Source organism: Tachysurus fulvidraco, chromosome 19 (assembly GCF_022655615.1).
Source record: "Tachysurus fulvidraco isolate hzauxx_2018 chromosome 19, HZAU_PFXX_2.0, whole genome shotgun sequence".
NCBI classification, from domain to species: domain Eukaryota; kingdom Metazoa; phylum Chordata; class Actinopteri; order Siluriformes; family Bagridae; genus Tachysurus; species Tachysurus fulvidraco.
This window is the reverse complement of record NC_062536.1, coordinates 14,161,642-14,300,870: the sequence shown is the minus strand read 5'-3', so window position 1 is coordinate 14,300,870 and position 139,229 is coordinate 14,161,642. Positions and strand designations below refer to the sequence as shown.

The following is a 139,229-nucleotide window of genomic DNA, read 5'->3' as shown; positions in this document are numbered from 1 at the left end:
TCATAAATTCCAGCAAGCATAATCTGTCCATCAGGCGAGTCATACATCATATCAGACCTCAGAGCTCCCTCCTGCCTGGTCTGTGTGATGTACCAGTCGCACTCCAAAAGCTTCCGCTAATACTTTTGGCTCTTGTCTCTGTATAATAACATGCTCTATTTGTCTGGCCCCACAATTCAACAAACCCAGCATGCAGTTTTGCACGTCGAATAGCTTCATATGGTCAATTTTTAATAACCGAAAGCAGAGCTTTCATTTCCTGTCTGTAAGCCTGTAGGGTTTGAGAGGCTCTGAGATGCTCTGAGTGAGTGGGGTTTGGTGTAGGGTGATGTGGAGAGTTTAGCTCTGCTCCTGTTTCACATCTGTGGAGAGAAGCTTTTATATACCACACAGAGAGTGTAGCGCCTGGAGCAGTCGACCTCGTACACACTGTACATGTGTCTGCTTGTTTCTCTCTCTAAGTCTGTATCCCCTGATTATTAGTTGTATAAAAATAAAACAAAATGTGTTGTGAAAATAGACAACATCAGGGCAGTAATGCTAACGTTACTTCACATCAGGCCACATCACTCAAGTTCACTGTTGATTATTTTCCTATAACAGTAAACCACAAGTGTTTTAATCGTAAATATGGTAATCAAACTGTACTTGTTTCTTTAAAAAACTGGCACAAATTGCTTGGAAAGAATTCATGAACATTTACATTTCCAGCATTTGGCCAAAGCCCTTATCCAGAGTATCATTTTTATACAACTGAGCAATTGAGAGTTAAGGGCCTTGCTCAGGGGCCCAACAGTGGTGGATCTGGGATCGAACTCACAACCTTCTAATCGGTAACTTAACTTCTTAACCACTCATGCCCAAATCATTGAAAACACTTTGGCACTACAATTTGTATACTGTGTTAATAATTATGCCCATAAATATATTTTAAAAACATAAAATAAACAACATTTGTAGTATTTGTCTATGAACATTTTCATGAAAAGTGCAAATATTTCAGGATTTCAGTGTATAAGAAACTATATTTTATTTATATGCCATAAATCTCGCAGGGCCTTGCTGCCCGATGACACCTGAGATAGGCACAGGCTCCCCGTGAACCGAGAAGTTCGGATAAGCGGTAGAAAATGAAAGAATGAATGAATGAAATCTCACAGGGATCCCAAATAACTAGGTGTTAAAGGTGCCAAAGTAATTTACTTGTTCTGTTCACTCCTGTAGCCGTGCTCATGATGTTTTGTTATAGAACAGCTAGTGCTTGAGGTGCTTGTGAGGATTTGGAGGCACACATGCCTTTCCCAGATGGCTTCTGATCTAAAAGACAATTGGATTAAGTAGAGACAGAGAGTGAAAGACAGAGTGTATCGGGTTTTGTTGTGCTTTCTGGGTAGGTGGGAGGGCCGGCATACAATCTTTCCTCTGTCGATCACGACAACTCTCGCCAATCTGGGCTTCTGTGAACTCATGAATGCGGAAGACTGTAGATAGAACTTTCCTCTTGTGAGCTGAGGGTTCTGCATGTCTTTGGGAAGCCCAAAATGATAGGATCTGCCTTATGATAGGAGAGAGCTTGGAGAGCTGGTCATGCCCAAATTAGGAAGAAAATAATGGAATATTCCAAAAAGAACCAATAAAATAATAGCATACTTCAGATTTTTTTGTGACAGCAAAAATAATCTTGCCTTCTTAAGCCATATTGATTGTTTTGGTGTTGATTATTGTCTTAAAACAGCATGTTCTGTTTTGTTTTAATCCTTAATCAGTGTGACTGTCAGTAAAACAGAGAGACTTGCACATGTACAGTGTGAAACGAGACAGTGTGCGACGTATCTCCATGTACGTATAAGCTTCATGGGGAACAAGATTTGAAACGGAGCAAGACAAACTAGAGACAATTTTAACACCAAACCCCAAAGCCCATTCACTTAGCGTCAATCTTTTCCTACGACAAAAATTGACGAATGATTACATACGTGTGTTAATTAAAGAATGACGCCATATTTCTGTCCTCTCATATTATAGAACAAATGAACATTTTCCCAGTTCATCATATTCCCAAGAATATCCGAAATCCTCTCCTTTACACTGAAAATGAAAAACCCCTGTTCAGTGCTGACACTGGAGACTTCTTGCAGAAATATTAAAGAAATGTGTCCATACAGAACACTTCACCATATCAACGATATATGATTTTTCTTTGTTAGAAGAACAGTAAACTGCTTTATATTTGCAGTAGTGGCTCAAGCATTAGAGTCTCTGGGTTGAGGATCAGGGTTCAAGCCACAGCACTGTAGGGTCCTTGAGGTGCTGTATCATGGTTCACCCTGTGCTCCGACTCCAACCTCCAAAGTTGGGATATACAACATAATATATATGTGACAAAAAACAAATGCCTTTATGCGGAGCATCTTCTGAACGAGTCTTTATGAATCCACAGAAAATACAGAAACAATAACATAAGAACAAGTTTCATTAGCACTATCAAACCCTTACAGATATTTAAGACTTAGGCAGTATACTGTACAGTACAGATATTGCGGTTGCATTAAATATCACTGTGATGTGAGAGAACGTGTGTTAGAGAAAGGGTCTGGTCTACATCTCTGAGTTCTGAAGTGCTGCCAATGTGTATAACACACCATGTTCCTCAGAATAAAAACTGCATGATTTAGCACTGGTATTCACTCAAGGCGGTTCTCTGTCAGTGTTCTGTGTCTTTCTTTGAAGCTTAACTGTGATTTGGCGTCAGTTTTTTGTTTGCAGGCTGATCCAGATGGAGCCGGATAGCGCTGATATGATGCGGACTCTGTGGAGTCTGTGTTATTGTGTTGAAGAGTCAAAATCAATCCGAGTGTTTAAAGTAACCTTTAGACATTGCTGTGGAGCCAGTTCTAGGATATGAGACAGACAAAATTAAACCTGAGTGTGTTTATATCTGTGTTCATGTGTTTGTGTGTTCATATTTCGAATTCCTAAATTAGACAGGATTTTATTTCAGGAGGGATGTGAGGGGAATTTCCTCAGCACCCTAAACTCCCAGCTCAGTTTAACAAAAATGTTATATTATTTATGTATATGTACTATTCCATGTTAGAAATTAAACCGCAGCATCTTTTGGTGAGATGAGCCTGTTATTTTTGCGTAACTGCAGCAATATCCTGATCGAATGTTTTATACTAATGCACCGAATCGAATACGTTATTACTTCTATAGTAACAGCTCATACATTTATACTGGATTCTGCATATTATTAGTAAGAAAAAAATGGAAAAAAAACATGTAAGCACTGGTGTGGTTAAGATTTGACAATGAGACATTTCTTTACAATGTATAGGAGTCTCAGGTATCCACACTGTTGTGACAATCATGGTGCTATGTAAAGTTTCCCAGTACAGAATAATCTTCATGACAGGGGAGTTTATACTTTTGTGATTCTCTCTAAAATGAAAAGCTATGATTTTTTTTTTTGTAAGTACTTAGAGGAACAAGGAGAACATGCAAACTTCCCAAACATGGCAGAGGTGGGAATTAAACTGAGGCAAATGCGCTAAAAAACCAGTCCTCCTCTTATTAGCACCTAATGTAATACCTAATGTAATTTTCACTTACATTTTGGCAGACACCCTTATTTAGAGACTTACATTTATCTCATTTACACAGCAAAGCAACTAAAGGTCAAGGATCTTGCTCAGGGCCCCAGGAGTGACAGGTTGGTGGCCCTGGGATTCGAAGTCACGACCTTCCTATCAATAATCCAACAAATTAACCACTGAGCTACCACTTCCTTACATATTATTCAGAGTTCCTTGTGTTAAACCACTAATCAGCAATTAATGTGTTACAGGAAAATAATCAATTCCAGGATGATAACAGTAACCGCTTCACATCAAGTCATATTACACCAACACACTGCTGATTATTTTCCAATAACACACAGTGACTGATTAACTGACTGACTGGTTTATATTGTTTTTTTCACTGCGCAGCTATATTTTGATCCTCTTAAACACTGAACCCACTGTCCCTCTTAAGTCTCCAGAAGTTGTATGTTAGTCTGTGTACTAATGTGTGTCTGACTGTATTTTAGGTAAAAGTGTCAGTTACATTGCTGTGTGTGTGTGTGTGTGCGTGTGTGTGTGTGTGTGTGTGTGTGTGTGTGTGTGTGTGTGTGTGTGTGTGTGTGTGTGTGTGTGTGTGTGTGTGTGTGTGTGTGTGTGTGTGTTTGAGGAGGAACCAGGTTTAGAACAAGGGCTAATAAACAAGACAGAGACGAGCCTCTGATGTACAGCTGCAAGCATTTATACCAAGATCTTTATATACACAGCTCTATCCTAATGCGCTTCTGGCACATACTTTACACACACCCACACACTCAAGACACACACAGAGGGTTATGTGATCTGAGACAGGCCATAAGGTCTACGTCCTAACATCTCTACAGACTCCATGACAATCCACACCGGTTAGCAGACCACCCTGTTCTATTCTTGGATATATCCTGCCTTTTGGGGATTTTTGGGCATTCTGCTGTGTAATACACTTTAATTGTCTTAGGTTTATTTCTGGAGAGAATCTGATAACCAGAAAGAGCTAGATCTAAGACTGAGCGATGGCGCACTCGTGATTGCCATTGTGTTAGAAGAAGGAAAGAGGGAAAGTCAGTGTCTGGGTGGAGTGTGACCACAGATTGGATGAGGTCCAAAACATATACTCTGCTCTGGTGGCTATTTTCCTGTAATGGAGTCTTTTCCTTCTCACAGGAAGTAAACTTTCATTTTAAGTTTACAATGTGACAAAAAAACCTGTGCCTCATTGTTCTATCCGTGACCCCAGTGTCCATCGACTCCAGCGTGTCTACTCCACAAAACATGCATCTTTGTCCAAAACCTGAGGCTGTTTTGCAAAGTATTGTGTATTACAGCCACACTTCCCCATAATGGGTCCATAAGATATAGTATATTCCAGTCTGCACTCTCTTTCCTAAATAGACCATAAGTGTATTTTTGGCTCCGGATATAATCTCATGCCTGGAAGCTTAGAAGACAAATCAAGACATTCAAGAGGACTTTTATAGGATTCCTGAGCAGCAGGCTTGAATTTTACAAAGCATTTCGGAGAGCTTTGCATGCCCCAGTGGAGACAGTGAAGAGCTCTGTTCCGTAAAGAAGAGCTGAACCTCTTCCAGCCCAGAGTCCACATGCAGCCAGCAGGAAAGCTCAAGCACTCCATCCCAACCCTCCAATTATGTGTTCCTGACCTGACTGAGCCACTGAAAGACAAGCCTGAACAGCTCCAAGTACAACTCAGCAAGTCTTAATCCTCTTTCTATGTGTCTCCTTTTGTGTCTTGTACAACCTCCAACATGTCAGACTCTACGTTCTTTGTCAAAAAAAAAAAACGCGCGTTATCAAAACAATCAAAACACTAGAGATGGGATCCAGCCTGCTCAGTCCTCTCCGCACTCCAAACCTGACAGAACTGTAAAAGCAAAAGGTCCATGGGGACACTAGACTTCTAAAAATGTTATGGGACATTTCAATTTGTCTAAGGCAAGGAGCCTAAAGTGTTAGCCAGCTCAAAATCCTACTGGTGCCTGTGAAATCAAGTTGCCAGCGAGCATAGAATGTTCTCACAACATTATTTATCACTCTGTAAGAAGGTTGGCTGTGTTGTATTAGGAACAAAAATTTTCTGCATATCTAAAATAGCATAAAAAAATTTCCAAGGAAGAAATTTCTAAAATGTTTTGATCAGTTTAGATTAAAGAAGAATGATAATTTTTTTTTAGCTCTTGTTATGTTATAATATCTATAGCAATGGTTTCCTCACCAGTCTCAATTTTTTTTTTACTATAGAAATGAATAAGACTAAAGATGTAGTTTGTCTTTTTGTCAAAGACAAACCTGAGAACATTCCTCTGTCCTGAATTCATCCTGCTATTTTGGAGACATACTGGATTTACTTTATGTAAATACTAATACATTTGTGCAAAACATTTTCTATAATAAGTCAATATTAGTTCGAGTTGATTACAATTCTATTATTATTCCAAAGGCTGTGAGTTGAAACCACAGATCTGCCGTTTAGCCCTTGAGCAAAGCCTTTAACTTCTAACAGCTCTGTATTATATTTTTTAAATTGTATTCTTTTCTCAATAAAAAAAATAGATGAATGTGAAGCTGAAAGTACTGAGAATGTTCTAGGCATAGTGAAATGGACTGATAGTGCAGACAGGCTTGCAGGCTGAGTGCTAGATAAGTCCATGACTCAAGTCATTACAAGGCTTACTCACACACACCTGAGGATTTGAGAAGCTGTGAAAGTACAGAGCATGTTTCAACAGCCTTAGGCCTTGTACACGTGTACAGAACACAGAGTGAGCCTGTGTATCATCTGAGGATAAAACCTCTGTGTGTGTGTGTGTGTGTGTGTGTGTTTACTGTATTGTAGCAAGGATAATTATAACCAGCCGATGTGTACACTCATCACTTTTGTCTGTTTACGTGTGTGTGTCTGGTCAGCATTTAAAAGTGCACTCATTCTCCTCTGTGTGTGTGTCTTTGTGTGTGTGTGTGTGTGTGTGTGTGTGTGTGTGTGTGTGTGTGTGTGTGTGTGTGTGTGTGTGTGTGTGTGTGTGTGAGAAATGTATAAACAGAAGTTATCAGAATTAGGTGTAGCCTTATCCGCTCTGCTCTGAAAGTTGTAACCTTTTATTTAAAGCCTCCACATCAGTGCTGGGAAGATGCAGAGGATTTATGACTTGGATCTCCCTGAGTTACAGGTCAGATGATGGGATGTCTTGTTTGGAAAGAAAGATAGATGGATTTAGAGACTGCAAAACGGGGCGCAAAATCTGTGTACACATTTCTACAGCTCTGAGAGGTTGTCCTTGCTTGAGCGTGCAGGTAACGCTGTATAAGTGATGAAGGGTCTGCTCATGGTTGCGTGTGAAAGGTTTAAAGAACTGGAACAGAGCCACGGCCTTTAGGCAGCTCTTGCCTTATTCAACCCTCTGAGTCACTGTTATATCAGAGCCAGGCTTCTAACACTAACATCAGCACAGTGCACCTTCAGAATGAGCTCTTCACAAGAAAGAAAGAGAGAAACAAACAAAAGAAAAAAGAAAAAAGAAAAGGAATTTAGAAAGAAATTCTCTATATTTACAATGCCCTGAAAAACACCTGAAAAATTACAACTGGCTAAGAAAGAAAGAAAGAAAGAAAGAAAGAAAGAAAGAAAGAAAGAAAGAAAGAAAGAAAAAGAGGTTAGAAAGAAATTCTTTATATTTACAATTACCTGAAAAACACCTGACACCTGAATTACAACTGGCTAAGAAAGAAAGAAAGAAAGAAAGAAAGAAAGAAAGAAAGAAAGAAAGAAATATACAGGATTAGTGAAGAGTGTGTATGATGTATAGGACTAGTGAAGAGTGTGTATGATGTACAGGACTAGTGAAGAGTGTGTATGATGTACAGGACTAGTGAAGAGTGTGTATGATGTACAGGACTAGTGAAGAGTGTGTATGATGTACAGGACTAGTGAAGAGTGTGTATGATGTACAGGATTAGTGAGGAGTGTGTATGATGTACAGGACTAGTGAAGAGTGTGTATGATGTACAGGATTAGTGAGGAGTGTGTATGATGTACAGGATTAGTGAAGAGTGTGTATGATGTACAGGACTAGTGAAGAGTGTGTATGATGTACAGGATTAGTGAGGAGTGTGTATGATGTACAGGATTAGTGAAGAGTGTGTATGATGTACAGGACTAGTGAAGAGTGTGTATGATGTACAGGACTAGTGAAGAGTGTGTATGATGTACAGGACTAGTGAAGAGTGTGTATGATGGACAGGATTAGTGAAGAGTGTGTATGATGTACAGGATTAGTGTGAAGAGTGTGTATGATGTACAGGACTAGTGCGAAGAGTGTGATGTATAGGGAAAATTAAAAGTGTGTATGAAGCATAGGGAAAATGAAGAGTGTGTATGGTGATTAGCAGTGTGTACACTTTGCCCATCTTTACCCTGGCCATGTAGAGAAGTGTTGCTTAGCTAACACTCTTCCGCTCTGCTATATATACACACTATCCTCCATCACAGAGTGTGACACAATGTAAACCCAGTTAAACCCAGCAGCATGAACAGTTGAGTGGAGAAATCCTGCTGCAGCCAACACGCAAACAAACATGGATGACATATTTCTTTCTCCACTTCGTTGTCACAGTCATTAATCAGAGAGACAGGGAGAAGAGCGTCAGATGAACCAGGGGATAAGATGGCTTACGCCTGCAAATTTGCATTAATCAAAAATGAAATGCAGTGAAGGCTTTCACATCTATTAGTCCATTTGCCAAGTCAAAACAGAGCAAAATGTATAATATACAGTATATAGTATCTCACAAAAGTGAGTACACCCCTCACATTTCAGCAAACATTTTAGTATATCTTCTCAAGAGACAATACTATAGAAATGAAATTTGGATATATTTTAGAGTAGACTATGTGCTGCTTGTATAGTGGTATAGATTTACTGTCCTCTGAAAATTACATAACGTACAGCCATTATTGTCAAAATAGCTGGTAACAAAAGTGAATACACCCTAAGTGATAACAGCTGTACATTGTTTAACCATGCAAAGCCACATGTCCTATTCATCATGTTCATGTCTTTGTCTGCCCAACAGGACCATACAATATGTGTATCGTGTATAAGGGCAGTTAGAAATTGGTGCTTTGAGCACATTTCTCTCATATTGTCAACAATGCATGTTGAACATAGCGCCTCATGGCAAAGAACACTCTCAGGATTTGAGAGTTAGAATTGTTGCTCACCACAAAGATGGCCTAGGCTGTAAGAAAATCGGTAACACCCTGAAACTCAGTAACAGTACAGTGGCCAGGGTCATACAAAGGTTTTCAAGACGGGTTCCACTCAGAACAGGCCTCGCAAGGGTCGATCGAAGAAGTTCTTGTGCTGTGCATCAGGTGCAGAATTCGGCTTCACAAAAAAGATGGATGAGTGCTTCCAGCATTGCTTTACAGGTTGCAGAAACAGAAGGTCAGCTTGTCACTGCTTAGACCATACGCAGCACATACACCACACTGCAACAAGTCAGTTTGCATGGGTGTTGTCACTGTAGCCTCTTCTGAAGCTGGCTCACAAGCAAGCCTGCAAACAGTTTGCTGAAGACAACTTGTCCAAGAGCATAAATTACTAGAAGGATGTCCTGTGGTCTGATAAGACTAAGATAAACTTGTTTGGCTCAGATGGCGTCTAGCATGTGTGGCGACGCCCTGGTGAGGAGTACCAAGGTGGAGGTAGCATCATGGTCATGAGTGCTGCTGGTACTGCAGAGCTGCGCTTTGTTGAGGGATACATGGATTCCAATATGTACTGTAACATTCTGAAGCAGAACATGATGCCCTCCCTTGATAAACAGGGCCAAACTGCAGTTTTCCAACATAATAATGACCCCAAACACACCACCAAGATGACAACTGCCTTGCTTAGGAAGCTGAATATGAAGGTGATAGAGTAGCTAAGTATGTCTCCAGACCTGAACCCTATTGGTCAACCTGTGGGGCATCCTCAAGCTGAAGGTGGAGAAGCACCATGTAGCAGCTCTGTGATGTCATTATGGAGGAGTGAAGGGGATCCCAGCAACATCCTATACGCCACTGGTGAATTCCATGCTCAGGAGGATTAAGGCAGTGGTTAACAACAATGCTGCTTACACAAAATGGTGACATTTTGGACACAGTTTTGACATGTTCACAAAGTGTACTCATTTTTGTTTCCAGTTATTTAGACAATAATGGCTTTATGTTGAATTATTTTTAGAGGACAGTAAATCTATTCTGCTATACAAGCAGCACATTGGCTAATCTAAAGTATATCCAATTTTTATTTCTATAGTTTCGTCCCTTGAGAACATATAATCAAATGGTTGTTGACATGTGAGGGGTGTACTCACTTTTGTGAAATACTGTACACACACACACACACACACACACACACACACACACACACACACACACACACACACACACACACACAAATATATATTTAATGTACAGTAATGTTTTGTGCAACAAACACACAGAAACCAAAAAACTTCAGAATCTTTGTCTGGAGAGAGAGGGAGAGGGAGAGAGAGAGAGAGAGAGAGAGAGAGAGAGAGAGAAGCTTCAAACTTTCTAAAGTGAATGTAAAGAAAAAAGAAAATACACCTATAGATATACAAATAAAAAAGAAAGAAAGAAAGAAAGAAAGAAAGAAAGAAAAGTAAACGTAAAGTGAATTAAAGGAAGTAAAAACAAGAAAAAATGACCCGTTCTCACAGCAGTATGATTTGATTATGCAAAGCATCTTAGTGATTTTAACTTTATTAGACTCAGCTCTGGTTTATGGTTTAAATGCACGTCTGTCTGTTTCCTGTTTTGACCTTGTGGAGTGAAAGAGAAGCACAGAGAACAAACAGAGAAATGGAGAAATGCACTGAATAACCCTGCAGTCTGTAGACTCTGAAACCTCAAACTCTTCAGCACAGATCATTTGATCTGCTTATATCATCCATTCATCTGCTTATAAATATGCTTATAAATATATATATATATATATATATATATATATATATATATATATATATATATATATATATATATATATATATATATATATATAAATTTTTCCTGGACTGTTCTGTAGGTCTGAGATTTCAGCCCCTTGAGACAATTCCAATCAGCACAGAAGATCTTGGTGTGTCTCGTCTCAGTGTAAAAACATTCCTCGACATGATGCCGTGTAGAGTTTACTGAAATAACCTTTTCTCCAGAGGAACAGGGAGTGTGTGGTGCCATCCAATCACAGAAAACACCCGCCAAATGAACAGCGCTGTGGGATTATTAAGATATCATCCAGTGGGGTCAGGTATGTCTATAAAGCAGCATGATTTCTGGTGAATAATTTCATTTCAGTAATTACATGAAGTCATGGTTGTTAGGTTTTATTATTGTTTCATTTGAAAGAAGGGGGTTGCATAATTTCCTCAAACCTTTCCACTGAGGAAAAACAACACAGTCTGCTGGCATTGAGCTAGCATTGTCCTAGCGCTACAAATGATTATATCACAGTGCTGCTGAATTCATGAATCTGATTGGTAGGAAGGAAAATGAGTTATTAATTGTATAGTAACTAATTCAGCTGTACTTCTATGGCAGAAGTTCCACATAATATAAAGCGAAAACAAAAATTAAAAATGTGCTGTTAGTTATCAAGGAAATTCATGGAAAGTCTGGAAATACATTTGATTTCTGTTGAGGTGACACGGAGGTGGCTTTAAACTGCTGTTATCATGCTCAGTTTTCTGCTCGGGTGTCCGTCACTGAACATTTGATGACTTTGGCAAGTAGAAATTTACGTTAAATCTATTATGAAGTCTAAAATTACACTGATGCTCATACTGATTGCTCAAAAGCAGTTGCTCAAAAGCTCCTGACTATGGTGTACAGACACTGTCCAGTGTCACCCAGATGAGGATGGGTTCCCTTCTGAGTCTGGTTCCTCTCAATGTTTCTTCCTTCTCAGGGAGTTTTTTCCTTGCTACCCTTACCTCTGGTTTGCTGATTATAAATAAGGATTTAAATTTTATACTTTATCATTTTTATTCTGAATTTTTATATTTCTGTAAAGCTCCTGTGCAACAACATCCATTGTTAAAAGCGTTCTGCGAATAAAACTGAACTGCAATCAATCGAATTGTGACTAATATGGTGTACATATATGGTGTAATATGCTTTCTGCAAGGAGTCTCCAGGGTACCATTCAGTACATTTTCCAACATGGGAAAGTCTTCAGGACAGAAAATTATGTGCTTTATGCTTTCTCTGTAACACAATAAAGGTTTTTAAAAAAAAAAAAAAAAAAAGACAGAGATGCTGGTGAGAGAATAACTTTTACAGCTGCTGCAGCATAAGTGATAACAAGAACTAACCTGTTTCCAGGCCATCGTACGACATTAAACGTAGCTAAAAATGCATTTAGATAAATAGATATTGTTTCATTATTTGTAATTGTTGTTTAAGTAATAAAAAGCTGTAATTTCTTTTTATCTTACAAGAGTACACCATCTTATTTTATTGTGTTTATTAGAAATGACTATCAGTATCTATAGCTCTGGGAGGAAAGTAGACTTGTCACTGTATTTTCTTACCCTCAACTAGAAATCTGACTCAAGCAGGTAATGTTTGTAGAAAATGAGTTTAAACACTGAAGGTTGAAGAATTACACATTAAACATATACAGCTATCAGCTTATCAGTGCAATGCTCACATACCAACACACAGCAAAAGACAAACCCATTTAATGAATACATGACGTTGGAATTTGCAGTGATAGTAAAACTCGATTAGAATTACACCCAGTTTATATGTGCTCCTGTTTTCCTGCTGTTGCTTTATGACACCCAGAAGTAATGTTAAATAAACACAATGTTTGAAGCTGGCTGTTGAAATTTAGGGCACGTTTTCAAGGTTAGAAAATGTCTACACTAAGACACATCAGTTAGCTGTCACAGAGGCATTTGTGCTAGAAACCGACACTCAATTTAAAATAAGACGATTAAACATAACGTTGTTTATTAACTTGAAAAACTGTCAGTGCTAAACAGGACCAAAAGTTCGGCAGCATTCGACTTTTCTACTATCAAAAAGCAGATATTTACTAATAAGAAGGAACTAATTGATCTAATTGTGAATATTTTGAGGTATGCAATATTTAAATTAGATATTTTAACACGATTTCTGTTCTTGCTTTTGTTTTCTTTGTCTCCTAATTTCAACTAACATTTTTTTTAACATTTAGACAAACCAATCAGGCTAATCTAACACAGCTATAATTGCCGTACCTGATGACCAAAGTCATTCATTCATTTATTCATTTTCTACCGCTTAACCGAACCTGTGCCTATCTCAGGCGTCATCGGGCATCAAGGCAGGATACACCCTGGACGGAGTGCCAACCCATCGCAGGGCACACACACACACACACTCATGACTAAAGTCAGTAAAATGTAATTATTGCTTATAAAGATGTTTTACAATGCAGTCAGCTGATACATTGTTCCAAACAACATAGTTCTGAAGATTGTTCCTCTTATTTCTGTTTTGGTAGATAATAGCAGAAAGGCTCCCTTACTGTTTGTCTGAAAAGTGCTTTATTTTTATATGTTGCTATATTGGGTATGATTTTACAATGCAATGTTTTGTCTTGCATTATGTTATTGCTGATTGTTTTGCTGTTTAAAGTTATTTGTTTAATAATTTGCTTAACCAGAACTAACTAACTAACTAACTAACTAACTAACTAACTAACTAACTAACTAACTAACTAACTAACTAACTAACTAACTAACTAACTATTCACAAATTATTTTATTTATTCACCATTGTTAAGCATGAATATAATTATTACCATGCCCTTACTTGTATAGAGCATTCATTCTTTTATCTCACCGATATACAGTATTGGTGTATACAGTATTCTGTATTATTACTCTTTGTTCGCACCAAGTCTTTATTTCTGTAATGTTTGTCACCTTCTCCCAGGATTTTTGCACTGATTTTGTTTCTATGGCAACACAGTGTTTGTCGAGTAACGCCGAGTAAACTGTCGCACCCATCAAGGCCAAGGAAAGTCACAGGACGGTATTGTTTCACCCTGAGCTTAGCTATGCTCTGATAACAGCTAACACAGACACTACTGTTCAGTGTATGTGTTCATAAGTGTTATTGACACTATCACATTGGTTTCATCTCTTTTTCAGAGACGTGTCTCCAACTCCTCCCTTTCTTTCTCTCTCTATCTGCTTTCGGAAGTGTGAGTCAGTGTTTTTAACATTAGTTAAACATCGAGAAATCTTTTTGTTAATCAGTAGTGAATACAGTTCAGAACAATCTCTACATGTGTGATCGGTTGCTAAACAAAATATTACAAAATCACTGGCCCTATTTTATTTTGTGCCAGGATTTTTTTTTCATACCCCTCCAAACATACTGGAACAGTAAGGCAACTCTTTTGAAATGTTTTTATTTTATTTTTTGTTAATCCCAAAGACATCTGGATTTGCACTTAGAATATGGCTATGAGATGACAGATCAATATTTCAACTTTTTAAAATTTCTTATTTAATTTTTTAAATATCCAGATGGGTTACATAGCTTGATTGAATCCACCCATTTCTCAAGTGATCATAAATATCGGAACACACGACTGACAGGTTTCTTTTTGTCTGGGTGTGCTCTGTTGTTTGAAGGGTTGTTTTGAGCCCTGGGTTTCACCTGTGATAACTGCATCTGTTGTTAAAAATGAGAAACCGACACGAAGGCTAGAGTGGCTAGCTGACTATGGGAGAAAAACAAACCATTTTAATACTGAGAAAAGATGGACAAAATCAATCAGAGCCATTGCACAAGCACTGGGCAATACGCTGGGCCAACACAACAATTTGGAAGATGTCCTGAAAAAGAAAAACACCTCTGATATACTAAGAACCAGACATAATGGCAAGAAAAACAACAGATCTTAAAGTGCTCATTTTAATATTTATACAGTATTTCTATAGCTTTTCTATAGTAACTTATACATGGCTTTGCATGGAATATGTAATTTATAAACATGTTATTGTTGTTATGAAGACGTTTTTTGTATGCAGACATGTAGACTTTTGGAAGGCTTTTCCAGTGCCACTGATTTCTTAAACTACTAAAACTGTAACTGTGTTTTTTGCTAAAGTCAAACATGTATTTTCTTCTGATCTACTAACTTCAAGACAGAAATGAAAAGACAGGCTGGGGAGGGATATATATATATATATATATATATATATATATAATTTTCTACAGTATCATATCGATATATATTCTCGAATAAATAAGAAAATATCTTTCAAATTGCTATGATTATAAAAAAAGAACAATAAAACACTTCAAGATGTGCTGATATAGTGATGTAGCCTCTGTTTATACCAAGCACATAGAGTACATGCTTATTTGCAAAATTTGTGTAGGATGTCTACACAATTTGATGCTTAGTGCCTAAATGACCGTTTCTAACATTTTCACTTATCTTTCATTTATTTCTGAAGAAAAAAATGTCATTCCATTTAATCATATGTTTGAATCATTAAACGTCTCGAGCATTTTTTTCTCTTAGTTATTCTTAACAAAATGAACTCCAGTGCCATAAAAGTCATTTATCACTGAGAGCATCTCGAGGGCAGACATAACAGTGGTCTGTAGGAAGCACTTGAGAGAAATATCTGCTCTAGCAATCTACTGTAAAGTTTTAGCGCACACACACATACATGCATATACACTGGGGTCCAGCTGTGGTGGCAACAGCTGGTGAGTGTGTTACTGCACTCAGACAAAACAAGCCTTTCAGACTGAGCCTGACAGGAAAGTCATGATTAAAGCACTTCCTGTCTGCCTGAACAGCACCGAGACTGGTGCTGGCCGTCTTCTGTCACTCTGTATACACTTTTTTAACCTTAGAGCTACGTGTAATTTATTACCGTACTAAACTGTTACCAGACAAAAAGTGTACGAACACAAACGATCAAATTGTTATTGTAACGTTTTGGGTCTTTGCATGATTAAAGTGCAATTACAGCCCATAATATTACATCGCATACAGTATGGAAAGTAAATGAAAGGTAAATAACGTTCTTATACACCTTCACAACCACCTTTGGGCATGTTTCAGATAAATAACATTGATTAAAGATGAATACAACATCTACAGCAATTATAGAAATATAATGACCGAAACCGGAGTGGTGGTTCCTCCTGTTTTGGCACATACAGTCATTTACAAGCCACTTCCAGTTTTGTTTTTTTGCCACACTGCTCTACTTGGTTTGTACAAAAGACTATCTGTAATATGAGGTTCTGGGGTTCGAAGATTCTGTTACACCAGGTTTTCCAGCCAGGGGTTTGTACTGGCTTTGGAGGGAGTTTTTAAGCCTTTGACAAAAACATCAACACGCTAAGTTAAATTTGAACCTTTTACAAGTATAAATGTCAATTCGATAGAACCATTAATGTTGTAGCGATTTATTATGACCTCACAAGCAAAAGGTTATAGAAGTTATCTGAGTTATTCATGGATCATTCTCAGCATGTGAGAGTGAAAAGTATAATATAGTGTTAGCCAGTTAAATCATATGAAATATTTGGACTTACAGTATTTGCACTGACACTGTCAAAGCCAAACCCTTTCCCAAGTGTGTGATACATCTGAAACAGCTTTCTAATGAAAAGATGAAACCAGCTTTCTTAAAATGAAGTTTGGATGCAAAATATGAAAATCTGGCCATAAAACCAGCAACAAGTTTCACCAAAAATAGAGTAAAAGAGTAAAACATTTCCAACAAGCAAAATACCTACTTAAACTTTTGTTAACCTGCTTTCTGTTTGTACTCAAGGCAAATAATTTAAGTCGAGCTGACATAAAGGTTTGGGAACCCCAGTGTTAGACAAAAAAAAACACAACATGGTTTTGTCTCTGCATCTGATTTTGCTAGCTGTCTGCATCTACATTTCTGCTTTGAGTCACGTTTAAATTAAGGACAGATGCTCAGAAACAGACAATGATGAAACGTCTCACGTCTGTCACCCCAGAACCTTCGCTCTGTCAACGTATTCCCAGCAGCAACAGGAAGCAAGAACAAAAGCCTGCTGTGAGCACCTTCACCTTTTCATGACCTCCTCCTTTTCAATTGCACCTATAATTAACTCTTCTTTTAGCCCCTGAAGCAAAGGAAGCATAACAGAGAGAAAAATAAGAGTGAAGAAAAGAGAAAGAGAGATGAATGATCTAAGAAAGTTGAAAGCCTTGAAAGTCGCCCTAGCTGTAGAAGATCGTGATCTTTAAGTAGAAGAGCTAAACCATTCTCTTAGAACTTGTCATTACTTCACTACGAGATGACTTTCAAAGACGACGAATATCGTCAGATATTATACGTATATATACAAATTATACAGAATAAGAAATAGGAATAGAAGTAGTAATAGTTTAAAAAAAAGAAAGAAAGAATGTAGAAAAAAGAAATAATGACTACGGTTAAATTGTCATGTATGAATTCCTACAAATGTGCAGTTTTGGTCTGTCCTGTTTTTCAGGTCACAGCCTGATATCTTGGTTTTGGGTACATGAGCGTATCAGGTACTACAGAAGCTCTTGTATGTTGGAGCACTTCCTGGTTCAAGGGCACGTCTGCTATAAACATACTCATATTGTTGTAAGTGAAAATTAGACTGCCCCATGACCATGATCAAAATTTAGAACATTAAGAAGCCATATTTAGCCTGTATCGGGACAGAAAGGTTTTTACATACTGTATGTGTAGGTTTTTTTTAAACTTGCCCGGAGAACAATGGGCCACAATGGGATTTCAGAGAAAGCACGTATCAGTGTCGCCATGACATCACAGCCTGAAAATGTGCTCTGAAGTCACCTGACATTTTATCTAAATGGACTTCCCCCACATCTCTGTGTCTGTGTCTCACCCCTGACATACGCACATTTATGTTATTATCACTTCATCTTTCCTCTGTCTGACTTTCAACAATCAGCATTTTCTGTTTGACTTTAAACACATGCCTACGTTTAGAGTTTAAAGTAATCGGTACGTTATCAAGAACAAGACCTTGTTAGAAAGAAACCGGTTTTCTAAAACAAGGAACAGGTCTGGTGTTTTTGTCAGCTCTGATCATCAGACATAACATATCGTTCCCCTATAGACCAGCCTTTATTCTGAATGCAGGTGACTCAAATCTGCCCGCATTTCTTGGTGAAGTTTTCAGTTTATTTTACAGTTTAGCTCTTTGTTCTTGAAGACTAGATAATCAAAACAGCTTGAATCATCTTTCCATAGTCGTAATCTTCACATAATCTTAAAAATATTGGGTTTCTTTTTCTTGCTGCTAAGATACTTATTTTAAAAATATTTATTCACTTATTCAGTTATTCTGTATTTACAGCAAAACTGAGAGGCAAAGGTGAGCAGTTGTGAGTGGAGTTTATAGGTATAGCCTGACAAATAAATAAATAAATAAATAAATAAATAAATAAATAAATAAATAAATAAATAAATAAATAAACAAACCTTTAGCATTGCTGAAAGAGAATGGAAAAAAATCAGCATCCCCATATAAAATTATTTAACACATTCAAAGCATTTTATATCTAATTGCTCCATTTTTTATTTGTATAATTTCTTGTTAATTCCTACTATACTGTAGTTTACAGTCTGCTGTAGTTTAAGTCTCAGTATAAACAGCAGATTTGACAATAGTATTGTCTGAATTTCAAAGCACAGTTTTATATATTATAAAGTGCCCATAATAATACATTATTATTTTTATAGTAACTGCTATTTCACAGAGACTCGTATATTTTTATAGCACCTACGATCAAAGACTAATCATAAACAAAGAAAAACTCATTGATATGTTAAAACTTTCTGTAAGAAGACATATATTTAATATATTTTAGAACAAAAACTGGAGACACCTTCTCAGGAACATGACCTTTTTTTTTCAATTTTACAAAGTGAGTGAAGTTTTTTATGGGAAACGATTATAATGTGAGTGACATAAGGAATTTATGGATGTTCCACAACATCAATAACAGCTATAACCAGTTAAAAAAGTATGACATGTTGTTTGTTAATAATTCAAACATATGCAATAATGTAAGTAAGATGTAATAGTGTGCAAAGTGCTGTGCTGAAATTGGAACAAAAAATATGGGGACTTGAGAGTAATCTGCTTCAGGTGGTGGCAGTGACTGGGCTTCATGTTCGGCTGCATCACTTCACTCTGTTGTTGATTATGTTCTTTTAGCAACACTTCTTAGCACCCTTGGTAGCAGGGCGGAGCCAGGACAGACATTATTAATCCTTTCTTAAGCATACAAAGCCTGAATGTATCTACACATGCAGCATAGCAGAAGTACAGGAGGAAGCTTAGCTATAAGATTACAAAGACCATTTCCACCTAAACAAAATACAATTCCAACACCAAACAGATTAATGAACAGACAGAAAAACTGACACAAGCAATCAGCCATTACACGACACAAACACAACCAGATTCTGCAGATTCCAACCGTATCAGTATGTACACTCTGTGAGCGACAAGTAAACTACTAGAATTATTCAAACACACTTTGTAGTTTCTATGTTACACTCATTTTGAATTGAGCATGTTGTTTTCAAGCAAGAGGCTCAAAAATAGGCCTAGAGTTGAACAAACTAAAGTGTTGGACGAGTGGACATTCACATACCCACCCAGTCTGTGGGAATTCATAAGAATGATAACAAGAAGGTGTGACTGGGTTTCAAGCACAAGCTCTGTGAAGAAATAGTTGTGACTATCAGCTCATACTGAGCAGCTTGTGTTTTACTCAGCATTCACACCTACATGGCAGACAGACAATGAGAGAAGGAAAGGAAAAAGCCTGTCATTAGCAGACAGCGTGATATTGTACGAACACATGCACACAGACAAACTGACACTTTCTCACATGCAGTGCAGACACACATTTAACAACCATTTGCATTTATTGAAGTCTCCTGTGCAGAATACATGACATTCAGCTCTCTGTGTTTTAATGAACACGTGTTTTTGTCAGGAACAAAATAAATGTACAGCACGTCTATGTTGTCTGTTTTTTTTTTTTTTTTTGTACTGTTTTTTCAAAATCGAGAACAAGCCCAAACAGGCAGCAACAAAACCTAGAGGGTTAAACCCAGCATGCATGAGGTGCTTGGATTAATGTGGTTCCTTTATCTGACTGTTTAAACAGATTACCTGCAATGCAATTACTCACGAAGAGGCTGCTTGACAAAAGGGTTTGAAAATTTCATCGACAATAACAAAACGAATTTCAACAGACTGTGTGGAAAAAACAACAACACTGAAATGAATGAAATCAACAAGCTAAAATTGTCTGAATAATCATGGTGGATTAGTGTATTTCTGTCCAGCATTTGTACAATTAAGAAAAATCAATGGGTTTGCATGTTGTATGAGACTTTAAACAATGCAAGCTAAAAAAAAATCACCTGTACAAACAAAGCGGCAGTGTTTTTTTTTAGTTTTTCTGTGGTTAGTGTTTTCATTGGTTACACAACAATATGTGCAACCAATCAGAATTGAGGAGTGCTACTACTACTACTATGTATATATATATACACATATTATTACAATATTACCTTTTCATTCAAGTGAGCAATTGAGGATTGAGGGCCTTGCTCAGAGGCCCAGCTCAGGGGTTCAGCAGTGGCAGCTTGGCGGACCTGGGATTTAACCTCAATCAGTACCTTCCAATCAGTAGTCTAACACCTTAACTATTGTAGGTTCAGTGTAAAGGTAACATACACTTGATGTGTTTAAATATAAACTTGTTTATCTGAGTGAGACATTCATGATTGATCACACACGTTACTCATTCTCATGCTTTTTGTGCACTTCTCCGAGTTTGTCTTTCAGCACAAGTAGCCATGTCAGTGTGTCCTGTTGTGCGCCATGTGTGTGACTGGAGAAATATGTGGGAAAAAGCTTGGGATAAATATGGCACTATAGCGTGATGAGGTGGAATTTTCCTTCTTCCCCAGGGAGCAACTGATACGCACTGAGGTATGGCTCCAATCAATGAGGTCACACACAAGCACACATTCACAGACAAAGCGCTTAATCCTTATTCGCCATAGTCACCCAGAGAACGATGACATCATTCACCTGTGGTTGGTGAATGTTTGCTTGAACAAAATGCCTTTGTGTTTCTGTAAACACACACTCTTCTAAACATGCTGATTAGAATCACTTTAGTTACAGTGCAGTTTCAACACAAGAGCAGATTAATACTTTATCATGAGCATGCCTTTTATTCATAATTTCAAGGCTTGTGATACATTTATTCAGGTAGCAAAATCCATATGTCTGTGTCTCTGTTTCCTTTCTTTACATTGTTTTAGATTTCCCAGCAACACCATTCATACCTTAATCCTTTCTCTTTCCTTGATTTTTCTCTCTATGAGAATATTTGATCTGCTTTGCTCCATAATCACAGAGATCTTTGACCCAGTTCACAGCCTGCTGAGCTAGACTCTGAGTATGTCGAAAATTCCTTTAGTTAATCAAACGATATCACAATTATGTATATTTGAATAGCCGCCTTATGTACATTCAATTTCTCTTGCAGTGCAATAAGTATGATGTCACCAAAACCAAGCTCTAGGATGTCATTCATTTCTTATCTATGTTTTTTTTCTATATACATTTGTACATTTGAGTTTTGATTTATATGATATTGATAGAAAGGCCAAAACCAGAAACCTGAAAAATGGAAAAGCATCGTCTGGTGTTTTTCCAGTCTTCAAAAGTCTAGTGTCGATGACTTTGTGCCAGTTTTTAGCTGACAGACATGAACCTGAGCAGAATCCATCTCAAGACTTATAGATGTTGTGCATTCTGAGATGTTTTTCTGCTCACCACAGATGTAAAGAGTGGTTATTTATGAATTCCTGTCAGCTCAAACCAGTCTGCCATAAGAACTTGCACTGGAGGCTAAACTTTCTAAACTTGGTACCAGCAGATTAGCAATTTTTGCCCATGCAGAACTAAAGTCAAAGTCTTGAAATGATTCTGCATGATTTTATGCATAGGTCCACTGCTACATGAATGACTTTGCAGGTCTACAGGTATTCCTAATAGCCGGTGTTAAATGTGCAGTATGCGGGTGTGTTAATGACGCAGTCCTATTAAAATTTTCAGTTGCTCCATTCAGCATTAACTCTATTGCATGTTTCCAACCACACCAGTGTGATTACAGCATATCAACAAGTTACTCTGTGGTGAGAAATGAACAGAAGATCTGCTTACTGTAAAATGGAAGTCCATAGGAACATTATCACAGTCTGTATCATTTATCCTGATAATTCATAATTTCCTCCACTTTTTTAGAAGTAGTCTGGACAATATTGTCGTTTAATCTGGATATCATGCTCTGGTCATAAAGTTCATATAGAGAGTATAGTAGTTTACAGAAGTGATGAGTTATCCAGTGTGTTAGTGGCTCTTTACAGTAAACCAAGTCATTTACACAATTCAAATGTGAGCAAAGTACAAAGTTCCTTTTTTTTAGCTTTTCTAGTTCAGTGACATCAAAACAAAATTCTAAATTCAGAGTTCTTTTGTGTTTAGAGTATAAAAAAAAATCCTCAGCTTTTGTGATCCTTACATTTATAGCCAAGCTTTCATCCTTTCAGCCTCAGACTGCCTATCCCTGTGTTTACAAATAGCTCATGAGGCTTGTAGTTTTTCCAGTGGATTAGCAGATTAGCAGTGTAAGCTAACCAGATGCGCTTGTTTCCAAGCGTTATTTTTCTTTGTAATGTCTCTTTACACATTTAATGACAGGATGTCAGAAGTTCTTCTTCCATTTTTGCATATCAGAATAAGATAACAGTTACTATTGCTAGTTGCTAATTCCTGTGAGCAACTTACTCTGTCTGTCATCAGATGTTTACAGAGAAATGATAAAGAAACATTTAGCTTGGTAGTGTGCATAGCTGGTAAAAATAAATAAATTAATAAATAAATAACTGGAAAAATTGAAGAAACACCAACTGAACACATGCTATATGAGTGATGTGAGAAATCATTTGAGTCAAATGTTTGGACTTGTAATTTGCTCAAATAAATAAATAAATAAATAAATAAATAAATAAATAAATAAATAAATAAATAAATAAAGACAACAACAAATAGTCACCTGTGGCTAGTCAGTGTGAGAACAGGGTAGTTGTGTCTATGCTAAATACATATCAGTGAGTCAGAAAGAAGATTCATCATGCTGTTCTGTGCCCTGTGTTTTTCACACTGTGACCGTGTGCATCTTATCTCTCAGGGTCAGAGGCTAATCATTCAGGAGCAGCGAGGCCAGTGACTGATCACTGCAGGACAACCTCTGACTCATAGCTTTATTTAGACCTCTGAGTGAAGGTCTGTCCCATTTTTCTTTGTATTTGACTTTCTCTCTGGTTAAAAGTCGGTCGTAGGAGGTTCACAGACTGCATTTCAATCTTCTTCCCATGTGATGCAATGATTCATTGTGTTAAATTAGGGGTTTTAAATTCATGCATGAGTAAATACAGTAGCTTCAGTGAAAATCCTGTACTGTGATAGCTCTCTGGATTTTATTTATGTTGATAGCAAGAATATTTAAGCAGAGATCTGATTCTTCGATCCTCATCCTCACTCGATCCTTTCTCTGACTCTCTTTGGGCACAACAATAATAATACTCCTTGGTGTTGGGCAAGATTTGAGATTCATCTAATTATAGAGAGACCTTTGTGAACTCTGACCTTAGAACACGGTTTGAAATAGACACTGTTTATCCATTGTGGATAGGTGACAAAAAGGATAATGATGACCTGTCTGCCAGTGCTCTCTTTACTGCCTGTGCGATACGCTTTGCACAAGTTGAAAGGTATGGATCAGTTTTCAGTTGCTATTTCAAGCATGGCTTCTCCTGCACTTTTTTTTGACACCTACCATTGTTGCCTGCATTTAAATCCCCCCGTCCACCTCCTCCAAAAAAAAAAAATCTCTCCTTCAGTGTTTACCCAACATGGCTAAACTGGTCACTCACAATTTGTTTACTCTAATCAGGCCAGCGTGACTCAGACTCAGTGACGCACCAAACAGACACATCATTGAAGTATTAGAAATCTGTAGAAACTGGGAATGATGCCATGTTGGGAATCATCTGTCTTTATCCCAGCTAGTCCAGGGATCTTAGCTTCAGTTTTAGAGACCAATCGTTTCCCAAACCTGCAAACACCTGACTCGCTTGGTCTACTCTACTTCACTCAGATACATTATTTATTAGTTTCTATTTTAAATTCACAAATTCACACAGATTTGTAAGACAGACAGTCCAAAATGATCTAAGTCTAAGTCAGAAAGGAGCTGGAGGTTTCAGTATTCAGTTTCAGCAGCTTGACACCAAGCTGCTACATTATAAAGACTCAAAAGATTATTAAAGCAAGTATGTGTGCTCATACAAACTGCTATACAAACTTATGTCACACATTGTAAGGTTCGTATGCTATATCAGATGTTATAAATGTATTATGATTGCTGGATTTACAGATTCAGGTGTCAGCATGTTGGCTGTAACACTGCTGTGTAAAGCTGTCTTTTACAGAGAAATAGTATTTTACAGAGCCACCCAAGACACCTGGTTAATTTAAGGGCACAGACTCAGTCTAGCGTACTCAGGTGGTGGGTTTTTATTTTGTTTTCTTTTGTTTTAATGCTGGTCCATAGACAGAAACCAGCTCATGTCAGCAGTCCTCCTTCCTTTCTATCAAACCGAAGATTGTATGAAAATAATTTTGCAGTTTTTAAAACTGTTATGTCCTCAAGTAGCTCAGACAATCTGGACTTGGCAAAGATGGGCAAGGAAAAAAGTCAAGCCAAAGTTATTTTTGAGACGAGCGCAACTCCCAACCCTCAGCATTCTGTTTCTGTGTCTCAATCTCTCTCAAACTCTCTCCTTGTATGTCCTTGTAAAACCCTGTGCACAAGCACTTATTCATGGAGGTTCATTAGCCCTGAAAGCACAAGTCTGAACCTCTGGGCTGCTGTTCAAAAGAACCTTTTGTGCTACAAAGCTGAAAGAGGGACTGTGCTCAGGAAAGCTTTGAAGGGGCTTCCCAAGGCAAAGCAGCACCTTCTGCCCCACATCTGTCAGAGGCACTATTAACACTTCATCTTTGTCCTTTAAATTTGTTTTCTCACTCCCTTGTTCCCTTCTGCCCTCATTTGAGCTGTTTCCTGAGGAAAGGAGGGGTTGGTTGGTTGGAGATTCGTTCTCTATGTGCTGGCACATGTTAATGAGGTTTTGCCGATTCGAAGCTCCTCTCAGATTACACTGTGTCAGTCCCAGTTAAGTGCAAGTACTCTTTTGCAAACACACTTAAATACAGATAGATGCAAGCTTCTTTTCTACTGCTTTTACCCTGTTCCCTATATAATGACCAATCCCATCTTATATGCGGTTTCTCCTTTCTAGTCCAACCTGTAATTTAGCAAATATTCTTTTAAGCGCTCCAAACTGACTGCAATTTCCTGACCAAGCAGCAGACCGAGGCCCTGTCCACGTGTATATGGATATTTTTCAAAATGTAGTTTTTACATCTCCATTTAAATAAAAGAAGCTCATGCCAGACTAGAGAAATAACTATATGTCATAATGTGTTATGTCAAGCACCTTAAGGATAATGTCCAAAAGACACACAACAAAAAATTTACGAATGTGAGGATTCATAAGTGAGGACTGGTTATGAGGTCAGTTTACTCTACAGCTTAAGGGTGATCTAGGTTAAAATATTAATAAAAACAGAGCTATTCAAAAGTTTTGCTCGCAAAAGCACTGAATTCAGGAACAGCACAGCATTACATTTACAGTAATCAATTGCCACTGCGCGGTTCAAGTTTCGCGGCCTCAGTGCATCGCTGATTTTTCAAAAATATTCTTCGAAAAATAAAAATTAAAAAGGGTTTCCCAGGATGCCAGACAAAGAGAGAAACTCTCTCAGAGGCTTTGTACATACCCACGGGCACTCAGACAAGGCACATGATTGGTTCCCGGCATGAGATCTGAGCTGATTGGCTGCGCATCATCGCATCCTCTCCCAGCTTCTTCCCTTGTTGTATCTCGCCACTCTCGTTCACTGTGTCTCACGTATTGTGTTCGAAATGAACTTTTTCTTAAGCCCTTACAATGCCTCCTAAGCAACGTGCCCCTGCGATAGATTCCTCTAGTGAGCCCAAAAGGAAGAGGAAGATGATGACCATCAGTGAAAAGGTAAAACTTAGGGCCAATCCTACCCTCCAGTCCCCATTAACCGCGATAAACGAGGGATCACTGTATTACGTTTTTGCATTTACACTATAATAAAACTAAAGAAAACTAACATACTAACTGACACTCTGTGATATAAACCATTTGACTATATCATTCTAGACCGTTATGTGAAAATATCAAGAGGAAGAAATCTACCAGCAATACAAATAACCAGATAAAATGGTACGCTTTTACAGTATGTTTCAAGCATACTCTGTGTTTAATAGAGAACGCGAGGGTGGCTGACCTGAGACCGCAGAGCAGTATCAGTGAGCACGGTGGTTAAAATAATTGCACAGTGCCGTTCATCGTTCAACACATACGTATCTGTACGCATGGAGAGTCTATACTCTGCTTGTGAGTCAAGCTGTAAGTCACGCCAGCTTGAGCTCATTTTAAATGTCCACATTGCAAACACGTTATCAAAAGAGAAATTACAGACCACAAAGTAACATCTTGGACAGCAGCCATGATGAACCCTGGTACACATAAATCCACAACGGGCATGCGCAGGTTGATGCTGTGATGTCAACTCTTTCAAAAGAATATACTTCTCAGAGTCCAGAGGTAAACAGGGAAAGAGTTTTTTTTTTTTTTCAGATTATACATAAACATGTCGATAGATTCTGAATCTTTATCTAAAATAGATAATAGATTTTCCCTCTTAACAGAAACAGAACAGATTTGTTTTTGTTTTGTTTCCATAGTCATACAGGTTGTGACCTTTCCTGAAATATTATGCAATACACATGTACTGACTCATCACTGATGTTGAGAAGTAATAAGAGAGTCTAATAAGAGCCGTTGGCGGTGAAAAGAGATGTAACACGCGAGGTTGTTCTACCAATCAGACCTGAACTACAGGAAAGCTGATAATAAAGGCAGAGCGTCAGTATTGCGTGACGATCAACACTAATCACCTGTTATTATACACCCAGTTTTTATTTCCCTCAGCACCTGACTGAGAAGAGGAACCTGCTGGGACCGAACACTGTCCTCTGCAACTAGACCCTGGACTTCCTGACTGCAAGACCTTAGTCAGTTTGGATCAGGAACAGCATCTCCAGCACCACCACACTGAGCACTGGAGCCCCTCAGGGCTGCATTCTCAGCCCGTTGCTGTTCACCTTGCCGACTCACGACTGTGTAGCAATGCACAGATCGAACCATATCATTAAGTTTGCCGATGACATGATAGTGGTGGTGATTTTCATCAACAAGAACAACGAGTCAGCATACAGAGAGGAGGAGAGTCTTGCACTCTTTGCACCAGGTTGCACAGATGCACTTTATGTGGCTAGGATTAACAGTTAAGTCCTTAGTGCTGTCTTTGTTTTATGTAGCACCATGGTCCTGGAGACACGTTGTTTCATTTCACTGTGTACTGCAACAGCTATATATGGTTGTTGACTTGACTTGCCTTGACTTGACTTGACTTGAATTGATTTCCAATTTCCAATCATGAATACTTGTTTTTGGAGAGGATCTTCAAAGCTGCAAGATCTTAGAACATCCTACCAACAGAATATGACATTTTTTTATGTAGCAACGTTGAACTTTAATTCATTTAGTTTTCCAGAAGGAGAGTGCTTCGTGTCTTTCATAGAGCAACACCATCCCTCCTGCTCTGCTGGTTACAAGTTTATATTTTTATTGTATGTGTATATAAAGTTTGGAAGTCCTGAATAAAGACAGTTAAAAAATAGTTTTTCTGGATCAAGCTTTCATTTCATGTATTTCCGTCATAGATTCCCCCTGTGCGTGATGATCACTGTATGACTTTTTGTTTTTTGTCCATTTTTTCTGCCTGACATTGCTTTGTTCCCATCATGAACACACATATTTAACCGTTAATGCTTTTTAATACTGTATACACTCATGCCCACTATATTACTAACAGCTGTATACTGCACATTTATGAAGTTATCTAATCAGCCAGTAATGCTGCAGCAGTGTAATGCATAACATATATTATATACTCAATATAATGAAAGGAGACTAACTTTGGAGACCATTTGGTTCTGGTAGGTGACTGAAATGTCTATTGTTTGGGCTTGTTTAGCTTTGTATATGTTAAATCATCTGTACAGACTAATGCAGATAACACAGAGCTCCATTATTCCTGTTATCACTACCTCGATGTCTATCAGTCTCTCTCTATTCAGTGTTCAGTAGGGGTAAACCGGCCTAAATCTTATCTCTATTCTCCACCTTTGTATTGTTTAAAGTGAAGCAGTGGCATCCCAGGTAAAAGGGACAGAGAGACATAAAGATGGATTATGATATATAATGTAAAGCATAGATTTCTCCTTGGTGCCTTTACAGACACATGCTCCAGCATTTAAATCTTTCCATTAGTACACGCAAAGCTCAGCTTGGGTGTCTGAGTCTCAGCCTACTGTCCTGTGTGACATGTGGAAAAATCAACATGCTGATGTTGCTCTTGTTCCATTTCTATTCCGCTCTCACTCTCTCTCTGGCTGTATGTTGGAACTCAGCACTACTGTAGCATTGTACAGTCATAAAATTAACCTCTGGAAGCTTCCTGCTGACAGTCTGCCAAAAAGAGAAAGAAATGAGGGATATAACCTCCTGCAGAGTCATGGTTAAAACTAATGACTGTGCTAATTATGACCATGCGAGTGAGGAATTTGTTCTTTGTTTGGATTAGACATCGCTCAAGTGTGTTCACATTTACTGCAAATACTGTGCAGCCCTTAATTAACTCAAACTCGGTAGTTACTGCTATATCACTATATAAAGTAAAGCGCATACATACATACACACTCCACAGACACGACTGTGGGATTGGCAGGCTGCCCGCTTGATGATCCGCTTGACGATGTGCTGATGACTGCTTTTTTTTCTTCCTTTCCTCAGTTTGCTTTACTCCTCCATCACTGGCTGTACAAACACCACATCCTTAATTAGTTCATGTTTCCCATGCAATGCCAACAGAAATGATGATTGCATGCACACACACACACACACACACACACACACACACACACACACACACACACACACACACACACACACACACACACACACACACACACTGAGGCTTGCTAACATATTCTGTTCTAAAGCGATGCAGTATTGAAGTGGTGCTGAGCTAAAATTTGCCAAAGCTTAATGTTTCTAGCAGCTGTGTTTGAACTGCATGAGCGGCTGGATATGATTAAGGCTTACGGGCAGACATGAAAAGAGGCTTTTTTTCTTTCTTCTCCAGTCGGCTGTTTGGTTTCCGTCTGCTGGAGCGCTGTGTTAAAGCAAGGACAGACTTCTAATAGGCCCCAGAGCACTGGCACTTTGAATCGAATGACCGAGTAGAGCTCCTGACACCGGTCATTACGCGCTCCCTCTGTGCCGCTCTCTCACTTCCCAGAAGTTCCCAGGACCAGCGTGCTTGGCCTCAAGTCTAGCTTTGTTTTACAGCTGCACAGATTTGGATCTGAAAGGCCTCATTTGGACACCAGCAGAAGTTTTTGTTTCTGTCCCAATGTAGAAAAAATGCAAATCTTTGTTATCTAAAGATCGTATAAATCAAGTGTACTTTGACAAGGTGATACCATGAATGGGTGCCATTAAATATGTTATCTCAAACAATGTTTCATAGCTGGCACGCTGCATTTAGGAATAGGACTAAAAGTAACAGGGCTGAGTTTTAGCATATAATTAGCGAACACACAAAAATTGGTTAATGCTTGTGGTTTGAGAATATTAAGGATATTCTATTGGTTGATTTTTTAGGTTTATTTGATCATTCGTTTGCAAATAATTACTTTCAATCTATAATTTTGTTAACATTATTGGACAAATGATCTCATTAGTCAGCATCACTGAAACAAGTAAAAAGAATGAGAAAACTAAGTGCTGTAGAAGGTTTTACCTTCACTATGGGTTTATTACAATACACAAAGCTCTTACAATGTTTATGGTTTCATTGCAAGCCAAACAATATATAATGTAAAGTAACTTATTGAAGCAAGTATTTTAATAATCCTGCAGTAAACCGGTGGCTTTTCATAATGGTCTGATTTTCCGTATATTAATCTAGAGTTACATCCTGACTCAATATTGTATTACAGGGTTTCAGGGGCAGCTGTGAGAACCTTCAGACTCTGGACACATCCCAAAAAGCATGTCGGAGCCCCCAAACGCCCTGTTGACTTCGGTTTACGGCGCAAATGATCGTCTGGTTTGCAGAGGTGGCAGAGCCGAGAGCTCACGTCACAGTGAAAGCCTTCTTTGTCTGAAAAGCTGTAAACGCAGACATACGGTTCTAATAGTTTTGCCAATGTGCTCATGCGTCGTCCGACATAACAGACGTAACAGTGTCTGGCTTAAAAAGATGAGAATAAGGGAAAACAGGGCAGACTAAACATAAATCTGACAAACAAGCGTGTGCCAGCTCGGTCTCTCTGAAGTCTGCCCTCTCACTGCGGGCACTGAGGTTCACATCAGTTGCTCTAAATTACCCTTCACATCTACAGCACTGTGCTGTAATCTGCTTGAAACAATAAGCGACTGTTTGGGAGGACGTGTGCAATGTTTTGACTGAGAGCATCATTACTGAACATGGCTGCTTGTACATGCTATAACACTTATTCACTTTCCTGTGTATTGGAAGTCCGTATGAGCATTTAATATATATTTCATCAATATTTCTGGCATTAACACATTGATCTCTGAAGACCACTCAAGTCCAGATTTACAGTCTACACCTTCTTAACCACAGGTTTTACTCTCAGTACAGAAAAAATACTGAACAGCTGAAAATGAACAGCTGCATAATTACTAAAGAGACATCCATCCATCCATCCATCCATCCGTCCGTCCATCTTCTACCGCTTATCCGGGGCCGGGTCGCGGTGGCAGCAGACTAAGCAGGGACGCCCAGAGGCATCCGGAACAGATGCCCGAGCCACCTCAGCTGACTCCTGAGGAGGAGCAGCTCATGACTCATGAGGAGGAGCAGCGGTTCTACTCTGAGCTCCTCCCAAGTGACCGAGCTCCTCACCTATCTCTAAGGGAGCGCCCAGCCACCCTACGGAGGAAACTCATTTCGGCCGCCTGTATCCGGGATCTTGTCCTTTCGGTCATGGCCCAAAGTAAAGAGAAATATTTTGACAAACAGAGTTTTTTTTTAAACAAATATCCCTCATTAAATTAAATGAAACAAGATCTTATATAACCTATTCCAGTGAATTACATGTTAATATTTACCAAATTGCTGTGAAATAAAAGGAATAAAATTCTTTGTATTATGACGTCACTGATAAATATTCGACTTCACGCCATCCCATCAATGTTTATTGTCCTTCAATAACACAGACTCCATGATGTTTTACTTCTTATCTAACTTCATTGGGCTTAATTTATGTACAATAAAGTCAGCTTTTAAAACACAAAGCCAGAATGAAGACACATGCTTGAGAACGTTCTGTGTATTCATAGAGAGGCACATGATAGTACAGATTGTGTTGATTTGGTTTATGTTAAAAAGTCAGTCCTTTCCCAGTGATTAAGGTTGAGGGACAGTTTGAGGAATAAGAACTGAATGACACTGGACAATCGGAGGTAATGTCTTGAGGAGTAGGCTGGAAAATCTGGCAACGTAGATTATAGACTCCTTTCATCTAAACTCAACATTAGTGACTTTATGAGAGAAAGGAAACTAACTGAATATATAATCCATTAAAAAAGAGGAACTGGAAAACTTTCCAAAGAAACTCTGTTATAGTCTAGCCTATAATCTCAGTGGTCTGATCATTTTACTTCTCTTAGTGTGTGGAAAGTGGAGTTATATAAGCATGGGAGTTAAAAGAAACTGATGGATTGGAGGGGAAATTATGTGCCATTTGATCAGTAGGACAATGCAATGGCTGCACTTTTAGAACCAATTAGTTCCCTTATTGAACGAAAACCACAGTACTCGATGGATAAAACACATGACGTGTTTTTATTCCTTTTGGATTTGCCATTAGGGATGGAAATGTATGTCTGTTTCATCAAAGATTTATAATTTATGTAATAAACTGAAAAGGTATAAAAGCTGTTGATAGCACCTGCAAAAATACACAAACAGTTTGTATAAAATACAGAATGATGTCAATGTACACAGATTAGTTTAGCCGATTAGTCTTATTTACAGTCTCACAGCAGTTTCATTCAACTGCAATATTTTGTGCACAAATTAATACAAAGGAAAGGTTTTGGTTGGATTTTATTTTTGGCGTATGTTGTAACTTTGGATAACAATACCACTTAGAAAGAACTTATGAATAGGTTTTAATTTATGCAGAATATCCAGAAATAAAACTAAAAACAAATTTTTACCACAAAAAAAAAAAACCTAGCTTATATCAGATGCTTTTTAACCAGATGTGCAGCAATAGTAAAAAAAAAATGGTAGGACAAAAGTCCAGTGTGACCACCAGATTAAAATCCATCCTGCTTTCGTGGATTTCGTCGGCTCATGAATTCACAGGCTAAAGTTCATCTAGATAAAATGGTTCCATTGATTAAATATAAGGATGGACAAGATGGCACCGTGTGTTGTTTTGAAGCCCATCTTTACAGAGTGTGCACAGATGTATATGAGTCCAACTTGATAAGACCCAAGATCTCCCTCAATTTCTCCACAATCACACCTCGTCTAAACTTGTCACGGTCATGCCTTTTCTGAAGCAAATGAGTATCTTTCACACCCCACATCATTTCCCCTTTAGTGAATTGTCTCATTTTATCCAAGGGAATTTTATACTGTGGAGTTTATCTGTATTGCCAGTGCAAGATTCTAAAGAAATTCTATGGACAAATTGTAAAATGTTGGCACCTCTGCATATGTACTGTATGGAACATGTCAGTTTACCTTTCTGGAAGTTTATCTGAACATGTTACAGCTATCTAGAACAATTAACTCATCCAGTTTCCTTCCCCTGTTTTGCATGTGATAAGCTGCATTGTGATAACTTTTGCTAACTCTGTCAATCAGGGCCTCAGTGCTGAATTCACAATAAGGCTAAAACTCTCAATGTCAAGGGCCTCCTTGGCTTGCAGCTTGGTGGTCCTGGGACTTGAACTCATAACCTTCCAATCCCCACCACCACCCTTTAGTTTTCCAGCTAGGAGAACTTTTAAATATTCTCTACTGGTTTAAATAACAAATAAAAAACAAACAAACAAACAAACAAAATAAATAAACAAACTCTACAGTACCTACAGAATGAAATTCCTACAGGCATGTTATAAGTTAGATGTGAACTTTTGCAGATATTAGTGCTAACTTGTCTGTCACGGATCCTGACATTAAAAACACAACCTTTGACCTGTCATTCATTATGTTGCTAAATACGTGAAGGTCCACCTGGCTCTCCATTTCAAAATCACCCCTTGACACCAATCCTGTCTGAACCATCAGTGTCATCATTGTCATTGTGTGTGAGACACATTCATACCTAGACACAAAGAAAGAGTAAACAATACAGCCGTCCCCATACAAAAGAACTGTTGATGATCAGCGATGGCCTGTCACAAGCGTTTCAACAGCCATTTTAAATATTCACACTGGGCCTCCATCCAAAAAAAAAATAAATCTACTCACAAAAACTCACTTTCGGCATTTAAGGCTGCCAGCTGGCTGTACTAATGCGCTACACTGGCAGAAATAATTTGTCTAGTTTAAATGGTTTATAGACATCCTCAGTAGAAAATGTAGATCTCATTCGGACATCATGTGTCTCATCGCATTCATACATCGACGGTTTCTCTCGCCATCATGACACATGAATTACCTGTGAATAAATATGTTTATAGACTTACTTTCTTAACCACAAAGCAAAGAACCCAGACGTTATGTAATCCTCTGCAAAGTGTCCAAAACAAGTCAGTAAATCAGACCTAGCCTCACATCTGCACACAGAGGTTCACACACCAGCATGAAGCGTGCATGTGTCTAGTTATTAAGGGTAGTTTAAAGTTTAGTGATTTTGCTGTAGATGACTAAAGTAGAGAGGAATCTGTCAATACCTTACTGTGACCTATACTTTTTTGTTTTCCAACTTTCCAGTACCATGTGCTAGATGATTCTTTTAAATAGATCGACCTAACTACATCCATTTCCTTTCCAGTCTAGTTTCAGATAGCAGTAAGTGAATAATATATTCTTTAAGATGAATAAATGAACAACAAACTGAAGTAAAATAGTAATTAAAAGAGTTTATATAGCTCAGGAAAGAGCAGGTACTCTTTTTCATTTGTTCTTCAGCTCTGACAAAGTTCTTATTCTTTTAGTATTTATAGACTACATTAATGTGCAATAATGTAGTGAAATGTAAACTGGAAATTGATCCAGAACTGGTGTTAGCATAGGTAAAAGTTGTTAGCACAGGGTGTATGTAAGTAGGTAAGTAAGTAAGTAAGTAAGTAAGTAAGTAAGTAAGTAAGTAAGTAAATAAATAAATAAATAAATAAATAAATAGATTAAACTTCTAATAATAATAATAATAATAATAATAATAATAATAATAATTGTTGTTGTAAAGCACGGTCTGACTTCCAGTTGCCTGAAATTGATTATTTTGGCAACTTTAGCATTATTTTTTATTTATCACAGAAGATCATGCTTTCTATCAATTTATAACTACAAGAAACCAAATAGACCTCTCTCTCCTGAAGAAAGGAAAACTTTAAAATCATTATTTATGTAGCACTGACACTGGTGTCTTTTCATGCCACCATCTCACCACTTACCCAGCACTGTGGTATAAATGAGAATGTGGTCAACATGCATTATTAGATCTCTTTGTGTCTAAAGTTAGCTTGCAGTGGTTTAACTGGTCTGTGTGTGGTATCTCTAAGCACTTCCCAGCTGCCTGGTCCATCATCAGCAATGACCTGGTGTGCAATGGGGCATCTGCCCACATTACTGTCATTCCAATTGCCTCTCACACTTGTGCACACTTGTGCACAGACGTCCATGAGATCACCATGCCAATAAACCGAGATCTCTGCATAGTCACATTTCTAGCACTGTAAATAATTATATAATGAAGTTAGAGCTTGGAAGAGGACTGCAAAAGGAGAAAAGAATTGATTTGCTGATCAAATCAAACCCACTCCCTTTGCTCCTTTTAATTCAATTCAATTTTATTTCTACAGTGCTTTTAACAATGGACTCTGCAGGTTTACAGAAATATAGAAATTCAGAATAAAAATGATAAAGAATAAAGAACAATAACGGAAAAACTTTCCTTTTAGCTTGCCTGATTGTATATTTAACTTCACTTCCTGCATGTAGAAAGAAGCAAAATGATCCTAACACTGAGATTATAGACTAAATTATAACAGTGTTACTTTGGGAAGTTTCTCTGTTCTCTCTCTGTCACAGACTCAGAACTGCCGAGTTTAGAGACCTAAATTTATAGGCATGTCAGCTCAAAGACAGTAAACAAGTTAAAAGTGTGTTGTTTTTAATCTGTCATAAATACTACACCTCTAAAAACACTATAGGTTTGAAGGATGAAAGTTTCTGGAGACCTGACCATCAGACTCATATGTGGTTCTTCACCACATTAAGATGTTCCTCCACTGGAGGAAGGTTCCCAAACATGTTCTTGCTTGACAAAGCAAGGTCCGTGAAGACATGGTCTGGGATGGAAGAACTCGAGTGTCTTGTACAGAACCCTGACCTCAACCCCACTGGAACACTGACTGCACCCCAACATCGATGCCTTACTTCACTAATACTCTTGTGGACAAAACAAAGAATAAATCCAAAAACCTAGTGTAAAGTCTACACTGAAGAGTGGCGGTTATAATAACAGCAAATGGGGAAATAAATCTGGAATGGGATATTCATCAAGCACATGTGGGTGTTTAAGTCTTGGGAGCACAAACCTTTTTGGCCATACAGTATACCTGTTAGAGCTGCTATTAGAAAAGCATTCAAACGTCCTCTGACCAATCAGAATGGAGCGTTTAACAGTGATGGGTTTTAAACTCTGTGTGTTCAAAACCGTTTGACTGGGAGTCTATATTTTAAAATCAAAAGAAATCATAATATTAACCTTAAATTACAGCTGAAAATCTAAAGCACACTTACATAATACATAAACCATTTTAGTGACTGAGTTTGAAGGGAATACAGTTTGCTCCATTACATTAAACCTATTTGTTATGAAGTTAAAGGCAAGTTTAAATCACAGGACAGCCACGAGCCACTGCTAAACAAAACATTTAACCTTTATAACGACTGACCCTGTGCTTTAATCCCAGCCTTCTTCTATAATACATTACAATATACCATTTGCACTTTGGGAATACATTAGAATATAAAACCATTCAGTATCAGGACAATTAGAGCCTTTAAGAAGTCATGACTAATGGAAAAATGTCAATTTCATTATTATGTGTGTCAAAGTGTTACAACCCTAAACTTGCAGAAAATTGCAGTCGGTTACTATTATGAATTATTCAGTAACTACACTGAAAGAGTATGAAATTGCTGAACTCAGTGACTGGTCTAGGAGTTTGAAAGGTTTCAAATCACTAAAGAGTGCATCTTCTAGTACCACGCACAGGAAGGTTAGAGAATAATAGATCCCATAGACGGAACCTTGAGTTTATAAATGTCAGTAAATGTCTATTTAATTAAACCAATGATGTGACTGTTTTGAATAGTGTCTATAGAATCTATCCCAGCAGGAGATCAACCATGTTTAAGCTCATTTTACTAACACGGCTTTCATTCTTCCACTAAACATTCACCACTAAACCTTTCTTAAAAAACTCAAAGACAGGACAGGAGCTAGCAACAAATGCAAATTCATGCAAAAAATAAATAAATAAAATAAAAATAAAAAATGACCGATTATTGTCCCGTAGAAACATTTCCTAAATTTGAATCACTTTCACTACAGTGATTTGCCACAGCTGAGAATTTTCCTTCGATAAATAACAACACGGAATTATTATATAATTATTATAATTTCCATATAAAATTATATTTATTGTTGTCGAACAACCACAAAACAGGTTAATTCCTGGTATCGGTTATGTTGCAGTAGCTATAAAATGGTTTTCATTCAAGTAAGATAAGCTTATCATTGTGCCACAAAATTCTCCTTACTAAATATTTTCCTATGTCTTAAAACTGGACTCTCCTTTAGAAATTGTTAAATCAACGTCTTCTCACAGAAAACCTGTGCAAGTATATAAGCATAATAAAAATATAAAAATAAAAAAAACACCAACTGACCAATCAGAATTCAACGGTATTTAGGAGAGAAAAAAGCCCTTATCTCTGTCTTTTAAGTAAATCACACACACATGCAAAAAACATGAGTACATATTATACACGTGAGTGCAGAGACAGGTCCTTCATGCACATAATTAAATCGTGTCTCCTGTTATGAAATGAGGCCTGAGTGAGTGATACAGCCAAAGAAACATGAGCTGAGAAGAGAGGAATGCGTTCAATAAGAGCTGGAATTTCCATTGCGGGATGCTTTGGCAAAAACTCAGCTGAACAAAATCAGTTCAAAGTAAACACACATACGTACACACAATATGAACAACACACACAGGCCAGTTATCTGCAAACAAAGAGCTCAAACTGTATGATCAATAACACATGGACATCAAGATGTCATGTTCTTACACAATCGGGACTTTTATGTCGTGAATTCGGAAAACCAAAGCATGACGAATAGAATCACTTAAAATGACTTAACTAGGAAAATGCCTGGAGGAAATTCCAGATACATTTTTAATTGATTTCTAAATGACGTTTTGTGAAATTCCACTTTAGTCAAACTATAGTTATATTTACAAATGTTTACTGCATCTATGGAGTTTAAGGTGGCTTTGAAATTTCTGATCTAAAACTCTGAACACAAGAAGAAGCTGTTCAACCACACATTTACTAATTCATTAACTTAACCAGAGTCTTACAGTCTGTTTTTCTCTCAGCAGCCATTTTGACATACATGTAAGCCCCATGCAGTTATCATCAAACCTATAAGACAAAAAGTCAAATTCTTTTCTTCGCATATCCCTACTGAGGAGGTCTGGGTCAGAGCACAGGGGCAGCTATGCTACAGTGCCCCTGGACCAGGGAGGGCAGCTAGGCAGTACTGGGGCTTGAACCTTAAACTCTTAACCTTCACCATTGTCCCTGTCTGTGTGAATGGGTAGATACCAGTAAACTGAAACTGATAGCCAGGCTGCCATTCCAAACTAATTTAATTTGGATTTAAATTGCAATTACAAATATGCTTGTAAATGCTTTCAGAATGTTAGAACATGAGCATCTTTTCTTGAACAAAAGTTTAACTCCACAGTTGCTCTTTACATCTCTTGCTAACATGATATTAACCATCAGACTAATGTCTGGGCCAAAGACCAATTTCCTTTCTTCTTGATGCACATGTGCACTACAAAGCACTTAAAGAAATGTCTTCTAGACTCATTGTAGTGTATTACATAGCAAATAAAGAAAAACTGGTGACCAACAGCCTATTAAGCAAAAATGTCCACGGTGCAACCATGAGATTAAAAAAAACACACCAAGCCAGACACGTATTCATCTTATCCTGTGGACCTATGCTACGGATTTCTCCATCTTTGCAAATACAGTTCAAACTCCTTCAAGTTTTGCCTTTTTTCAATTGCAATTAATGAATATTCTCTTACACAGGGGTTAAAGACTAAGTATTAGATAATATATGAGGAAACGCCTTTAAGCAAACTATATCCACCTAAACTGGCAAGCGGTGCAAGGAGAGCATTATTCAGAAAGCAGCCAACAGGCCCATGGTAACTCTGGAAAAGCTGCAGAGATCCACTCAGGATTAAGAATCTGTCCACAGTACAACTATTAGTCGTGCACTCCTCAAATCTGGTCTTTATGGAAGAGTGGCAAGAAGAAAGCATTTGTTGAAAGAAAGCCATAAGAAATCCCGTTTGCAGTTTGCAAACATCATGTGGATCACTTTTTGGCAAAAATTCAAAACGGTATGTGTGGCAGAAACCTAATACTGCACATCACCCTGAACACACCATCCCCACCGTGAAACATGGTGGTGGCAGCATCATGTTGCGGGGATGCTTTTCTTCAGCAGGAAAAGGGAAGCTGATCAGAGTTGATGTGAAGATGGATGGAGCCAAATACAGGGCAATCTTAGATGAAAACCTGTTAGAGACTTGTGCGGAGTGGTTTAGATCAAAGCATATTCATGCGAGACGTGAAAATTGCTGTTCACAGACGCTCGCCATCCAATCTGACTGAGCTTGAGCTATTTTGCAAAGAAGTATGGGCAGAAATTTCCCTCTCTAGATGTGCAAAGCTGGTAGAGACATTCTCCAAAAGACTTGCATCTGTAATTGCAGCGAAAGGAGGTTCTACAAAGTATTGACCCAGTGGGGCTAAATACAAATGCATGCCACACTTTTCAGATATTTATTTGTAAAAAGAATAAAATTTTTGTTTGTGGTTGTAACGTGTCAAAATGTGGTTGTAACGTGTCAAAAAATCTATCTATCTCCATCTATCTATCTATCTATCTATCTATCTATCTATCTATCTATCTATCTATCTATCTATCTATCTATCTATCTATCTATCTATCTATCTATCTATCTATCTATCTATCTATCTAATTAAACGTATGCCTAGTAGTTTGAACTTACACACACTAAATCATCATCATCCTCCAATATTCACTTTGCTGAGAGGCTTTTTTTTAAACAGAACCAAAAATGAACTGTTCACATGTTCACAGCAAATTCTATATTTTATAATATATAGTCAATATTTGTAATAACTTATAATGCCTTAACTGCTAATATTCAGCACGCACACACAGAGAACCATGCACCAAGCACACATCACCTCAACAATACAGCTTCCTCCTGCATAATTAAATAAGACTTTTAAATACAAAATGAGGCCCAAGAGAGCGATAGAGCCCAAAGAAGTGTGTGCTCAGGATAGAAGAATGTATTTAATAAAAGCTGCTTATTCTGAAGGAAAATAGGATTTTTTTTAGATGCCTATTTGGAAAACAGAGACAGAGCAGAAATGTGTACTGTAGAGACAAAATGCCCAAAGATGCCAATGGATGGAAGAACATTTTTTATTTTCTGAATTGTGTTCATGCTCATCAAGGAGATTAGATTAGAAGATTGGAAGATGCAGCGGAAAACGTTTATGCATTTGTTCTCTATAGGTTGGACTACTGAAACGTGTTGCTGAGGGAAAAAAGGAGAAAAACATCTGTCAATATTTAGAATAAAGTAAAGATAAAAATCTCTAAAATAAATCTCAAACCTTTACTTTAAGATGTGCTCAGTGGGACAAAAAGTACTTCGATTGTGCCTACATTTTGACAAAGAAACGCAAATGTTTCACATTTACAGTCTAGATTTCACAACATGCAGATTTTATTTACAAATTCGACAGTTCTTCATTTTCATGATCGTTGACTTGCTGCAGCTTCTCACACAACCTTTTATACAACCTACATCTAAAGCCATACAACAAACAGCTATTATTCCCTCTGTTTCGTAACAGACCTTGAAACATGGCTACGAAACAGCGCTTCCAAAACATGCTTACATAAGACCAGGTTGATGTAGCATTGTTTAAAAAGCTGCGTGCAGAGTACAAACTTCAAACGGTACGGACAGATAACTCACTGCGGGAAAATAAGTAGCACAAACACGTCAAGAGCAAAGCCATTAAATCTGCCACCTTTTACATGCAGCATGTCATTATCCCCGATAAAAGTTTAATTAATGACTGGGGACGACCTGAAGTACATTCTGTTCTTGTTTTCACTACGCTGGAATTAAAGACAAAGGTTCATGCTGACAGAGCACAAAGTAATATGTGGCATTACAGGAAAACCAAATCCTGCCTGGGACACACAGTTTGAGCTGCAACGTGGTTACATATGCACTAAAAGAATTCCTCGTTCCCCGTTCGACACTGCGCCTCCAGCAGCGAGGACGGGACGTGAAAATGAACTGCACCAGACAGCTGAGTGCAAAACAGTGAACGTATGTTTACATGTTCACATGCATACTACAGACCAAGAACTTACAATACGTACAGGATGAGGTGTGTTTTAAATGAAGAATAATAGCATGTTCAATTCATCATGCTAGGCAAGGAAACCTTCTGAATGTTCAGAGCTATTTTTAACCGATGGCTAAACTGAGCTTTAAATCATAAACGCAAAAAGAGTTGCGTGTATTTGGGCAGGCTTTTATATCTTGGCCAGGACTAAATGTTCCCACAAGAAGCTTGTAGTTACAAATGACTTGTCCATATGCTTTTATTGTCCACATGCATGCTATTAATTAAAAAGCCGATTCTAAATGTTTCCTTTGTTGCTGAATTTAAGGTTTAGGGCTGAGGGCTGGTTTTAGATGTAGGCTGCGTATTAATAAGCTGCATTAATATTCATGTCGTCAGAGTTACACAGGATAGTAAGACAAATGTGCATGCAGGTGTGTACATCCAAATTGTCCACGTTCCAGTACTTTTCAGACATTTCTCAAACCTCTTCATTCATCTAACGACACAAATACATTCATCCAGAGTACATAATGTTGTGTATTTGGTTATCCTTGATCTAATTTTAACCTAAGTAAACAGGCAAAAAACAATGTACAAGTGTGTGTCGTGGTTAAACATGACACACAAAAACACATACAAATAGATGTAAAAAATCTTTTCAAAGACTTAAGAATAAGACTAACAAACTGGAAACTGGAGCAAATATTAAGTTAGAAAATCTAAAACTTAAGAGAATATGAATGCATTTGGTAGATGCCTTTATACATAGTGACTTAGCTTTATTTCATTCATACAGCAGAGAAATTAAGGGTTAAGGGCCTTACTCAGGGGCCCAGCAGTGTCAGCTTGGTGGCCCTGGGATTTGAACTCATAACCTTCCGATTAGTAGGCCAACACCTTAACCACTGAGCTACTACATATCACACACTTGAAGGCAAAAGATTATCAGAGAACATTTCTATCAAATTAAGAGAAAGAGACACAAATGCATTAAATAGCATTCTGAGAATCTGTGAAGTATAAATACAGCTGATAAAAACCAGCTATCAAATAGTTCTCCTAGGGTTCACAAGGGTCTGTGGGCCCCCTTGAATAGTTTGATGATAAAAGGATAAAAATAATTTCAATCATATGGTCGTGAGCACCTAAACATGTTTTATACATTGCCATCATCTTCAAAGCTCTTCACCATCATCGCAACAAAATTATATATTCAGAGTGAATATATTTTAAAAAGCATCTCTCTGGTACACCTCCAGAAATCTGTACCAAGCTACACTGAAGCATACATTGTCCAGCATTTCCATGAATTTTTTCATCTGTCAGTGTATTCACAGAACAGTGTGCTTTTTTTTTTATATTAACCTCATATATACTCTGTATATTACGCTCTAAAATTATTCCGAAACCATAGATGAACCCGAATCAACTACTGGAAATGGCAGTAACTCAAACAGATTGCAGAAAAAATATGGCTTTAGGGATCTTTGATGTCTTCACAAAAACACACGTGAGCCTGCTTAGACTTGTGTATATATAAAACACTGCTCCAACAGGTGAACTCATGAACTTTGTAAAACTCTGCATAAAATGTTAACGTGGATACTGCTGACATCAGGGAGACTGTGATAGTGAGGATCCTCCACTGGGGATGGGGGAGTAGCCAGAGCTCTACAGACGCTAGGATCATTTGTTTTACTTACTCTGACTGTGTGTGTGTGTGTGTTTCTGTGTGTGTGTAGCATTGGCTAGAAATCAGCAGTAGGATTCTCCATTGTCTGGGAAGGAGACAGTTTGGCTGACTACATTTAAACAGACAAAATTTGACTACCGCTCAAAACAGATGTGTTAATAAACACTTATATCACATATTATATCACTTATAACACTTATATTGAATTCTGTTTGGTCCGAAGATGTGACAGGAGCTCTGACATTAGGTCTGGCTGAAAGGGTTATATTACTGCTCATGCATTAATGTTTCTATAGTCAGTGCCTCCAGGATTTTGCAATTTCACAATGTTGTGAATTTTAAAATGCAAAATCAAGCAAAATCAACTTTTCCAAAGTACCACAGGCTTGGGCGAAGACATGTCATGTGACATCATCACCATGCACATTTAAAACAAGCCATCATCAGTTCACATAGGAATGTGAATTAAACTCATTCGTTCATTTTCTATCGATTTATCCGAACTCCTCGGGTCACGGGGAGCCTGTGCCTATCTCAGGACAATTCTACGGACAATTTTTCCAGAGATGCCGATCAACATACCATGCATGTCTTTGGACCGGGGAGGAAACCGGAGTACCCGGAGGAAACCCCTGAGACACGAGGAGAACATGCAAACTCCGGAGGCGGATGCGGGAATCGAACCCCCAACCCTGGAGGTGTGAGGCAAACATGCTAACCACTCAAAAATGAGTTTAAAAAAAGGAAGACAGCAACCATCCCAAGAAGTAAATAAATAAATCAGCGAAATCCCGGAGAGACGTCACAGTAACAGTTTACACAGGGACTTGTATGGTGGATGTGACTCATAAACAACTATTAAAGAGTGTGGAATTGCTGAAGCTATGAGTTTCTTTAGTTTTTGGAAGAAGTCTCCAGTATCGGCACTTCATAACAGCCTTATAACAGATTTAAAATGGGAACGTTTCCAAGAATGGGAGTTTTCTTCACTCATCTTGTCCATTAAATGAGAAAATTTGAAATTGTTATGCTTTGGGTGTTTTGAAAAAAGTGTCTAGTGGTTACGAATTGAGGTAACAGAAAGGTGTATATCCTATCAGTACAAGATCAAGAGTCTGAATCCAGACAATGCCACAAGCATCCATGGCTGGTAGCCAAAGTAGCAAAATTGGCAGTGTTCTCTGGGTGGAAGGACTGGCTTAACGGCTCTTCCCTGTCAATCACAGTGACACGAGCCAATAGTGGGTGCTCATGTATGTAGAAGTAGTATCCATTTGTGGCCAAATGGTTAGAGAGTTTGACTCCCAACCTTAAGGTTGTGGGTTCGAGTCTCGGGCCGGCAATACCACGACTGAGGTGCCCTTGAGCAAGGCACCGAATCCCCCCAACTGCTCCTCGGGTGCCGCAGCATAAATGGCTGCCCACTGCTCCGGGTGTGTGTTCACGGTGTGTGTGTGTGTTCACTGCTGTGTGTGTGTTCACTGCTATGTGTGCACTATGGATGGGTTAAACGCAGAGAACGAATTCTGAGTATGGGTCACTCGAAAGATTCACACACAATTACACGTTCTTAATTCCATTTATGAGGACCATCCACCATACAAGCATACGATACAATAGAACACACACATATATATGATTAAACACCTCCTACTCAATCGTTTTTGTGAATTCATCAGGATCTAAACCTAGACCATTTCTTTTAGCTTTGCAGCAAAATAAACTTCTAAACGTCTTTCCATGTGTAGTGTTGAGTCGAAACATCTGTTTCTCATTGGATGGATAGGGGAGTCACTCAGCACTAAAGCCGGAAAGCAGAACATCGCAGAACTGAAATCCACTTTATCTTCGCTTTCAGAAAGATCCCATCTTCTCTTCCCTAATGGCTTCTCAAATCTCTGCTGGTGCCTTCAGGAACCTTGACTCTAAAATACCTGGAAAACGTCCTTCCTTCCTCCATTCGTTAGAGAGATTTAAAGAGGTCTGGAGATTATAGAGATGTTATTTTAACCGGAGGCAAGATACAAGTTAAGAAATGTTGCTTCCCATAAAATATGAATTTCAAATAACTGAACAGAAAGCCTGAATGTTTCTGTGGGACAGAATTTGAAACCTTTAAATACTTTTAAGGGATTTCTTCAAAATCTCATTTTTCAAACCACTTCATTCATCTAACTATACAAACACATGGAAGTGTCCAGGATACATAAAACTTATCAAAATTAAACACATTCTATCAAAATGCCTAAAAGAAATAACCACAAGCTATGAATCTGTTGACATTATCATGGCTGCGTTTCCTTATTTGAGAGTTTAAGTCTTCATAAGCCATTCATAATCACGGCATACATCGTTTTGAGAGCTGACAAGCAACATTCATTCATTTTCTACCGCTTATGCGACCTCTCGGGTCACGGGGAGCCTGTGCCTATCTCAGGTGTCATCGGGCATCAAAGCAGAATACACCCTGGACGGAGTACCAACCCATCGCAGGGCACACACACACTCTCATTCACTCACATACACACACACACACACTACGGACAATTTTCCAGAGATGTCAATCAACCTACCATGCATGTCTTTGGACCGGGGGAGGAAACCGGAGTACCCGGAGGAAACCCCCGAGGCACGGGGAGAACATGCAAACTCCACACACACAAGGCGGAGGCAGGAATCAAACCCGTGCCTATTGTTACTTTATGTTTAATTTACGTCTTAATTTATTTAAACATTATAGTACCTAAATTAATAAAACAATCCATCAGTATATTTTCTCTGTCTCTTTTTATTAACTAGAGTTCACAGTCCAACCTTCTTGTTTTTAATTGACTCCCAATGAGTTAATGAATTCACAGGTCAAAATTCACCTAGATAACCTTAACACAAAAGTGGAACCAACAACCCTGTGTCTTTTTACCTTTAGTGAACTGTCATTTCTGCCAAGTCATATTTTTCATGTTTGGTCAGACTGCTGTTTAGCTTAGAAAGCAGTATGTCTGATATTGCCTTAGCTTGGGGTCAGAAATCCCCAAACGGCTAATCCATAAAAATGGCATCGCTTCTTTAAGAACAAAGCTTTATTACTGTGCTATTTGCTACAACATATAACTTGTTAAACAACTTGCAAGATAAGGATAGGAAATACTGCATAATTCTTTCAGGGTCTCATCACTCTGGATCCAGTTTTAGTATATCATTTCTGCTGAGTTTGAATGTCTATATAAGGGAAGTCAGTACTGATATTGATGAGTAAAAGTGGCACTTGTAAGTTACAGTGATGACACTGTGGTAGAACAGAACACATGTGAGTGTTCCTCAAGAGAAAGCACCCCATGGGGATGTGGTTAAGGTAAGGTATTGGACTTCTGATCGGAAGGTCATGAATTCAAATCCCAGGTGCCACTGCTGGGCCCCCGAGCAAGGCGCTTAACCCGCAATTGCACAATTGTAAGTCACTCTGGATAAGGGTTCTTAAATGCCAGACTTTAATAGAAACCGGGTTGAGAACCTGCACACTGACTAGTTACTTTCTTCAAGTTTCTCATGGTTAAGATAAAAGAAGATAAATAAGTGTTTTTTTGTTTTGTTTTTTCTTGGGAAAATAGGTCCAATTGTGCAATACATTTTCAACAAAAGTATCAGCTTATATAAAAACAAAGTAACAACTCTGCTGCCCCCTAGTGGTGATATCAAAATTGGTTGAAGCAGGTGACCAGTACAACCAAACACGTGGCCAATAGCCAAAAATGTTACGTTTAGTTTAAGTTTTCTTCAGCTTGGCATGCTGGCAGGGGTTCTAAGTAGAACCTACAGCTTGGCAGGGGTTCTAAGTAGAACCTACATGGGAAGCTTATAAATCTGGAATGGCTTGCAAAAGTATTCACCCCTTGAACTCTACATTTCAGTTACAACCTAGAAGTGAAATGACTTAACTGGAGGTATACATCATGAATCTACACAAAAAAGGAACACACACAGATCAACCATAAGATTAAAAGCACTGAGGGGTGAATAACCTAAATTATGTCCTTACAATGGCACCTGTCAAAGGCTGAGATAGTAGACAGCAAGTGAAGTCAGTTGTTATAGTTGATTTATTGATAGCAGGAAAAAAGTGCAAGAATCGCAATAATTTTGAGTGTGATTGATAGATGACTGGGCCATGTCCAAATCAGAAGGTCTTGCTGGATGTTCCCAGTGGTTGGAGGGGTTAGTACCAACCATCAGTGCTCCAAAGAAAGGACAACCAGTGAACCTGCTAAAGTGTAGCAGCACCTGGTGAGCGAAGGCTTCACCATCAGGTCCGATCACAGAGAAGAACTACTGTAGCATAAACTGCTGAAAACTTTAAAGCTGGCTATGATAGAAAGGTGCCACCTTTATACACACACACACACACACACACACACACACACACACACACACACACACACACACACACACACACACACACACACACACACACACACACTCAGAATATCATATGATTCCTAATGGCACACAGTGGCGTCTTTCAGCATGACAATTCTCCCTGTAACACTGAAAAACCCTTTATGCATGGCATTGTATCCCTTGTAGATAAATTCAGTTACTACAGTCATTAAATTACATTTTTAAGCATCGGTCTGTAATGGTTTATTTTCTTAACAACAACAAACATTATACAATCTAATAATCATTTACAAAGTGTGCTTAATGTACAGTGAACATTTTATTTCAGCATTACACGTCAGCACCCTGCAATACAGCTGTTCATTTACCAGCAATGTTTTTTTTTTGTTTTTTTTTACATACGTGCGTCCAATAAACTAACGTATTAAAATACTGAGTTCTCCCTGATAGCTGTTCAGCACCAAAACCAGATTTGCCTCATCTGAAAGAATCCTGTGCTATTTTCATTACTTAATAAAAACTGGTTCAGGAAAACCAACATGCCATACCAACATGCCATGTCCTTTAAAGGTTTATCGAGAAAGATGAAAAAACAGCATTCCACCCATCGCAGCAAATTAGTATTAGTAGGAGTCATTCCAGGGGAGGGTTAGCTGTGTTCATCCCTGTTTTGTACTGGAAGTACTCTGCCCTTCTGAACCCTAGTGTCAGCTCAAGAGGAAAAACATCATTTTGCCCAAATGTTCAGTCAAAGCAAAGAGTCAGGGAGTGGAGTTATTTCTGCTCTGTGGGCTATTTATAGTCTGTTTTATAAGAGAGAAATTCAGAAGTGCCGTGTGGACGTGCAGGCATGAAAAGGATGGAGAGAAGTATGTACGTGATCCAGAAAATATATTCAGATCCAATCAATCTACATTACAGTTACATCTTGACTGTGTTTACTCAACATGATTTTGGTTAATATAGTCAGACAAGAGTTTTAGAAAATTCACACAAGGACCTCATTAATAAATGTTCAGAGGCTAATCAAGTGTTCGTCTGTTGATAAATGCAATCACGTGTAAATTACACGCATATTCATGACATAGCTTCACGAAACTCTATAAAAGGTAATCCTTACAGAACGCAACTGAGGAATGAATGGTGAAAGAGCACCTAAGTGCAACATTCACTGAATCCTAGACATGCAGCTCAGCTCAACTGAAGTGTCGCACACACCAATTCCCTCTTGTATAGGTGCCAATACTTTTCTCCTTATTCCGGCCTATTTTACATATTGCTTTATTTCAAGTCAGCAATGTGTTGCAAACTTTACTTTAACGCGTCCCAAATATTAAGACTTGATGTCAGTAGATAAAGGTTTACATTAATGAGCCTCCTTGGAACAGGCTTTTCATGAACACGCTTCTTGTGCAAATGCACCTGTGAACAATAAATCCAGAATAAAAAAACACTCTAACATCAAACAATCGCTCCAAATAGCTTTTAATAGTCTTGTTTCTTAAAAATGTGCTAAAATAATTGCCACTCTTATTCCTTAAGGAATAAACATGCATGCAAAATATAACATGCAAAATAGAAGAAAAATAAATAAATGGGCGTTAATATACACTGAAAGCCTGAAATTGTTTAAACTTAAAACATATGCGTCTCAAGAGGATGCATAAAAAACAAGGCATGGTGGAGAGGCCAAAACCCTCCAAAAATATCAGAACAGTTCAGAAAATAGCTATTTATTTTCTCCACCTGGTTTCATCAAATGAAATTTCATCAGGCAGCAAAAACATGCACTAGTTAAGAAATCACCCTTATATAAATATATAAACTTTAAATATCACCCAGCGCATGTGTTTACAGTTTTTTTTTGTAAAGGGTGCCAATAATTGTGCACCACTGTATAGAACATTTATTTTCCAATTGCTCTCTTACACCTGGATCAACTCATGAGGGATTTTTAAAGCCTCTACTGAAGCCACTTGAAGCTTAATGAGGAGAAATGGAGATATTTCTGTCCTACTAGTTATTTATAGTGTTTTCTAGTCTTTTTATATCCCACAACATGCATTTTTATCTGTTTACAGTTGCATGTAATGATGTGGAACATCCACAAAATACATTTCTTGTAATCACTTAAGTTAACAGCTATAAACAGCCATTTCCTCACCAGACTCTCATTTTAGTCTTAAAGTTAATAAGAAAAAACTTTTTTTTATAACAAGCCAGTCATCTGTTTGGAAACCTGCCAGTGTGCCATGTTCTCTCTTGGGCCTGCAGATCAAACCAGAAAAGGAAAAAAACAAATAATTTTCTCTGCTCAAAACTAACCAGGGAGGTTTTTGGAGCTATTTCTGTACGGTCTGTTATTTCTGGATGCTTTTCATGTTGTTTATGAGAAAACCAGTTTTGTGGATGTGCAGTGATTACAAAACCTTCTAATGAAAAAAAAAAACTTTTTAATGAAAAAGAATTTCATTAACCTTAAACAAAAAAACAGTCTGATTCAAATAATCAATCATTAATATCACAAAAGCAATTACATTTACGGCATTTAGTAGGCGCCCTTGTCCAAAGCGACTTGCATCTTATATACAATACATTGCTTGGTTGCATTTTATACAACTGAGCAATTATGGGTTAAGGGCCTTGTTCAAGGGCCCAGCAGTGGCAGCTTGGTGGATTTGGAGTTTGAACTCACAACCTTCCAATCTGTAGTCCGACACTTTATACACTAGGCTGACACATTCCAACACCAAATACTGTAAATTATATAAATTATATATACACACATACTTAGAACTCTGCATTATATATATATACGAGAAAAACGAGAGAGATACAGAATTCCAAGTGGGTAAAATTGAGTGTGTCATTTGTAGATAGAAGATGCTTTAAGCAGACCAGACAGATTCAAAAATTAATACAATCACCAATGTTACACAAACATGACAAAAAGCACTTATTTATCCTTTGTACAAGAACTTCCATTTTAATTAATACTATTTTATCAAACTAATAAACAGAAACTGAAAATACTATTGTATGTATACTTAGGATGTAAATACAAATGCACTACAAATACAAATACTGTCCTAAAAAGAATAAATAAATAAATACATTATATATATATATATATATATATATATATATATATATATATATATATATATATATATATATATATACACACACACACATACATACATATATATATACATACATATATATGTATATACATACACAGATTTAAAGATTAACAGATTAAAAATAAAGGAAACATTAGAAATGTCTGCTGCTCAGCATAGAGCAAATTCAAGCATGGAGTAGTAGTAATAGTTAACGCTTCATGTTTATAACTGCGGAAAGGAAAAACAAACAATTTAGAGAGCTAGCGTTAAATCGTGACGCGGTAGCTCTCTACGCTATAATTACCTTATTTTTGCTCCACCCTGGCGGATACTCCTTTAATCATGGTCTGTAATGATACGTAATGGTTTGTAATGGCACATCAACACATGTTTTCAAAAAAATAATAATTTTCTAATCTGTTTTTCATTCACTGTCCCTTGGGTCACAGGCAACAGTTTGGATGGCAATAGATTAGAGCAGATGATTCAGTTTCAGTTATGAGCTTGTAAAATTGTATGAACACAGATTCCACTCCAAGACATATGTCAGAAAGAGCCCCATTAAATTAAATTATTAAGATTAAATTGGGCGAAACCCAATTTAATCTACAAAGAGGAAAAACTGTATAAAATGTTTGAGAAGGATTTGTACTGTGCTTCTTGACAACGATGAACCAGAAGTACTTCATGTAATTTGTCACTGCTACGCTGGAATAAAAAAAACTCCTTCATTAAGAATTTCGCCTTCATCGTTTAATTTTCTTGCAAGCTAATGTTGTAAAATGCAGTAAAAATCCAGGAAATACAATGAATGAATGAATATAGTACAGCAATAAACCGAGCGCTAGTTAGTTCGAGGGTTTTTGCCTAATGATATTTTGTGCAGCATAGTTACCATGCCGACGTTGATTATTTTCCACTAACACCATATCCTGAAGTGTTTTATTCCCTGTAAACTATAACGAATTACTGATTAACATACATGCTATTTAATCCAATGATAGCTAAATGTTAGTTCCTCTTTATTGTTTATGTTACAGCAGCTTTAAACTAGATGCTAAAATAGGTGCAGGTTTATTTAGTCTGTAGAGTATCTCAAATATAAAATATTAAACAGGGTGACAAAACCTTACAGATTTATATATATATATATATATATATATATATATATATATATATATATATATATATATATATATATATATAAAATGAAACCTAAAAACTTCCTGATCCAAAGTTCCTGTTTTTTCTCAGGATTTTTCTCAGCAGGTTAGTTGCTATTTTGTGACCCCAGTGTTATTGTAGTAATGCTAAGAGAAAGACTACAATATACCAGAATGCTAAATTGTGATATGGAAAGAATGTGGAAATTGCTAAAATAGGGCTGCGGCACTGAGTGGGCCTGCAATCTCTCACTCTGAGCGCATCATGGACGTGCTGAACACAGCAAGTTGTCAGGAGTGTGGACTCCCGTTTGGAAACTGTTTCACACAAAGCCACCAGAATCCGCTTCAGACTGGTCGAGTGTTGTTCGAGGTACTCGGCTGTAGTCAAGGGAACTAATGTACTGCCACTTCTGAGTGTCACGGATCACATTCAGAGAAAGTTCCTGAGTGCAGGCAGCTGGAACAATAACATATTTCTCAGTCCTCTGGCTTTCATTACTAAACATCTTTGAGGATGTCTTAAGTGCTGTGCTTTAATGTGTTAATTGTGCCGTTGGACTGTTCATTCCAAGACTAAGATGTGCTATAAGCCTTGAGTGTTCAAGTGCTTCAAGAACCTTTTTACAAATAAGATTCAGATAATAAGTATAAGGAAAGGTGCTCAGGTAAGAAATAGAACCTTGTTGAGTCGCATCAGCCCTGAGTGTGTGTATGTGTAGATCTCACAGGTATGAAAGGTAGCAGATGATGAAATTAGGAAGGTTTAGTTTGGTGACAGCCTGAAGCGCTCTAGTGCCCAGGACACGCCTCAGTGTGATACGACTCAGCTGCTGTAGAGTCAGAGGACAACCTGCAGGAAAACACACAGCAGCTGCACATCACAACAGTCGTATTACTGGTATTGAAACGATATGGCTCATTGTGTCTAAAGATACCAGCTCCCGGACAAATTATATGGCAATAGCAATATATTATAATTTTAGGACAAATTATAGAGTTGTTATGAGCAGAGAAAAACAATCAAAATGTTCCTATAGTGTAATGTTTTAATGTGTAAGTGTATGTGTAATGTCAAACGCACTGTGAAGCACTTTGGTCAGCCGTGTGGCTGTTTGTAAATGTGCTATATAAATAAAGCTGAACTTGAACTTGAACTATAGCTCATAAGACACATCTGATGGACTCTAATTTGACCTTGAAATGAAATTCTAATCCTGGAGGTTCACATACCTTTGCCTCTCACAGATATATAATACTGGAACATTTTCCTGAATTAAAAAAAAAAGTATAATATATTTCAAGTGTATATTATGTATAATATATTTGTCTGATTTGTTTGATTGGCTTCTGTATTTGGGGCTTGTGTGAAAATCGAATGATGTTTTGGGTGAAATTTATTCAGAAATCTAGGCATTTCTAAAGGGTTCACCACCTTTCAAGCAATACTGTATATCATATCACTTGTTTGTCTTAAGCCAATATTTCCATTGCTATGACACACATAAGACAATAAGGGTTTCAATGCTCTGTGTTGAACCCTTAAATACAGTTGTAGGAAAATCCTAGTAGGAAAAAAAAACCCTCAGCCAGGTTGCTTTGCCACAGGGGGAAAAAACCCTCATCAAATCTGGGTGGTCAACATCACAGTCCTGAGACTCATCCATCACACACTATTATCTCCAACTCCATTAGCAGTCAATAAATTAAAATGTCACAAATGTTTAGACACATTCACAACAGCATTAGCAGAACACAGCACCTGCCCGAGACAGTTTACATTCTTTAATGATGTTTTAGGGCTTGCGCTGCTAAGATATGGATGCCACAGGACTTCTGAGAGATGTTCCACGAGCTCTTCTTCCATACTCAAAACGGCTTTGTGACCTGATCCCCGTCCTCGTTCTATTTATTCCTGCTCTATTCCAAAACATCCCATTAAGCACCAAGGCTACACACTGGATTCTGTGCTGCCACAAACAACAAGCAGAGCCTTTAACCCAGAACTGCTGTGCAAACACACTTCACATGTTTCTAGGAGTCCTGAGATGCTTTTCTGTAGGCTCTCTAGACTCCCTGCCTTTATTATCTTTTACCATTAAATGGTTTGAACTATCAAAGCAAGAAAGTATTGAACATTAAGCTGTGAGCGTCACCTGGTGGAATTGTCCGGAATTGCTGATTCTGATTGATGAGTTGGCTTAAATAATATCTGTGTATACAAATAGGTGACAAATTAAAGGTTATTAAAAATGATCGCTCCACACACTGCACCACGCTCCCTCAGATGCTCTAGCACTCACTAATCTCTCAGAGCACAAGGAAGGTACATTATATATATATATATAAAGGCAATTTCCAACATGATCCTATAAATGTAAAGTCATATTTGATTTTGTCTCCATTAAAATGTTTATTTTTGCTCCTCTGATTCAAAGCCCTTGACCCAGTGTATTTCAACATAGAAGAAACTATAAAACACAGCCTTTAAAACGGCTTTACTTCCTTTATGTTAAGACAGTGTGTTACTCACTCTCGTAAAGCAGTAGACAGAGAGCAGCTGGTGTATCATGCCTGGTGTAGTCCACAGGTTTCCTCTCATATTTGTCTTTGGCGTAGATGTTTGCCCCGAACTCCACTAGAAGCTTGATTATTTCTGCGTTGTTGGCCTTGGCTGCATGGTGAAGCGCCGTCTCATGAAGGCGTACTGCGTTTACATTTGCTCCTTAAAAAATACACAACATGCAAAACATTAATATATGTCAAAAACATCAATTTCTCAAATTCACATCCCAAAATACAGCTTCTATTTCAGAAATCATGCCACGTTTACTACACAGTGCCCTGAAGGACCTGAGCATTTTCTAATCACATATAAACACAATAGAGAATATTCATATTCACAGCACACGAAAGCCCACAATGCACTGAAAATAAAGAAGAAAAAAGCTCTAGGCTTCTTGTAGGGAGTAGGGAATAGGTACTGGATTGTGGAAACAGCTTTTTGTTTCTACCTGCATTAAGTAGCACCTTGACACACTCCAGGTGCTGGTTAGCGCAGGCTACATGAAGAGGAGTGCCGTTGTACAGATCATAGGTTTCCAGACTCGCACCGTTTGCTATTACGAGCTTTACGCATTCTGCGTTTCCTAGAGGTGTGTGAAGACAACACAAAGATGTCAGGTAATCACTCTATTAGAAGTATGGAGTATGATGACTCTAATCCTCACCTCCTATGCATGCCTCGTGTAGTGGGGAGGTGGTGCGAGAGGTAAGGGCGGTGTTAACATCTGCCCCGTACTCGAGGAGAAGCTGCACGCATTCAGAGCTCCCAGCAGAACAGGCCTCACACAGAGGAGTGCTGCCGTCCACGTTCCTCGCATCTACCTACAGGGCAGTGCCAAAGAAATAAACATTCAAATAGAATATAGTGTGTACTGACTCTCCGTTCATTTATTCATAAGACAGATTATTCTCTAATTTACTCCTGTGTATTCTAGTGTATATCCCACAAACTCATTAAAGGACATTAGGACACACGGGAGAAAGCTCTCTTTGTGGCCTTGTTCTCACTTCACGCTTTGATGATGTCAAGAGTGAATAGCATTTGTGCTCATTTGTGCGAAGACTGTGACATGTGACAGAGTTACTGTTACGAAAATAAATTTTTTTTTCAATAACAGCACAACTTGAAGTTTACCAACAATTACAATTTCTCTCTCTCTACGTCTGAAGAATACATCACTTGAGACTAAAATGGACTTATATTATCTTATAGGTGGATTTTTTTGAAGAGTTTTGTTTCTGAAAAAGTCTTAAATATGTCAATTCGCTCTCAACCATATCTCCTCTCTTAAAATCTGAGAATGATCTAGAAGTTATTAAGAAACCAAGAGTTATCTAGGAAACGTAGGCAGTGTGTGGGGAATGTAACCTGTGCGCCAGCGTCCAGCAGCAGCCTCACACACTGCACCTGTCCACGAATAGCTGCCTCATGGAGAGGAGTGATGGAGTCGACAGCCACGATATTCACTGAAGCCCCACTCTGGATCAGACTCTGCAGATGGGACACCTGGCCTTGATACGCAGCCTTGTGGACCTCTGTCCTTTCTGACCAGAAGCCTAGCAAACACACAGATAGAGAACTAGTTATTTAGTTAGTTATTACTATTAGAGTGCAGGTATCATTTGCACTTAAGACTCCAAGATTTCTGGCTCAACCCTTAGCTTGCATTACCGACAGCGTGGGTTTCCTCAGGGTTCACTGGTACCCTTCAAAAACGTACCAGCAGGTGGACTGGCTACATGAAATTTCTAATGTGTGTGTTTAATGCTCTTTGAATTCCCACATTGTGTTCAGCGTTCCCAGGATGCATCATCATCCTCACCAGGATCTATTACTGAAGATGAATGAATGAATGAATGAATGAATGAATTGTTTTGATATGAATGCATTTAAGACTGTATAGTAAAAAGTAAGAGACTCGGTCAAGATGAGATTATTGACAACAATTCGGATTGTTGTCAAGAGTATTAATAGCTATAAAGATTAATATCATATATTACATTTTATATGATTATATTATATCATGGCTTCATTTCTGGAAGCAATTCGTTTTTAAAAACTCCTTTAGTAAACAAGTCTCACTCTAAATAAAGCAATAACGCAGGAATATCATCATATCTGTCGTCTGTACACATTTAATCTGTAATTTGAGCTTCTGCACATACCGATATCACCAAAAAAATATGGTCTTGCTGCTTCCACCTCCATCACTAGCGTTAAACACATGTACAAGTCATTAGTATAGTGTTATTCGTGTCTGTTCAGAGTGAGTCACAAACAGCTGGAACCAAATTCCTTGTGTGTGTTAGGAGCCGCATAAACACAAGAGCCGTGTTTACAAACGCGGTGTGAGTCACGTGGTAGTGGTTTACTTCCGGGAAATATGGGAGATGTAGTTCAATGTACAGCCGGATGTGTTACTGAGACTACATTTTCAAACAGGCAGCATATAAAAGTAAAAGTTAAATAAAGGTCTCATTCATTATAGCAATATAACCAAACTGTACCTTGAACTATATAATTATAATATATATTTATATATTTCTTTTCTCTTTTTTTTTGCATTAATGTGTGAGTCCATTTTCCATTTTATGTTTATATGTTAAAAATGTACATTTTAATCCCAAAATATTCACTCAAGCCTGAACAAAATCGTCATGTGTGCTTTATTTTCAGTGATATTGTGATCATTTTAAACATACGATTCTGTTAACCAAATTATTATTATTAAATTAAAAATATATTATTATTATTACATTTATAAGTATATTTTTAAATTGACTTTTTACAATTTTAAATTTAATAAAAAATATATATATATAATTTTTTTATTCAATTTTAAAATGTTATAATGCTTTATAGTGCATGTGCACTACTAAAAAACAGTTTGTTCTTGCTAAGTCTCTGCTTAAAACAAACAAAATATCCCAACCCCGTTCCTATCAACCAGTAAAAAAACAGCCACTGTCATTATAGATACCTTTAAATAAGCTTAATATCTTAGCTTTAAATCTTTAAATATCTTAGCTTAGCTTTTATCTCTTTTTTTTTTTTTTTGATAATCAATTTTGAAAATGATGGGGAAAAAAGAAAGACATCTGTATTGTCTTGTTTTCCTTATTTTCTATGATCTTGACTTATGTAATCGCTTTGAAAACACAAGCATTTCATCTAAACCATACATTGAAATTATAATTTACATAAAATTTTTTAGGAAAAATGATAAGCAAAATGGCACCACATTGTTTTTTAGTTGAATGATGAACAACAAATCATTATTTTACAGTTTATCTATCAACAATATTGTTATACATAATAGTTGTTCTGTTGAATATTTTAAATTTTGCAGCTCAAATTGGCTTCAATCTCTGGTTCATTTATTTCAACGTGCCTCATTAATGTATTAAGTTACTTGAAAGACACCAAAAAAGGCAAGATAAATAACCTGCAAGCTGAATAAAAGTCCACAGTTCTACAACAATCTTAGTATTCTAACAAACCGTCTTAAAAAATACAGAAAGCAGTAATGACAAGTTTTCTCATCTTAGGGGACAAAGTCTTTCTGAATCCAGCACTGTTATATCATGTCACAATGCATTTATTAACCACAGAGTTTATATATTACTTATTTATTTGTTATAAAATACAAGACTCTTATTTCCAAAGGATTGAATGTTCTGCACATTATATGAAACAGTTTAATGAATGCACAGTAAGTCAATGATAGCATATTTAAGGACAAGCAGCGGCTGGTCACAGCATGACTATGTTCAGTCGAGCATTTTTTCCCCCTTAAACCTAAAGTAAATTTATCCTCATTATTGCATTAACACAAACTCTCAATGTTTAGCTGTATTTTTCGTAACAAAGGTAACTGATGATGCGTCGTGAGATGTCTAGCTTGGTGATGACCTGGAGCGCTCTGGTGCCCAGGACACGCCTCAGTGTGATACGACACAGCTGTTGTAGAGACAGAGGACAACCTGCAGGAACAAAACTCACACTCATCGCTTAAAAGGACAGTGCGATGTCTTTAAAACTAATCTCTATCCATTACATCTCATTGATAGCCTGTGTGATTAATTTTGACATGCTTCCCTGTCCCTCGTTTGGATGATTAACGGCAGTTCTTGAATTTCAGGAGTTTCATGTGCACTAAATTTGCACTAAAAACTATAAAGTCCTTAGGATTTAAAGCTCAATTTATAACCATTCGTATATATATTTTGCACAAACATTTATTTGCCACCCCAACAACTGCCCCTGGATTTCTATTATATGAGAGACTTGGTGAGTAGGATTTCTCTCTCTCTCTCTCTCTTTTTTTTTTTTTTTTGTGGTCAGTATAAGAAAACATGACATATTCATTAAAATCTTACCTTTGCTACACATGCAGTTAACCAAATGTAAGTTTCCCAATATATTTGATTTGTCACAGGATTTCAATGTATACTTACTCTCATAGTGCTGTAGACAGATGTGAGAAGTGGATCCAGGGCTTGTGTAATCTATCGGTTTGCGTCCCAGGTTGTCCCTGACATTAACGTCTCCACCAAACTCCACCAGTAGCTCGATCAGGTCCTCCCGGCCCACTCTTCCTGCATGGTGCAGAGCCGTCTCATGGAACTTTGTGGCGTTCACGCGGGCGCCTTTAAAAAATATTCCATTTTAAATGTTCTATTAAAAAGGATTACAAAGCAGTTTTATGCATGCATTTATTCCATGCATATTTTATTAATATGACCATTAATCTCTCTAAAGAGAAATAATATATTGCTGTATGTAATTACTGTGGAATAGAAACTTGAAGTTATATATGGGTGCTAATGTTAATGGGGACATTGACTGAAGCTGATGGGAAATGTAGTACAGGCCATTTGAGCCTTACCATGACAATAGTACAAGAGGTTGGTCATGTTATAAATGTTACACCTCTACACTGAATAAAACATGACAAGGAAAAAAATATTAACACTGAGGTGGTGTTATCTTTACTATTCTGATTATGAGCTTAAAAAAGCATAGCTTAAAGTCTTATTATAAAGGAACATCGATGAACCAAGTTAGTTCCTTTATATAACATCTACAGGAAACATCTTACATCTACAAAATTTGTCATGTGGTTGAAAACTGTCCGCACTTGACTGACAGCGCTGACAGCGGAGACTCCTTCCATGAACTGAATTAAAACATCTCCTAAAACATCGCCAGAAAAACTTTCAGAGCTGCTGAATTTATCAAAAATAAATCGACGCACAATTATGACTAACGAGAATATACAGTAGAAATCAATATGTGTAGTGTAACATAACATTCTATAAATAGCCAGTAACTGTACTCATATTTTTCCTTCTCACCTGCATTGAGCAGCTGTAAAGCGCACTCCAGATGTGCTTTAGCGCAGGCGGTGTGCAGCGGTGTCCCAAAGTGGATATCGAAAGCCTCCAGCAGGGCTCCTTTTGATATAATCAGCTTCACACATTCTTGATTACCTGCACCCAATTATCTGAATGAATCAAACACCTCTACCTGCTGCAGACAGTCACCAATACACTCATACTGCACACTTGTACACTAGTATTTCCTGTTACTTTATCCACAAGGTTCCACCAGTGCCTGAATATACATATCTGTAGGTTACACAAGTGGTTATGGCTGCAAATTTATTCAAATTTATTGATCCACCCAACCATTTTATCTGCTCGCTGCACATTTTACCACGTATACAGGCCTCATGCAGAGGGGAAGCAGTAAGGGCCGTGAGAGAGGGATTCACTGAAGCTCCGTGGTCCAGGAGCAGTCTCACACTCTCCACACTGCCAGCTGCACACGCATGGCACAGAGGTGTGCTACCATGAATAGTCCGTACATCCACCTTAAACACAACACACCACAACATACGGAGGTACAGTGTTTTTAGGGCAAATAAATTGTCAAATTGTTATTCATCAACAAGTCAAGTTTATCAGTTGAATCATGAAATGTTGACAAGTTATTCAACTTCATTCATTCATTTTCTTCCGCTTATCCGAACTTCTCGGGTCACGGGGAGCCTGTGCCTATCTCAGGCGTCATCGGGGCATCGAGGCAGGATACACCCTGGACGGAGTGCCAACCCATTGCAGGGCACACACACACACTCTCATTCACTCACACACTACGGACAATTTTCCAGAGATGACGATCAACATACCATGCATGTCTTTGGACCGGGGAGGAAACCGAAGTACCCGGAGGAAACCCCTGAGGCACGGGGAGAACATGCAAACTCCACACACACAAGGCGGAGGCGGGAATCGAACCCCCAACCCTGGAGGTGTGAGGCGAATGTGCTAACCACTAAGCCACTGTGCCCCCGTTATTCATTTTTATTCTGAAATATTTATTTATTTATTTATTATTATTATTATTATTTTTAGATTATTAGATTATAATACAAAGTTTTGCCCCAAAGAATAGAGACAACACTTCACCTGTGCACCTGCATTCAGAAGAACCTGAACACACTCTGGGTGATCCTGTATGCAGGCGTCATGAAGCGGAGTTATGTTGTCGGCTGTCGCAGCATTCACTGAAGCACCTCCATCAACCAGAAGCTGGAGCTTCTCAGCCTGTCCTATAGACGCAGCCTTGTGCACCGGCGTCTGCTCAGACCAGAAGCCTATAGAAAATGTGTAGACCTCATGCTATATTATGTTCTTGCATAATTCATAAATTGGGGTATTGACAAACACGATAGTTAGACAGCAAATGATGGCATCAGAGGTAAAAATGGTTCACATAAGGTGAAGTTAAAAATGTGAGCCAATACTTTTCCAGAACATCACAGTTAAGATTTTTGTGTCATTTGGTATCTGGAATTTTTAGTCTTATTAAAGAAAAAAAAAAAGTGTAGAAATAGGCCAGTAATAGGGCAGTTACCTCGTTTATCAATCGATATTAATGATGTGTTTAAATGTTGAAATAAGATAAACAAACAAATCTTTCAACTGGACTTACTTAAATGTCAGAAATGCTGATTTTTTTTTCATGATCGTGTGCGCATGTTAATTCCCAACACAGCTCATTTAAATGTTTAGCCCCGCCCACAAAACTCCATAAAAGTACAAAAGCACAGAGAGCTGGGAACAAGAAATGAACAATGAAAGTAAAGACTGAAAAGCAGAATTATAAATTATGAACTTCTATTCAATTATATAATAATAATAATAATAATAATAATAATAACAATAATTATTATTATAGTTATTATTATTGTTGTTGTTGTTGTTGTTGTTTACTGCAGTAATCTGTAATTATTATTTTAAAATAAATTATTTAAAAAGAAAATAAATATTTGGACAAAATCTAAATAAATACAACATATAGTCTTCATTAATCATTTAGAGGCAACAGTTATAGAGTTAAATATATTGTTTTATTTCTTTTCCTTCATCCATTAAATATTGTGTTTTTTGTGCCAAAAAGATTAACACCGTTCTTTCTTAAAAAAAAAAAAAAAAAAAAGACTGAACAATCTCACTAAAAACCCCGGAAATTAATAATTTCTTAAAGTCTGACTCACCGAATTCTGCTAAACTCGTCCTCACTGCAGACGAATCCATATTTAATTCGGTGTGTTATTACTGCCAATATTATTATTCACAATGGTACCGTCCGTCACCCCCGCTGAATGGTTTAGTCCCATCAGGTCGCAGCTTCAAACAGCACAAATAATTGACATGTATAAAAGTTATGTATATATTCCTACATACACGCAGCTGTTTATGACTAGGCTTTTAATTTAGATAATGAAAAAACGTATAACTGGAGATCCGACTTGATCGGAATTATGGGTTCTTAAAGTGAAGTCTCAGTGTTTATTTATACCTATAGAAGCATTAGTAAAAACATCAGAATAAAAGTCTTGCTTTTATGCTTGGAGTTGAATGCTTCAACTCCATGCGTATAAATATTAGTTTCCTTAATTTGTTTTAGAATTAAGATACAATCAGGTGTGTGTGTGTGTGTGTGTGTATTATTATTATTATTATTTTTTAATTGCAACTTTGTTATTGATTGTCCTAATTTTAAGGGATATACAAAACAACTTTGTTATTGATTGTCCTAATTTTAAGGGATATACAAAAAGGTTATAACAATCTTCACAAACTAACTTTAAACCTTAACCTACAAAAGCATTAATACATGGATCGATTTTATGTCCAAATACTAGAGACATGCATCACCAGGAACCAACCGTTATAGGCCGAAAGTACGTTTTAGGGGAAGTCGTTTTAGGGGAAGTCGTGGCCTAATGGTTAGAGAGTCTGACTCTTAACGCTACGGTTGTGGGTTCGAATCTCGGGCCATGCCTTGAGCAAGGTACCGACCCCCCCCCAGCTGCTCCCCGGGCGCCGCAGCATAAATGGCTGCTCCGGGTGTGTGTTCATGGTGTGTGTGCACTTTGGATGGGTTAAAAGCAGAGAACAAATTCTGAGTATGGGTCACTGTACTTAGCCGTATGTCACTTCACTTCACTCTACCATTACCTGAACCAAACAAATCGAGGTCCACAAAGACTTGTTTAGCCATGTCTGAAGTGTAAGAACTTGGGTGTCCTCGGCAGAGACCTGACTCACACCACATGGACACTTTGCAGTCACACTATGACTGCACCCCAGGCCTCCTCACCAAGTGCACTTGTTAGTTTATGTTCTTTAAACTCATCCAACTTTAATGAGCAAAAAAAAAAAAAAAAAAAAAGGCATGTGAAAGTGACCTGTTACCTGAAGTGGGTTCATTCACATTTAAATGGTAAAGTGCAATTTATTTTAGATCAAATGTTGAAAAAATACAATGTTTAATCTCAAATACTTTTAGCATTTGCAGTCATTTTTAGTGCATTAAATCTTCCATTCTGAAAAAAACAAACCAACCATGTTTTCACATTTTTCACTTAATGTTTTTAATTTAGCAGTACAGAAATTATTTGAGCCCCATCTGCTCAGCACAGTTCTTCCATTCATTAAAACACTGATGACAATTTGCACAGGGCCCCTTCCACTTCAATACTGCAGTAGACATTTGGTCCTTTCTAAAGCAAGAGATATATAAAGGAGAACCAGGCCACTTTTCTCATGTTTTCAAGAGCTTTTTCTCTCGGCTGCCAAAATAAGAGCACAGTGTTCAAGCAGCTTCATAGACTAAAGAAGAAAAGTCTGATGATTTCACCAATAAACATTTTGTGTACACTTTAGCGTTTTAAAATTACCTCCAAAAAGTCTTTGGGACAAAGAATGACTGAAAAACTGCTTTTAACAGGAACAATACAGCACAAATGTTACCTCGACTAAAACCACCTTGGCACTACTTTATTGCTCATTTGCAACCCGGAAACAGTTACAGACCCTAGAGGCTTTTTGAAGGTAATAATTACCACACAAACTAAAATGTGCAAAAAATGTGTACTTTTCACAAAGACTGGTGCTAATAGTGGAGTATTCTTTCCAGTAACAAGATGTATGCATGACGGGTGGCCCAAGAATCACACACTGCCTCTTAACAGAGATGTAAAGGCAAAAGCTGCGAAACGCCCAGAACTCCGGTCCTTGTTAACAGTTACGCCAAAGTCTTCATTTGTATTGTGTGCATGTACACATACTCTTCATTTGTGTAAATGTTTATATGATCAGTGATTGGATAAGTATTATTAAAGGAAGAGGTTACATGAATTTGGTTCTTGACACGTCCCTTACGTTTGCAAAGCAAGGTTTGGAGATACTGCTAGCTACAATGCAGTAACTAGTAAGAGCACCGATCTGTAAGAAAACGCACTGTACTGAAATTGTATAAGGTTGGCATTAAAAGCTGGTAACTACAGCTGAAACTTAAGCAAACTTGTGACACCTCTGTTTACGAGGCCATCTGTAAGTTTTTGTACATCATTATAAAAAATACTTCTGCTTCATCGTTTTTAATTCATTCGGTTACTTGTGCCTTTATATCACTTGAGTACATCGGATGATTTGGCATCATTGGACTGAATGCCTTCCCTGTGTGAACAGGGTGAAAACACAATGGTGGCAACTGAATACAGGACATCAACCAACAATCAGTGCAATATGTCTCAAAACCTGATTATACAAAGCAGACCAAATGACCCATGTCCCCTTTTAAATGCTAAATCTGTAACTGTATACATGAAATAATTCCTTTATGGAAAGAAGAAAAAAAAAACTCATTTGAGATAATCAGCTAGACCATTTTGGTTACCATTTCCACCCACTCCAATTTTTTCTTTTTTTTTTTCTTTCTTTTTTTTCCTTTAAGATTACCATCCTCTTAATATTTGATATGCAACAGCGTTAATATCTCGGTTACTGGTCGGCCCCGTCGCCGAAGATGTCGTTCTGCTTACGCTCCATCTCGGCAAAGTCAAAGTCTGTGCCAGTCATGCGCTTGTAGATGTCCTTGATGTCATCGCAGGTGGTCTCGAAGTGAGTTGTAGCGTCGTAGGAGCGAGAGATGAAGATCTAGAAGTGAAACAAATGTAATAGAGAGCTCATTAAACTGGACCCAGTTAAGTATTTTAATCAGGAGCACTTTCTACAGGAGTGTCACCCACTCGGTTCAATAACTAACCACAAACCAGCTCGATGTCTATCAGATTCTGTGATGTGGGATTCAGGCAGCTGACCAGACCAGAGACTACAGTAGCTGGTCGGCATTTTAACCAATAAGGGGAGTTTTTACAGTTGAAAACTGACACTTTAAAGAATGTACAAGGATTTATTTGTTTATCTTATGTCTAGAACATAGCCACAATATAATCCTTAAAAGAGTAAAACATTAAAAGGAAACTGCTGCAATTCACTAATGTTAGTTGCTCATCTGGAATTTTGTAAGCAAGAAATTGAAAGAAAATGGAGGTTTATCAATTTTAGTTGAACACCCCTGCTTTAATAGTGTTTGCATTTCCGTTCAACTATCTGAGAGTACATTAGCATATAAAAGTCAATCAAAAGGCCAAATTAACTCCCACAGACTAACCTGACTATCAGTTCCCAAGTCGGTTGGAGCATAGAGATCACTGATGCTCACGAATCTGTGGAGGATCAAACAGGAGAAATATAAACATGGAGCATTTGATGTTTGCCCACTACATCATATATAATTGGTTCAGGATATTAAATCACATGTAACACACATACTTCTGCTCAATGGGCTCCAGCAGGTCCAAAGCTGGTTTAATTTCCTTCTCGGGGTCATTAGTCTCCACAGTGGTGCTGGCGATGGCGATGTATTTACCCTGCGCTGCCACGTTGTGTGCATAAGAGATCATGCACACGTAGATATCTATGACAAAAAAAAAACCAAAAGGTTATACATCTTCAGAATCAAACCTACAAAACCCCATACCCCTGACTACATGATCTTCACTTCCTGTGTGCCTCACCATGCTTCCTGTTGACCTGATTCTGAGGGATGATGATCTGGCAAGAGTTGGAGTCTGAGGTGTTCTTAATGGGGTGGCTTAAGATGCAGATGACTCGAATCACCTTCCCGACGACTTTGGCCCGGTCCGTGATGTAGCTGGGGTCGCAAATTAGCTGTTTACAGCGCGCTATCTGAGAATACACAAAACATACAGATTTTAAATGGTACTGTTTCCATGGCAATTATTCATTAGTGAGGTAGTGTGTTTTCTTATTGTTTTCTAAAGGTAGTAATTTTTTACTCCATATTAACACCATTGTATAGACAAAGAGTTTTCTTGTACATTTCATATATGGCAAATAAGAGGTTCTGATCATGACAAGCTGCTACACTGCAGAACAGAGATAAATAAATAAAAATAAATAAATAAAATGTTGCATGCTGGTATCAGGTCATGCAGATCAGATCATGTGGATATGCAAGCCTAGGCATCCATTAATTGCAGATGGCACCACAGCGGTGAGTCAGTGAGGTGAAAGCCTAGAGCGAGGAGGTCCAGGGAGGAGGTTTGATGTGTGCTGACAACCACATCAACCCCTTGGACTATCATCAGCGGTCAAAAAAAAAGGTCATACGCACACCCATATATACAGTACAGACCAAGTACAGTACAGACAGTTTGGACACACCTTCCAAAAGTTTGGACACACCACCTTTTCAACAGGACAATGACCCCAAACACACCTCCAGGCTGTGTAAGGGCTATTTGACCATGAAGGAGAGTGATGGGGTGCTGCGCCACATGACCTGGCCTCCACAGTCACCGGACCTGAACCCAATCGAGATGGTTTGGGGTGAGCTGGACCGCAGAGTGAAGGCAAAAGGGCCAACAAGTGCTAAGCATCTCTGGGAACTTGTTCAAGACTGTTGGAAGACCATTTCAGGTGACGACCTCTTGAAGCTCATCGAGAGAATGCCAAGAGTGTGCAAAGCAGTAAACAAAGCAAAAGGTGGCGACTTTGAAGAACCTAAAATATGACATTTTCTGTTGTTTCACACTTTTTGTTATGTACGTATATAATTCCACATGTGTTAATTCATAGTCTTGATGCCTTCAGTGTGAATCTACAATTTTCGTAGTCATGACAATAAAGAAAGCTCTTTGAATGAGAAGGTGTGTCCAAACTTTTGGTCTGTACTGTACATCAATGGAACAAATCACTGGTGGTAAAAAGCATTCGCAGTTACACCAGCAGACGAGATAACAGTCAAGCCTCAGAACCCGTTACAGCAGCATTAATCCCTCTTCCCATTTGCATGTTACTTTTGGACATTACTCCTTCCTTACCTCACCGTCACTTCCTGCACGTGTGCTCGGATTCGATTTGAAACATTTTTTGGCAGTGAAATCGGTGCATTGTTGCTTACTAGTGTGACATGAACACATTCAACATTTATTTAACTGGTAACACTTTCATATTACATTCTACAAAGTGTAGAGGAATGCGGGTATAGGATTATTTTTTAATCCCACACCCTCTCGCTTCATGGATGGAAGAGACATGCAGTTATTTTTGTTGTACCACATTGAGTTCGATCATAACCGCCTTCAGTGCAGGGGTTTACGCTTCACTGTTCATGGCAGCTGACAGATTCTTGTCCAATCTCATTTTCAGGGGAAACACTGAAGAAATGTGCCAGCAGCTGCAATAATTACTAAGTTATTAAATGAATAGAAGAGTTTCCTGCTCCTCCACCCAAGGAAGGACATTCAAAGCTGTAAGGATAATAGCTGTTGATGGACGTGAGCGTCAATGCTGCAGGATCTATTATTTTAGCTGAGCTACAATTTTACACATTGGTAGTTTGGTCAAAAGTATATTATACACAGAATTATAATTTCCCACATTTATTGCACTGATTTATTCATTTTTCACTCTTCAAAGTACCATTTGCTGTGTTCTTTGAGGTTACACCATTTAACTTCACTGATAAAGTAGTTTTAAAAGAGCGATTTCATGAAATCGGTTGTTTAGCATTAGTTCCTCACCTCTCCCTCAGATTTGACACCCACTATTTTGCCATTCTCAACAATAATATCTTCAATTGGCTTGTTGAGCATGTAGGTTCCTCCATAGATGGCACTTAATCTGTAAAGCAAGGTGAAAAATATTTGTTACAGCTTGCGATAGCGCTAAAATAATATCCCTGTGTATATAATAGAAGAGAGGCTGACCGACCTGGCAAAGCCCTGAGGCAGTTCTCCCAGACCATACAGTGGGTAAAGATAGGGGCTCTTTCCATATCTCGCCAAGGACTCGCTGTACAACTTAATCCTGTTTATTGAGTCTAGGCATGGCTGATCCAGATAACTGTAGAGACAGAGAGGAAGAGAGAATCATCACACACCTAACATGAAGAAAAAACATCCAGTCCGTTATCCATTATCTCATTAATTCATTCACTGTGTAGCAGCGCGATCTCTGAGCGCGAAGACGACTCACTCGTCTGTGCGGTAGAGTGCGATGGCATGTCCTGTGAAGTCGATGACATCCTGGCCCAAATCGAACTTCTTGTAAACCTCACGCATGGTGGTCTTTTTGGGATCCACACCCTCTGTAGTTTTGGGATCGTTCTCATCAAAGTTGGCTATGAAAACCAGGAACTTACGAAACCGTCTCTTCTCAAACAGCCCCATGAGGCCTAGAAAAGTCGATTGTACAGAAATGAGCGAGACTCAATAGAGGGGAAACACCTGCTGATTATTAGTGTATGCGGAACTGAAGTGCACCTAACGTATAAACAGTGTGATTATAACCACGGTGCAGTCTCCCTTGTAGAGAAAAAGGGAAGCAGTACTGATATTTAAATCAGTTAGAAACTAACCAAGAAATCTTTCTGCATTTATCAAAATCCAAGCAATAACTTTCTTTTGCTTCCATAACAAAATGAACCAAGATGATAAATCAGATCTAAATACTGTTAGGGATCCCATAAATAAAAATAATAGTATGCATAAATATCATGAATGTAAATATCACTCCACAGGAATCTGTAAACATGAAAGGTTTACAGTAATGTACTCGCTAGATGAGGAAAAACTCAGTATTGGCATGGCAGACATACCCAAGTGATATGTCCCAGAACACACTAAACATTCTCTCTGCTTTGACCAAGATTTAAGAACTGGTTTTTCCTCATATTATAAATGTAACCGTAGCTATAGAGCTGTATACACGGTGGAGAGTCCAAAACATTGTGAAATTCAAATGGAAGCGAACGATTAGATGGTTATATAATGACCCGTTAAGCCTAGTTGTGACCTCAGGTTATTTTTTTAGTATTGTGAGGTTATGATCGGCACCAGATTCCACCACAGATATCAGCATTTTGGAGTCCACTTACTTGAGGCCAGAGCCTCGGTCTCGGTGGAGGGCACTTTGTAGATGCTCCCCTTCTTGTAGACGAAGCTGCCCTCGATCACTTTGAAGTCCAGGTAACGTGTCACCTGTGTGATCAGCAGCATGCGCACAAGCTGACCTAAAAAACACAGACACACACACAACAAAAATAAACAAAACCTTTCCAAGAAACTCTGACAGGATGAACAAGCACAAAACATTCCCGGATCACACAGAAATGACTACGGTCCTGTCTCTGATGCGTGAAAGATTAGTGAGCTGGCAGAAGTGTTACATTACAACTGATTGCTAGGCAACAGGACCGGCAGTGTTACTGAAGCTTGCAGCAACTGCACAGATTTCCAGATCATGACGTTTTATTCTGTTTGCTTTTAACTGTAGTTCCTTTGAAATTGATGTGTTCTTACCGTTTGCCATGAGGAATTTGGGAATGAGGTCCACGTTCCAGTCGCGACCTTTCCCCATCGACTCAGGTGGGTTACCGGGCAAGTTGAAGCGCTTGAACAACTGAGAGAGGAAGAAAAGCATTTTGAAAAAACTATGCTAACGTTAACAATTAAACATCAAATAAACACATTCTGAAGCAAATAACGAATATGATGTGATGCGCTGCCTAGCATTTCACTAAGAAAATTCAAATACCATTTGACAGCAGGCAAAAACTTAAATTATTTTGACAACATTGACACAATATTGCCGGGGACGTGATAAGAAACTAAAACTAGTAGGTTTTTCCGACTTGTAACAGTTAACAGGGCTGAACAGTTAAATAAACTTACGTCCTCCAGAGGGGTGATGGATGCGCTCTCTCCTCCATAGTAAGTGTTCCTGTCCATGTGCAGGACCTTCTTGCCCTTCACAGACATGATCCCTGACAGGATGCATTCCTGTGAGAAACACAAATCTCAGGCAAATCCTCTTTACACAGACAAAACAGCATATTCTGTAAACACATGCCTACTCTACTCCAAACAGGTGAGAACAGAGAAGCTTAAACATGTAACTATGACACTCCGCTACGTCAGGGCCACGATTTACAAATGCATAATGTGCAAAAATGGTGTTTTGCATGGAGTTCTAAGACTCGTCTTGTGCGGCCTTGTGATTGGTAATAAACCAAGCATCGCAGATGGCATCAAATCTTTTGCATTGGTAGTCAAGCGTGCACACACACATTCACACACACATTTCATCATCCTGCCTGCGCCATGAATCCGAAAACAAATCTCAGAATCTCAAATTTCAGCTGAGCGAAAGAGTCAAAGCGGTATAATAGCTCAGAAATGACTTCCTCGACTCCAGAAGCAACTGATTCCTCAAGTGTTTTATCTGGCTGTTTAAATAGATGTGTCCAAAAATTGACTTAAAAAAGGGTGATAAAACTCTGAATGTTTCCAGTACATTAGTACGGATTGAATCGGGTAAATAAGAACCAATGTAAAAAAGTAGACAGAAATGTTGGCATGTATGAGGTAGATATGGTGGAACAAAGTACCACAGCATCATCCTTTTCAGAGCAGTGTTGCTACAACAATACTCAATTCCTGCCCTTATTGAACAAGTCTACAACATGTCAAAGACACGCTCATTAAAAAAAAAAAAAAGTGTTTGCCCACCTCCTGAGTCCATAATGCGATTAACGCTAGTTATAGAGATCATGTGATGAAGTGGACTTTATACAGAACGTGCAGTCTGTCCCATCCACAGCACCACAGACGAGCTACACTGTGACATACTGTACCTGTTTCTACCGTTCAGTTTAAGTGGTTTTACGATACGCTGCTGACCTACAAACAAGAGCCAGATGATTCCTTTAAAAAAAAAAAAAAAACAAAGTGAGCCACGTCACTGATCTGAAAGGTTTCAGTTGTAAAGTGGAAAAATGCAGGCTTTTAGATAAATGCACTGTTGTGGCCAGTTAGAGAAGAAGCAGACTGGGGAATAGTAATGCATGTTGTTTTTGGTTTCATTCCCTAACAGAAAATGCCAAGCCGCGTCCCATGACTACAGGCCAGCGTGTCATCTAAAAAACATCCCCACCCTTAAACACACCACCAGGCTCGACTGCCACAAGTCCACTTTTTGAACTGCTCAATGCCTCCAAATGCAATGCAGCTGAAAAGAAAACGATTCAAACAGAACACACTTAATACTTACACACGATTCATTTCAGAGAAAACGTAAATAAACCCTGATAATGAGGTGTTGTTCCAGCAGAGTTATAAGAAAGAGTACGTTTATCAGTCCCAGATTTGCCTCGGATGTGATTAAAAAAAAATTTTTTTACTATTATTCTGTTAACGGTTATTTCCTCTCCTCAATTAGTTACCAGCTATAAACCATCCTAATTTTTCCTCTCATGAAGTTAAAAACTAAACTGGTGATAATATCCAAAACCAAATGTACGACAAATCAGGAGAAATATTGCTTTATAACAGTCAGAGGTGAAACTTTAACTAACTGGAAACGCCTTCCAAAAACCCTGCACAGTTCCTCACAAGCGTTAGCAACATAAAGACACTTAGAAGAATCGGTTCATGTGAAACATCCGCCATGCAAGTCTCTGTGTAAGACTGGAATAAAGCCTAATAACCTACAGTATAAATCCGAGCTACATTAGAAAAAATAATAAATCCAAGGCCAAGTAAAAAGCTCATGTCTAACTCCAGATCCACTAGTAAATCATGATCTACCACTAACACCACTCTAGACCTGGATATGTCAAGCTTACAAGAAAAGAAAGTGCAAGAGGAACCTTTTACAGTGGGGCATTTGGTGTTGTACTAAAAATCTGGAAGAGTTAAATGTTAACAGAAGAAAAAAATATAAAAAAAAATCAGCTGACTGCATGCAATATGCACCTGGCTTTGCAGTCAAAGGAGTCGGTCACTTGAAATTGTGATGCCGTCTCAGGTAAACTGACATTTTGACAGGTTTTTGATGGTGCTGACTGCCTGCTGAGACTCAGATATTTGCCTGTCTGCCTGTCCGCCATTCCCAAATGTCAGCATGCTGTCATGGTGTCACAATTCTGCCAACTCTTGCTGCTTTGAAAAAAACTGTCGTTATTTTCCTCTGATTTCTTCTTGAACGGCACAACGCTCGCTCAGACCCATCTTTTCAGTGATGACTCAGTTCATCCCACTCACTGAAGTTACAGACAAATGGCATTCTGTATTGGACTGACATGAAAAACAAGCGTATACACATCATTCATTTATATGACAATCAGCGATCATTGTTGTTTGCGCTCTGTTAAAGAGAAGAAAAAGAATACGAGAGAGAGAGAATAAACTACAATAAGCTGAAAATGATGGAAGTACAATATGCTCCTTTAGTTAAGAAAACATAATTAGGCCACAAACTTGTATTGAACTCTACTATAATATATAATACATCTGGGTTGTGTACCACAATATTACAAATTCTCTTTTGCAGAACTAACTACACATCACATTTTCATTTCCTTGCCATGGCTATTTCTGAGTACTGAGATACTGCACAAAGCACCTACAGCGAATGCTTCGCTCCTGATTCCCAACTTCCTCTTTCCTGTTCATTTGTGTGATACTCTGCATAGGCAAGCTGGTATTAAAATGTTTCCTGAACATCACTCATGGTTTTGTCATTTACCCATCCAGCTCCACAGTGGCACCACTTGTACATGCAAATCAACTAAACAATGCTACGTCTGCTTTATCATCCTAAAAGTTCTCCTGTAGTTATTAAAACTATAAAAATGAATTAGTGTAGGTTGCAGGTTCTCCATCGACCATGATGTTCCGTGTTCATATATGTCACACAAATCAGTTACTGAACATGGTGCAGAGGCAATATTGATCTAAAGTACCAGATCCATGTGAGATCAGATTATACACTGTTCCTTACCGAACTTAACCATGTTAAGTTGATTAGTACAACATGGGCTATCTTGTACACAACATTTGGAGGAAACGTGGCATCTGTCTTACTATAATGACTAGCATTCAGTGCATCGGAAACATATAAAATGGGGAAAACATCTTAACAACTATATATAATTAAGTTAACATGGTGGTGTAGCAGTGTTAAATTAACACCTAGAGTATTTCTATATGTCAACCTGGACACTGAAATAGTTCCTTCGACTCTAGGTGTTATTTCATTGGAAAATATGCTGTGTAGCATCGTTTGTACGTATGGACTTGTGGAAGTGTAGTTTTCTTCATATTTGTGTAGGATTCCTTCTCAGAATTCTCTGGTTTCTTCCCAACTCCCTAAAAACATACTGGTAGGTGAACTGGTTATCCAAGTGCATGTGCGATTCCCCATTCACTGTGTATTACCACCTCACCCCAAGTCTTCCCCGGATAAACTCCAAATCCTCCACCACCATGACCCAGTCACTAAAGATGAATGAGGATAATACTCTCTCTCTCTCTCAATCACCCAATGTTGCTGTCTGTCTCTCTCCCCTCTCTCTCCATCTCCCTGCCTGTCTTTCTCTCTCCCCATCTCCCTGTCTGTCTCTCTCTCCCCCAATCTCTGTCTGTCTCTCCTTATCTCCATCTGTCTCTCTCCCCCTTGTCTTTTTCTCTCTCCATTTCTCTGTCTGTCTCTCTCTTCCCATCTGTCTGTCTCTCTCTCTCCCCCCGTCTCCTTTTCTCTCCCCATCTACCTGTCTGTCTCGCTCTCTTCCTTTCTCTTTCTCTCTCCGTCTGTCTCTCTCTCCGTCTCTCTCTGTCTGTCTGTCTCTCTCTCATTCAGATTTTGACGTACTCGTTAAACAAGGCTGGATGAACCGTATGAAGAGTTAATACTCGATAAATAAGGGCGCGGTTGTATAATAATGTTCATCAAACCATTCATTATCTCTCGCCATAAGCACTGCTTTACCACAGTTGAACAATTAAAGGAAGAAAAACCACGTCCTCCCAAAAGAAATGATCTATTATTAAATAAGGTTTAAAAAGGCGGAGGTGAAAAGCTAACACACATTGCCTTTTCTCTTTGAATGCTCATAAATATCAAACGAGAACAGAACGATTTTTTCCTCTACGTTTCCTCTCACAATTAAATGTAGCACTGCTCACTGCCCAGGGAACCCGGGGACAGATTATAAGCCACCTAGCGACAGCTACTAACTAGCATGAGCGCTATATCTATATATCTTAACAATTAAACCAACATAATTTTAGTATATTTATCAGTTAAATACCTTAACGCTTGTGTGGGGAAACTCTTACGACACAAAAAGACAAAACAACTGATTATATTGTTGATTACAATCCGGTCAAGTGAATAAAAATAAGTTAGCAAACCGAAAAAAAAGGCTTTAGCGCTAGTTAGCAGAGAAAGTCGGAGAAACGATCAAGTTAACATCAACAAAGGCGGAATCCTGAAGCACCAACAATAAGATATACGTCACACAATAAATCAGATACAGTCAAATCCTTTATATTTGACATGGAACTACTCTGAATTATAATAAAGCAAGCTAGCTAGCAAACTAGCAAGCTAAGTAGCTAGCTGATTAGCTTCGCCTGTCTGTACAGATGCAAACCAAATACAGAAAAGCAACTAGAAATATTTCAGCTTTGATCAAAATGAGTCTATACCGTAAGTCCGGTTCCCAAAACGATAACGTCGTATTCTTCATTCATTTTGCTTCACGGGTTTAATCTCCTTTTCCTGTTTGTCGGGCCTGAAGTAGAAAATGGAGATCAGCGGCAAAGCTGGAAATGAAAAAGAAGCGGTGTAACGTCAAACAGGCTGGATGAACGGGATGGGCGGGGGGGAGTGGGCGTGGCTTGTGTGTGTAAGGCGGAACTAAATGTATATGGGAGGGGCCATATTAATTAATATTTATGCTCGTCATGGATCAAAAAGTGCTTAATATATTAATTAATAGTCAAAAGAGTAAAGTAGTAAGATAAACATGACCGTTTTGTGCCAAAACAGACAGAAAATACAATCCTCAATATCAGTCATTGTTATTAAACAGCACTGTTGTATCCTCAAGTCTGATTGGTCGGAAGCGGTTGTTTATATTATATAAGTTTATATTAATGCACCTTATTAATGCTTTATCATTTACATTTATATAGCAACAAATTACAACAGGGACTTTTCATTTGTGTATTAATAAGAAAAAAAATATATAATGTTAGGGATAATAAGAAATACCTTGCTTCGTGGGCATTCCACAGCATTAAGCGCAATTAGAAATGTATAATATAAAGTATATATTTTTTTTATAATAGTTATAAAATATTTTTAAAAAAAGTTAATGTTGGCAAATTGTTGTGTAATTGAACAATCTATAATGTGCCTCAATAACTGTACCGAGCACAACACACACACACACACACACACACACACACACACACACACACACACACACACACACACACACACACACACACACAATCACTGTATGGACTGCAATGACCCACACCAAGTACACGCTTTTTTGGTTTGCACTATACATTACAATACCTTATGTAACTGCTGCTATAATACTAATGTGTTCATCCCAGTGGGGGAGGGGGGGGGGGTGGGGGTGGGTTTATGGGTACTCCTCCGGGTACTCAGGTTTCCTCCTCCGGTCCAAAGACATGCATGGTAGGTTGATTGGCATCTCTGGAAAATTGTCCGTAGTGTGATTGCGTGAGTGTGTGTGTGTGTGTGTGTGTGTGTGCCCTGTGATGGGTTGCCACTCCATCCATGCTGTATCCTGCCTTGATGCCCGATGACGCCTGAGTTAGGCGCAGGCTCCCCGTGACCCGGAGTTCGGATAAGCGGTAGAAAATGAATGAATGAATGAATGAATATTCATAAACATTCTTGAGGTGCTTGTTGAAGCCTTAACACCCTATTTTTTCGTCTCATAGATGAATTTTACAATAATATTAAATATAAAGACAACATATTATTAAGAACAAAAATCACATAATTACACATATGTACTTTATTCATTACATTCTATAGTCATACCTCCACATTTCATTAGTAACTGTACCATTTCATATGCTGCATTTATTTTCCACTGTACAGCAAATGCACATTTCATTAGCTTCTAGTTTGCATAGCTATTTCCATGTTATTTTATCTTATTCTATTTCATTTTATTTCGTTGTTTTCTTTTTATCAATTTTTTTATTATTTATTATTTTTTTATTATTCTATTTTATTTAAATCCCCCTTCTTGACCAATTATCTTTGATAACATTTGTATAACATAGACAACCCTAAAAATCATTCGACTGCATGGGGTACTGTGTATGATTGTATATGTAACCCGTAGAACATGGATTTAAAAATATATATTGTACTGAAACATGTATTGGAGTGTTGAGTGTTTTCTTTTTTTTCTTCTTTTTTTTACTGTTAAAGCAAAAATAGAATATGCCACTCGCTGCTATACTATGATAACTTCTTAGGATCCCTCTTTTATAATTTAGGATCGAATATAATTTGCACAGGTTTTAGCTTATATATGCTGCATTCTGTGTTTTCATTCATTTTGTTTTAAAGATTTGGTGCTTGGATCAAGTGTGTAGGTATAAAGAAATTAAGTATGGGTTAGGGTTTACAGTTTTTTACCCACAACCTTAAACATACTGAACTGAACTCTACACTACACAGCTAGGACTCTAATGTCTCACTAATACTTCACTACCGGTAATCACATAACAGTTCTGCTCCACAACGTACATACTGTTACATCTTTTCTACCAATTCTAAATGTATATAACTGCACATTCATTGCTTACCCGGGTTTACCTCCATTTATGTATATTATCTTGATTACTGTTGTACATACAATGTATATAATGCATGAATATTTATGTAATAATTACCATTTTTTTTAATCATAAATAATTACCATTGCAGCATCGTCCAGCTTTCTGGTCAGGTCTTCATCTGTGATGATTTGAAGACTGGCAGGAAGGAATTAGTGTTGGGTCTGTGATGAACTTGGAAATTACCCTGAGCTATTAGTTCTTAAAAGCTCTCATTTGCTTAAATCCACTCGACTATAAACTGTTGTAGAAAGGACAATATTTACATTTACATTATTTACTGTACAGTGTCACACAAATGAGGATGAGGTTCCCTTCTGAGTCTGGTTCCTCTCAAGGTTTCTTCCTCATATCATCTCAGGGAGTTTTTCCTTTCCACAGACTTGCTCACATTTTTACTGTTGCGTTTCTAACAGCATTTTTTTTTGCCATGTACCTGTACTTTGCAATGACAATAAAGTTCCATCCATCCATGTATCCATCCATCCATGTATCCATCTATCCAATTCTGTGTCATTTCCAATAACAATTTCTTGTAAGGTTTCATCTGACAAAATTAGAACTTCTTAGACTCAGGAAAACATCACTGCCTTTTACTTCAACCTAAAATATAACAAGGAAGTAATTTTTAATGGAAGTTAAATTTGTGTACATATCCACACAGAAGCACTTGATTTCTTTCAAATTCATCTACACAGATCTGATTTAGTATTCTAACAGAATAACATTTATCTGGATAGCTGTTTGTTAAGTCTCTGGCTCCTTGGGTGTCTCGAACACTCTGGTTATGTCTGGTTTCTTGGCATGCTGTCTAGCTTTACTGCCCGTGCTGTCCTCAGAGTCTGTGAGTCCCAGCTGCAACAGGGTCCTCGCTGTGACCGCATGCTGGCCGATGCATGCCATGTGTAAAGCTGGGAATTATAGAAGAAAGTTAAAGAAGAGGGAAAAAAAAGAGAGAAAAAAACCTTTGGTGTAGGGATGGAACGATTCCTCAATTTTAATTAAGCAAAAATATATTTTATCCGTTTACTCGATGAAATTTTCGGTAGAATACTGTACTCGATCACTAAAATTTTCGATAGCTACAGCCCTACTTTGGTGCAATTGAAAATCAATGCAATGTAAAATCAACCAAACAGAATGAAAAAGATTCAGACTCCTGTGCGTACTTAGGCAAACAATCTAGTATCTCACCTGACCGTCCTTTTTTATCCCTGGCATGAAGATCAGCCCCTAACTGCAACAGGGTTTTAATGGTGTTCGTGTGTCCTTCCTGAAAATACACCACACCCGACGGGGACGTTTTCAAAAGCATTGTACCATAACGGTTACCATTAGACACAGAGAGAATTAAAATTTGAACGGATTTATCCATGATATTAAAAGTTGATCAAATTGACCTTAGCAGCATAATGAAGAGCTGTAAGCTCCAATGCTGTGGCTCTCACGTTCACATCAATGCTAAGCTCGTGTACAAGGAAATGCAGTGCCTCTTCTTGTGCTGTTACAGACGCCTGGTGTAATGGCTGCGCTCCCAGAATATCCACAGCAGTTGGACAGGCCTATTTTGAAACACACACACACACACACACACACACACACACACACACACACACACACACACACACACACTTAATTAACAATATTTTTATTATTTACTACATGAGGCTCAGATAATTGACCAGTCATATTGTCTTTTACTTTGTGTTTCTCCAGCAGCAGCTTGGCTACACTCAGATGTCCATTTCTCAAAGCATCCATAAACGGTGTGACTCCGCAGCTGTCCTTCTCATCAGGCTTATAATCACATCTGGATGACAGAAAAATCTTGTTTCTAGTACTGTTTTATTACACAGTAAAAGTAGCTACAAACTGAATAAAGCCACATTTCAGTTTTCTTTGGATAATTTTGGATAAAGCACCAAAATTTCCATCATTCAGCACAAGCAGATGTAGCGCCATGTTCATTTTCTCGGAAACATAACAAGCCACGACTGTCAGTGTCATATTAACTTTAAAAGAACAAAACAAAACACTGATTATTTATAGCTGCTATAACGTAAGTGAAAACAGTATCTATGGTTTGTGGAGGCTTAACACCATTAAATGTTATTGTAAATAAAAACGTTCACCTTGTCAAAATTTAATTACAATTTAACAATTACAACAAATTTCTGTGGAATAAGACAAATAAAAATGTTTACAATACCAGCTACTGACCGCTCTAGAAGAATCTTGACAACAGCCAGACAGCCATGAAGAGCTAGAACACAAGTAAGGTATTAAAATTAGGCAAAAAAAACAACAACAACTAACTTTTAACTAAAAACTTAAAATTACTAACAGTACTAATGGTAGTTACGTGAATTCAATCTCTTGTTTTATCTAAGAATAAAGGAGAACCCAAAATTATGATCGTACAAGTTTATCTCAGTTGCCATAGTGCCACATGATCTTGTAACCACTTACTTACCTATATTATAAATGTAAGCACATTATTGTACTAATACAGTGATTATTTCTGCCAAATTCATGCTTTAGTTGTCAGTTAAAATGGATTATTTGTGGTTTTGTGGTTCAGCAATACCAGCAGTATGTAAAGGAGTACGGCGTGTCTTGCTCCGTGTCCTCCACGTTTCTGGCCTGACGTTCAGAAGGTGCTCGATCACATCCGGATCGCCTTCTCGGCACGCAATGTGGAACGAGTTCCAGCCGTCTTTATTCTGCAGAGTCGTGTCAGCACCGTGGTCCAGAAGTAGTCTGATAACTACAAGGTTACGGCGTGTGCACGCCATCATAAGTGGAGTCCTGAAAGGATTTATTTTGGTAAATCGGATGTGGAAATGGATTAATTGATAAAATCAGAATCAGTTTTATTGGCCGAGTGTGACACACTTGAGACACACAAGGAATTGGGTTCCAGCTGTTTGTGCCACATTCACATCCCAGTGATTTAGCTGTGAATGACAGAAATGTAAACTTAAACAAGTGCATTAATATAAACCTGTCAATTGCAGTGATATAATTAGGATATTCTTGTGATTGGTGTTAATGTAATTGTATAGAAAGACTAAATTTGTACTATAAGAACGTTTGATTATGTTATTAGCGATGAAATGTAGAAAAAAGAAAAGAAAATGAATTACATTGTTGAAAAACAACGCTTCCTTCGAGCCGGATTCGAACCAGCGACCTAAGGATATCAGCTGTAACCACTACAGTCCTCCGCTCTACCAACTGAGCTATCGAAGGTCATGGTGGATATCCGAGGACTACTATATTTCACACAAAATACGCGTTGCCAAGTCATTAAGTTTTGGTATATCTTGGAGTATAAATTAAATCACAATGCTTTTATGGAAAACTCTTTCCAAAATCATATCCAAGAAGAACAATGACGCTCGTATTATCACAACCTTTGTCCGGGTTTAACTGGCGGTTTGAGAGTCGATACTATTTAACTGAGCCGAATGATCTGACTCACTTAAAGGGGCTACACTTCCCATCACTAGTACATAAAACCAATGAGTAATAAACTCCAGACTTTACAAACTTACCAGTCTGCCTTCTTTAAGCAGTCAATTTTTGCTCCTTTGTCGATAAGATAGCGAACACACTGCTCGTGACTCATGGAAGCAGCTTCGTGTAAAGCTCGTTTATAATCATTATTGTGCATCTCGACGTCCATGTTCAGTTCCTCAACAAAATACCTCACGGTGTCTAAATGTCCGTGTCTGGCAGCATAGTGCAACAGAGTGTCTCCAGATTTCCCACAATGTGCATTAATAGACTGTTTAATATGTCTCGTTCCCTCTATTTGCTTTTTAATCTCACACAGCTGCCCATTCTGAGCCAGCTTAGTTAAGAGTTTAAATATGTTGTCGTCTGCCATGTTAAAACAAAAAGGAGTAATATTCACATGAACACAAGCTTTCTTCTTGAATTCTAATATTGTTGTCGTATGTGAAGCAAGTGATAAACCGCCTCATGAGCCACTGAAAATGGCCGAAAATGTATTTTCAAAATAAAGCAATATGGCTGAATGATGAACAGAATTGACCTCTTTGCTAAAAATGAAAATAGAGAGAAACGCAAAGAGGAATTTTCATGACTCTATCTATCTATCTATCTATCTATCTATCTATCTATCTATCTATCTATCTATCTATCTATCTATCTATCTATCTATCTACAGGGCTCTCAAGTTTTGAAGACAGGCAAGCGTGAGACCCCCCCCCCTGAAAATAAATAAATAAAATAAAATAAATATATAATTGGCGAGTTATTGTGTTTTTTAAGGATAACTGACCACAATTTAAAGGAAAATACAAAGTATTTGCTTAATTTCCATGTATTAATTTGTGTGTGTGTGTGTGTGTGTGTGTGTGTGTGAGAGAGAGAGAGAGAGAGAGAGAGAGAGAGAGAGAGAGAGATTGATTATGACTGGTGTTGTTTATTGTAATTGTTTGTTGCCTTTTTGGACTCCTTTATCATTTTTTGTAATGTTGCTCCCATTTAAAACAGTTCGGCTCAAGGTTTTGATCAAACCGACCATCAAAAAATACCCTCTCTAATGAATATGTTATTTTTTTCATTGTTTGTTACGTTAAATCTTACCCAGATACAATAGTGCTATTTTCTGATTGGCTATTGTGTAGCCTCTTTTTTTGATTGGCTGGTTAGTGTCAGGCTCGACTAAGAGCTCCAGGGAAGACGCGCTTGATTCCTGCCCGGTTCCATAGAGACAGCGGTGCGGAGTGATACATTTTGTGTGCTGCGGCTTATTAAATACATGATAAATAGTCAAAAAGTTTTTCCGCGTTACGATATGTGGCGGGAGAGCGTGATAAAAGACCAAAATGTTTGACTGTCACTCTCAATGCGTGACACTTGACAGCCCTCTATCTATCTATCTATCTATCTATCTATCTATCTATCTATCTATCTATCTATCTGTCTGTCTGTCTGTCTGTCTGTCTGTCTGTCTGTCTGTCTGTCTGTCTGTCTGTCTGTCTGTCTGTTGAGTATAACAGAGTGTGTGTAACTTTTGTCCTTTTTTTTTTCTATTTTCCTTTCCCTCTTTGTTTCTATTTTTGGTTCAAAATCAAGTGTCAAAAAAGTGCTTTAAACAAGACTCATTCTCTGTGAGAATTATACATATATTATTTAATATTTAGACTATTTAGGGCAACAGCCTTTTGTACAGCACAATTTGCATAATTTATCAATACCGTTTGTGTACAACCACAAAAAACCATGACATTAGTTCATTTTTTTGTTTGTTTTTCAGTTTACATTGAGTGGAAAACCAGACAGATTATACAAGCATATTTTTGTACAGTCAGCATACATCCTTAGATAATAATTTCAGTTATTACCCACATCACACCCCACTGCCCCACCTCCCCACCCCTACCCCATAGGCGCATTGTCTTTCCTTTCCTAGAGCAGAATCTGGACACAAAAATAGTATGAACAAATCACCAACAAAACATGCAACATCCAAAGTGAGTACATCACAGGTGTCCTGATACTACCAGCGTGAACAGGGTCAAGTTTCTCATCACAGTTTAATTCTGTGTCTGTTGTGCAGGTTGGGTCGGGTTGGTCATAGGCAAAGTGTGGAGATTTTCCTTCCACGTAGCGCATGTGTTTAAGAGTGTCTTTCTCACTCTCTGCTGTTCGCTTTCACACATGCTTTTTGTACTGAACTGGAAAGTTAACAAAAGAAATCCTATGTGTATAAAAGAAAGCTTTGTTTTATTTACAGGATAAGAAATACTTTTATTTTTTTTACTATGTCAGTGGTGAAATGGGGAAAACATGCATTGAATCTTGAAATCAGGAGTGTGACTGAATAGATATGAATATTAATATTTGGATAAAGAAAACATATGCATGGACTACGTTTCAGTTGGTGCATATGTTTGTACATGAACGTTCTAACAAAAATTTCATACATGACATGGGCGATAAACGTTGCTAACTGATGATGCTATGTTTAAATGTTAAAGGTGCTTACGAGACCTTTGTAAACACACAATGTACATCACCCACCACAAGACACGTCGATATTTATGTTAATGTATATACATCCGAACTTTCTTGGAATCTAGCTCTTGGATGAAGGTTAAGGTAGTGTAAAGGTTCGATGTGTTATCTTCATATTTAGTGCAGCATGACATAACAGAAATTTCATAGCCATAACTTTTTCAGTAATCAGGCCTTTAAATAAAAAAATTAAACAAACAAACAAACAAACAAAAAAGCATACATAAAAGCATAGAAAAATATAAAAAAGAGTTCTTATTCATAATGTTTTCTCTGACACATAAATTGTTGATATACCAGATGCATGTAGGTTGCATAGAATTGCTTACATCCTGTGGATATGGCCAAAGTATGACACAGATTAAAAGTTCCCCATAACCAAGCCTTCGTATTTGTATTTCTGTACCAAATGAACTGATGAGTCTGGTTTTGATATATCCAGGTTAAATGACTATAATGACTATGGCATCCACTAATCGAGACAGTTGAAGCGATTTAAATAAAAACAACAAAACACCTTACACATGGCACATTATGTGAGTGCGCACGTCTGCGTACAGAGTATGGCAACAGAGTTTCTGAAAATAATAAAGACACTGAGTTTGATATCCAGTAAAAAAATATCAAAAATAAAAAACAGACCCAGTCCTTGTCTTCACTCGACTTATGTGAGCATTTGCCAAGCTGATCCTTTCAGTACAGATTCATTTTATGAATTATATAATATTAGGCTCCTAATAAGCTTACAATATTATACCAATAATATATTTGATCATTAGAAGCCAGTCAACTTGTTAATCCTGAACTTTCCACTTAAAAACATTGTTATAAGAGTCAGTCAATTCATTCAAATAATTGTTGTATTCAAATTAGTATTATTTATGGACTTACTTATGGAGTTACTGATATTTGGATTCAACCCAAAAGACCATTTAAACAGGCTAATAACTAAAATAATCCAATTATATATACTTATATAATGCAGACCCCTTGCTGTGCTTCACAGGACCCAGTGGACCTGGCAGGGTTTTTTTTCTTAGACCTAATACAACTAATTCAACTAATCATTGTGTCTAAGCTTTACGATAGCTCACCACATTCAGTCTGGGAATTTTGATTAAGTGACTATTTAAGGAATTGAGGTAATAGGAACGAGCATGGCAACACTCGACTGGGATTTTAGGGAAATTGCTTATCTGCCCATCTCTAAATTATCTTACACTATGGAACATTACATTCAAGACATGCTAGAGACAAAGTGCAAAACATCTATAAGAATGTTTTTTTAGTTAATTTTTAATTTTTTTTACCTGAATGTTTTTAACATCTTATGGCAACATTCAACTATGGAAATAAAGAGAGGAGCCAATCAGAAAGATGATCTGAGAAGATCTGTATGATTCTCCATGGGATTTTATGACCTTAGTGAAGCCAAAGAATTTTCTCTGGTAGATAATCATTCAGACTTAAATCCCGAAGAGCCCCATTTCTACAGAACGGTTCATTTCTTAAAAAAAGAGAGATCTAACTCAACCAAATTCAGATTGAATGTCACAAGGGCATCAGTGCTCTTTCTGTGCAAGGAAATATGAGTAGACACCAGCCAAACATATTTCTACAACACCACATAAATCAGTTTTCAGCTATTGATATCTATAAAATATTTCAAAATATAGATTAAATCCACTATTATGATCTCTTCTTTCAACACATTATAACATCTGAGAGAGATAGAGAGTGAGTGAGTGAGAGAGTGAGAGAGAGAGAGAAGGAAGTGATAAATGCGACTCTAATAATGGATCTATCATACAAAAATAATACAATATCTTTCATCTACCGTCTGCAAACTATCATAAATAAATCCTTCTAAGAGTGATAATTAAAGTTTATATGCTATAATTCTATACTTCTATGATAGATCATTTCTCTGTGTGAGGTGTTCTAAAACCTGAACTTGGCAGTGAGATGTCCCAAAAAAAAGAAGAAGAAGAAGAAGAAGAAAAGTAAGAAGTGTGCAATGTAAGAAGAATGAACATAACATTCATTCCTGTCCTGTTTTTGTAGACCGGTGACTATTTATGTTGATACAAATATGTGTACTCTCTCACACATACACTCGGGTAAGTGTGTGTGCGTGTACAGATGTATGGAAATCAGCTCAACATTTACACAACCCTTCCATCTTGGTTTGCTCTACTTCCTACTTAAGGCTGACCTTTAACCCCATGCACGTCAGTGTAAATGCAGGAAACACTTACGTAAGCAGCACACTTCCTGCTCCCTGTTCCCCACCTCACCCCATTGCAGATTAGCATAATCCCTGACATGGGACTAAGATTCTCAGTGTAACTTCTCTACAGCCTGTAGAGTGTGTGTTTGTGTGTATGTGAGAGTGTGTGTGTGTGTGTGTGAATGTTAAACTATTGTGCTCAGTTCTGCTTCCTCTAGGACTGGATCTGAGCTGTGGTGGCCAACAGCTTGTGCCAGCTGACCACTCTCTTCCTCAGGTCCACCTTGTCCAGCCACACGTAGGCCTCACCGATCAGAGTCTTCTTCACAAACTTGCCCCCATTTGATACCAGGAAGAGCTGCATATAAAAAAATTAATTAATAAGTGGAACTGATAAGGACCTTGTGTTCTGTTCATATGTCAAATGTACACTATAGTGCTATATACTACTATATACTACTATAGTGATCAATAGCCAAGAAGCTACATTTCAACTAACCAAACACTTTGATCCAGTGTCATCAATGTGTGCCTCCTACTCCTTTAATATTATAGCTTTGCCCAGAAACACCAGTCAGGAAATATTTGCAATCAGTACAACTGCATTAAACAACTAATTATTTTCCATCCATCCATTCGCTACAACGCTTATCCTACTGGGAAATCTGATGACTCGTGGCACAAGGCTGCCTGGACAGGATAACTAATTATTTTAAAATAGCCAAAGTATCTGAATTTGAATAATTAGCAATAATTTGGAATAACATTTTTAACATAATAATAATAATAATAATAATAATAATAATAATCATAATAATAATAATAATAATAATAATAATAACATAATAACATAATTTTTATGGAAAGCCTTGTGTATTGACACACAATGAGTCTTTCACATGCTTGAGAATCGTGTGTGTGTGTGTTTGTGTGTGTGTGTGTGTGTGTGTGTGTGTGTGTGTGTGTGTGTGTGTGTGTGTGTGTGTGTGTGTGTGTGTGTGCAATTAGAGATGGATGAATTCTCTGAACCGACATTATTGAACACATTAGCTAATGTGAACAAACCGCTGTACCGTGTTTATGACACCATACAGAAAGTGTAAGCTACAGTCTGTATTTATTGTGATGCAAGGCACAGTAAGTACTTCTGTGTAAGTAATTCACTGCTGGAATTCATGAACATATTTCTGGTAAAAATTCAAAACCGAGGCTAAAAACTCAGTTCTAATATTCCCAGGGATAGAATATACATACATATATATATATATATATATATATATATATATATATATATATATATATATATATATATATATATATATATAAATTGAAGTAAAGTGAAAGCCTGGCCGCTTCTCCTTAGACCATAAATATAAATGTACTAAATTTTAGAGCTAGTAAGAAATATGAAGAGGTTTTAGAAATTTTAGAATGAGTTTCATGTAGTAACAGTAAAAATGCATTGTGCAGAATTTCGCTGGAGTAAATGTCATGTAGTTATAGATTGTAGAAATGGTAGTCAGGTGCATTTCACTCACTCACTCACTCATTTTCTACCGCTTATCAAAACTACCTTGCCTGTGCTCCCCGTGAGCCTATCTCATCTGGCAACAAGGAAGGATACACCCTGGATGGAGTGCCAACCCATCACAGGGCACACACACACTCTCACACACTATGGACAATTTTCCAGAGATGCCAATCATGCCTGTCTTTGGACCAGGGGAGGAATCCGGAGTACCTGGAGGAAATCCCCAAGGCACGGGGAGAACATGCAAACTCCGCACACACAAGGCGGAGGCGGGAATCGAACACCGACCCTGGAGGTGTGAGGCGAACGTGCTGACCGCTAACCATTAAACCACTGTGCCCCCCCAGGTGCATTTCATTCACATTTAAACAAAGGTTAACCTTTTAGCTTTTAAACATTTTCTGTTTAATTAAAGCTAAAGTTTCTGGTTTGTTAATATCAGTTAACAGGAACCTTTACTGTAAAGTTTAAAAAAAAAAAAAAAAACACCGATTCATATGAATGAACACAATCTCTATAATAGAAATTAGCGTCTGTATTTAGGTCTTTTGACCCGAACATAAATTCCCATATTGTACATTGCTCAGTAATCATTTTTAATAGGTCATTTTGACCTGAACAGAATGAGGTTGGGAGCAGCTGGTCATAACAAAATCCCTGTGGTGGCCTAAAGTGCTTTAAATTAGCAATGTACCTAGAATGGAAACTTAATTTGCTGACTCAGAGCCAGTCAAGCCACTCGGACTGTGCTTGTCTCCGTAGCATAGAATGAATGTGAGGATTCTGTTGACTAAATGTGAAACTTCACCTGAATGGAATGTCCAGTGGGGTTCATGCAGAAACGGAAGGTCTCGTTGAAGGACGGCTCACGGTCATGACGGCACACCCGAGTTTTCTTTTTAATGATCCTCTTCTGTGTGGCTATGTTCACCACATAGAGCTTGACATACATGTCTGTTTAAAAACACAACAGCAATGAGGAGCAGCACCAGTAAGTGTTACTAAGATAGAAGGAAGGGAGGCAGAAAGAAAGGAGGAAAAATAACAGAGAGAGATTGAAAGAGCAAGAAAGTAAGAACACGGGAAAATAAAGAAATTAAATGATGCTGGAAAAAAATGACAAAAACAAAAGGGATGAGGGAAATAACGTGAAGTACGCTGACATAAAGAAAAAAGATACAAGAAATGAGAGAATAGAGAAAGTAAGTAATAATGTGAGGTAATGGACGAAGATAATAATCAGAGTGTCAACCTGATGGGAAATGGGAAAGTCTCAGGGTTTCAGGAATTTCAATTTAGGAATTTTAATCTCAGTGTTTCAGGAATTTCAATTTAGGAATTTTAATCTCGGGGTTTCAGGAATTTCAATTTAGGAATTTTAATCTCGGGGTTTCAGGAATTTCAATTTAAATATATATTTTTGAATTTGTGCAAATGTAAGATTCCGTATCTCTTGCTGAAATGATTGCTGTCCAATTTCTGTAATAATGTGAGGTTAACAATTTGTTAATCATGATAATCAAGATACCTGGCAGGTGGTCAGGAGACTTAAATTTGTATGTGATGTTTCTACACTGAAGGATCTCCAGTACCAGATGCTCTCCCTCAGTCTTCATCTCCTTCTTCAGAGCGATCTTTATCTCCCCCATGACCTGGGTTTTACCTAAACACACATGATACATTTAGCATGTAATGAATATTTAATCATTTGCAGAATGTAATATGTGTGGAAAGACTTCCACACAAGTTATTATGTTATGTGAGCATCAAGCACACTTAGTATGCAGAATGACTGAGAAACTGTTATGAGAAGAAATTTGAAGAAATCTGGAATCCACTAAATAAAACATCTAAATTCAAATTCAAATTTATTTGTATATCACTTTTAACAATGGAGATTGTCTCCAAACAGCTTTACAGAACAAAAGAAACAAAATACAGAAAGTTTAATATTATACAAAGATTAATGTTATACAAAGGGCTGTGATTAATATTAAACTCATATTTTATTTTATTTTTTGCATTTTAATTTTATTTTTAAACTTATATAGGCGACTGTGGTGAGAAAAAACTCCCATAGATGGAAAAAGAAAAAACCTTGAGAGGAACCAGACTCAAAAGAGAACCTCATCCTCATTTAGGTGTCTCTGGAGGGTGTGATTATAAATATACATTCCATCAATTAACATCTAAGTGAAAGCAGTTTTGTTGTCATGAATCCACCCTCTCTATATGCAGTATATATCCTGCTACTACGTTTGATTTTTTATTATATTTTGATTCTAGTCACCTGTCCTATCATTGGTCTGTTACCTAATGTGTGCACCTGGTATGAGTTTTTTCCCTGGTTTCCTTATTTCCTTTCTTTTCTGATTTCAAACAGGCTAACAATTTGGCCGATGTATAGAGGATTGCTTCTCAATATTGCGTACACATTGTTTTATAACCCTAGCAACATAATCCACACGGTAATATTCTTATCAGCACAACACACACTACCATATCAGTGTAACTGAGAATGAATCCTGTGAAAGAAATAAATTAATATCATAACAGCGGTGGCTAATGGAACGAACAAATGGTCAGCAATAATTGTACACCTAATGTTGGCATCAAAAGAAGGCTTAACTACACTACCCATAATCCCCATCACTTTCACTTGTTTTAGCAGATGCCGTTATCCAGAGAAACACAATTGTCAAGCTTTTGTTGTTCTTCTCATTTGTTGTTATGTGGGTCCACAGTATTGCTCATAGTTTTTTTTTTTATAACTTCAGGCTTTTAGTTTTTGTTTTCACAATGTAATAACCTGCACTCACATCCACCATCTCTACAAATCCCTAACACACACAATATACACGCTACAATATATACTACTCACTAATCTGCTAGAATTAGCACCGCACTTTTGTTGTGTCGTGTTGTCTTGTGTGAAAATTCTTGAACAATTCAGCACCTGAAATGTCATCAGTGCTCAGATGAAAATAGACAGTGTGTCTGCATGATCCACCCACACACACCATCTACCTTTTCACACTCACGACTATATTAAAAATGTGATTTTATTAAATGTATAAATTATGGGTGTAGATAGAAGATCCAAGAAAGCATCGGTGACCTAAACTGTTTAGAATTAGTAGTCGATGACCGTCTATAAACGGTTTGGTAGCAGTTTATAGACTTTTCTAATGAAAAAGGGTTACCTGACTTTATTTACTAACGCCTGTACATTTAAATAGTTAAATAATTCAATGCCAGTTTTATCTATAATATATTCCTGTAATTATAAGTTATATCTACTTACTCTTTATTTAACCATCAAAAGATGGCAAAATGTGCAAAATGATGTCAATAAATTCAATTCACTGCAATTCCAATGCTTTACTGCTTTAACAATGGATGCTGTCACAAAGTAGCTTTACAGAAATCTGGATACAGATTGAAATTTAAATCAGTTCACCAATTCACATCTTTTTGTGACACAATACGGTGTATCCTTTACATGACACAGTTCTGACACACACAAACCTCCAAATACACACTCGCTTACCCTCGGTTTCTCCATGTATCGACATTACGACATCAGTCCCGTTTGGAATCTTTCCGCTAGTTAAAGATACAAACATGATAATCATTTTGATACAACACTTATATTGAAGGTATCTGATTAAAATGATAACCTCCTAAATATTAGCGACATTACAGTTTAAATTCATTGCATTTTGTCTAAAACTAAAGAATATTTATCCATGCTCTTTTTGTGTAGGTTTGTTCAAAGCACGACGGTTTAAGTGAAATGAGAATAACATTAAAATAAATTGCAAACGTACAATCGTGGAACCTGGAAGATGGCGCTGTCCACTCCGTTCGTCTCTCCTTCTTCTTCCAATAGACTGAAGGCGCTGCCACTCAGACCGCTGTCCAGTGAGGCTGCAGTAACAGGAGCATCAGCAGATCTATGGCTGCGGGACACTGTTTCAAAAGTGTACTGTATAAGTTAGACTATTATCCTATCTTATACAGCAGCGCACTACCACCGGCCTAAAGTCTTCATTATCCAGCAGCAAATGAATCAGAACATGTTTAGAAAAAGAAACAAGCTTGGCCTGCTACACATTCTTGCTTCTGACAACTACAGTACTGTGCAAAGGTCTGAATGAAATGAGATGTGGCTAAATAAAGAGCAATAAATAGTAAAAAAAAAGCCTAAATTTTACATTTTATTATATATTTATTAATATTATGTATATTTAAATGTGTCCTTAATGAAATAAGTTTTGCTGTTCCCTTAAACTTTCCAATTAGTGTTTGGAATTTAAAATGTCTTTTTCTTTTTTTATTGACATAGTAAGGAGGAGGAATTAAGATAAAAATTAAAAGTTTACAGTACTTGAGACTTTTGCCCAGTACTGTGTGCTGCATGCAGTATGAATGAGCGACCTTACAGCCACAGACATGTGCAGACACAAACACATATACACTACTGCTAAAATTTGGCATTAATCTTTTGCATGAGGTATATTCATTCATTCATTCATTCATTCATTCATTCATTTTCTACCACTTATCCGAACTACTCGGGTCACTGGAAGCATGTGCGTCATCGGGCATCAAGGCAGGATACACCCTGGACTGAGTGCCAACCCATCGCAGGGCACACACACACTCTCATTCACTCACACACTATGGACAATTTTTCCGGAGATGCCAATTAACCTACCATGCATGTCTTTGTACCGGGGGAGGAAACCGGAGTACCCGGAGGAAACCCCCGAGGCACGGGGAGAACAACAAGAGATATATATTTAATTCAATTCAAAATAAGAAAAAAAGGCTAATAATTATTATTTAAACAAATATTTATCCCTAATGTGAAAGCCAGAAGCGACAGTGGAAAGAAAATGTCAAGTGTAATTGTGTAACCACAAGCATCAGCGAATATATACTGTAAATATACTGTATCGCCACCCCATCTTTGTACTTGCATCCAATAATTTTGCCACCCTTTCTGACCACACGTTTCCAAAAGTATGGGCACCCTGTCTGTCCGTTAGGGGACCAGTTTTGGCACGGCAAGCACTACTCAGATTTTCTTCAGTCTAGATAAGATTATGATGCAAGTAACTTGTACAAAGAACATTCTAAATAATTGTTATTTGTGTATAGAAGGATAAATAGAACTGCAGGTGTGTCTGAATGACTGTGACAGCTATAGACTGCACTGTGACTGAAAAAGCGATATTAATATCCAGAGGCTACGTCAAGATCCTGCAGTCAGAAGAGAATAATCACTGTCTGACTCTGAGTGTCAGAGTGTTATTTCTGGTTATACCATGGCAACCTACTGATAATTCCTCTTCTTCTTCTTCTTCTTCTTCTACTTTATATTCACTTATAGTTACATATAATGTAGAGGAATGTTTGTAAAACTATTTGGATCTTGTTATGACTTGTGTTGCAGCAGCTATTAACGTTTGTTCCCTCACCTGCCTTTCTTTTCTTTTCTTTTCTTTTCTCACATGAAGGCAACAAATGCTAATGAAGTGTCATAAAAATGTCATGTCAAAGTGTGCTCATTTTTCAAAATCTTAGAACGCAAACCTGTGATTCGAATTTCAGCTAGACGTATATAGAACGAATCGATGCCTATCGCGTATTATTCATCAGTATCACAAAGGATTCCAGACTTTTAGCAGTGGTGTACATACACACATTTATAATGCACTACGGACTACATGGAAACAGCTTATAAGACAGCACCTACTGACAAAAATCTCTGAAGAACACAGATATGCAAAGCAGACAACACAGAACAGCAGCAGAAGCATTTACACACAGAACTCATTCATTAGTAAGTGTATTAGCTACGTGTGTGTGTGATGTGATTCATTCTATTTAAATTGTGGTTAATGGATGTTCATTTTGTTTGGAAAAATGTGCATTTTAATTTCCTTATTAAGTCTTACAGACCTGTTGTACCTTGCTTTTGAGTGATGAGTGATGGTGTGGCGTGAAATGCATGTTTTTATTTTTTGTCTGACACATAATTCATGCACACAGCCTTCTTTAAACACACTCTTCAACCTTGGCTCCATGTGCTTCACTAACACCAGGGACCAACATAAAGGACGTGTACAGTTAGCCGTGGCATTGGGTCATATGATGATAATATTTTTTTTAATCATCTGGTTTTAGTGAAGCAGGTTGATGGGAGTGTTGTACAAGACTGAATCTTGCTGCATGAATTATCTGCATGTCTAGCCCTCTTCATCTCTCTGTAGATGTGCGTTAGTAATCCAGCATCCTCTCTCTTTTTCTTTCTCTCTCTCACCTCTATCCCGCTGAGGCCTTTCTTCCGACATGGCTTTTCGGAGGGTCAGGTGACGGACGTCAGTGATCTCATTGCCAGGTGTGTTGGACAAGGCTGTCTCTAGGGTGAGTACACCTGCTACGCTGTGCCTCTGTTGTCTCAGGGAGAGGCAGCCAGTTTGGGCTGGGTAAGGTTGGGGGTTGAGGTCATGTAAAAAACCCAAAACATTGGAGGAAAAGGGACGAGGGAAGGTTTGAGGGAAGTTAGGGAAAGGGCAAGGAGATGGAGACTCAGAGTATGAACTCTGTACAACATGGAAACCACCAGCTTTTTACTGTATTTTAAAGTCACATGCAGCCACAGTGTGTGCCCTCCCTGGCTGAGGGGGCATATAGGGGGCATAGCGCGTCCACTGAGGTGCATTGTGGGCCGGCAGTAGCCACAGGGAGAATAAGAGGCATATAATGAGGGTAGGCAGGTTGGTTGTAGGGCGGAGGCCACATGCACAGCCGGCTCATTGGTGCAAAGGACAGCAGAAAAAGCTGGGTCATTTGGGACATGACCCGGTGGGACAATGAAAAGGAAAGGACTGGAAAATGGTGGAGTCAGCAGAAGTCTGGGATCAGTTGGCGGTAGAAAACTCCCTTATTGCTGGTGAGGAGGGTCCTGGTGCTGCTGTGGCTGAACCTAATTGGACAATAACAGGGCTGGACCCAGCTATTTTTCTGAATTAATTACTGCAGCAAACGGCTCTACCCCAGGAAACAGGGGACTCGACAAATTGGATCAAATTCTCCAGCAGTAATTGACAGTCTGACCCCCAGTAGTATAGTAAGCAGCTTGTTCACCTGCTAGCTAGTGAGCGTTGACCTGCTTAAATTAATTTGTTATGTTTCCATTTATTTCATTAATGATGTCTTCTTCCAAGTAACCAAGTCTGTTTATTGCTCTAGTTAAAATACACATAAAAACATAGATTATAAGACTATTTAATTTTTAATTACATTATTTTGTTTAGTGTCACTATTCTAAAATGGATCATTAGAGGTACGCCGTAGCTTTAAATATTTTATTTTGTAAATTTATTGGCTCTATTGCTAGCGAGCGTGCAAGTGTGTTGCGTGTAGAGTAGTGAAGTGTCTCCAACACACAGGGCAGAACATACAGGAGAGGAAGCGATGAGGTGAACAGACTGTGATCACATTGGGACCAGAACAAGGGAGAGAGAATCCAAAAAAAATAATATATATGTATATATATATGTATAGATACATATATATATCTAAAGAAAAACAAACAAACAAAAAAAAACGGCAGCAAAGAAAGAGCAGATGAGTGTGAAGGCAGCCGTGCTGTGGGGGCTTTATTTGCGTCGTTTACTTGGTTGGAGGCGATGCTGTTCACTGGCAGCTTCAGCTGTTGCCTTGGAGTCGTCAGGGTGTGCCCGGGATGCACCACTTTTGCCGTGAGCGCGTGGGGTTCCATGGGAGCGGTTTTGGCCCTCGGAGGGAGATGGCTTCGACGTGCTGGGGCTACTGTGAGATTTCTCAATAGTGGGAACCTGTGTGTCTAAAACAACCAAAATACGATGCTGAGCTTCTTGTTTTTTGCTTTTCTAAACTTTTCTGATGCTTGAATGTCTGATTTTGAGCTACCATTTAGAATGTTTTATTTATATCACTGTTTATTGATGTTTCATATCTTATATTAACTATATTTATAGAGATAATAGTTAGTGTGATTCTTAAAGTGACATCAGTTTAATGAGTGATATTTGTTTGGCCAAACCGGTCTCAGCCTGTATGGGAAGGCTATGATGGAGAGCTGGACAGCGTTGTGGTCTGGACAGCGTACACGGTAAAAGTGTTAAATTTACCCCACAGTGTTCATGTGCACCTGGACTGTAAACATTGCAAGGAAGGATTTAAATGTGGTTTCAGTAATTTGTCAATACAATAAAATTATTTTTATGTTTTCCTTTAAAATCTTAAAATGAGTTTAATATTAGCCTTAGATTGTCGTTAAAAGTCCACCAGATAAATCCCTGTGCAAACTGGTACAAAGAAGTATTATCATTCTATTTAATACGCGGATTAATATATACTCGTGATATGACTTGTCACCAGCACTATTGCCAGAGTTTCTGTCATAGAAATGTAATCACCATTTTCTGACATAAATGAAAAAAATCAGCAGTGCTGCTAAATATATCTAAAACAAATGATGTGGACCTTCGCTATCCAACCAATCAGGACAATGATGTCCAGGCAGTTTGTTTTCAACAGGTCCACCTCTTGCCTTAGCAGTCTGAGATATTTTTCAGGAGTATGGATTTAAGAGTCCCTGACTACATCTTTAATTCAGCACAGGGGGTTTGATGTAGGATTTAATGTAGGGATAGAGTATGGAGCCAAAGCTATGAAGAGTGAGTCATATAGGCTGGGCACAGGTTGAAACAGGGAATGAAGGGACAGAGGACAGGGACAGAAGAGCGAGAAAAGCAAGGACAGCAAAATTGAGAGATCAAATCTAAGTGGTAAAGATGAAGAGGAACACAAAAGGAAAACGGCCAAGGAAGGAGCAGGAATCCAGCTTTGAAGATGAATACTGAGCAGAACATACCCTTGGCAGGATCGGGGAAGATGCCATGGCTGCGACTCTTGATGACAGAGGATTTAGGTGAGTCCTGACTGCTGTGCCCAGATGTTTTCGGGGAGTGCCCGCTGGCTGTTTTGGATGAATGTTGGCGTCCCTGGCCTGAGTGTGAGCGCCGGTGGTGCTCTCCTTCACACTGCTCTTTCAGAGGCAGCCATCGAGGCACGTTATCCAGCTGAGCAGTGTTAGACAGGTCTATCAGCACCTACAGCATGTAACAGAACCTGGGTTGAGCTTTTATGGGTTTGTGTGTGTGTGTGTGTGTGTGTGTGTGTGTGTGTGTGTGTGTGTGTGTGTGTGTGTGTGTGTGGGTGTAAAATAGCCGATTTCCCACCTCTCCCAGGAAGTCATTGGAGGAGCACTTGTCATAGTCCCATACACTGACCTCTAATGTCTTCTTCCTCAGCTAAATACATGCATACACACAAAACAGAGAACATCAGCTTTATTTAGCTAATACATTTATCCGCTTCCAAAAGCTGAGGAAATTGAAGGAGCTGCCTAAAATTAACATGCCCCAGGAAGCACTAGAACATTCTGAATTCATCATCTACATAACACAAGTTCATAATTAGCCGCAATTAGACATGTGTGGAACTGTTTATTAATAAAATATAATATGTAAATTCTAGCCTAATTTTAAAGTAATATGATCCTGACCAGGCAGGTACTCTTCAGTATCAACTATATACCCTGTAAATATTTCTGGCAAGTAATAAACAACAGCTAAAAGTATCAATCACTATCAGCACAACTAGCAAAACAGCAAAGAAGTCCAGATGGTGTGTTTGCAAATGTCAACTCTGCACACTTCACTACCTTCTGTTGTCTCTCAATTAATACCTCTTTGCCTCGCCTCAGCAGTCCAGCAACACTACGTCAGTTGGGGGATGTCATTATTCGCCTCTAAAAGCTGAGGAAACTGAAGAAGCTTTGGTCTTAATTAAACTAAAGTACTTCTGGGAGGCTGGAGACTGATCCCTGTTCACACCAAAGCCTCCGATTTTCTCTGAAGAGATTTTATTTCCTAATTGAGACCTCTATTGTTGTGGACTGCAGAGCTTTAAAAGCTCACTAAAAAGTGATGGGTTTTTTGAGTCGGCTTTAAGTGACTTGTGACCTTTTTTATTTTTGAAAGCTATCCAACACTTTGAATCCTCTCTACTACTTCTTGACATTTTTGAACCCTGACATTTTTGAACCCCTGTTCAACGTTATATACGCACGATGTACACTTTAAATGAAGCTCCAGAGAGTTCCCTTAACAATCATTACTGCATGTTATAATACGGAGCTTGCACTTTGTAAGGAATAACACCCAACGTATCATGCTGTTATAGGTACGTAATAAATACTGTCCTTCAATCCTACAATATACTAGATAGTTCACCTGCTCCAAATGAATGTTCTTGTAGATAACAGTTTGATTCCACTCTGGGTTCAAGCTCTTCTGGGCATGTTTGGATCTTCTTTTGTTCTCAGCGCTGCAACCAGATCACACACCACAAGGGGTCACTCCAGGGTACAAATCAAGTACCAAACAACTATGTGTTACATTTACATTTGGAGTGTAACACCTCACATCACTGAACAATGAGTTACACACAGCCCAAGGCACAGTATAGGCCTACAGCGACCTATACTTCTTTTACAGTGACAGTTATGAAAGTATGAAAAAGAGCAGAAGTCTAGTGATCTTAAAAAGCAAAGAAAACAACTAAAAAAAAAAAGAAAAAAAGAAAAGCAACTAAGGCTGAACAAATCAAAGGTACTTTATTGAGCCATTCAGATGTGCTGTATCTATAGTGATATGAGCATGAGTAAAGATCTGATGGTACTTTAGGACAGAAAAACATACCTGGCATTCTGCACAACCATGACCTGACTGTGGGGATCCAGCATGCAGCAGAAACAGACAACAATCCATAAGGCGTGTGTTGTTGTGTGACAATTTGTGTGTGTGTGTGTGTATATGTGTTTGTGTGTTTGTGTGTGTAAGCCAGAGAAAGAAGCAGAGAAAATGAATGAGCAAAACAGTGCGGCATGTGGCTGGCGTAGTCCATGCAAAGGCTGAGTTTAAATATTTCTGAAATTCATTGTGACTGTACTGTATGTGTGTATAAGTGTGAATATGTATGTGTGTGTGTGCTTGTGTGTGCACTGATGCTTATGCAGGAGCCCATGCGTTCATGCCCTAGTGGAGCATAGCAATAGCGTTGCTTTAATCTCAGCAGGCTCGATATGGCTAGTGCCGTGACAGCTGGTCATAGACCTAACACACGCATACATTAGAGCAACAAACACACAACTACACAATAACTCAGGACAGAGGAATTCTCAAGTTACATATAAACCAAAAAGACATATTGATTTTTCTATAATGTTATCCCCATCTCTCTCACGAAACAAGAAGTACTCCATTGGTTACATTATCACATAATATAATACATTATTAATATATAATATAAAATGTTTTGATGATTGAGTGCTAATTGTAATTATACACAAGAATCCCATTAGCTGTTAAAAGCAATTTCACATTTTTAATAAAGGTTTAGCAATGGTAAAGCTAAAAGCTAATGCATTTACTTATGGCAAAATATATTAATATATACATTTATATAAATAAGATTTTTAGTATTTTAGGTTTAGGTAAGGAATAAAACACAACACCTACTGACCAATCAGATTCAAACACAATACAATGGTATAAGTTATATTATTACAAGTATGTGACTATATAAGTATTTTATTTTAAACATTTTGTAATGAGTTTGATTTAAAGCTAAACTGTAAAATAAAGGACAGATAGATTATTTCATTCAAAACCATGGGGATGAGGGATGCAAATCTTTTTTGCGCTAAAATGAAGATCAAATCTTTAGACGCATTTAAACCTTTCCACACTAAATATTTTCCATAGATAATCCTTAGATTCAAGCTATGATGTGTAACAAAATGTCTCTGGATTTCACTTACCCTCTTCCAGGCAGAAGGTAGACTTTTACAAAGGGGTCAGAGTAGCCGTTGTTGTCCCGTGGTGCCAGGTTGCGTGCTTGGAGAACATGAACAATGAGGTTGCCCAGCTGCTTGTCATAATTGATTTGAAGCTACAAAAAAGCAGGTGAGATGTGAGACAAAGCACAGTCGGATATACTACAATCTCATCAGTGTTTAAAATCAAGCTACCAAACAAACAGGCTTAAATAACAGTGTCAGCTTTACCTGGATCTCTCCTGTGATTGGGTGAGACTGGGTTTTTGCAGCTTCTGAGGTCTAGACAAAGATATAAAATGTGGATTAGAGTCCATGAAAGTGTAATGTTGTGCTTTGCTTTTGTATTATATAAAAGCAAGCTGTACATGCGGAACTGTGTGTGTGTGTGTGTGTATGTGTGTGTGTGTGTGTGTGTGTGTGTGTGTGTGTGTGTGTTTGGTTTAATGCTTGTGTGTATATGTATGTGTGTCTGTATGATTGTATGTTTTTTGTGTGTGTGTGTGTGTGTGTGTGTGTGTGTGTGTGGGCACCTTGTTGTGGTGTCTCTTGCTATTGGAAGGTAAAGCAGGGTGTACATGCAGGACTATGTGTGTGTTTGTGTGTGTGTGTGTGTTTGTGTGTTTGGGCACCTTGCTGTGGTGTCTCTTGCTATTGGAAGGTATAGCAGGGTGTACATGCAGGACTATGTGTGTGTTTGTGTGTGTTTGTGTGTGTTTGTGTGTGTGTGTGTGTGTGTGTGTGTGTGTGTGTGTGTGTGTGTGTGTGTGTGTGTGTGTGTGTGTGTGTGTGTTTGGGCACCTTGCTGTGGTGTCTCTTGCTATTGGAAGGTATAGCAGGGTGTACATGCAGGACTATGTGTGTGTGTGTGTGTGTGTGTGTGTGTGTGTGTGTGTGTGTGTTTGGGCACCTTGCTGTGGTGTCTCTTGCTATTGGAAGGTATAGCAGGGTGTACATGCAGGACTGTGTGTGTGTGTGTGTGTGTGTGTGTGTGTGTGTGTGTGTGTGTGTGTGTGTGTTTGGGCACCTTGCTGTGGTGTCTCTTGTGTGAGTGTATGTGTTTGTGTTTGTTTGTATGTTGTTTGTGTGTATGCATGTTTCTATGTGTTCGTATTCATGTGTCTGTGTGTTTGTATGTGTGTGTGTTTGGGCACCTTGCTGTGGTGTTTCTTGCTAACGGAAGCGTGTGTGTTTGTGTGTGTGTGTGTGTGTGTGTCTGTGCATGTGTGCATGCATGTGTGTGCGCGTGCATGTGTGTATGGGCACCTTGCTGTGACGTTTCTTGCTAACGGAAGGTGAAGCAGGCTGCCTGGGGCTTGGCACAGAGCTGGAAGCTCCTGAAGCCGAAGATTTGTCCAGCGCCGTCAGTGAGGAGGCTGTGGAGCTGGGCGCCTGCTGCTGAGACACCTTTTGAAGCTCTGCAGCCAATTGCTTGGGGTCAACACCTGGAGACCTTGGTGGCCGTTCTACGCACAGCATGGAGGGAGCTCAGAGGAAATCTATTTGTACATGTTCTTTGTTTTCCGAAGAACGGTTTCAGAAGAATGCTGACATTTTACAGTAATGTCAGCATTACAAAACCTATACTCTAAATTTGCACCTAAGAACTGCTGTTGTAATCATAAATAATCAAATCCTGTGCAGGATACTTACTCACCATCTGCCCCTGCATAACATATTTTTAACACAGTTAATTCTATTTGTCTTTACCTTTCTACACATGTATACTGTAATGATTTATAATCCCACTATCCAGTGTCAACCAGAAGAGGGTGGGTTTCTTTTGAGTCCCCTCAAGCTTTCTTCCTCATATCACCTTAAGAGTTATACCTTGATTCGGTCATCACTAGCTTTGTCAGGGTTATGCTTGGACAGTCATAGATGGGGTACTAGCCGAGTATTCCCTGTCTAAACCCCAGGAAGACGTTCTGGTAGGATTTGTTTATATCCTGTGCATGTGTCTTATGTTTGTTCACGTGTTTGCCCTGCGCTATCTTTTACCCATTCCCTCCTCTGCACACCTGTTCCTCACATCTCCCCAATTACCTTCCCTATTTATTCCTGTGGTCTTGTGTCTGTTTTTTTTTTTTTTTGTACTGGCAGTGTGTTTTTCATGTATCATGCTATGGATTGTTTGTTCATATGTCCTTGCCCACCCTTATCTTTATTCCTTCCCATCTCTGCACACATGCAATTACCCTTTCTATCTATTCCCACCATGTTGTGTTTTGCATCATGGAGTTCTTTTCTTCGAGTTGTGTGTAAGTTAGTGTCTATAGTTTTATGTACTTAGATGTATACTTATAAATAATACAAACTAAAATGAAATTAAATTTATTGTTGCATTTAAACAAGAATTGTGTGACATTTTTTTCCTTCATAAACCTACAAACAAACACATTTAGTAATACATTCACATGTCCATGTCTGTCTATCTTGATTTTAAATGTGTTATATAGTCACATAAGTTTAAAACTTTATTTGAGGAATTCGGCAAACGCCCTTAGGCTTTTAATCTTAAGTAACTTTAGAGAAAAATGCTTTTCACACTTTTCTGATTACAAAGATATGTGTTGAAACGACTGATGTGTATTGTGTGAAATGTTGTCGATTGAGAATAGGCTGAAAATCACTTGGGTATTCCTGTAATAAGTTTGTCATTCCTTTAATAAATATGTGGCATGTTTTTCCCCGTTTGGTTCACAGTTACCAGTGACAATATTCATTATATGATGCCGTGTGTTTTGATTTTTGTCCTAGTCCTGACTCCACTGCTGTCCTGTTATTGGTCTGTTGCTCGATTGTGCTCACCTGTTCTGTAGTAATTCTTGATAAGTTTGCCTTTTTATATCCTCTGTGTGTCATTGTTCATTGTCTTTCCGTGCATCGTTTTCATTAAGTCCAAGCCTTTGTTTTCTTTGAGTATCTAGATATAGTTCCTTTTTTTGTGTTATGGTTTGTTGCACTTTCTGGTTTTGACCCTGGATTCATTTCCTTGTTTATGATTATAGGTTAATCTTGATCAGCTTCTCCTGCCTATTTTGTTATCTTGTTTGTAATTTGCCCCACGTTTACCTTGTATCCTGCCTTGCACCACATGTTACAATACATAACATTATACATTATATTGTACTGACATTAAAAGTCTTCTCAATTGAGCAAATTCTAATTTTCTTGTTTTGTTTTTATTGTACCTGCTTTGGTCTGCTCATGAAGGTCCAAGTGGGAGCCCTCGGAGTCTGACAGCATGTTCAGATCCCTAAAATAAAATAGAATAGATGAGAAATAGGATTAAAACCTGACTAATCAGACATTGATAAAAAAATCATAGTTAACTCTATATTAAAAACATACTCTGACACTTACAGTCTGACACAGAGCTCTGCTTCTGCACATAGTTGACTGACCAATCCCTGAACCTCCTCGTAGGTTTTGCCAGACAAAGAGATGCCATTCCATTCCAGGACCTGCATTCCTACACATAGAATTGCATGCAATCAGTAATACACACACTGTTATTAAGCATAATTTGCTAAAAAGATCAACACCGCATCACTCCATCTCAGAACATCTATAACGCTTAACACCCAAACACACTCAGCAAGGTATAGCAAAAGTGTAGTGCACCCCACAGCAACCACAAACTCAAACACAAGCTCCTACTCGGAGCACTTACACAGGTGAAAACGAGTCTTGAGGTAGGCTAGGTAAGCCCTCTTTCTACGTCGCAGCGCTCCCACCCTGCGATAGAGCGTTGGCATGCCTGCAGGGTCAGTGTATGGCGTGGTTACTGCTCACAGACTTAACACATGCATCCACTCAAAGGTGCGGAATAGGAAATGAATGTCCTGTTGACACTTCTTTAACAACCTCGTTTTCTGCCTTAGCCTTACTGTATAACAGAAAATCTGTGAGCTGTTGTATCCATGCCGACCACACACACCTCCAACGCTCGAACACAGTGCTGAAACATTTGACATTTGCTACATGGGTGGAATGTGATATACTGGGAAGGATCTCACTCAGAGAGGAAGCAAATGTTAATGCACAAGGTTAGATTTAATCTTTGTTTTAGGCATGATACTATAAGCGAATATTGCAATTGTTCATGAGCTAAAAACAACAGATACCAGAAAAGGAGTTTATTGCTAATGTGATGTGAAAAAAGTTTTTTTTTTCCATTAAAAAAAATTGCATTGATTTATGTGAAAGAGGATTTCTCTAATTATAGTTGCATGAATTTACATGCTTAATACAACCGTAAACCTGGATGTTTTTAGAATTAAAATATTTGTTTTAATTTATTGTTTAATCAAAAAAACACCCCAGGCTGTTTACATTTTTTTTATTACAAAATCTAACATAAATACAACAATAATCAACATTTCTGGTAAAATCCTCTGGAATATATTTCAAAATATGAATGAACATGAACAATTTCATGAACACGGGTCATTTAGAAAAATCTTAATTTGTGTTTCATGGAAAAAAATAGATTTGGAGGAAATTGGACATAAAAGTACAAAATGAGATTTCATGTGATTCAAATCTAGAATGTGGGGTTTATAAGTCTGACACACACACACACACACACACACACACACACACACACACACACACACACACACACACACACAAGCCTTTTTAGATTGAAATTTGATATAATTATAAAATAAAATAATTTATCTGTTTAAATATCTGAAACAAGATTGCTGATCTTTTTATAACATTAGGAAATATAAGTGGAAATAAAAAAATAAAAAAATTTGTCACTAAAGCAGAATTTGTCACTAAAGCAGAAAATAGACAAATATCAAGAGAGATGAGTGGCATCAGAAGAGGCTTTAGAAGACTAGAAAAATACCAGCTGTTTGCTCAGGCCTCTTAAAAAAGCTTAAGCACAGACAGGGACAGTGCTGTGTGGTTTCCACCTATCTCTCCTTTGACAGGATCTTCTGGATGCAACATAACAGACAAAGCCAAAGCAGTCATAATTTACTGTTCCCTCATGCACAATCTTGTGCCAGGAGAAAGGCATGTCATTAGTATTTCCTGTCAGCTACAACTGTGATCAATACAGGTTTCAAGATTTACTACGTATAAAACAACCCGCAAAAGCCCTATAAAGTTCTAAAATAACGATTCTGTCATAAATCTGGACATCTTAAAAAGTCCTTGATGGCCAGGCAGCTCCAGTACATTTGACTTATGTCAATGGCAACAGAGCTGAGCTATGTTGCAAAAATTTAATGACTATAATTTACCACAACTTTCATAAAATCTATTACCTATTCTTCAATCTGATAAATCATACAAACAGACATTTATTATTATTATTATTATTATTATTATTATTATTATTATTATTATTATTATTATTATTATTATTATTTTATTTATTTTTTTTAATTATTATTATTTTTTTTTTTACAATATATGAATTCTTGGTTATTATCTCACCCTAATTACATTGTGTACCAAATTACAAGCTCTTTAGTCTAATGCCTTTCTTCCATAATGCATTTCTGTATCCGTGTTATGACGAGATAGTAATAGGATAAGTAACAGCATTTGGTAGAAGGCCATTATTTGTGGTTGCAGTGGTCCATAATATAGCAAGAAATCTTTATTTAACCAGTATGGCTAAAACAACAACACGCCGTGCCATCTGATTTGTTCTTAATTAAGTCTTCTATTGTTTTTCCAACAAGAAAATGATCCAAAGCACACCTCCAGGTTGTGTAAGAGATTTCTATGAATGAAGGAGATTGAGGGTGTGTTACAGCAGATGACCTGGCTTCCACAGTCACCAGAATTAAGCCCAACTGAAAAGAGTGGGGAAAAATGTACCATGAAGCTTAAAATGTACATTTAACTCGACTCATTCATTTGTAACATTACTGGACTGCAGAATGAAGGAAAATGAGCCTAAAAGTGCTTAGAATATGTAGAAAATCCTTCAAAAGTGTTTAAAAAGCATTTCAGGTGATTGCATTATGAAGCTGGTCGAAAGAATGGCAAGGATTGTCAAGCAAAGCAGCTGTCAAGGCAAAGAAATGCAATGTAAAGAATCAAAAATAAAAGATTGACTCTTGACTCTTCTTATTTCACGTGCGTTACTTTATAGCTTTCATGACTTCACGAATATTAGAAACGTAATCAAAAAAAAATTTGGCATGTCCATCTTTACTGAACATTCAAAATGACATGTCAAGCGGAATGAACCATGAACTACAACATTTGCCAAAGATAAGTTCACTTTTACAGGTAAATAAAGGGTTTTAATGAAAAAGGTAAAAACTAAGGGTTTAGTTTGTGTAAACTAAAGTATTTTCATGCATAAACATCCGTCCGTCTCTAAAATCCACAGTAAAGTTTAGCTGCAGCACACATGCCATAACATAAAAACCCAGTTTGACTAGAACCTCAACTGCTGCTTATTCCTGGCCTCATCTATCTTTATACTTCTTCACTTTATGAATGAGTCATCCCTGCTGCCTGAAGGTGACGAATCACCATGCAGATACAGATCTATTTATTTCTTTTTCCAGTCTTCTTCATTCAACATTACGTCAAACCATGTTTAATGTCAGAAGGACGATCTTCCCTGTGAAGATCTGAGAATCTGGTGAGGTTCATGATCTAGTTTTTAAACTTCATGATTAAGGAAACAAATTATTGCATGGAAATGTACGTGGCAAATTCAATTAAACAAATTCAAAAGATTTTAAAAAATGCACCCTTAAAGTCTTACCTTCTACAATCTTTCCAGACTGTTCTGCTGCTCCACCAGGTAAGACTTTGGCCACATATGCTCCAATCTCCCCGTCACTGCCTGGAACCTCTTTACCCCCGATTATGCGAATGCCCAGTCCGTTGCCTGCAGGCCCATTGCAAAGACCTTAAATTAAAAGGAATCTGATTTTGACTTTCAAGCAAACTAATTAGAATCACAAAAAAACATACTGCTAATATATAGTAGGGTTTTTATACTTCACTTGAGATACATTTTACTCTTAATTGAATTTCCAAGGAAAAAACCTTACTCCTTTTATTCCTATTTAGATATTCAAATGGCTGGATATATAAAAACTTTAATAGCTCCAACTTATTTCATTTGCATTTTTAGTTTAAAGCATCCATTCAAATTCCTTAATGAAGAAAAAAAAACTATCACAATATAGCTCAATGTGTCATTTGCTGTGAGCTTCTTAATTGAATCCAAATTTTGACCATTTTATTATAAAAGGAAAATAACTTTCACTAAAGTACATTTTTGGCTGGATTCTTAATACATGTAGAATTATAATAAGACTATAATTTCTCACGATTTTTACACCACAATTGATATTTTGAGATTGCCAAATGAAGACCTTGTTTGTAATTAGGGGAATAATCTGATAGTAATGTGCATTTCATGCCACTTTGGGCTATGATGACTAACGAGGAAAGAGGAAATGTGCCACCTTCCTGGCATGCCATGAAATATCTGCCCAGATCCAATATCTAGGCATGTATACTGTGCATTTACATTGTTACAAACTGCATGTTGGACTAATTACAAGCGAATGAAGATGCTAACTGGGAAGTATTGTACATGAAAGGGTTCCTTGTTATATGAGTTTCAGCACAAAACTTCTTAACTTAACTTTTCATGTTATTTGCATCATAAAAAAATGGCCAGAAAGTATTTAATACTTAATACTTTTTGTCTTTCATGATATCTGCATGTAAGCCTCAGCTAGCCTCAGTATGCATCAGCTCCATGTCCTTACCATGAAAGGAAAGCATATTATCATTGTCTAAATTGTCTATATTTTCAGCATATCATGTTCCTCCCATGTATCGGAATAGCCTATGTGTTTATGAGTACAACTTGAAACATTTTTATTAACTGGGCTTATTTATTTGTAATAGATTTATAGCCAGGTAATTAGGTATTGGAGTTTGTTTCATTGTTTCATGTGCATATTAATCTAATACGTTTTATATGTTTGACGTTCCTTTTTCTTAATATGTACATTTATGCATAAATACATTGTTAAATAATATGCGCTCATTTTCATTAGTGTTTGTCATTTCTGCATGAATTATTCAAATACAGCGAGAGCTATCCAGTGAGTACTGATATTAGTAATTTACCTGACACACTGCGGTCTTTAGGATCCCTTTGAAGCTTTATTCTTGAATGGGAAAATGGGTACTGCTGGGACTTCATCTGCGCCATATTAAATAAGCACAAGCAGTTTCACACAGAGACACTTTAGAGTTTCTACTACAGAAATACTGTGATTAGTACTAGGTCAAAATTAATAAATGCATTCGTATTTTCGGCTCATTGCTGCACTAGAGGAACAAAGAGTGCATGTTCTCTAAAATGTTCTTTTCTCATAATGTGACTGACACTTTAAGTGTATAGGAAATGCCTTGAATTTTTTTTCTTCGATACAAGAATATGTACTGGACTTATGTGTTGTATGTGTGTATGTGTTTGTATGTTGAGTTATTCTTGACCTGTCTCCAGTCCAGGCCCTGTCCATCCTCTCGTGGTTTATCAAACCAGTCAGTCTCCTCCCGACGGAGATGGTATGCTTTAGAAAAATCAGATTAGAATCAACCCAATTAAAAACTGCTTGCCGGTTTATAAATCAGAACCCTAGCCTAAGGCATAAGGGTCAACATAAACACTGGTGACATGTTTTTTTAGTCAAGGTACTATTAATCTTTCCAAACATGCAAACGCAGGATATCGTGCAGTGGGGAATATCCATGGTTTTTATGCCAGCAAAAATTGGGGACATAATAAATAAACCAAAAATGAAGATGGCAAATTTCCAAATTTGGACAAGTCTTTGTCTAATTCTGCCCAGAATTAATGACAGAAAAATTAGAGCTATATTAATGTCTCAAAAGAATATGGAAAAATATTTTCTTCAGAAGTGGCACATATATTTCTGTACCATCTACGATGTTGTCCAGAAACAAAGTATTTAGAATTTTGACACCCTTGAGCAAAAAAGAAGAATGAAATCAACATTACAAACAACTGCTGCATCTCAATTCACATTCTAACCATTCTAAATAGAAGCCAAGGTCAGACTTGGTGTGTCAAAATTGTAGAATGTTGAAATGAGTACCACAAAAGTGATATGGCCCAAGTCTCCTTGTATGAGAGAGAAGGAGAGAAGGAATGTAGGTAGGTAGGATGCATTTTAGATAGGTGTAAATAAAACATGGACAAATAAATAAAGAAAATGGTCATTTAAATTATATTGTATTAATTATGCAGTATAAAGTATAATAAATGAAGCTGAAAGGCCACAATGAGTTTTGCAACAGCTTCCTTCTCTTCTCTTACATGCTATGTTTGTATATCCCAGTACATGTGTACTCTTTTGATACACACTCACATACCTCTTCATAAAAAGAGTACATAGTTTTAGTACAGAGTATATAGTATAAGTATCTGGATGCATTGTATAAGAATAGGGATGCAAAAAAATGATTGCTAGAAGGTAGTGGTCCATGAAATTTTGTGATAAATGATGGCAGCAAGAATTCTGCTTAGTATGTTCAGCTCTGATATATAACTGTCAACTAAATTTACATTACATTTAATATAAGTCTAATATTAATCTTGAATTCTTGTATTATATTAATCTAAATAATATGTATTGTTGTATCAAAATGAATATAAATGTATATTACATTTTATGTATTATGTCTCTTATGTACTGTATATATATATATATATATATATATATATATATATATATATATATATATATATATATATATATATATATACATATATGCTGAAACATGCAGAAAATGCTGAAAATGTTCTGCATGGAGTAATGTTCAAGAATCTCTCCAGGTGTGTGAAACATGCAGCTTAACCAAATATAAATTATGTGAGTATTAATAATTTGAAAGCCGTAATTAGCCTAAAAAACAAACAGACAACAAAAAACATTTTATATATAGCAACAAAATTATTTCTGCTTTTTACACGGCATGCCATAATTATAAAAGTGTTTCTCTCATGAAGTAACAAAAACAGATATAACTATATAACTACAGATATAACCTGATCCTTTGGAACTTTCACAGTCAGACGTACCATGATATGAAAATTAATATTTGTAAACTATTTAACAAAACAATGTTTATAAAATATAGAGCTAGTTGTGTAGCCTGTTGTGTAGCCTAGAAAATTGGGATATGTTTAATAGAGATGAACATGCAACACAAACTTAAACTATACTCGCTGATACACTACTGCACATACAGTATTAATGTGTGCTTATCATACTCCCTGTATTTTGTTATGGAGATGAATTTTCAGTCAATACAGTGGACTATGGGCTTATGGGTGATTAGGAGTTGGGTGGTCATGGTACAGTGCGTAGGGCTTTGGCATTGGTTGTTAGAGGGCGGGTAAATGGTGGGTGTTAGAAGGGAGGGATAGGGGAGCTGAAAGCTAAGGTGGTCATACTCTACCGTCTGTGACATTTTCATGTGTGTTTCCTGGATCGTCTCTGTTCAGACCCACCAGGGATTCACTTAGTGCTGTAACCAAGGCAAATGCATTTACTTCCATATGAAACATATGATGCATTCATCATATGGTATTAAGTGAGAGGAGAAATGTCCATTATCACTGCGTTTGACAACATTAACATACAAATAATGTAATCATTGGTGTAGTATATTGTGTAAATGGTATCATTTATCAAGTATTTAGCATGGCATGCAGAGGTGTGTAGATCCTCAAGCAAGCAAGCAAGCAGAAAAGTTTATTCAAACAAAAGGAAAACACATGCAATCCATTTATTTATTATTGTAAGAGCACAACACATGCATGCAATCAAAAAACGTAGGTCATTTAAACAAAAGTTCAACAGAAAATTCCCATGCTGTCAAATTAAGCACATTTAAGCTCAAAATATCTATATTTTCAGATATGAACAGGCTATAAAATGAAAGGAAATAAATAAAACTCAAATCTAGTAATTCAATATAACAGGCACAACAATACACCTAACACTAGCAACCAAGGCCATCAAAAAAAAAAAGAGAATGAAAAGTTTGTTCTATAGAAGCCTTTATTATCGCCACATATACTTTACAGCACAGTGGAATACTTTTCTTCACATACAACAACTGAGGAGATTGGGGTCAGAGTGCAGGGGCAGCTATGATACAGCGCCCCTGGAGCAGGGATTGTTGAGGGCCTTGCTCAAGGGGCCAGCAATGGCAGCTTGGCTGTGCTGGGCCTTGAACCCCGATCCTCCGATCAACAACCCAGAGCCTTAACCAGTTGAGCCACCACTGCCCTATCTATGATACATCTTTTGTTTTACGATTTTATTAACCAGAAAAATGAAATCTATCAATATGCTGTTAATTATTAGCTTCTATTAAGAATTGCTATTATTATTATTATTATTATTATTGTTGTTGTTGTTATTTCGGATTACTTTCATTATACCTAAGATATATATTATTTATTTGTTTCAAAATAATTTGCTTGACACAAAATGCCCTACAACCTATGCCCCACTATTGCCCCACTGTCAATGGTGACAGAACAGCTGAACATGACAGACAGACTTTAAATCTAATCTAATATTATTCATTCACTCTAAATATTATAGTGCATCTTATTTTTTATTTTTAAGATTACAAATACAGTGCAGCATTAGTTCCTCTGAAAGTATTATATATTTTATTATTCTCTTTGTGAAAATTACTTTATACGGTGTATGCTAGAGTAAAGCTAGAGTATTATAGATGATTGTAAGGCTAGACAACAATTCCTTATATTATATCCTCAAATTGTATAATATATAGATATAATGTCTTTTATTCATGCATTTTTATAGAGTACAAAATAATTATATATGGTATAATCATTCTGTATATACTATGGAACAAAATAGGTGGGCAGCAGACAGATGAAATATAAAGCTTTCATATTTATATCCAAAAAAATAAAATAAGAAAATTAAATGAATAAAAGCAGAAAGAAAAGATCTTTAATAGGCTTTAACATAGATACTTGAATAATATTCAGGAAAACAAAGTGCAGATGGTAGCCAAAGTAAATTGAAGCAAATGGGAAGGATCTGGTATAAAAATTACCTTCACTATCAGACATTGTGCCCTGCAGGTCATCTATGAGCATATAGCTGCGTCCTCTAGTAGGGTCCTCCCTGAGGTGCTGCTGCTGAGGATCCTGAAGAGAGAGACATGACCCAAACTGGTCACGGGAGTCGGCGGATATAGGCGGGAGCGGACCTGCAGATGCCCGTGCCATACCCATCGGCTGACCCACCGGACTCAGTGGGCTCTCTTCCTCAGAGTTTTGTGCCACAATTGGGATTCGCCCGCGCCCACCCTGACCAATAGGCAAGCTGGTAGGCTTTGTCCTACCTGATGGTGCCTGATAGGCAGCAGTCTCTGAGGAAGTGTCACCCTCTGATTTGAGCCTCAAGGAGGAGCTAGAGATGTCCCGTTTGATAGACAGATCCAGGCCATACATAGACGTAGGCCTAGAAGAAGGCCGGGAGCGGCTCCCACTTGGATAAGCAGAGTCCTCTCCCAGAGTTGACCTTACACCAGAACTCAAGTTAAGACTCTGGCCTAAGTTAAGTGAACCAGCCAAATTGACCCCTAGAGTTGAGCCCAGGTACTTTTGCTGCTCTGCAATATTCTTACGAAGCCCAAAAGTGATTTCATCCTGTAATAATCTGCTTGATCTTGGTGAAGCACCACTAGATCCCAAGTAGCTACTATAATCTGTGTCTAACCCCCTACTATCCTGGATAGAGTATTTTCCAACGTTGCTTGTACTTTTCTGTTTCTGGTAGAGCAAGGACGTTGGAAGCTGTTTAGCTGCCTGCTTTTCCAAAGTTAATCTACTTATGCTGTACTTCTCTGTCTTGGGGAAAGCCCTATAGCCTCCACTAGTTACACCTGTGTTAGAAGTATAATGATGTGAGAGGCTAGCTAATTGCTCTAAGCTCTCAGTCCCTCCTGTGCTCCTTCTAAACTCCTGCTTCAATTGCTGCTTTAGAAGCTTCAACTCATATGGTTCTTCCATTGGGTCCTCATCATCTTGAGACTTTCCATAGGAATGAAGTCTTGAGGAACTGGCAAGGTAATCAGTGCCAACATCTGCTGCTGTGCGTCTCAGCAGGCACTCTGCTTTGGCGAGTTCCCTCTCAGCAATTCCATAACTGGTAGATGAGAGACCAGCTGTGCTCTTGCTAAGCTCAGTTGCATCTTCTAGGAGCAGGTAACTTCTGGGTGTTTGGTGATGTTGATCTAAGTCAGCATAGAAAGAGTCTGCAGACACATTGGACATGGGACTTCCTGCCATGCTGCCTCCACGGTCTTCCAGGCCATGCAGATCAAGGTGATTGCCATACTTTCCTCCCAAATAGGATGAGTTTTCATAGTTGGTGGACACTTTGGTGGCATCAAGTTCAGACAAAAGTGCAGCTTGTTGTCTTGCTTTTTGCTGTAGTAGTAGCATCTGGTGGTAGCTTTGCTGCTGTGAAGCAGTGAGAGAGGGTACAGAAGAATAAATGGATTGGGACTGGAAGGGCTGTTGAGCCTGGTACAGGGACTGCTGATATTGTGGGTAATGATACTGGGAGTATTTGCCATACTCATATTTAGTCTGTGGAGGAACAAACTCATCTAGTTCTGATTGCGGAGCAGTGTGAGGTCTTTCAAGTTCAAGTCCGCTTACTTCCTCTCTGCCATCACTTCTTCTTGTCTCTCGTATATTGCTCACTTCACTGTCAGACATGTAGTCACGGTCCTCTGCAACACTTTGCAGATATGCCCTTTCCCTTTTTTCTCTTTCCTTGAGCAAAGCATCTTTCCTTCTGTTGATCCCCATCTCCAGATAACGCAGTTTAGCATCAATCTCTTTCTCTTCTTCGTCCAATTCAGCCTGTTTTTTACGGAGTTTAGAGGATTCCCGTTCTACTAAATCCAGTTCACGGTCAATATCCTGCAAGATTTTTGCCCTTGCCATGTTGGAGCTTCGACAAAGGCGGCGACGGGCAGAGGCAGTGCTGTATGCCGTCTGGCCAGCATTGCCAGTCTCCTCTTCTGAAGGTGGGTTAGGAAGGGTTCGCTTCACTTTCTTTTGAGTACCAGTGGGAGTGCTATTTGGAGATCCTTTACCCTGCCATAGAAAAAAGCAATACAAATTTTATTATATAACATACATGTACCAAACATCTTCAAAGTAAGCAGGGAGAAAGCAAGCTAATGGTATTTGGTCCTTGTTGTTTCATTAGTGTTTCATCAGGAGGGAAATTAAAAAAATTTTAGAATAGAAAAATAGATTTCTATTTTTCTGTATTTCTAAAGAGAAGTAAACTCACAGCATTAGCAACAATTAGGCATTAACTAAACAGATATATTACACAAGATTAGCTGATAATGGACACTATTCTATTATAATATGTCCTACAGAACTTCATTAAGATTAGTATGTCTAACCTTAAATGTTAAATGTAAAAAGTATACTCACAGAGTAACCCTCAGAATATTGGAAGTTGGTTGCTCTCTCTTCTGAAGTAGGACTCATAGGTTTTGGGTCAGACAGTGACCGCTGCATGACTTTTCCCCTTGGACTTCCAGGGACCACTTTGGATGGATCTGCACAACATATTTTCTGTGGGCTGGTGTCTCCGCTTGATTTTTCATAGGAAACAAATTCAAGGGATTTACTAGGGGACATACAAGGAGATACTGGTGAATAAAGGACTTTGGGGGATTTGGGGGGAACAGGAGAAACCTGTAGACAGGAGTTGTCTGTTTTGAGATGTGGAGACTGGCTAATTTCTAAAGGAGTGGGGCGTCTCTTAGGAGAGGAAGTTCTATCAGCGTTAGGAAAATCAATTCTAGTGTCCGTCTGCACAGTGTGTCCTTTAAGTGTTCCTGAGGAATCTGTCTGTACAGAAATTTCGGTAAGTGCCTGCACTGAAACTCCACAACTATCACCAGAACTGTATTTACCACCTCGAGGTCTGCTACGTCTGCCACGTGTGGGAAACTCCCACTCATCTTGGTCTTCATCATCTGTTTGTACACAACTATCTACACTCTTCTTGACATTCTTCTTTTTTCTTCCTGTAGAGTAAGCTTTCTCTGTATTGTCTTCTTCATCAGTCTGACATCCACTGTCCATCTTTTTGTCTGTCCCTACAATTTGACCAAGTGTCTGCTCTTGGATCTCACCTGGATACATTTGTCTATACTTTTGCTCCTCTAGTTGCAGCCTCAGCTGCTCTTGGAGTCTCTGAATCTGTTCCAGTTGTTCCTGTTGCTGAGCATATGTCTCTTTTTGCATCATGAGGTGAGCTTGCCTCTCTTCCTCTTGTTGATACAGGATTTGCTGCTTCATGACCTGGAGTTCCTCTAGCTCCTTCTGAACTTGAAGTTGCTCCTGCTCCCGAAAGCGCTGAATTTCTTGCCTTTCCCATTCTAGTTCCTCAGCAAGACGTTGCTGTTTTATCTTCTCCAGCTCAAGAAGCTCACGTTCCATCTGATACTTTTCATCACCTGGAATCATGGGTGAAGAGAGAGCTTCTAGTGATGCCGCAATTGCCTCTAGCGAGGCATCTGTGTAGTCCATTGATGCTGCTGTGGTTATCATTGGAGCTTTCTCTGTTTGACCACTAGAGAAAATATCCTTAGAAACACTAATCTCCAGATTCAAAGGCATGTCTTCTTCCTCTGCTGTAGTCACAGCAATAGTGGAAAAGAAACTTTGTGATCTAGTGAGTGGTTGATTTTGCAGATTTGATAATGATGGCATTGTGTCACTAGTATGCATGCCTGAAAGGGAGTTGTACGTTGTACTAAAAATTGATCCAGGCTGTGTAGTTATAGCATATGTAGAAGGAACTGGTGCTGCTACGGAAGAATAAACCACACCATTTGAAGATCTCAGAACACTAGAACTTCCAAAGTGAGTTCCAACAGCAACAGTTATTCTGGCTTGGGAGTATTGTGGGAGTGTAACTCCAGTAAATACACCTGTAGCTTTGCTTGAGTAATCCACAGCTTCACCTGTTAAAAGTTCATATTGTAAATAATAAGCTTACACAATGTTTACACCATGTTTTGGTAAATACAGTAATCCCAAACCATGCCCAAATTAGTTAAATGCAAAATTTGTTTTTGCAAGATTTCAGGAAATGCAAAGCACATAGAGTGGCATGCAGACATAAACACTGCAAAATAAATAAATAAATAAAACAAACAAAAAAAAAAATGAAAAAAGAAAATACAACCATGCAAGTCCAAAAATAAAAACAGAAATGGAGCACAGTTTAAACTGCAAAAATAGGTCTCAGATGGGAATGAGTAAAGCTAACTCAAAATGGCATCGCTGAGAAAGATCTGCAACATCGCACTGACCTGCTATAGACATTTTTCCAGATGTAAGGTCTACAGCACCCTCCATTTCCCTGTTGTAGTCAAACCTATTCTTACTTTTGTACAGGAAGAGGCCAGCTTCTGCCAAATTTGTGTCAGACATGGAAGGCTTGATTCCACCAAGTCCTCTCATGCCATAGGGAGAGCGATCATATTGGTAGTGGTCATCTCTGTAGCCAAAACGATCCTCTGGCAGTGGAGCTGAGGGTTGCTGAGTGGCACAGCTACCAGCAAATGGAAACTTGTACACTACATCACAACACACTGCCCGTCTTCCTGCTGTTAGGTCTACTGGCTTGCCATCATCCTCTGTGATCACTGTTGTAACCACTTCTGATGACCGATCTACAGACACCATAGTCTGTACTGGTTTAACTGTTGTGAGGTCAACTACACAAGATTCACAAGTTTCAAGTTGAGGTGGAATACTTGTGTAAACAATATTGTTTGCAATTGTAGGGGCTGTTGTAACAGGAACACAATGTGATTTGCCTAGAGCTGTGGAAAGATTTATTGGTTTTTCTGGCTGAGAATCAACAGGACGATAAATAATTTGGGAAACAGGTTCAAAGGATTTAGCTGTTGTTAGTTGTAGAGGCAATGAAGTGGCATGAGAAAGATTATTGTTGGCATATGCTATAGTAGCTGTACAAGTAACGATGGACATGCTGTCCACTGATGAAGTATCAGTGCTCAAGTTTATTACAGATGACTGGACTGCACTTTTCTGTCGCCCATCAGCCAGGAAGGACTGCCGTTGTGACTCTGATGATGACAGATCTATACCTTTCATGCAAATCTCTGCATTTGATTTTGGAGTGCACAGATCAACAATCACTCCAGAATGATAAGCATGTCCATTCTGTACTGCTACTGGCACTGCTGGGACTGCTGGTATACCAAAAGCTCTTGGAGTTGTAAGTGGAGGAGGTGTTTTTCCATGCATAACAGACACTGTTGTTCTTTGGACTTCAGTAGTTACTACCTGGACATCAACATTTTGAGTTACAGATGAGGGCTGTGCAGCTGAAATTGCCTCAAAGACATGACTCATGCTTGAAATGACCGTTTGTGGATCACATATTTCTTGCCTTTCTATGGATTCTGTTACTTTTGTGAAAGCTAATGGTACTCTGGTTATTTGTGGCTGTGGTGGCAATTGTGTTTGTGGCTGTGATTGAAAATCAAACTGTAAATGTTTGCTAGGTGATGAGGGACCAGAACTTGGGGCTTGGGTTGTCACACCCTCTATGGGTGAACCAGGTTGGGATGGCAGAGTTATAACCACATAAGTATCATATAATGACTTCCCAAACCTAGGAGATGTAGGGGTTTTTATTGGTGATGTAGGCCCTGTTTTTATCTCAGATGCAGGACTCAGATTCAACACACCATCTTCACTGCTTGTTGGAAGTATGCTTGGTCTGACAGGAGAATAAATGAAAGAAAGTGGTTGGGCATTTGACATGGGTTTTGGAGCTATTGGTGGCTTGACTGTCTCCACTGGTCTATGGGTGAATGCCAGGCCTGCAGGGATTGTGGATGGCTTTGGGGGGACAGGAGGAGGAGCATGTGGCTTGTTATTTGGTGCCATAGAGTGTCTCATTTGTGCATTTGGACCTGTACTTGGAATACCAGCTACAACAGTTTTTTGTGGAACCTGAGGTGGAATCTTTTTAGGATAAAGAGCAGGCTTAGGTAGAGTTGGTGGTGGCAGAGGAGGGGGAGCAGGAATATCTGGTTTTTCCTGAGACACTGTTCTACGTAGAGCTACTGGCTTGGGAGGGACAGGTGGGGCAGTTGATATTACACTGGGTACTGTTGGAGCATATTGTGGTACAGTGGGTAAAGGTGATGTCACTGGAACAGAAGGTCTAGAAACTATACTAGGAGTCTGAGTAGGTGAAGAAGTCTCTTGAGCCAATGTTGAAGTCTTTGACAAATCGACAATGCCAGGCTGGTCTGTAGGTTCCGTCATGGGGGCCTGTGATGACACTGGCTGTGATGTTGATTCTGCCCTTGATGAAATGGAATCCATGACAGGCTCTGAAGCTGGCATTGAAACCGAAGGTTTAGTTCTTTCCTGAGGTAACTTGACAGCAAATGATGTTGACTCAGTCACTGCAACAGGGGCAGAAGCTGCTGTAAAAACTGGAACTGTTTTATCGTCCTGATTTTGATCTGCAGTGCTCTCTTCACCAGATTCCTCTTCCCCTGAGGAGCACTGAGTCACTGTAAGATCCGGAATAGAGAGAATTCTTCTTTGAGGAAAAGTCCCTGTTTCAGCAGAGGTAGTAACGTCTATTTCCTGTGCTTTGTCACTCAAATCAGAAATTGTTTGTGTTGGGCTGGTGCCTGGTGTCAGGACTGCTCTCTGTTTTTTCATAAGTTCCTCATAGGCTTCTTCTGCATTTAACAGTGGCTTCCCATCCTTCCCAAACTGGCCAGAAATGCTTGTGGAGATGGTCTCTTGCCTTGTAACAGGTGTGTCTTTGGTACAAGAAAAGACATCATCTTCAGTTGTATCTATTGTGTGGAATTCTTTCACTGTGTTATTTTCTTTTAGCTGTTGCTCTTTAAGCATCATCTCTTTCTTCATCTGCATCATATCCTCATATACTTCATCTGGTGATCTAAGTTTTCTTGCTTTCTCAGGTAAAGAATTTTTTTGATCTTGTTCTTTCTCTACATGTGTTTCGTCAACCAGTGACTCATAGGCATAATCTTCAATTAGCATTCCACCATATAGAGACTCTTTTCCAGGTGGAATATCCTCTATAGTTGGAGACTTTGTTCTGAGCATTACCTCCTCATAAGTGCCATGTGAAGTGTGCAAAGGCTGATTTTCCATGATTTCCCTGGATTGGTTATTAGCATGTTGATCATCTGTTGGAGAATACAAAGAGACAGATGTTGGCAGATGATATACTTTTTGAACAGCAGCAATCTTCTCTGGAAGAATCTCAAACCCTTCTGGCTCAGATTCCATGCTTGGGGAGAAATCCGAACAGGAGGATCTACGGAATTCCTCCATCTCTGCTTCTTGCCGCTGCTCCTCTGTTGGAGAAGCATCTTCAATTGGTGAAAGGTTGCTTGGTGGAGTCTTTGGTCGCTCTCGCCTTCTCTGTGCTCGTATTTCCTCTTTATCTTTCTTTGATTTCTTACTGGAATTCTTTTGCTTCTCCTGTTCTTTTAAGAGCTCTTCTTCCTCACGCAATTCATCTTCTTCTGATGAATCTTCAATGGTAGGTAGCATTTGGCCTGGCTGCCGGTGCTTGGCTTTCCTGTGCTGTTTACCTTCACCATTGCTTTTAATATGGCTTGGACTGCTGCTATCACTGTCTTCATCAAGAGAAGATAGTGAGGTTGGAGAAGTGCCTGGAGTAAAACTAGATGCATGTAAGCTTGAGGAACCCTCCCCTCTAGACCGGTCATCAGGGGAATCTGTAAGGCTTTCAGGTTCACCATCATCTGAAGCCTGACGAACAGTGGCCACAGTGTTGAGCTCAATTGTTTTGAAATGGCGAATCCCAGCACCATTGTCTTCGGATGTCTGCTCCCTTTTACTTAGTTCCTCAATTTTAGCCACAGAAATTATACTTTTGTAGTCTACTTCTTCTTCAGGGTTAATACTACTGTTTTTGACAAGACCCCTTGCCTTGCCTGACTCTTTCTTCTTGATGTCCTTCTTTACATCTTCTTCTAGTATATTATTTTCCTGATCAAGTGTTTTTTGTTTAGTAAGGTTCTCAACAGATGGTGATACATCCTCATGAGTATTTATTGCCATAATCTCTTTATCTGCTGACCCTGCACTATCCCTTCCAATATCTTTTACTTCACCTGGTTTATTTTCATTCTCAATGAGAGGTGAAGATTCTCCCTCACTACTGTCCTCCAGAAAATTCTGTTTAAGCTCTGTTGGCACAAGTAGCTTTTTCCTCACTTTTTTAGGGCCTACATCATCATTCACTTCTTCTTGAGCATTTCTGTAAATGTCTTCCTCTGAGGTGAGTTTTGGAGACTCCTCTGGGGACACCTCCAGTTGGCATGCGGTGATGGCTGACTCACATTGTGATTGATCTTTAGTGGATGTTGCTTGTGCTTCAAGTATCGGAAGAACAGAACTCTCTAACTTGGCCAAATCTGAAGGACTTGTTAGGCTATTCTCTTGACTGACACTTTCTTTGTTTTTAGGTTTTATTAGAATCTCTTTGTCTTCCCCAGGCTTAGCAGCATCTTCTTTTTTCTGCAAGCAAAAAAAAGTTAACAATGAAACCAGAATACAAAATAATGTTACAAAAGTAGGTTTCTGCAAATCAAATTGAGATTTACATTAATCTAACATTTTTCTCTACCGGTTATTATTCCACATACAGATACCTGTCCGAACTTCTCAATATCTTTAGGTTTTATAAATGACTTTGTCCAATCTTGATTTCTCTCTTGAGAGCATGGAGATTGTACTTCCTCAGATGAACTTTCTTTGCTTTGTTTACTAGCTACAAGAGATGGGAGACTGGGTTTTTCTACAGGTTGTAAGGTACAATATGCCTTGTAACTATTAGATTGAATGTTTAGGATTTCCTTATTAGGTACTGAGCCAGCCTTTACTCTCTGTTGACCATTAGCTATTTCATTTTCTTCATCCGGCATTGCAAAAAAGAAATCTTGGGCTAGTGTTACAGGCTGTTCATTTGATTTGATTATTTTTTTTAATTGCATCTCATAATTTATATCAACTTCAGGAAATTGAGGTACTTGTGTTCTCTGGTTTGATAAAACAGCTTCTGAAGCATTTATTGAGGTTGTATTCAAGGTATGTTTTATTTTTTCGTCTTCAGGAACGTCTCTACTTTCAGGAAATTCCTGATCTATTACTGCATCGGGTGTATCATTCTTTTTAACCACACATTCATTGACAGTCTGAAGACTGTCAATGTTGGATGTTACTGTTTTTTCCATTGAAACACTTTTGCCATTTTGCACTTTCTTAGCTTCAGTAAGAGAAGATGTCACTTCTAATTGAATGTCATGCTCCACCGGTTCACTTTTTTCTACTTTCTCAGAGTGTTGCTTGTCATGTACACTTTCTATTAGGGCAGTTTCTTCTGAAGGCTCGACCATTGGCTGTGTATTCACTGACAACATATCATCTCTTTCTGTCATTTTTGAGGCTGCACAAATCTCATCTATTTGGGATCTATTATCATAATTTTTGTTGAAAGTCTTCAGTTCAACTATACCTTCCACTTCATTATGTTGTTGAACGTTTTCCTTTTTAGTATTATCAATAATGCTTATGTTGTTACCTGCTGAAAATGTGTCAGATTCTTCTACTTCAGTAGGATTTGCCTGATTCTGATGTGTAAGTTTTTCTATCCTAAAATGTTCTGTTTCTAGTTTATTTTGCAGTGTCTTCTTGTTATCTTTACCAGCAGAAAATTCAACAGCTACATTAGGTATAAGGGATTCAATTGTTTGATTTTTTGGTAAGTCCTCTGCTCCCTTTACATTATTCTCAGTAGCACCCTCTGTCATTTCATGAATATTTCTATCGGTATCATGTGCAAGTTCATCTACTATATCTGGTTTTGTTTTTAGTTCTGATTTTATCAGATCATTGGTAGATAGGAAAGTAGGGTTGCCATATCCTCGAGAAGCTTGAGTTTCAATTTTTGATTTTTGCTCAAATTTAGATTCTTCTCCTGACTGTTTCAATTTGCTGTGATCAAGATCTTTTGCCTCTATTTTATTATTCTGTGCTTCAGACCTTCCTGAATATACAAATCCAATTTCAGGGGGAGAAATCTTCGTTGTTTTTATTTCTAATGCATACTCATTCTCTAAAAATTCCCCTTTTGTGATACCATTCTTGGCTTCATTATTGTCTTTTAAATTTGCTTTGGTCACTTGTAATCTGTCTTCCCTAATCTCAGCCTTGTTATCAAGTATTCTGGCCTCGCTGGGGTATTTATCTTGATTTATCCTGATCACATTAGCATAATTTGAAGGTGAATCATTATCTTCTAGTTCATGCTGCTCAGGCTTACAACCTCTTTCCTTTTTATTCTGGGTTTTAGGCTCAGTTTGCTGTGCGATTGAACACTGCATGGAATCTGTCTCCTTAGCATTTGCTATATCCCTCAGGATAATGTCAGTAGGCAGGACATCAGCTCTGATAGTTTGCTCATGTGTAGTGAATTTCAGTATTGTGCTTTCGCATGCACTGTCAGGTGTTTGTTCTTTGTTTGGCTCAGGTAGTACCTGTGTGCTGTCCTTGTCCTGTTTCACTGCAGCTGACTCTACTACAAGCTTAGCATCAGATGTGACTGAATCATGCTCAGACTTGTCAGCTGGAGGCTGAGTTACACTAGGGGTACGGACAAGCGCTTTGGATGGGGAAGAAGTGACAGGAGAAGGAGATGGGGGTAAAGGAGTTGACGAAACAGTTCTGGCTGTGGAAGAAGGAGGGGTAGGTTGGGATTTAGCTGGTATCTTTGAAGGAGAAGGTGGAGGTGGCATATCCCCAAGTTGTCCAGAGAGAGCCCTTTGGGTCTGGCAGTTTAGACAAAGCCACTCATTCTGTAAGACAAGTAAGCAAATTAACAAATGTAAGTATCATGTATGATAAGATTATCATGAGGCATGCCACAAAATAAACTTTTACAGCTAAAATGTCAAATAAGTGCACTATAAAAATTTTTTTTTTTTTTTTTTACAAATCTGTATGACAATGTCACGATATCTTAATGACACTGCTGAAATGAGAAAAAATGACAAAAATATCATATTACGATCATCAGGAAATTCTAAGATAGACACTATATATCATGTAAAATGGTAACAAAATGACTGAATGGCATTTGAAAATACAAAAAAGTTTAACAGGAAACAATCTACAAACTTTTTCAAACACATTTTGTAAGTATTCAAAAAATATTAATGATATCCCGAATATATTCTGAAATTAAATATTTTTTCAATACCAATATTTATTGTAATTTATTGGTAATTTATTGCAATACCAATAGTATATAATCAAATATTTCTTTCCTTCCTTTAGAAAAACGCTCCAAATGCTTCAAAATGTATCTACTACATATTGTACTTATAAATTACCACAGTGGACAGCTGATTGTTCTGGGGAGATCTTACAGCCTAATGACTTAATGACTGTATTTAGAGACAATTAGACCTGTCAGCAAACAGACTGCAGACTCAATAAAAGAGCTGCTGTCTGCAGTTGTCTATACAGTGCGACATCTTTTCTGCTTGATTGAATCTTTATTTCACATTGGTTTTAACTGATGCATTTCAGCAGAGCATAATTGAGACAAACCAATAACACAAAATCAGGTCATGATAAGAAATTACTTCTCATGACACTATCATGAATAATGTGACTGCCAAAAACAGCAACAAAAATATATTAAATTCAGAGTCCAAGCAGAGCCGTTTTCCCATGAAGCACCTTACTTAAATCATGAGTTTTCTATGTCTCACATTTGATTAAAAAAAAGATGAGCCATGCTATGTTCAGTGTCGCTGTTATTCTCCAATGGTTTAGCTGTAGAGCTTAATCTAGATTGAGGCAGCCTGGGGTCACAGCAGGGGTACATGCATAAACCAGTGCTGAGAAACAGCTCAAGTAAATATTAGAACTAATACAAACTAATCTGAATTGAAACATAATAATAATAATAATAATAATAATAATAATAATAATAATAATAATAACAACAGCAATAATAATATCATCATCAACAACAACAATAATTATAACAACAACAACAACAACAACAAAAAACAACAACAACAAAAACAAAAACAACAAAAAACAACAACAACAACAATAATAATAATAATAATAATAATAATTATTATTATTATTATATAAGCTCAATTAAAATACAAATATTTAAGACATGCAAAGAACAGGAATTAGGTAATTGTGAAGATATTATTTCTTTTTGCTAGTGATGTTGTTGTAGGCTTGTCATTCAGCACTACAGTCTTTTCCATAAACCATGATTGTTTTTTCGAAGCTAATTAGCACTGAATCATAATATCAAGAGTTTCCCTGGTGACAAATCCTTTTTTGAGAGTCATACTGAAGTTAGTGGTGACACAACAGAGGAAATATCACAAACATAACGCATAAGTGATGCATGCAATAGTAATATTAATAATAATTGTACCTTTTTTCAGAATTATTCTATGATACCACAATTTTCCTAAATTGTTCACCAAAGGACAACATTTAAAATACCAAAGGATATTTATATGCACTTTTCATGATACTCAATGATAATGTACAGTTATAAGAACAATTATAAGTAGGAAGGCACATTAGAACAAAATTTGAATATATTCGTCTATTAAAAAAAGGTATACAAAGAGGGATACAAATGTGAATTACAAAAAAAAAACATGGGAAAATGCAAATGGGTATATAAAATACCCATTTATTATATAAAAATAAAAATTGAGCGCCAGCATATGCAAGGAGAAATAGTCGGATTTTTAGAGGCACAGAGAAGAGTAGTAAGAGAATTCAACACTGAACCATCTCTTACAGTGAAGATGTGTGTGACCGGGACATCCAGCACATAAGGGTCAGAGGATCTATGTGTGCATGCAGGTACAGTATATATGAGAGAAGAAGGCTAGATAAATACTGTAAGTGGTGTTGAGACCATGCCTAGTCTTTAAGACCAGAAAAAGCTACTTTTACTATATATACAAGGGAACATGTAGGCTTCCCAAAGTTTTTCATCCACATCTCACCCAAGTTCCAGTAGTCTGGAAGTTTCTCTTTCGTTCCTGTGTTCATTCATTCCACAATCTGATCCTACTGAACCTCCTTTCAACACACTTCAACAGTACTGTCTGTACGTCTCTTCACTATGTAATTATTTATACATCCACTATCAGAAAAAGGTCAACCAGAAAAGGTGATAAAAAAATGATTTTCTTTTATAAAGTATGAAGAAATTTAATGTGAGTAAATATACTTTCACATGCTTTTGAGTAAATGCAATTGCTCCAGAATCTACGTGCTGCAGACATCCAGACACAAAGAACATTTATAAATAAGTGTAAAGATGCTGACAAATGATTTAATTATCACAAAAAAAAACAGGTGGCTTTAAAAATGATGCAGATTATTAACTAATTATTCAGTAATTCCCATACATTAACCAATGACACTAAAACAAACACTGAAAAACTCAACATTAATGAGATAATTTGCAATGCAGTTCATAACAGTCCTTCTGTCTTTCCCTCATTTCCTCTCCTTTAACAGACTAAGGTCAATAGTGTCCTATATTACAGGGGGAATACTGTAGATGTTTTATTTCCAACATTTTTGCACTTGCTTGACACGAGAGATGAGAATTCTAAGCAAATGTAAGCAAGAAATAAAAAAGCACTTTAAACATAATTGTTCAGGAAGTCAGCCATTCGGAGCAAAACCTCTCAGGGGCTTTTTCATTTTCATTTAGTGGATTTTGCTCTGTGAGCTGGAATCAGCAGTCAATCTGGTATTAAATAGCTAGAAAATGACATCCTGAACTATTGAACACAAATATTAGAAGGACTGAATTCAGGGGGTCTTGTGTATCATCTCAAAAGGAGCACCAGGTGCAAAATGTTCATAGCATGAAACAAAAGAAAAGCTTGAACACAACATTAGTGCAAGAAATGTGGCTATGCAGTTTCTTAGGTGGTATTCTTAGGTGTTTCACAGTAGTGTAGATGGTGGATGTGTTCATTCCCAAGGAGAGCTTCCTGTCAAAAGAAGAAATGGGAACGTACGTGTGTGTGTGTGTGTGTGTGTGTGTGTGTGTGTGTGTGTGTGTGTGAAGTCTGGCAGTAAATGTGGGAATAGAAGCTAAATTTACCCTCTGCTCTGGCAATGTGGCTGGCTTCTGCTCACTAATACATTCACTATGGATCCCAAGCTTTGATTTCTGTTATGGTGAACTAAATATTTTGGAATGCTTTGTTATTCATTCATATTTTTATAATAAAGCGCTTTAGAAATATTGAATCTGATTGGTCAGAAGGTGATGGTTAAGTGTTGTGTTCTCTATAACTGCAGCTTGGACAACAGTTTCAGGAGCAAGGTTGATATCAACGCACTTGGTCAAATATGTTTTTGTTTCCCAAATTACAACATACACAAGATCCTGTATGTAGGATGCTCCACATCCACATAAACATTGATATGGTTAGTGTGAGTCAGTTCTAGTGTCTGCTCTTTGTATCAGAGATAATGCTGTAACATGTTCCAATGTTTTGCTTGTGCTCTAGACAAGCTTCCTTTTTGTACTTTTTTTTTTTGCATTACAAAAGAGAAAGAAACGAGACTGGTAATGCCATAACACTAGTGATGACATGCTGACTAACTTCACAGATGTTCCACAATACTAAATATAACTAATAAACAGATAAGCAAACAAAAAGCATGATGCCTTGTTCTTTAATGTACTAAACATTATTAGTTTTGACAAATGACTGTGGTATAAGATAAAAAAAAATGCGATATGTTATTTTAGGACAAAAATCAACTTTGGGGCGTTAACCTTAACTTCATTTCACGTCAGGCAGCTGTCAGAGAGGTTGTTGATTATTTTCTGATAAGGACACGCCCCCAAGTGTTTTATGCCAAAAATGCAAAACTCTTTTTCTTGCATGCTTGTATACACACACACACACAAACACACACACACACACACACACACACACACACACACACACACACACACACACACACACACACACACACACAGAAAGAGAGAGAGAGAGAGAGAGAAAGAGAAAGATAGAGAAAGATTATAAACCATGTGTCAGGTTTCTTCCCCCAGGTGGTGGAGGCGGGTGAACAGGTGAAATGGTAAACAGGTGTGGCTATGGCCAGTTTGGCTATGTTGTTGTTTTCATGAAAGGGGCTTTGTTCTCATTTCATATCCTGCATTAGAGTTTTAAGTCACATCATTCCATGGTTTAGTTTTCAGTTTTTTCACTTTTTCGTTGAATCCAGATTACGAGTAATAAATGGAAGAATGTAACCATTCACACTGCATATACTGTACATGCAAATATTACATTCCAGTTCCTTTTTGGGTGAAAACCTGAATGTTTTCACATTTTGTCTATTTATTTTTTCATTAAACCGTTTTAAAGATTACAGAAAGATCACAGATGTTAACATGAATAGCAAGAGCAAAAGAATTGGCACACATGGCATAGTTTTGTACTATTTACATGACTGTAACTTAATAGTTTAAATTAGTTTTACACATTTACCATTAAGAAATAAATCTGGTTATAGGACTGTTGTAGTGTGCTGTTACAGGAAAATATCATTTTATTCTGTGATTCTGGTAGTTTGGTGATGCTCCTTATATATTTTGAATATATTTATAGTAACAGTTCATTGTTTTGAACTACTTAGAAAATAAGAAATAAAAATAATTTTATTATTATTATTATTATTATTATTATTATTATTATTATTATTATTATTATTATTAAACAAGAATTCTACAAAGAAAATAATCTGCAAAGCTTTTTGTCTGGAAAACGTCCGTATGTTAAAAAAAGAAAAAATATAACTTTACTTTTAATTACACACACTTAATAAACAGCCCTTCACAGAACATTTCACCATTTCAACAATTGCACCTGCTTATTAAATCCATGCAGTGTCTGACAAGCCCATGTCTAACTTGTTACCATAGACACAATACTGTATCAGAACGAGGATATTAATATAAATCAGTTATTTGCCTTGAAACCAGAACCACTGTCAGAGCTGCCATTATAGAAATTTCAAAAATTATCACCTTCTGAATAAACTGATTTAAGAATTTTTTTTGTTAGTTGCCATGGTATAAAATTTTATTTAAAGCATGACTTCTCATAGAGATCAATTAAAAAAATATCACAGGGAAACAAGACATGATGACAGAGAAAGGAGAAAAAAAACGGAGACAGAGACACAAAATGCCAAATTAAACTGATTTTTAAGTAATGGTGTGGAAAATTTTGTTCCCAAATTAAAAAAAAAGTAGCTTTAGTCCATGAGTTCTTTTCTCTTTTGTCCTGCACTGTCTTCTTTTTGTCTTGTCCTGCACTGTTTGCACCAGATTGCACAGTTGCACTTCATGTGGCTAGGACTACAGTACTTACTAAGTCCTTAGCTCTGGCTTATGTAACACCATGCTCCTGGAGAAATGTTGTGTCATTTCACTGTGTACTGCAACAGCTATATATGGTTAAAATGACAATAAAAGCTTCTTGACTTGACGACCTCACTGTCATGTCCTTATTTTTTGCCATCCTCTTGATCTTAAAGTTTTTTTTTTTTTTTTTTTTTCACTTTTCTCCAGTCCCCCACACACTCTACCTCCTCCCTTCCTCTCCTTATTACCAAACCGCAGTAGGTCTCAGCGAGGCAGCGACTTCCTGTTAGAATATGTTTGGCACCACAGTGATTTCCTGGTGGGAGTGTGTGTGGTGAGGGGGCACTTGATGCATGACTGGATATATCACTGACAACTCTTTACAAGCAGAGAGCTGAGCCAACACTGGTTTGGATTTTCAAGTTGCTTGAATTCATATAATAAAATCATACAATCAAACCAGTGAAATAATAATAATAAAAAACACCTTACAAAGACAATTTATAATAATTGTAAAGTTAAGATTTTGAAAAAGTCTTTCTTTTTTTCTCTTTCTCTTTCTTTTACACACATAAACGTACATAATACACACCACACACACCTGCATGCACGTCTACCTCAAAAATATGGCTGCTTTCAAAAAACCAGACAAAGGATGACATGGTGGGCAGGAGTGTGTCAGGCCTTAAAGTGGCGTTTGAGCATAAATAAAACGCACACAGGCTCACTGACTATATTTACACATAATAAAAACCCTGCAACATAAAGATGTCCAAACTCCCAGAATACCCTGCGATATAATACCCACAGACACATGTACACACTCGAAGAATGGCAGGATAAAATAAAATAGTGTTAATAGTGCCATTAAGGATCGATATAAAGATCATTTGTAAATGGCTTATTTATATGGTTTTAGAATATTTATATATTATATAAATATTATAGCACTGATCGGTCATAAGATGTTGATTCATTTTCTATAACAGCAGCTCTGTTGACAAAAGTAGTCCAATAGTCAATAAAACCAGCAGAACACCAAACCTTGAATTCTTTCCACATATGATGCCAATATAGTACAATATGATGACAAGCTCTACCAAACATACTGTAATATTTCAGAGTACCTTCAAACAATAAAGCACTACTAAATACAAAGTTTAGCCTCTGTTTTGCTTTAAATAAAGAATAGTTCTGAAATTGTGTAGACCAAATCAATTACATACAAAATAACACTTTAAGAAAGAAACACTCATAGCTAATATTAAGAATGGGGTCAAGAGATCAGGCAAAATCTGTATTTGTGAAGATCTTGGGGTCAGATTGGAATATGATTTAATTTGAAACAGCAAAATATGAAATCAGATTTGGTCATTTCTCTGGGAAAACCATGATCCTGTCAACACTGTTGACATCTTTTTCCTAACGCGCTGGCCGTTTTAACAAATTTTGACCACAGTAGCACAACAGTGCACAAAGTACACCAATGGAAATGCAGCTCTAGTCTGCATTAGGCTAGAGAGAGAGTCTGTAATAGGCTAAACCAGGAGACAGACCGACTGAACAAACACAATCTGTTTACCAGACAGATGGGCAGATAGCCATGGCAATATATATGGTGATTGGGCAGTTACAGAAAGAGATGTCCACAAATGTGTGTACACATTACATAAAGTCTCCCAACAGACAGAAGGAGAAACTTGACTGTAGCTATGGGAACGGAGCTCACGCATTCAAACAGACAGAACAGCTCCTTAGCAGCTCGCAAAAGAAAAAAAAATAGTCTGAGCACACTAGCACATTATCAAGAAGACAGACAAATGTCAAAAATATCCACTATATTCACATACATTCTTATGTCCTGTGTTGTGTTGAATTTCAGTACAATTGTCTATAATGAGTGTTTGCACAACAATTGTCCAGGACAGATGTGCTTCTCTTTCAGTCTGCGTTTGCTACTGTATATACTTTATGAATGTGAGTTTAGCCAGCTTGTGAGTAAATAAAAATGCTTGCTCACAACCCACAGGATGTTTGACTCACTTCCTTTAGTCAGGCTGAATCAGGGACTTACTCCCTTCTCATACTGGTTGCTTTAATCCACACCAGAGTGAGCTTACACCTGCTCCTCACAAACCATACTGAGTGGGTAAATGCACCAGGGTTTGATTCAGACTGACTAAACATTCCGTATGCGAGGGTGCCCATACAGAACAGGCAGCCCTGAGCCGGAGGCGGATGGGTCACAGTGGATGGGAATGTGGGTGGCACCATAGAGGATGGAGGCAACACAACAGAGAAAGCCACAGACATAGAAAAAAGACACAATGGCTGAAGTAAATTGCTTTGGATGTAGCAAAAAAGCTTACTGTACCTAATATTTATAGTTTTCATACTGCAGTGCACTCTATTTTAAAATTGAGGGCAAAACCATTTTTGTTGTTTTACATGACAGACTACTACAGTGTTAACAATACTGTATATCAGCATAAAAATCACCCCGACTGAAGTTTCATAGCTTCATATAATAGAATGTTACCTGTATTTGCTAAGTAAATTGTCTTTGTCAACAAGGGCCACCTGTTAGCTAGCGATGTAAACCCTAACTTTTAGCTGTTGTCCTTAATTGGAGCCTATAGGTAAAGGCTGTAATAATAGACCAGCTCATTATTAGTCTTAACATAGAGTGTTTGATAGAAATTTGGTTTTGTATTTGAATTAGTATTTCAGTAGGTACATCTGCCTTTATATATTGCTTATTTAATGTAATTAAATAGCTAGGTATCAAATGTTAGCTAATATTTGACTGAATAAATTCTTTAGTGTGAGTGAAGGTAAAGTAAATAGGAGGGGTGCAACTCATCAGGTGGCCTGATACTGATTCAAAGCCAGGAGCAGATGGCTAACACACCCTGGGAGATGGATCTAAATCTTGGTCCAACCCTATGTGGAACTGCTGTGAAGTCATCAACACTCTAAAAAATGAATGCAATGACACATGATTTGCTCACTGATCACTAGAGAGTGAGGCTTCACTGGTGTTGTGGTTGTTTAGTTGTTAAATTACAGATCATAAGGTCATTTATTCAATTTCCAGCATCACCAAACTACCATCTTTGGGTCCTTTAGCAAACTGCTAAATCTTCAGCCCAGTTTAGTCAAATAAGCAAATGTACTGGATTACATGTTATTTTATCCTATTTAAGATATTACAGTATCGTTTTGCAGTTGTTGACTGTGAACCAAGGTTGCCAGATAATTACTGTAAAACTTCTACCAATTTTTTACTGTATAGTGTGAATGTAGGATATGTATAGAAATAGCTCAAATAGAACTAAACGTAAATTGAAAAAGTTGAAAAAGCAATCACTGTTTATTTGAAAGAGAGTTCTAACATGCTCTCCTGTTACGCAACGGCTGTCTGAACAGTGTTTCATAACTGACTACTATGGGGGACATGGCAGTGTTGCTATGCACTGTCGCCATGGAGGAGCAACAGCAGTGAAGGCATGCGTTTGGCACACGCTCCCTCCATCAAGGGGGCGGTGTACTAAAATGCATCTGAATGGGCCATTAGGCTGCTCAGCTTTCCACAAGTGCACAGCCTGTTCAGCTGAGGGAGCATCTCAAAACACTTAGCTCAAAGCTAACCGTAGATAAGCAATTAAAATGGTGAGTTGTGAGTATAAATACGGTTGTTATCTCTGCATAAAGGCAATTCTTTGACTGTCCTTATTCTGTAATCAGATATATAAACAGAGATGACGAAAAGGAGAAAAGGCTTTGTGAGGCATCACAGTTCTATTAAGGAAAAACCCCAAAGGAGAGGATGAGTGGTGCCTCTGGGCAGATAGAGTGAGGAGAAAGAGACAAAAGGGGAAAGCAAATGGGACTAAAGGTAAATCTTGTCATCGCAGTATAAAATAAATCTGGACAGATTAAGAAATGCCTGTAGGTATTCTGCTACATTTTAAATCCTGTTAGCAAGAAAGGATTACACACAAACACACACAGAAACATATGCACATGTAGGCACTTCATAACACACAAACATACCAAAAAGGGAAAACGTATATTTATGGCTTGTGCATGCACACATTATTGCACAAATTTTCAGCAAGATGATAATACAATATTGAGCAACTGTAGAATAATATTCTGAGTGCCCAGTCCACAAAATTGCTAATTATCCAATTTATCAAGCTCCTTTGCCTCAGGCAAAGCACATCACAATGAAATCCACATACACAATCAGTACAGACAAGCACTCAGCTATGGGAGGAGGGGATATGTCTAAAATTATGATCAGTCTGTTCCTATAATTAGCAATTCTATATCAACAGTATGTTCCACACTGAAAGCCAGTGATCTTGTAAGGGAAGGTACCATTCTTTTTATTTGAATGGAAGCATATTGGAGCTGACAATTTGCTTCATCCACAAGAAAGTCACTACTTTACATCAGTTGATGACATTAAGATATTAAAATTAAAGAAATTAAAATTTCCAAAATTTGGAACCACCGGAACCACACATCCTACACAACAGTGGTAGCAGTCACAAGGAATCACACAGTATTGGCCATTTAATTGCAGGATGCAGGATGGCCATGCTTAGGGCTAATCTGATTAGCATACCTGAAATAGTTTAGCCAGATTACAATAAGGAAGACTGAACCGGATGCTCAAAATCCAAGTACATGCTAGAACAATAAACGCCACCCACTGTTCATTGTAACTTCTTGTTCTTGCATGTTGGAGCTTTCTATTTGAATTAAATCTAAAAAATAAAACTGAAGTGTGTCAAGGTTATGCAGATTATAGACCTTAGGAAAAGTAAATCTGTGTGATTCTGACAATAAGTTTCCATTCAACCTCCTTAAGGTATCTTTGGTTTGTCCCTCTGGACAAGCTATTGAAGACTCTTCAAAACTGTGTTTTTCTAGTGTTTCCAAATAAAACTTCTTTAGAAACCAAACACTTATGACCTTTGCATGGTTTCTCTGAACCCCAGAGAAACCATTTTCTAGTTTATTTTTTCCTATTTCTTTATGCACTGTCAGTCATTTGTGAAATGAACAACCTAAAAGATGATGGGTAGTTGATCTCATGATTTCTTGATGAATTTGAGCAAATTTGACCAGCTGTTTTTGTAATGTTGTTAAAAAACATACCAATGATAATAACGCTAATTACTCTAACTCTGATTTTTCATACAGCTTGATTTGTGCAGACTGTAAGACATTTGCAAGTGGAATACCATTTTAAAGAAAGGACATACCACGTACCTCTGAGAGATGTGGCATGGGGTTGAAACCACAAAGGTTGCACACCATTTTCTGGCATTCTGTACAGGTGCTGTAATTGGGCACATCTGTTGAGCCCACGTTCAGTTCAACTTTACAGAGTGGACAGTTGGATGTTGTCTGAGGCTCTTTTGTTTTTGCAGCCTCTGAGATGGGTTTATCTGTTAGAAGCTTTCCATCAGTGCACTCAGGTTTGGGTGAAGCAGGCTCTTTGGAATAGACTGGTGGGGTTTCTGGGGGGGATGCAGAATCTAGAGGAGAGCCTGGAGTAGATTTTGAACCAGATCCAATGGGGGAGTCAGGCAATGACCCTGGAGGAGACTTGGGTTCTTCTCCACTGATGAGGTTGGTAGCTGAGCTAAGGATTGATGAACCAAACCCAAACATCTTTCCAGACACACCCTCAGGAGCCTGAGAAGTGGCCACGGGGGGCTTTTGTGTTTCAGTCAGTCCACTTAAACCGCTAAAAAGCTTTCCAGTAACCGAGTCACTCGCCTGTGCTGCAGCGCCAGCCTGTGATTTGGATGAGCCAAAACCACTAAACAATTTCCCTTTAACCGACTCTGCAGGAGGTTTTGTCATGTCTGTTAACCCTCCGAGACCGAAGCCCCCAAAAAAGCCACCCCCATCCTGCTTCTGGGTGGTTTTTGCAGGAGAGGGTTGGGGACTGCCCATTGGACTTTGTTCAGCTTTCTGAAGTGGAGGTGGCTGCTGTCCACCTTTTGGTCCAGGTTGAGCTTCCTCCAGGCCTTTAGTAGGCTTCTGTTGTGCCCCTGGACCAGTAGTCTTCTGTATGGGAGTTGGTGGTGGAGTGGCTCCTTTTCCTGTGTCTGACATGCTTTGCTGCTTGGTCAGCATTGGAGGCTTCTTACCTGGTTCATCTTTTGAGGGTAACCCAGTTGGTGGCTCCTTCCGCTGTGGAGACGGAGGGGCCGAGGCCTGCTTGGGAGGCTGTTTCATCATTGGAGGGCCAGGAGGTTCCATGCCCCCCATTGCTCTTTGCATTTGGCAGTTTAAACATAGCCATTCTTTACCCTAATAAAAAAAACAGAAACAGTAACAGATAAGGGCAACCGAAAACATTTAATTAACAAAACACATACGTTACAATCACAAGCAATTTTATGAATTTTCCCCTCATTAAAATATAATGCAAAGAAGATTGCATTTCCAATTGGTAGACTAGAGCTCAGGGGTCAGGTATTCATAGAGCTAACAAAGTGTCGTTCTAGATGAGGTGCAAAATAACAGTGTTAACCTATTAATATGATCCGTGATCATGCTTGTATGGAGTCAAAATGTCAGATTATATAATGCGTTATAATATCTGTTTATAAGAACATTGTGCATTCCAAGGTTCTAAAGCACAGAGTCTGGTGCAGTATCTGTACTACATGTTATATAAGACATCCTGACAGACATGTTTGGTTTCTCAAATAAAATTTTGTTCACATTTGAAAGAAGCTTAAATCAATCAAACATGAAATACTGATGAACAATTTGAGAAACCACATTTATGATGCATTATAATATGCAGTACAGACAGAGCCGCTAAACATTGGTGTTTACATTCTTGACTATGTTGCTTTGAATATATATTTTGGAACCTGATGTGATGATGTTCTATAGTAGTGCTTTATAAAGAGTTTATGCATGTGACTATACTACAACTACTACTGATTACTGGTCAGGGTTGTCAGGTTTAAAATCTGTATTTTATTCTGTGAACACTGGGTGCAAAGTATATAGCCTAAATTAGATACCAGTCAATTGTTTGGTTACAGTGTTGTAACAACAGTTTAGCCTATTGTTGAGTCCTTGAGTATGATCGTGATTTCATGTGAGGATGATGGGAATCACCTCAATAATCATTTCGCCACAGCCCATATTGCCTTATTCACATAATTGAAAAAGATACAGGCAGCAACTTTACCATGCCTGGTGAGCATCCTTCATAATCAAACCCAGCCATGCTTTAAATACAATTAACAGCCAGATATTTGGGCACTTGATTTTTTTTTTTTTTTTAGAAGTAAACCTTTTTGTTTTCTTTAAGCTTTAATTTAAACAGTAATTCTGTAAAAATCTCTATAGACAGACATTTCTATTGTACCAACCGTAAGTTATATAATACTATTAATTATCTCCACCTCGGTGTCTTGGTGTATTTGTTAAAGGTTATGTGAAGGGTATTGTGAAATCTTACCTCTGAGTCAGGAGGACTAAATCCGCACAGACTGCACACCTGTTGTTTGCATTGTGTGCAAGTGCTGTAGTTGGGTGGCTGGTCTTTGGCCTGCAAGTTTAGTTCAGTGGTTTTACATAAAGGACAACGCAGTCCACCAGGCTTTGCAGTTCCACCAGTCTGAGGTGCATCTTTGGGTAGGCCTTTAGCAGGACCTTGCTGTTGAGTCCCAGGTCCTGGACAAGGCCCAGTAGGCTTTCCCCCAGTTCCTTGTGGTGCAGCTCCCTGTTTCTGCCCTGGGGGTCCTTGTCCTTTGGATGCACCTTGCTGTGGGCCAGGGGATTTTGGTCCCGGTTTGCCTGCATCTTCTTCATCATCACCAAAAAGGCTGAATTTGGGGATGCTGGCAGAAGAAACGGCTGAAGAAACCCCACTTAGAAAAGATGAGGAAAACATGCCAGTGCGAGGCTGCTCGGGGTCTTTGGGCTCTTGCCGAAAGCGGGACTCAAGAAGGCTGAGAGAAGAAGGGCTGCGTCCTGGCTTTGGCTTGGGAGGTGGACCCTCTCCGAATGCATCTACTGTTCGACTCTTACTGAGGCCCCCTGAACCTCGTCCTCCAGATGGCTGATACTCTGTAGACCTGCAAAGTAAACAAATAATGGGTGAATTGATCCTCTCTGTTAAAAATTGAGATTGGTGGTCTATGCCACAGATTACATAACGTAACTGAAATCGTTAAAACAACTTTAGGGCTAATGTGGATAAATGATCCAGACTTATTGATTACTGACGGCAGACAATATAAGCCAACATCTAAATTCAGACACTGCATAACAAAGTAAAGTGACATCCCCTGAATATATAAGCATTGCTTGGTGAAAATATTCAACATTAATAAACAAAACAAACAGACCTATATCATCATCTAGCAATTACTTTCATTCAACCTACTTCAGACTTGCATTAACACATCCAGGCTCTTTCATACTGTTAAGGGGTTGATAGAGTGTACAGTACATGTATGGTGAAGCAGAACTGCCATAAAAAACAGGAATTAACGTTTTTGCAGACATTTCACAACATTACCTGTAACATAAATGGATAGATAGTCATGTGATTGATTAATAAAAACAACCTTTTTACAAATTTCTGTGGTATAAGAGTAGAAAACATTCCTTCACTGATTATTTTCCTATAACAGCACACCCCTTTGTGGATTTATCTTCCATCCCAATGTACAGCACTGGTCTTAAAACAGAGGTTGTATAAAATTACTTTTACTTTTTTTTTTTACTTTTTACTTTAATTTACTTTTGCCTGGTGATTAGGTGCAGTTGGATGGTTTTAAATGTCACTTTACATCAATACATACGTCATTCTGATCAATACTTTATTCAGGCACAGTGAAATGCACTCTTAATGCAGTTATATGCAACATTTCACCCACCAGGAATTATAGTGTGATCTGAATCGACATTGATCTTTGAAAAATATGATGAACAGCACTGTCTATTGTATAATACTGATGCTTTCACACTTCGCCAGAAAACCACTCATAGGATTATTTTGTACCAAATATATCTGCATACAAAATATCACATTACGTCAATCTAGAATTAGTTGCTGCAAGGATACTAAGTCAAACTTGAATACACCTTAAATGTCTAGGTTACCAATAAAAATCTAAGTACAGATGCTGAAAGTGGCTTGAAATGATGTGTTTACACTGTTCAGTGAGACTTTTAAATTTAATCCACTGACAGTTCCTGTAAACATGCAGTGATTGAGAAACTTGAATGAAATTTTGCATGTGAACATGACAGCAAATTTCTTAAAATGTGGCACAATCAGAAGCTTGAGGATGTTAGTATCAGTTATGTGTCAGTACTCAGAGCTTTGGGGTTAATGTTTGTGTATTTTTTGGGGGAAAGTATATGTATTGTACTTTTAAGTGGCTTTTAGAGCAAAGCTGTACAGGTGATTCTTGCGATCCATTTATATACCTTAAATTAAAATTATTATTAAATGTACACTGTATGACTGAGGGTATGCATACACAATATGTGGGTATTTCCCAACTTCCTCAAATATTTGAAAAATATTGTGTCAGGAATGTCTTTTAAAGTGCTAGCTTCTACTAATTTTCCTTGTGACCCAAGTGTGACCCAAGTGACCCAAACCTGTTACAGCATGACAATGCTGCTGTGCATACATTTATCTTCATAAAAAACATAATTTGCAGTTGAAGAAATCCAGTGGCCTGCACAGAGCCCTTACTTCACACCCCCTGAACACTTCTAGATATATTGTAATTCTGATTATGTGACAGGCCTCCTTACCAAACATCAGTGCATGGCCTCATTAATGCTCTTGTGTCTAAACAATTTTCCACAGTCATGCTTCAAGATCTACTGAAAAGCCTTGCCAGGAGATTGGTGACATTGAAAAAAACAGTTTGGTCCATTTCCTTCTGAAAGTGTGGCATTATATCAAAAAGTGGATATTCTAAATTTAAATGGCAGTAACTGGTGTGGAAAATATAGACTATACAATATGATTCAACACAGTATTTGTATTTTGTAACATCTCTCTCTCTCTCTCTCTCTCTCTCTCTCTCTCTCTCTCTCTCTCTCTCTCTCTCTCTGTCTGTCTCTCTCTACATTTTGAGAGTTAACGTTGGCACACATGAAATTCCATGCGCGTTGTTGATTTCTCTATACACCAATCTTGGGGGAAAATTTCAGCACCATGGAGAGCGAGCCTACAGCAATCACAGACTCCTCGCGGTCATAATAGCTTCCTTATAACCTTCGATCCTCTCGGCCCTCAGCTGTAACATTATACTATGCATCCTCCTTAAAGAAAAGAGAGAGAGAGAGAGAGAGAGAGAGAGAGAGAGAGAGAGAGAGAGAGAGAGAGAGAGAGAGAGAGAGAGAGAGAGAGAGAGAGAGAGATCCAAGGCGCGTCACGGCATTCCTGCTCGCCGTGCTATATATAGTGTTTTTAACGTTTATATCCCCCTCCCCTTTTTACCAGTCAGATTAAAAACAATTCTTTAGAACATGATCGTTTTGCTTCCTATTAACCACTGGCTTTTGGTATTATTACAGTTTTAAATTTATAAATATGTATATATGTTTGCATTAGGTCTGATTTTGGTGTGTTCTCGTTTCGCGTCTTATTCCGACCCAGTGGTTTCCACAGTAGCGTATGACATCACCCACCCAGCCCGTAAAGAAGGGGGTGTGTGTAACACGGAGAAAGCGAAGGCCAATCACTTATAGATCGACAAATAATACGAGGGGAAATAACAAGGACCTCGTAAGAAAATATAAAACTGATGGGAGCCAGATATTTTAGAAGAAAATGCATATATTCTCTACATGAATTATTTTCTAACTGCTATTTGATGAAATCTAGAAGGAAAATTAAGCATTTGATCCAAACAGTCATAGAAATTTATCAGTCTCTGAACGGTGTATATTTCTAAGGAAGCAGGAAGCAGTGATAAACCTTTACTTGCTCTGGTTTCTGTTTGTAGGCAAGATGATTGGGATCTACTGGTGTGAGTTGGGCATCAGCAGATAATCAAATACAACCGTGGCGTCTAAACCGGTCTGACTCTTGGTGCAGTACCCTATTAGCTACTGGGTTTGTGCATCTTAAGTGGGTGTGTTTAGGTCTGTCGTGAGGTGCAAGCTGCAGAAAAGCCCGTTTAAAACACAACGCTGAAAACACACACACACACAAACACACACACACACACACACACACACACACACACACACACACACACACACACACACACACACACAACGCTCGCGCGTAGTAGATCTGCGCATCCCTCCAACACCTAAAATGCGTTCCGGCCCGGAAAACACAACTCGCCTGGCCTGCGCCTCTGCCATGGTGCTGATGAGCTTCCTGCGCTCCTCCTCGCTCAGGCGGCTGAGCTCCGCCTCTGGTCCTGTGAGCTCCCCGGCAAGCGCGCCGTCGCCACCCTCCATACTCGCCTCGTTCCCCATGATCGAACCCTCTTCCCCTTCCTGTAGCTACCTTCCCCTTCAGAGATACGGATTTACAGGTCGGGAGAAGACGGTAAGGTCGCTGTCCGCGGCTCTACACGGCATGTTACACCTTCTTCACATCCATATCTGCGCGACTCGCTGTCCGAAAGCTTTGGTCAACAACGCGCATCTCTGTTTTACCGAGAACAGCCCGCGGTTCCGCTAGTCCTCGCCTCTCTTCGACTGCACTGCGCATGCGCAGATCACGACAGGCGATCGTGAGCCATCGCAAAGGAGAAACAAAATTAAAGGAGACTAGCTGCGTTAAAATCAGAGCCCCCAAACACCCATCCCATACACACAAAACACGTCGCATACTGTAATCTTCCAAAAATACTGTGTCCAGAGTGAATAACTTATGTCTTAATTAGCTACTTCCCACCTAGTGCTTTTGTTCATTATAGGGTATCATTAGTTTGTATCTAGCAGGGTGCCTCATTAATTTGCCACTGCCACACCTTATTAAAATGAGAAAACAAACCTGCATAGGATGGGATGTTCTGTCTTTAATGCATTTCCTAACATTGTATGCATAACTTGATTTTGTTATGGTTATAAAATTTCCAAAATGGTAAAAAAAAAATTCTTATTTAGAATGC

The 139,229-nt window shown here is 38.1% G+C and overlaps 5 protein-coding genes and 1 non-coding gene across 18 annotated transcripts; all 6 read right to left on the bottom strand.

Annotated features, from left to right (window-relative positions):
• Positions 1–51,490: 51,490 nt before the first annotated feature.
• On the bottom strand, positions 51,491–56,367 carry asb13a.2 (ankyrin repeat and SOCS box containing 13a, tandem duplicate 2). Its single transcript, XM_027151111.2, has 6 exons — positions 56,181–56,367; positions 55,384–55,571; positions 54,680–54,836; positions 54,464–54,598; positions 53,983–54,174; positions 51,491–52,302 (listed from the first exon to the last, which is right to left on the bottom strand). Exons 1-6 carry the CDS (start codon positions 56,239–56,241, stop codon positions 52,175–52,177), a joined length of 861 nt encoding a protein of 286 aa, XP_027006912.1. The 5' UTR covers positions 56,242–56,367; the 3' UTR covers positions 51,491–52,174.
• A 959-nt stretch (positions 56,368–57,326) lies between these two features.
• On the bottom strand, positions 57,327–61,865 carry asb13a.1 (ankyrin repeat and SOCS box containing 13a, tandem duplicate 1). 3 transcript variants are annotated; one of them, XM_027151229.2, is made up of 6 exons: positions 61,580–61,865; positions 60,489–60,676; positions 59,734–59,890; positions 59,373–59,507; positions 58,473–58,664; positions 57,327–57,975 (listed from the first exon to the last, which is right to left on the bottom strand). In XM_027151229.2, the coding sequence occupies exons 1-6, from the start codon at positions 61,617–61,619 to the stop codon at positions 57,842–57,844; spliced, it is 846 nt and encodes a 281-aa protein (XP_027007030.2). In that variant the 5' UTR covers positions 61,620–61,865; the 3' UTR covers positions 57,327–57,841. The 3 variants fall into 3 exon arrangements, with proteins under 3 accessions (XP_027007030.2, XP_027007029.2, XP_027007028.2); XM_027151228.2 differs by having other exon boundaries at positions 57,332–57,978; XM_027151227.2 differs by having other exon boundaries at positions 57,351–57,998.
• A 1,072-nt stretch (positions 61,866–62,937) lies between these two features.
• Positions 62,938–74,614, bottom strand: gdi2 (GDP dissociation inhibitor 2). The gene is made up of 11 exons (XM_027151551.2): positions 74,453–74,614; positions 69,635–69,742; positions 69,263–69,362; positions 68,839–68,973; positions 67,938–68,136; positions 67,674–67,805; positions 67,484–67,583; positions 65,453–65,624; positions 65,208–65,352; positions 65,047–65,101; positions 62,938–64,529 (listed from the first exon to the last, which is right to left on the bottom strand). The coding sequence occupies exons 1-11, from the start codon at positions 74,495–74,497 to the stop codon at positions 64,374–64,376; spliced, it is 1,347 nt and encodes a 448-aa protein (XP_027007352.1). The 5' UTR covers positions 74,498–74,614; the 3' UTR covers positions 62,938–64,373.
• A 2,597-nt stretch (positions 74,615–77,211) lies between these two features.
• ankrd16 (ankyrin repeat domain 16) lies at positions 77,212–80,655 on the bottom strand. The gene is made up of 7 exons (XM_027151090.2): positions 80,197–80,655; positions 79,227–79,447; positions 78,860–78,902; positions 78,341–78,449; positions 78,040–78,201; positions 77,834–77,912; positions 77,212–77,550 (listed from the first exon to the last, which is right to left on the bottom strand). Exons 1-7 carry the CDS (start codon positions 80,529–80,531, stop codon positions 77,387–77,389), a joined length of 1,113 nt encoding a protein of 370 aa, XP_027006891.1. The 5' UTR covers positions 80,532–80,655; the 3' UTR covers positions 77,212–77,386.
• Positions 79,805–79,891, bottom strand: trnay-gua. Its single transcript is given in 2 exon segments — positions 79,805–79,840; positions 79,855–79,891. It is a non-coding gene; the product is annotated as a tRNA-Tyr (tRNA).
• Positions 80,656–81,820: 1,165 nt separating the features above from the next.
• Positions 81,821–138,834, bottom strand: pcloa (piccolo presynaptic cytomatrix protein a). 11 transcript variants are annotated; one of them, XM_047804125.1, is made up of 26 exons: positions 138,452–138,833; positions 134,585–135,203; positions 132,361–133,413; positions 121,148–121,465; positions 114,863–119,129; positions 112,968–114,511; positions 110,558–112,616; positions 108,914–108,982; positions 106,925–107,001; positions 106,553–106,628; positions 105,165–105,311; positions 101,777–101,885; positions 101,605–101,669; positions 99,677–99,876; positions 98,642–98,692; positions 98,396–98,526; positions 97,275–97,301; positions 96,807–96,900; positions 95,751–95,822; positions 95,384–95,621; positions 94,142–94,330; positions 90,282–90,423; positions 90,002–90,057; positions 87,980–88,114; positions 87,260–87,405; positions 81,821–85,278 (listed from the first exon to the last, which is right to left on the bottom strand). In XM_047804125.1, exons 1-26 carry the CDS (start codon positions 138,586–138,588, stop codon positions 85,135–85,137), a joined length of 12,165 nt encoding a protein of 4,054 aa, XP_047660081.1. In that variant the 5' UTR covers positions 138,589–138,833; the 3' UTR covers positions 81,821–85,134. The 11 variants fall into 11 exon arrangements, with proteins under 11 accessions (XP_047660081.1, XP_047660084.1, XP_047660082.1 ...); XM_047804128.1 differs by having other exon boundaries at positions 90,282–90,381; XM_047804126.1 differs by having other exon boundaries at positions 105,165–105,290.
• Between the last annotated feature and the right edge of the window lie 395 nt (positions 138,835–139,229).

What these genes read in the sequence shown, in the direction of transcription:
- asb13a.2 (XM_027151111.2), bottom strand. Translation starts at nt 56,241, where the DNA reads ATGTGTTTAACGCTAGTGATGGAGGTGGAAGCAGCAAGACCATATTTT. An exon ending in ATATTTTTTTGGTGATATCG is followed by an intron (nt 55,572 to 56,180) that starts GTATGTGCAGAA and finishes TGTGTTTGCTAG; the next exon opens with GCTTCTGGTCAGAAAGGACA. An exon ending in CTGTCTACTGCTTTACGAGA is followed by an intron (nt 52,303 to 53,982) that starts GTGAGTAACACA and finishes GTTTTCCTGCAG; the next exon opens with GTTGTCCTCTGACTCTACAG.
- asb13a.1 (XM_027151228.2), bottom strand. Translation starts at nt 61,619, where the DNA reads ATGGATTCGTCTGCAGTGAGGACGAGTTTAGCAGAATTCG. An exon ending in TTTACAGCTGCTCAATGCAG is followed by an intron (nt 58,665 to 59,372) that starts GTGAGAAGGAAA and finishes TATTTTTTAAAG; the next exon opens with GCGCCCGCGTGAACGCCACA. An exon ending in CTGTCTACAGCACTATGAGA is followed by an intron (nt 57,979 to 58,472) that starts GTAAGTATACAT and finishes CTGTCTCTACAA; the next exon opens with CAGCTGTGTCGTATCACACT.
- gdi2 (XM_027151551.2), bottom strand. Translation starts at nt 74,497, where the DNA reads ATGAATGAAGAATACGACGTTATCGTTTTGGGAACCGGACTTACG. An exon ending in TTTTGGGAACCGGACTTACG is followed by an intron (nt 69,743 to 74,452) that starts GTATAGACTCAT and finishes TGTTTCTCACAG; the next exon opens with GAATGCATCCTGTCAGGGAT. An exon ending in TCAGGTCAACAGGAAGCATG is followed by an intron (nt 65,353 to 65,452) that starts GTGAGGCACACA and finishes TTTTTGTCATAG; the next exon opens with ATATCTACGTGTGCATGATC.
- ankrd16 (XM_027151090.2), bottom strand. Translation starts at nt 80,531, where the DNA reads ATGGCAGACGACAACATATTTAAACTCTTAACTAAGCTGGCTCAGAAT. An exon ending in TGCTTAAAGAAGGCAGACTG is followed by an intron (nt 79,448 to 80,196) that starts GTAAGTTTGTAA and finishes AAATCCTTTCAG; the next exon opens with GACTCCACTTATGATGGCGT. An exon ending in TACTCCTTTACATACTGCTG is followed by an intron (nt 78,903 to 79,226) that starts GTATTGCTGAAC and finishes CTTGTGTTCTAG; the next exon opens with CTCTTCATGGCTGTCTGGCT.
- pcloa (XM_047804125.1), bottom strand. Translation starts at nt 138,588, where the DNA reads ATGGGGAACGAGGCGAGTATGGAGGGTGGCGACGGCGCGCTTGCCGGG. An exon ending in ACATGAAAATGTCACAGACG is followed by an intron (nt 107,002 to 108,913) that starts GTAGAGTATGAC and finishes ATTTTTCTAAAG; the next exon opens with CATACCATCTCCGTCGGGAG. An exon ending in ACAGCATCGCCTCCAACCAA is followed by an intron (nt 90,424 to 94,141) that starts GTAAACGACGCA and finishes CTTTTGAAACAG; the next exon opens with TGTCCCGCAGCCATAGATCT.